This window comes from Anabrus simplex, chromosome 13 (genome assembly GCF_040414725.1).
Source record: "Anabrus simplex isolate iqAnaSimp1 chromosome 13, ASM4041472v1, whole genome shotgun sequence".
NCBI lineage: Eukaryota > Metazoa > Arthropoda > Insecta > Orthoptera > Tettigoniidae > Anabrus > Anabrus simplex.
This window is the reverse complement of record NC_090277.1, coordinates 33,800,606-33,944,784: the sequence shown is the minus strand read 5'-3', so window position 1 is coordinate 33,944,784 and position 144,179 is coordinate 33,800,606. Positions and strand designations below refer to the sequence as shown.

The window sequence follows — 144,179 nt, the reverse complement described above, 5'->3', positions numbered from 1 at the left end:
ACTTTGTACGAAACGTTTTACCACATACGTTGCATAACTGAGGGCGCTCATCAGTATGGGTACGGAGGTGTGTTCGAAGATTACCTTTCTGCGAAAACTTCCTACCACATTCATTGCAACAGAGTTCCAACTGCCTAATAGGAAGGATTGGCCTTTCCTTAGACCGGGACAAGAGCGGTATGTCACATATATTATGAGGTGGCAAATCACACAACAGTTCACTTCCTTTTTTCAATATCCTGCAGCTACTATTTCCTGTATCGACTGGAACACTGGAATAAAGAAAACTAAAAACTAATACGTTTTATGAGTTATAGAACAAGAACGAGTACAGAATCCAACAGCAAACTTAATATAGATACCTAAATTATTCCCTTCAGATTACAAGGCTACTCTGTCACAGAGAATCTAAACATGAGGTTGTCTTGAAGGCATACATTCAGGTATTGTATAAAGCTATATTAACCCACACCAAGAAACAGCACCAAAATCATAGAGTAACGAGTTGCCATGGTGGTAGGTATGTAAATATTTGACTAGTATCTTCTATTACATAAAATTAGCTTCATGGTCCGTGTCGCACTTAAACACTTATTTTCCACTTTGTCGATACAGTAAATTGGTTAAAACGGGTACTTGTTTCGTATATTATTAACATCTTCAGCCATATAACACTGTTTAGATGAAAAATTCATGTAATGACAAAGAATCAGTGCTTTAGAGGAAGTGTCCTTAAATTAACATAAAAAGATTGTAATATTAAAAACAAAATACTAGTTGTGAATTAGTAGCTTCTATCTAATATTTTATCTAGTTGCTTATTCTACACATTAACACATGCTTACCTAGAAGACACACCCATGGAACAAGACAGACATTTATACAGCTACACTCGCTAGGGCCTCTCTCCTTATCTCTGTTCACTGTACAATGTATTCAAACAGTGGACGCACACTTTGCAGCTAACACGCATCAAAACACAGACTTACATGCTCATGCAAGGTGGTCTGATCAGATCAAATCAAAATTACTTTACTTGTAAATGAGGTGTGTACCTTGGTGGCAAAGGATATACAAAAACACATTATATCAAGCATTGATTTTACATTATAAAAAAAGTAAATTTCCCAAAATTAGTAGTATACAATTTACAGTAATAATTTTTCTATTAAACAACACAGCTCATCCTTAATAAATTTAAATTTTTACAAAATTCTACTCATAATACCTACTCCATTTAAACCCATAATCAACTCATATACAGTATGTAGAATCACATCTAGTAATACTATACAACAGCTAAACGATTTAAATTATAGCACATTTTTTCCTATTCTGGTACCTGCTGTGTCTTAACCGGAGCATTTTTTCCATCCCGTTTCAGAGTTCCTCAAGGGCACTTACAGCTACCATACTGGTCCCAGGGCCCTCAAAGACATCACTGTACTTCACTCCTATAGGCAGTCCCCTATTGCAGCTGTTCAACACCATAGGCAAAGGGATGGAATTAACTTACTCACAAATTTTTTTTATATAAAATAACATGCCCTCAAATATTTCATTTCATTTCTCTGCTGCAGTTTATACTTTTCTTGAATATCTGCCCAGATTTTGGAAAACAATCAAACACATACACTGGTAAACTGTTCCACAACTTAACGCCTTTCCAAATCAATGAAATTTTACCTCAATCACTTGTGCTGAAATCCCATGTACTTTTATACTTGCGGTCAGCCATGCAATCATAATTATTTCCCAAATGAAGACCCCTTTGCCTTCCCTCCTGTATAAGCTCTATCTAGATATATAGCAAAATTTGCACACTCAGACTTTGCAGCGTGACTCCTCACATGCCAGAAATTAAAAAATCTCTCTCACAAAAGTTCGCCCTGTGAGTATATATGGCAGGAAAGGATGTTGAATAGTGGCAGTCTGGCAACACTGCAACCAAATGTATGGTAACTACCTCTGTCAGCACATATTAGTCGTGCTGTACAGTTGTTGCAGTGGATAGAGATTTGGGTTAGCATGCAGCAGGTCGAGAGTTCGATCCTGGGTTGAGGCACACTTTTTTATTTCACAATTTCCATCTGACATTACATACTGTAATACAGTAAGACAATGTTTCTTAGGTCACATGTATCCTACATTTACAACATTTTGTAATGCTGGACACAACAAGTACGTGGTTAGACAAATAAGAAATAGACAGTTGAAACAAATGACCTGTCATAGGACAGAATAACTACACAAACAAAATCATTTTCAAGATGCTAAAGAAGATAGCAGACTACAATAACACAACATCTAATTGTCATTTACATACTGCATGTAATATGAGCATTCAGAAGTAGCTCATTAGCAGTAATACTGTCCATATTAATGACCACATGACCTTCACAACAGAATACTCTGTCCTCAGAACAACAGATGCAGAAAGCGACCTCCCTGTACATCCAAACATTGCGCAACCTGCTAGATCATACAGCTCTGGACCCTTTGCAGCGCAGCTGCGTCCACAGTATAAAGAGCAGCATGAACATGCGCTACTAATTCTTCCACATTTGTCAGCGGAGTAGAGTACACGTGCTCATTTAGGTGTTTCCAGAGGAGTGCTCCTTTATGTGCCCCCCACAGGAGGAAATCCAGTGGATTGAGGTCAGGTGAAACCGGTGGCCATACAACTGGACATCCACATCTGAGTCATTTCCCTGGAAATGTTCTGTCCAAATACCGTCGCACATTAATTCCAGAGTGTTTAGGTGCACCATCATGTTGGAACCATATCTTCTGCCAAACATGTAGTGGAACATCTTCCAGTGCATCAGGCAGATAGTCTGAGAGGAATGCATAATACCTTCAAATAGTCAACCGGTGAGGCAACAGGTAGGGGCCCAAACACCTGTCACCCAATATTCTGGCACAGAACTTGACATCCACGGTCGCGGGTGACGTGTGGGGCGATCTCACAACATTGTTCATATTTGAAGACATTCTCACAAGTCAATGCTGCTTCATCCGACCATAGTACGATGTTCACAAAGTCATCGTTGGTTTTCTGTTGTTGGAACCACTCACAGAATTGCATCCACCGATAGCGATCTCCAGGATGCAGGTGTTGCGTGAAAGAATAATGACAGGGGTGCAGCCCATGCTCGTGCAGCACGTTAACAATTGTGCATTGTGAGACATGCAGCTGCCTTGCTATGCTATGTGTACTTCGCTATGTTTTTGGTGTATGACCTCCAGGATAGCTTCCTCAGTAGCTGGAGTATGGCGACTCCGTGGACAACCTCTGTCACGCAATGGTGGAAGAAGAGAACGTGATTCCCGAAGGCGCAGCTCCAGATGAGAAGACAAATTTGTATCCGGATGGCATCGACAAGGATATCTAGCAGTATATTAAAGAGTGGGAACACCAGTCCAGTTAGCAGATGCACCAAGGACCAGAAAGCATATCCAGATATTCATCGTTTGTGTATGCCTTACGTGCACCACACTGGTTTAGAAGTTTACAAGAAGGACATTCGGTAGGTTTACACATGTACATTGCAGTCTGTCACGAGCGCATTACTCCGCTCGCCACTACTCCCTGTCTGGTGGACAGCACATACAATACGTAATAAACATGCTGTCAGTCTTGCACGCTGTTCCGCCTAATGTGCATTAACCCTCTAACAGATATTGTTCTGCATGATTCATCCCAACACCGCTACTTGTGAAATGGTTGGTTTCGAAATACACTGGTTCCCTAACAGAAATAGACATGTTTCCACAATCCCTAATGCATTGAGATACGTACTATACAGCATGCGGTTACCAGATGCAATGTTGAAAGGTATAATTACAGGGACTATGGTTATAACACATAGAAATTTTAACCAAGTTTGGACATTATTTGCAAAGCACTTTGTTAGGTATATTGGTAACATAAAGCCCTAATGAAATGTAATGGACGTGAATGAGGCAAGAATAGTTAGTACTAATCTACGGGACCTTTGGAAGAGGGTACAAAGAAAACAGGTTTCGCATCTAGTAGATAAAGTGGTGCGAGTAAATTCACGTCCATGACGTGGAAAGGGTGTCTTTCACAGCTGATCAATGAAAATGATTGTTCGTCCATTTCTAGCATCATAGTATGTATATGCAAATGGTTTCTAGAGGACCTGCTGCAATCACTGTTGACAATTAAGATGCCAGATATCAAACCACCTGGACTACATTTACAAAATAAAAGACATATGCCTCAACCCAGGATCGACCCCACAACCTTCTGCATGCTAACCCAAAACTCTATCCACTGCACTAGAGGTGTGACAAGCGGTTATTTTTGTGTAACTGCTACATCTGTCACTGCTACAATAAAGTAATTGTGAAAAGTATCAGTGAAAAATAACGTCCACCGTTACTCACCTTTTACCGGTCACACATTGGTGTTCTGTGCGGTCTCAGCCTGGTCACGGCTTCAAGCTTGTCCCCGTTTAACGTCCAACGTTACTCACCTTTTACTGGTCACAGCCTGGTCACGGCTTCAAGCTTGTCCCCTTACAGCTGTGTTGCAAATTGCCATTCATTCATTCACACATGCATGCACGCATCACTACACACACTGTTGAACAGCAAAACACGCATTCCAATTTGCTATAAAGTTATCAAGAGGCAGACAGGGGATGAAATGAGAAGACAACATAGCATCTTTTTCTAAAATCTAGAGGAGTGAGTTTGACAATGCCCCAGTTAAGGATGGAAGACAAGAAAACATGATGATCTGTCTGCCAAACCTTGCACAAACCGGTACAAGAGGATCGTTTAAGTAAAATGAAGAACCAATAATGTGTTATTTTGTTATAATGGATTGTGTGAAATGAATTAATAAAAACTTAAGTGGGTGAAGAGACGTTATCACGTTCGTTTCATTCATGACAATCTGAAATGTTTATTGCACTTGTTATGAATATTCAAACAATTGTGCTCATTGTGTTCCACGGTGTAGGGGGCAACGCGCCCGCCTGTCACCTGGCGGTCCCGGGCTCGATTCCCGGCGGGGTCAGGTTTATTCAATTATAATGATGTCAAAGTGAAATAGTATTACAAAATGCATTTTATCTACGTTCATTCTATAATATCAGTTCAGTATGGAAAGTTAGCATAATAATTTATTTATGGTAGAAGAAAAATTATACGGGTGAAACTTATAATATTATAATGTAGGTAGCCTTGCACAAACAGTTGAATGTGTGATAACAGTTTATTCTTTAGTTACCACTACCAGATGGCAGCAAGAACTTAAAGCAATCTCCTACGAAACCGCTCTCACTTGGAAGACATGCGTACTATCTGGAGGTCACATTCTGTGTCTGTAACGTTGGGTAAGGTGCTACTAGTGTGCATAAGCTGCTACTAGTGACTGGTCCCCACTTCCCACTAGTATGTTTTTCTGTTGTCGTTACTCGATAACCTGTTATTTCTCGTCCTCGTTACATTTGTAACAGTGACAGACATATAACTGGGACAAAGTAACTGCTACGTTATTTTTCAGCCATCTCTACACTGCACCAACTGTACAGCACAACTAATGTGTGCTAACAGAGGTAGTTAGAGATCGGGCCAGCTAGGAAGACAGCCGGTGAGGGGAAGTGTGCGAGTGAGAAACCAGAGCCGTGGGAGCAAGAACGCTGACTTCCCTACTCGCTCAGTGTTATGGCGACGTACAGTTGACCCAAAATATTTGTTATAACTAACATGTAATACTTGGCAGATTTTCAGTTAGTGGAATTCCCGAAATGAGTTTATTTAAAAGTGTTACAAATGATAGATAGATTTAAGGAGTTAGAAGGTAATTTAACCTCTTATTATAGTAGCTGTCAAAATCGTTTTTGTGCATCAATTTGTGTAATCATTATTTTAAATTATAATTTGATGTAACATTAACTTTACGATGCTGTAGATATACAGTACAGAATATGGTTTGCTATAACATCAGGCTTCGTAACCTGAGGCACGTCATGTAAAATAAGTCAATAATAATAATAATAATAATAATAATAATAATAATAATAATAATAATAATAATAATAATAAAATACATCAAGAAAAATTCTCAGATACCAATAAAAAAAGGAGGATATATTTTTATGGTCTTCTTCTCCTCAGAATGAACTGCAGTAGATTAACCGAACACATCTTTGACTTCTTCCGTAACTGCAAAACAAAACTGTACTGGTTTAAAAAAACTGAAAAAGACCTGGTAGAATTTAAAATTACAGAAAACTCACTATTCGCTCAAACAGCTAAAGTTATAACTAAAGAAGAAAGTATAAGGTTCCAAAACAAATCTACCTTAAAAGCCAAATCTATTATCTGGGAAAGAATGAAGAAATACTGGCCACTAAGAAAAGAACGAGACACAGAGAGAGGTATGATTCAAAATATGCTGGGCTGAGTGGCTCAGACGGTTAAAGCGCTGGTCTTCTGACCCCAACTTGGCAGGTTCGATCTTGGCTCAGTCCGGTGGTATCTGAAGGTGCTCAAATACGTCAGCCTCGTGTTGGTAGATTTACTGGCACGTAAAAGAACTCATACGGGACTAAATTCCGGCACCTCGGCATCTCCAAAAACCGTAAAAGAGTAGTTAGTAGGACGTAAAACAAATAACATTATTATTATTATTATGATTCAACATACCCCAGAGAGGGTGAATAATAATAATAATAATAATAATAATAATAATAATAATAATAATAATAATAATAATAATTTTCGTAACAGGTGAGAAAGCAGAGTTAGACTATTAGACTATATGATCGTTTCTCCCTAGCTCCTTAACACCAAGATTTTGTTGCTCTCCTTTAAAATAAGAAATGTGACTTAACGGTATGATATATATAACGATATAATGATTCTAAAGTTCAGAAACAAAATATAATTCATAAAAAGGAACACCATGAAGGGTCTACATATGCTGAGTGAAAGGCAACAACTTATGTATACAAAGATAACTTAAATGACACTTGAAATAATAAATAATAAAATAATGACACTATATTTGCTAAATGAGCACATACTGATTTATAATGTCCTCTACAGCTCTTCAATTCCAATGAGTCCTCCGTCATCACTTCTGTCGTCCTCATTGAATGATGTGTCATCGGCTTGCTGCTGGATCACAAAGGACACTAATGTCTTCAAGAGGTTCCTCATCTCTCATGAAGCCTTTCTTCACCTTCCTTGTGTGTTCACATTTATGCCTTCAGTCTTCGGCAGATATCAACATGAATTTCTGTCTAGCAAGTTTTTCTACGTCATCAATAGTGAAGGTGACGTTGTAAGAAGCTACCCAGTTCTTCACTTCTGCCCACATTATTTCAATACTGTTTAATTCAGTCAGAGGACCGAGTGTTCATACTGTTCCACGAGTTCATCTAGGACATACGTTTTGTGTGCCGGCTTGTGCAATTTGATAAGGTCATAAAGCTTGTATTTGTACATTGTTTCATGGTGTAGAATGTTCCTATTCACTAGCCAGGAGAACATTGTTACTTTCCATGAGCTGGAACTTGGAGCACGATCTATTTCCTTGTTGTGATATGACGTGGTGTCAATCATTAGAACAGTGCGAGGTGGAAGATTAGGAATAAGCATATCTTTCCCCACTTAAAAAGTTATCAGTATTCATGTTATCGTGGTAGTCGCCACTCTTGCTGATGCACTTCCAGATTAGCAGACCTATTTCCACAACAGCATGTACAAGTATGTCTTTTTCCTTTTGACATGGGCATTGATATACCGGATATTGAATTAAGAGACCAGCCTTTGATGGATACATGAGACGTATCCATATAGGTTTCACCCGTGTACACTATAGGCAATTTTTCAAATAAACAAATCATTAGTATTTTATGTCATTTTTTTCCATTAGGATGCCCTTGTTAGTGTTAGTCTTTTCCCAATGATACCTTAATGATGGAAGGATTCGCTTGACACTAGTACTGGATCCTTTGAACTTTAAGGGCCAATTGCAGAAACGGTATTTAGACAATGTCTATTGTTAAAAAATGCCTAAGTATGGCTGGCGCATTGCAGAGACGTTATTTATCACTTAGACACTTTCTAAAACTGATGTTCAACCGGTTATGTTTAAACACTGCCGAGAGCACTGTTTAACCTCAAATGAGAGGAGTGAATCACAATCGGAGGTTATGTACCATGAAACATGTAATTTGTATTATCATGTTGAGACGATTCCGAGAAGAAAGTTTAGTCCGACTGCTGCTAAAATGCAGCAATTCGTTTGACATGTACAGGGAGATAGATCTTAAAATAAGGTTTTGTTTTTCGAGAGACTTGTTTCTTGAGACTTGCATAGTAACAGTCCGGTAACTGTCAACTTGAATACAATTCCTGGCAATCAATATATTTGATTATATACCTGGGCTAATTTCCATGGAATTATAGGTCACTTCGACTACATACATATCAGAATTATGTGTCCCAATCATTAGAGGGCTGTTACATACATCAACCAGGAGGGATTCACTCACATTTACTGCCATGTAAACACACAGAATAGTGAAAACTAAAAAGTAGGTTGTATGGGTTTTATATCTGTATATATATCTGTATATATATATATATATATATATATATATATATATATATATATATAATCATATAAGTTTTTGGCAACTATCAGATATGAAAAGGCAAGTGGTGGTGATTGTTTAAAGAGGACTGGGGAAGAAGAGCTGTAGCCATACCAACAGCCCAAGTATTTGCCTGGTGTAAAAATAGGGAAACTACGGAAAACAATCTTCATGGCTGCTGATGATGCGTTTCGAAACCACGATCTCCAGAATGCAAGTTACATCTATATGGCCCATACAACACACTCGGTTACACATTACTATTACTTCAGCTTCCGATCGAAGCTACTGTGTTTATGAGTAGATTACACTCACTGTAACAATGCTATAATGAAAGCTACACTTCCACGTACGGTGGCGTGTCGCTTTAGAGTCGATAATATTATGAGATTTAATTTCCACCAAAATCGATACTCTTATCTGTGGGCAAGTCATGCTCAGCCATATTTGAGTAATGTGTAGGAAGACAAACAGCTCACTGGCGTTCGGCGTGCGCAGCAACGAATTTCATTGGTTGGGACAAGCAAAGAGTTGCATGAAGGATACTTGTCTCCATTTTCAAACCAAAATTGAAACTTCAAGTGTTGTCTAGTTAAACATCGACTGAACATTGTCTATGCAATGGAAGATCATGCTCAATTTAGATGTTGTTTAGGTAGACAATGTCTAAGGCTTAAAAGTAGTCATCGTTTCTGCAATCGGCCCTAAGTCTTTAACTAACTTTGCATGATTTTTTGAAACTGTAGGTAAACAATTTTCAACTAAATAAAAATTGTTAACAATACGACATACGGCACCTTCTTAACGTCGTCCAGTCCAGTAACATTCTTTGTGCACCTTCTTATTTTGTTTGGTGTTTCAGACTGACTATCCATAGGTTTTCCTTATTCTATTACTTTTTGTTTTTAGCTCTTAATCCATGCCACAGAACTTTCTGACACTCAAACAGCTACTGCTACTCTTTCCTACGCTTTCTTATAATCTATCACAAACTTTTCTTCCATTGCCTCTCTTTCCATAGTTTTTAACATTCGAGATTGCTGCACGAGTCTGAGTCCTTAGCACCTTACGATGCAGGATATATTTAGTGCCTTTGAAACTGTCACAGATAGGCCTAACGTACACCACCACTAATCATTGTTACTATACAATGAGAAATTACAAAGCAGCGCACGGCAGCTGAATGCAAACTTATGCAATGAACTGTCCTTGTAGCATGAGCTCTGTTAGGGGATGAGCTACACTGGATCATCCAAAGTGCGCATGCGCGAACAGACGTCTTCCTAACTGGTCTGATCTCTACCCTACATGTGGTTACAGTGTTGCCAGATTGCCACTCTTCAACGTCCTTTCTCTGCCAGATATACTTGCAGGATGAAAGTTTGCGACAGATATTTTTTTATTGCTGGCATGTGAGTAGTCGCGCTGCGATGCCCAAGTGCGTGAATTTCGCTTCATCCTGTATAATTATTTAAGATTAGTTCTCTCTCTTCTCTTACTTAAGTCTTCTCACAAAGTTTTCTAATTTTTCTGAACATTACCTTTTCTCCTGAAATCCCCTGTCACAAGTCTTGCTGCGTTTCCCTGCACACCATACATTTATTTTATTAGGTATTCCTGGTGAGAATCCCAAACACTGTTTGCAGATTCCAATAATGGACGAACCATATATATGTTACTTTTCCTGCAGCTCCATTCCACACAACTTAAGCTAATTAGATCTCCCACCACTATTACCATATCATTATTATTGTTTTATGAGTATAATCTATTAGTTTCTCAAATATTCCCATGTCTCTTGCCTCTCTTCCAGGCCTACATGTACCAATAATTCCCACCTGCTTCATATTATCTCAAACTAATTTTATCCTTAATATTTCATCCCTTTCATCAGTAAACCATTCATGTCAGCAATACATTTTTATCACCAGAATAAACAACCTCCCTCCAATATCTCATATACTCAGTGTGTGTGAGACAGTATAACCTTCTGGAAATACTTCCTTACTACCACCCCTTCACTCAACCACGATTTACGATTCCACTCCTATCAAATCAATCTCATCAGACCCCATCGATACACGGAATATTAATGGCTTATTTACTACTGTTTAACAGTTTACCAAGAGTAATCTCAAAACCCTTCGTTCCTAAAGATTGATGGTGGCAATTGGGTAACTTAAATTCCTTACTTTCCTGGTATGTTTACTGAATTTCTGGGCTCTCTTCTTCTGTACTCCTTTCAATGCCTCCAATTAGTTTTTAAGAGTACCCTACATAAGTGCAATTATATTCTATGGTACAGTAAACACTTTAATATTTGCACACAGTTCCCTCACAAGGACATTTCTACCCCTGTAAGAGATATGCATACCATGCCTTATTACTGTTAAAGTGCTTACAGATACTAATAAAAATTAGTAAGTTTTCCTATTTTCCTTATTCACTTAAGACCATTCTGGAACACCATCCCTATGGGGAAATTTCACAACTAAGAAATTTGTTGAATTTAAGAGGGACAGAGTTGATTTGAGATGTTTAATACCTTTCATAAAACTTGCCATTATCACAGAAGGAGTAGCCCCAGGATATACAATACCTTGAATTGCACTGACACTACATTAGCACTCAATTTTCACAGGAAGTCTCTGCCGTCACTGTCATTATAAACATCCACTGAAAGCCTAACTAGTTCTTTTTCTATTAAATAATTTTCAATACATCTATTGGGAACTACATCACTTTCACTAAAAAAATCATTTCTACACGCTCCATATGTCTCCCGAAGCAGACCTCGTCACATACATGGAACACTCAATAACACATTGCTTCAAGATACTAGGACCCCAAGACTCCCGACCGACCGACCGATCGATCAATCAATCAATCACAACCCAGTCACCCACATAGCAGATTACCATTCTGTTGTATTCCTAGCTTTTTCTTAAATTATTGCAAAAGTGGGCAGTCAGCAAAGAAGTAATGTAATCAATAATTTTAACTTAAATTTGTTAGGATGAAAAAGTTTTGATATCAAACCATATCACTGGTGAATCAATTTAATCACAGTGTTGAAAACTCCAGAATTATCAATAAACAACTGAATGTTGATTGAGTGACCCAACTTCAAAACACAAACACTGTCGATGATAGAGTTGCTGAACACCAGAAATCACTAAAGTATTGATGGTAGGAACATCTCATCCCAAAAGATAAAACATTTAGGACAACACATAATTCAGTGAGTTTTAATTAGAAGACAACATAGTTGAGAAAAGCACCAGTTTGAATTAATGGATAAGTCGTACCACTGGTATCATTATAGTGTTATTTGCTTTACATCCCACTATTTTTTACAGTTTTTGAAGATACCAAGGTACCAGAATTTATTGCTGCAGGACTTCCATTATGTGTCAGTAAATCTACCATTTTAGCACATTCAAATATCACCAAACTCACCCAGAATTGAGCCTGCCAAGTTGGGGTCAGAAGGCTAGCACCTCAACTGTCTGAGCCACTCAACAGGCCCCAAGAAATAAAAATCAAAGGGATTTACTTCAAGGCTTCATGCCACCCACTGATATAGATAATTTCAACCAATTCCATCAAACAAAAAAAGTTGTGTCTAAGTACTCCTGCATGACAGAGAAAAGCAAGAGTCGCACAATTATTATTATGTATGTGCAGAGGAATGTCACTGAGAACCTCTGGCATTGTTTCAATGAGGAACTGAAAGTACTGTTTGCCTATCAAATGCAGTAAGAGTACAAAGGGCCAATGATTCTGTCCCTGCTTTCCACCTATACATTCAATGAGAACTATGCTGAATGTGACTGAACAACATAAGGATTTTCATCATTGCAGATAACAGTGTTAAGAAAATTACAAATTCCATGCGTGAAACATGATTCACCATCAGGAATAATTCTTGGGAGAAAATAAGGTTCAAAAGAAGAATGCAGAAATGCACAGAGATATGAAAGGAGACAGAATCACATGTCTAAATCACAGCAGGTTGATTCACTGGACTGGTCATGTTGCAAGAATGGCCAAAAGCCAGGTCATGGTCAACCAGATCCCCTCCCCCCACCCCTGGAAAACAATTATTTCAATATGGTGAACAGAATTGTGATGGTAAAATTAATAATGTGTTACTGACTCAGCTACCAAGTAGTGACATCTAGGCAGCCGGCCAATCACTAGATACTATGGGTAAAATTACTTTAAATTTGTGGGAATTTCTATCATGCCATGATCGAACAAACAAGTTAGGCTCGTGAGTGAAGTACAGGTGACAGAATTCAATAATGACATGGATGGACCTGTGCTGGATTCGAACCCTTGATATTGGGTTCTCGAGGTCTTCAGTCGACCACTTGTCCATAGATGGAGCCACTGACCACATAAATAGCAAATTCCACATTGTCGAGGTTTAGGGGTCTAACATCTAATTAAACTGAACTGTACTTACATGTCTTCTTCTTTGAGACAGGCAACCAGCTGACCAACTGTATGTTCATCTACACATATTTCATCCTTAACATGTGTAGGAGGCTGTAAGGAACAAATATGCAAAACAAGGTAAAAAATGTAGAGTAAACAGATGACTAGAGTAAAACTTAAAAAATATACATGACCTAGCTGACAATATAAATTTTAAAGTTGCACAATGAAAACATCTAGATATTCTCCCGATGTAAAAATGAAATGAACATGTATCATGTCATAATTATATGAAGAACAGGAGCAAGAAAAGGAACTCATGATAGGTTAAAGAGGACAGCTCTGGAACAGGGAGTAATAGAATAAGAAACTAAAAGGACAAGCATAATCCCCACATATTTTCACCCTTCCCTCAACATCCTGTCATTCTGTACATCCTAATTAGTCTTCTTAAATGACTTGTAACTTATTTGTGCCTGCGTTCCCACAGATGACTGATTGTCAAAGAGGCCTATCATGTCCAACTTTGCTTAACAAATTGACAGTTGCTGGACTAAATACTGTAGAGCTCTATATATTTCATTACCTAGAGAAAAGAGAATCTATACTTTCAAGATGTGGGTACAACAGTAAATGTTATAAATCTTGCAGTTCTTTTATAAGTTGTTTATGTCGCACTGACAGAGATAGGTTTTGGGGAGATGATGGGATAGAAAAGGTACAGCCCCAGAATATTACTGGTGTAAAAATGGAAAACTGCAGCAAACCATCTTCCAGGCTGCCAGCAGTGGGGTTCAAACCAACTGATCTTGCGGTTGCAGCATAACAAAGAAAGTACTCCACACAAAGAAATGTCGACCTGAGCTCATCAAGACAATTAAAATGAGGAGGCTGGAAGCTATGGGTCACATTATGTGGACTACTGAAAAGAACAGTCTGCTACAAGTAATATTTCAAGAAAAAATTATATGCAAAAGAGGACCTAACACATGGTGTACATCTTGGATTGACATTTTAAAGAAACGGGTTGGAGCAGTTCGACAAATGACAAAATAAAGATAGCCATGCTTGTAGCCTAAATTCAGATTGGATAAGGAAGCAGTAGTAGTGATTAAATCAACTGCCATGCAGTGGAGAGGCATTGAAAAAGCCTATCTGCTACATATTACCTAGCACTAAATTTTGAACTACATTAAGTAAATTCCATTTGTTTTACATCGCACCAAAACAGATAGGTCCAATGGTGACAATGGGATAGGAAAGGCCTATAAATGAGAAGGAAACTGCCATGGCCTTAATTAAGGTACAGTCTGGTGTGAAAATGGGAAACCACGGAAAACCATCTTCATGGCTGCCAACAGTGGGGTTCAAACCCACTATCTCCCGGATTGAAGAAAATGAAAGGAGATCATCAAAACATTATATTAATTAAAATTTGTTCACCTGTGTTTGTCCTGGCTCTGCCAACTCTGATTTGGTTTCTTCTTTCAAATGCTTCTCAACTGTTGTAAGTTTATAACTGTCCTATGGAAAAGGTAATACATTAGACACATTCTTCAGACACATCTGGCAATTTATTTTCATATGAGTGGACTTAACATATCATTATTTCCTAGTAAATGAGCCAGGTACAAATGTTCATTATTGTTGCACAAAAAATTTCCTTATCGAGGATTGTTAAAATCATAACAAAGAGACCTTTATGAGTGGAAAGTGTCCTGCTTGAATGCTCAGAGATACATTTAATGTGAGGAGCAATTATACAACATAAAACCTAAAATAACACTGAATGTTCAGGAAAATGAAAAAAGAATTCCTAATCATAAACAGTCCAATTCTTAAATATTCAGAAATTAAAATTTATCACTATTATCTTTCACATCCTGTACTGGAAAATACAGCTCAACATGAAATACATATCCTCTATATCTCCTGTTGTCTGTGAAGTGCTCAGGCTGAAGGCAGGGAGGATCTCAACAGCTCTACCATAAGCTGCCACAAAGAGCTAGGTGTCACTGAGGAGGCAAACTAAGGAAATGAAGAGTGAGGTAGTTTTGCATTGTTTCCCTCTCCTAGCCAGACTGTGCTGTTACATACCAGTCTCTAATGTTCAATGAAATGTACATACAGACCAACCATATGAATGTCAATTCCACACGCTTTCCTAGTGGATCTGAGTTTATTAGGAATGGTGATCCTAGCACTGCTCATATCTCAGGAACATTCATATCGACAGACTCAAGGATGCGACTGAGAAACAAAATACAAGTGACAAACTTGTTCTGGGCCAATCCACAAGGTATCAGAGGCATTGAGCACAGAGTATCTCACCACAGATGGATTATGGCAGGCCGCCTCATATGAAATTTGGAAACGAAGTATCAAGGACATAAGCCCTAAACAACCTGAACCATACAAACAATTAATCCTATAGGTTATCTGAACCACACAGAGCTACAATAACATAGTGGGGCTGTATGCCTGACTTCAGCACTCCTTATGAAGGTATGAGAATATAATTATGATCAGCTGACAGGGAGATTGTGCGTAGTGACTCGACTTCATATGTTTTAAGAAGTGAGAAGTTTGATTGTCACCTTCAAGAATGCCAGTGCTATGTGCAGCATAAGGCTGCACTAATCAGTGTAACTAGACCAAGGATATATTTGGTTTTAATAAATATTACTGAATTATAACTGAGACTGTTTTTGTAATTCATGTTTCTAAATAAACCCATTTTAAGATTTATTTTAGGTCAGGTCAGGTATATCCTGCTACTGTATGCAACAGTACACAGAACTACCTGCATCTGTCTTACCAAGGTTTGTGCAGCCATTACCGCAACTGACAAACTAAGGGAGGACCATTGACTATGGGCAGAGGAGTTCAATTTTAAGGGCCTTGTTGAAGCCATTGTGTAAGAAATGACACATATATTCAACTGGAAGCTGCTGCCTTACAGATGTACAGGGGACTGCTAAAAGCTAAGGGAGATAACACTGACCAAAAATCTCCTCTAATGTTAGCCCTAGCAAGTCAATTGGAGAGTAACTGCAATTGATTTCCACACTTAAACGAGCCTCAGATGTAAGCAAAGAACTCAAAGTAGACAACAGCACCCACAGACTCATGCTAGGTATGATGGCTTATAGCCTGTTGATAGGCAACAACTTCGGAGAAGGCAAAACACCCAAATAGGAACAATCAATGTACCAAGTTTGACTGGAAAATGCAAAGAGTTAGTGGACATCATGGAGAGATGGAAATGATCAATCCTAGGACTGAGTGATAGAAAAAGGAAAGGAAAATGCAAGAAAGATTTCAGAAAAAACTATACTTTCTACTGGAATGGTAACAAAAGAGAGATGAGAAATGCAGTAGGATTGATATTGTCAAAAGTGTTAGATGGTATTACAGAGATCCAGTACATCAATGAGAGGCAACAGTTCATCTCAGGAAAGAGAAGCTGGTACTGGTACAAATGTAAATCCCTCAGACGGGTTGCAGTCAAAATGAAAAGATAATTTTCTGAAAGATTTAGATGAGACCGTCATCGGGACCTCGATGCACAGCTCAGGACAAATAAGAATGGCTACAAAAAGGTTATGGGACCACATGGCTATGAGAGAAGGAATTCAAAAGAGGAATATTTTCTAGATTTCTGCATAAGAAACTGTTTGGTAGTAAAAAAACCAGTTGGTTCAAGAAAAGAGTCAGTCACAAAATTACCCATTTCAGCAGGGATGGAAAGAGCAAGGCGGTCATTGACTATGTCATTACAGATTAAGAAAGAAGTACACGTGTGACTGATGTCAAAATGACTGCATGTGAGAACCTCAATAGTGACCACCGGTTATTAGTAACAGATCTGAAAGACATTAATGTACCAAAGATATCAACCATGAAATTACCTATGTTTAAGGTGTGTGAACTACAACGGATTGGAAAGAGGACCGACTATCAGGACCGCATAAGAGGACAATGGTCTACAGAAGAAGTGGAGAGTGGTGAGGTAGAGTGAATAAGATTTAAATACCTTGATAAAAGAAGCATTAGAATTTTGTGGGATCAATCATTACAAAACTCTCTTAACATACGGTACAGCAATATAACCTGAGACCAGTGAGAAAAGTAGCAAAAAGAAACTGTTGGTGCCGAGGAAGATAATATAGAATGATGAATACTGCAATAGTGGATTTGATCCCCTCGTCTCATGATTTTAGGCAAAAAGGACCTGAGCAGTCACCATCAGTAATTTTTTCATAAACAGTAACCTAAATGTCACTATCAGTATTTTTACCAAATGAAGAACACGAAACCCCTGGCATTGAATGGATCCTGAATCAGCACTTAGTTTCAAGTAATGATTTCTCCACTGGGCAAGTTGGCCATCCGGTTAGGGCTCCATCCACAGCTGTGAGCTTGCATCCGGGAGATAGTGGGTTCAAACCACACAGTCGGCAGCCCTTAAGATGGTTTTCCATGGTTTCCCATTTTCACAACAGGCAAATGCTGCGGCGGTACTGTAATCAAGGCCAAGGCCACTTCCTTCCCAGTCCTAGGCCTATCCTATCGTCACCATAAGACCTATCTTAAGAACTATCTGTTTCGGTGCGACATAAAGCAAATTGTAAAAAAAAATCTCAAACTTGCTGGGAATCTTACTGGAGCCCTGTAGGTAAGTTTAAGGTACTCATTCTCTAAAGCATAGGGCCTGCTCAGTTAATTTACACTGAAAATAATTACTGTCAAGTAATTGCGCTCTAATCTTTAAACTATCCATGGGGAAATATCAGTAATACAAGGTTCTAATGTCAACAACTACACACTATTTGCAATAACAATGAATGAAATCCAGCATGCCATCACCACTCATCTTATGAAAATTTACATCTACAACATACAGCAGACCTACCAGACTACAACCCACCGGGCGAGTTGGCCGTGCGCGTAGAGGCGCGCGGCTGTGAGCTTGCATCCGGGAGATAGTAGGTTCGAATCCCACTATCGGCAGCCCTGAAAATGGTTTTCCGTGGTTTCCCATTTTCACACCAGACAAATGCTGGGGCTGTACCTTAATTAAGGCCACGGCCGCTTCCTTCCAACTCCTAGGCCTTCCCTATCCCTTCGTCGCCTTAAGACCTATCTGTGTCGGTGCGACGTAAAGCCCCTAGCAAAAAAAAAAAAAAAAGACTACAACCCAGATGTGTTGTGCAATGAAACATCCGACAAAGTACCTTTTAAAAGCTGGAGAGTTTATGCCTCTTGTTATATACCGAACATTATTCCAGATGAAATACTTCATTCATAACTTATAGATCTCCAAAAATTGTCAATATCAATAAAATTCCAATGAACTAGAAAGAGATTGGGAAAGATACTTACGAAGGATGTACTTACTGTGCCTTCAAGCCAGACAGGTTCCTCCTTCATCTCTATTTTCTGGTCCATTTCACATAGCAACAGAAGTAATTATATGAAAATGAGCCAAAATTACTTTGACTTAATTTTACTGCAAAAACAAGAACAGTACAGGAAATATGTGTACATATACCTATTTACTATTATTAAGATGAATAGGGTCATAATTTATAGACCAATCAAGTAAGCAAGCAGGCCTGTAGTTCTCCATTATAATCACAGTCACTCAGCTTCAACTCTTCTAGGGATATCAAATCCCAGGGACAAGATTTTCATTTCAAACTTCACACACTTACTTGCAGGGACTGAACCATGGGCCCCTTGGTGAGAAGACAGTGGCAATGCCACTTCACTATCAGTGGCTCCCTATGTCTGTAGACTGTTTTGATACAGGTCTCCATGTAACCATATCCTGTGCTATCCTCCAGGTCTCTAGAGTAGATCGATACAGATCTGCACAATGCACTATTCTGTGCTTACCTAACCATTTCTACAGAACTATTACATCCTTCATCTATTCAGATCTCTACAATATCCCTATTGGTACTAAATTTCTACCCTATATACTTACCTTTGAAATCAGCTAAACATGTATACCGTGAAATTCTCCTAATGTCTACTTTTGCTAAAGCTTTCTTCCCTTACCAAGCTTATTTGCAATCTCCTCATTTGTGACCTGAACTATACATCTGACTTTCAACACATTTGAGTAACAGCACAATTCAGATGTTTGTGTTCTTTCCTTTTGTGTCAGCTGTTATCCATTTTCACACTGATACTGTGATAACGCTATTCGCTTTATGTCCCACTAACTATTTTTACTGTTCTTGGAGATGCCAAGGTGCCAGAATTTATCTAACAGTAGTTCTTTTATGTGCCAGTAGATCTACTGACATAAGGCTGAGGTATTGGGGCACCATCAAATACCAACGGACTGAGCCAGAATCGACCCTGCTAAGTTGGGTTCACAAGGCCAGCGCCTCAACCATCTGAGCCTTTCAGCCCAGCTACTTGATATTGTGAATGCTCTGCAATAATATTTCAAAAACTTCTTCATAATATGAGTACCTGTACATTAGTTGAACACTGGTTTTCTGCTATTACGACAGTGAAACTCCTCAATGTGGGGAGTATATGGATGCTAAGAGGAATGGGAAGCATTTGGGTGACTTCACCCTGGTTGGGATTAGCAGTTACGAAAAAAAAGTTCAAGCATAATGCTATTCACTGTTGCACATGGGCAGGCAGGAGCACCAGATCCTTAACTATATAATTACAAATATTGAATTCAGGAAATCTGTTCAGAATAATCGAAGTCATGGATTTTTATCAGAATATAAGGGCTGGTTTGAGTGCGCTCCATGTTTAAGAGATCATGACATTTGTGGCATAATATAAACTTTAAAATAAGCAATAATAATTTACACCACCTTTCCAATACTTATCTTTCCTCATTTTAGGATATAAACATTACAACTTGTGTTGTTATTTGGGATATGTTTCGCTTAACTGTTGTAAGCATCATCAGCCAGAATAAATCTTAGCCTAAGGTTAGGTCAGGGTCCTGAACCTAGTGGCCTTACATTATATGATACCCTAAGATTCTCAATTACATAATAAAAAAATCAATAGTCTTAAAAGTAGTGTGAACACTTATAACATGTTTTACATGGCTAAGAGAAAGAAACACACGATTGTGTTAACAGAGGTTGAAACATCGAAGTACAACATACAGCTGGTAGTGGAGTAATAAAAACCATATTAGGTACCAAATTGCTTCAGTCAATCAATAAGATTGTTTATACATACAATGATTATTTCATATGTTCAATGGAAAGAAGAAGGTAATTAGAAACAGATTGGTTAAATCTCATTCTTTGCACAGACACAACAGACGGGTATGAGAAATCACTTATTGTAGTTGACAATGGAGTATTAACACTTCACCAGAGATATATTACTTGTAATTTGTGGCATACTCGACCCATAATGGCATTCTACCTGAAGCACATTTCAGGAAATTGAGAACGTATTTACCTATAATCTTGATCAAGTGAACCGGAGCCTCCACAACTTCTCCTTCATTGCCACTGTTCTGAATTAGGAGAGTTGTAAATGGCCAAGCAGGATCACAAGATATTTACACAACTGTGGAGACAGTTAAGAGTGTGGGAGATATTATAAAGTCGCAAGAGACACATCTTGTTAGTGGACAAACTTTATTCATCTACATAGCGAGATCTATCTCAAAAGTGATATCAATCCTTCTTTGAGATGGCCTATGTCTCATGAGATGAATCTCATTTTTGCTTATATCACCCACTGGATCGAACTGGAACTGTGGTGGTGGATTATCTAGTGGCTTACTGGTTCAGTTAGTGTGCATTTGCTGACAAAAATGATGAAAATACTTCCATGGCTATAGCAAAACAGAGCACTATACTTAGTTTATCTACCACACACAGAGGACTGTACATGACTAAAGGAAAAAAATGAAATATGCAAATTTGATATGTGTATACACAAGAATAAAAAATGGACAGTTCACTCAAGGGATATTAACTATTTAAGTTATATAACCACATGATGTGGTGTTGCAGAAGAATGCTGAATGAGAGATGTGGTAGATAATATCACAAATGATGAGGTAATGAATAAAATTGGTGAGAGGAAATGGTTAAATTTGATAAGAAAAAGAGGTACAAAGGTAGAATAAATCTTAGGACACCCACGATTTGTTCAGTTACTTTTCAAGGAAAGAGTAGGTGGTAAGAATGGTAGGGGTACACCAAATCTTAAGTATGAAAAATTAATTTGTGTATACATAGTAATAGAAATGAAAAAGTAACACTGGACACAGTGACGTGGTGAGCTGCATCAAACTAGTATATGGACTGATGATGTAAACAACAACAACAATGAATACCTCCAAGAAAACAATCTTTTAAACACAATTAATATGTGTTACATCCCCAGAGATATTTTTAAAATAATATTTAATACATCTGAAAGAGACATTCGGGTTAATGGGTTGCACTGAGATGTAGTTGGAGATGATCCTACATCAAAATGGTATACAAGGGCAAAAGGGCACAAGGGAGATCCAGACTCGTACAGAGGTATCGCACTCGAGTGCACTCTTTTTAAGGTAATGACCAAAATTCTCACTGATAGGCTAACAACACTTTTGGATCAATATATACCAGAGCAACAGTTTGGTTTCAGAAGAGGTAGATCTACCCTGCAAGCAGTGGAGTGTTTAAAACAAAGATATCGAGGTAAGAGTACCAGGTGGGAAGCTCCATCAAATCTTTGTTGACTTCTCTAAAGGTTTTGATATGCTCAATAGAAACATACTCCTGAAAAAGTTGGAACAATTAATTGGTAAGAGTCACTACTTGACGGTCATAATCAAGGACATTCTCACCAACAATACAGTATTTATACAGGATAACATATCAATATCAGATGCAATAGAACAGACCAATGGAGTACTACAAGGAGATCTTCCTAAGTCCTCTTCAGTTCTCAATAATCACTTCGGATGTGACACGATGCATCAAAGATGGTGTAAAGTTGTATGTATATGCAGATGATATGGTTCTCACTGCAGAACAGCTGGAGGCCTTGAAATAGTCTTTTGAACTTCTGGCAGCATGGGCACATGAAATTGATCTCGGCATAAATGACCAAAAGACTGTCTACATGATTTTCAGCAAAGGGGGAAGGCCAGCAGTGACTGACAGAGTCAATTACAATGGTAAAGAACTAACAAGGGTTAGCCACTTCAAATATCTGGGAGTCATATTCCAAACCAGAGGTGATGTTTTCACAAAACACATAGAGAATAGGATATCTTGGCATTTAAAGCAGTGAACGAAATCAAAGGTTTACGTAAGATTCAGTCAAAGCAGCGGTACAGCTCTCCAATATTAAAGTTGTGCCTATAATCACCTATGGTCTACAACTCGTCTGGGAATACCTAAACATGAATAGTCTACGACGAATAGAGAAAGTCAAAGCCGCATACTTAATGAGAGCTCTGGGGCTTTCGAAGTATACACTATCTCAACTTGTGTATGTTCTGACGAGGGAATCTTTCCTGATCGAAGAGCTACGCTTCAAGATGTCACTACCATCCACGACAAATTACGATCGACTACTTACGGAACTGAAGCAGAAAAGAGAAGACATTTGGTTAGATTTCTATGCAACGGATCCTATGACAACGCGGGGATGGATGGAAGCGAACTACGAATTAAGACATATTGTAATTAGATTGGCTGTTCATGGTTTTCACTTTAAGCTTTGCAAAACCAAAACATTTCATGAACCTGATTTCGGATGCATGTGTAAATTGTGCGATCGTGAATGTGATAGATACCACGTCTTAACATGTCCTAATAGAGGGAAATCGTTGATTAAGTTCTGTTCAGAAGAATGAGACCTATGTGGCTTGGAAATGTTAAAATGAATGTACTTACTTACATGGCCATTTGGCTGTAATAAAACTATTATTACTGAGAACATCCAGCTTAGGCTAGATAAATTGCAGTAAAAACAAAGTCGACATTTAGAAACTGGCATTCAGACGGCCAAAATAAGAGTATTGCCGAGATAGTTTGGCACTATAACGATTATGTTCGCAGTGAAAGGTCACACAACAAAAGCACGACACTTCCTTAATCAGACGAAACATACATAAGCAATATAATGAAGGGTGTAAAACTACACGAAGTATGACGATACGTACCTAAAACTCAAAATTCAACAACAAACCTACAACTTCGAAACCGAACCCGACATAGGTAATTATAATTTTTTTTTTTTTTTTTTTTTTGAAAATTTATAACTAATACGGTATGCTGTGGCCATACAATTTATACCCTCGTTACTGATCGCTTAACATAAAACGAGTCCACTGAACATTCTTTGTTCTAAACATACGTGTAATAGATTGATTAGCACTTACCGGTACTCTATTGACGTCTGTTTTAATTTTTAGAGTAATAAGTCTATGATCAGAGAGACTAGGAGCTTCACTCACTTCCCATTCCACAATGTGTTTTAAAAGTGCAGGTGAACAGACGAACATTTATAAAACTATTACTATAATTTCGAATGGAAGTTGAATTTTTATTTTTATTATTATTATTATTATTATTATTATTATTATTATTATTATTATTATTATTATTATTATTATTATTATTGGAGGAGCAAGAAATAGAAAAGCTGATTTCCAAGATCATCAAAAAAATGTGATTGGGAGTGCCGACTTCTTTACCACATTCACAGATATTCGTATCCATCACCTTTATTCTTAATAAATGTTCATGGGTACAGGCGTGATTGAGTCCTAATCTTCTTCATACGTCGTCTTATGTAGGAACCTGTAGAAAATCATGGATGTTTGGGGATAGTCTGCAAAATATCAAATACATGTTTGCCATTAATACTGAGACTCACGTTTCCAGTTTTCAGTGCAGAGCTTCCATAACTGTTCCACCACTTCTCCCCATAAATCTAAAGAAGGTACGGCACTGCTGAATGATACGCTAATCTAAATCCATGAGCAGCTTGATTGGCAAGTTTATCAACTTGTACATCGCCAGTATTTTCAATATGACCTGGAACCTACAAAAATATCATTTTGACATTAATAATTTCTAAATCGTAACTTATTTTTCGAATGTTTTGAATGTACCTACCAATTGGCAGGGTTTTTAATGTGAAGCAAGGAGGAAAAGTTACTAAGCGAATTCGTACAAATAATGGCTCCTTTTATTGAATGTTTTATCGTAAATAATAATGCTTGCCTTTTAGCAAAAATCTCCGCAGTACCGTACATATTATTGCTTAGGGTGGTAAGAAAATCGCTTTAGTATTTGTAAATATGTTGAACAAAAAGCTGCCCCTACACCTAGAGATTCTCTATGTTTTGATCCATCTGTATGGAATGAGACAAAAGTAGAGTAATGATTCTTCTTATAGTAGTAGGGTTCTTTCTTTCAGAACGGCTAGTTTCATTAAATATTGATGTTACGATTTCTGGCTCGCAAATGCTCGCTTGATAGGAGGACTGATATTTCAAACTAAAGGTAGTTTGCATAATATTATTTCTGAGGCCACCATACTGTTTATAAGCTCAAAAGAGTGCCACGAATTTCTCCTTTCATGTTCTCTCTTGTTTTATAATATTCATGTAACAAATGTAATTTCGGAATAATGGGGTGTTGAGTGATATTTTTGTAGTATATACTTAGTAGCAATAATTTTCCTTCTGTATTTTAGAGCCGGTCCTGACGTTTCACCTACGACTGCATTATAGGGGAGAAGATGGCATACCGTAGCCCCAATCATTAATTTCATCATTTTTATCTCTAAAGAATCTAATTTCTTTTTAGTAGACTCCGCAGCGGTGACTAGGCAACTATATCCGGAATCAAAGACAGGCCTAATTATATTTGTATACAACAGTAAATACAATAAGACGATCAGCACCCCAGTTTCTTTTGGATAGGTACGGTAATGATTTAAATGTACTACATTTTAGAATAACTTTTAAACAAAGATGATCTATTTTGCTGTCTCCATAATAATTTAGTATCTAATAAGATTCCTACGTATTTAGTTGAAACCTTAATTGGGATCTCATTCCTGCCGGATCGCAACGAAATCTCTAATAATTACGCTTGTTAGTGAAAATAACTGCAACTGATTTTTTGCATTCATTTTCCAAACAAGGATTCAAAAGACAAACATGTGCTCTCCCTAAAACCTGTGATTGACGAGATTGATCCACTTATTTATGTGGAAAATATATTTCTATATCATCTGCGAGCTGAATTTTCCTGAAAGATTTGGTGATCAAGTATTCTACCTGGGCAGTATATATAAATATAAAATACGGATTTAAATATCTCCCTCTGGCAAACCACGAGATACGATTCTTTGTTCTGATACGGTATGTTATTACTATGCCTTAAGGAAACCTTACGCTTGGTAAAAAGGTTTCTAAGAGAGTAATATACTGTAATGGGGACTTCCATGTTAATAATGTGTTAAACAATATGTTTCAATCTACATTGTCATATGCCCCATCTATGTCTTGAAAGGCTGCTGTTATTCTTTCTGACCGCGCTTTCCCAAGCAGAATATCAGTAATGAGAATGTTCATAGCATTGAACACACTTCTCCCTTTAACAAATGCAAATTGATATTTGGGAAAAAGATTATGATATTCGAGACACCATAGGAGTCGTTGTAATAAAATTCGTTGAAATAGTTTCCTTATACAAGAGCTTAAACTAATGCTTCAAAGGTTGAGAGGACCCTGATAGTTTTTACCCTTTTCAGGGATGGGGATAACTATAAATTCATTCCATAAAGGCGGAAAGGATTGATATTAAAGGATGTCACAAAATTTCTCAATTATGGAATATTAGGCTTTCTGAGGTAGGGCTAGTAACATATTGTAGCAAATGTTGTCTGCGCGTAGTGCCTTAATAATGGCTACTCGCGGGTTGTATTCCCCTCGAGTAGCTTTTCGTGCAGCCCTTACAACTTCTTTCCATCTAACAGTTTTAGGATTCTTTTTCATAACGTTTGAATACCGTTGTTTCACCATTCTGTACACGACTTTACTCGGCAAGAGCGATTTATGAAATTACAATTTCTTATTATTTCGTTTGATATATATATTACTATCAGCAACTTTATTATTAAGTTACAATAAAGATTATAAAGCAGCAAGACACACTGCCTGTTAGTGACATAGTGCCACATCTTTTACCTAGTTCTGGTAAAACTACGCAAGGCCATCATGGAATGTTGTTTCCTTTTACTAATCGATGTATTATAACTGGCCAATCTGGATGTGGGAAGACAAATCTTTTACTCACACTCATCACCTCTTTAAATGGCATACACTTTTCGCAAAGTCACCTATCAAACACTATATAATATTCTACACATTGTAATGCAAGATCTAGTTAAGTGTGGTTTGAAATATTTTCAATTTAATGCACCTGAGCATGTACCATTACCGGATGATGCGCATCCCAGTCCTCTTACGATTTATAATGATATCGCTACAGAGCAGCAAAACGTAGTTCGTGCATACTTTAGTAGGGGACAACATAAATATGTAAATTGCATCTATTTATGTCAAACCTATTCTCATGTGCCTAAACAGTTGATACGCAGCAACACAAATATGATTGTGCTTTCTCGGCAAGATGAGCGCAACATGCGACACGTGTATGATGATCATGTTAACACACTGATATGACATTCAATAACTTTAAACGTATGTGTGCTACGTGCTGGTCACCACATCGTTAGGCCTTTTTAGTTATTGATAAATAAAGTGATGTTCATTATGGAAGGTATCGCATGGGCTTTGATCATTATGTATGCATCAACACAGAGTTACAGACTCAACTTGATAAAAAAATCGCCATCATGACAACATCCAGTAAAGAGATTACACAACATATAAACCGTGGTCGAAGCAATATTCGACGAAAATTTGAAGACCTTAAACCTATTCAAGCAGACACTGATTTACTTTTGAAAACGCAACTAGGTACACCACTGAAAGAATTTTTCAATTGCCCAAGTCTACTACAAGATCTGTTTCTACGCAAACATCTGATGATAAAGAGAAGCAAGAACAAGAAAAGCCTGAAGAACATGAAGGGAAGAAGGATGATTAAGAGAAGAAGCAGGATAGGAATGAAGAAGAGGATGAGGAAGAACTTAACGATATTTCACCATCTGAGCGAGTTATGTTTTAACTACAGATTTTATTGCTCAAACACCTACTATATCAACACAAGGACCCACCTTCTTTGTCTGAGGTTAAGGTCAAACCAGTGTATCGTAATCAGTTTAAGACTTTTATTCAAAATACATTTGGATCTCTCTTAGCTCCTTGTACAGAAAAAATCTTTACAGGACAAACTGACACACCTACGGTATTCGCTATGAAGTCGACTGTTTCTGAATAGGTAATGCACATGTTAGTATTAATGCCAAAATTCTCGTCGTAAAAGGTGTTACCTATAAGACAACTAAAGGTTTCTCAGAACTTCTTTTCTTACGAAAATCTGACAAGGTTATAATTCGCAAGATGATCTTAAAAACATAAGGAGATACTTTTTGCTACTGTCGCAACACGACGTAATTACAAGAGGACAAAAGCTGTAAATGCAAATAAGATTCGCAAGTATCGAGAATTTATTTCTAAGCAGTTTCCGTCACATCCACCGACTGCACATAGTCTTAATGTTACCCACAAGCCTTTGTAGCCGTATGTAGACGTAAGATACTGGAATGACACGAACTTACTCGTAGAACGATTACAACTTCTAAGATGCTGGTCACACAGGTCACGAATCATAAATTCTAGAAATAGGGGTAGAATTATGTCATGCGGGTAATATTCAGTAATGGCTCGTCAAGACAAGACCTCTCCCGTAATTAAAAGCACCGCACATGAGTTACATAAACCAGCTCGTCGGACCTACAACCACAGATGCGTTATTACACGCGGAAAAGATGATCTCTGGCAAGCAGGCTTTAGTAGAAATGAGTCCATATGCCTGCAGCAATATGGGATATAAGTATCTACTACACTGTCATCGATGCGTACATTAAGTTTGATTTTGCATAACCTGTGCGTTCTAAGACAGCAGCTCAAGTCATAGACGCATTTCAACATGCTGTTGAACAACCAAAACGCTGCCCAAGGCTTCTTCAAACCGATCAAGGTAAAGAGTTTTACAACAAAGATTTTTCTTCTTACCTGAAGTTGCTTGACATTTATCACAACTCTACCTACAGCAATCTCAAGGCAAGAGTTGTAGAACGCTTTAATCGTACACTCAAAACAATTATGTGACGAGAATTTACAGCTCAAGATTCTTATCGTTGGACTGAACTGCTACCTAGAATCAGTCTACCTTCAACGATACACCTTATTGCACTATCAGCACAAAGCAACGTCTTGTTACTAAGAAAACACCACGCTTAGATGCTATTCATCTTGTAAAAAAAACCGGCTGACCCCCGCCGCCATCGTTTAAAAAGAGGTGTTTTCGTTCGCATCAGCCAACACAAATCTATCTTTGCAAAAGGATACACACCTAACAGGAGCACAGAAGTTTTCCAAAGCAGGAGTGTTAAGCTTATTAATCCAGTTACGTTTTTACTTCGCGATCTTTCATGACAGCATAATGAAGGAGGATTCTACAATGAAGGAATGCAGAAAACAAAATATGCTACTCACTATTTAATCGAACGTGTTCTTCGTAGCTGTGAAAATAAATTGTATGCCAAATTGCTTGGTTTAAATAAAAAATTCAATTCATGGAATAATAAAAAGGATGTAATATAAAACATTTTAATCCAGAACCCCTACCTCTCCTTTCTTCTTCTGCATAAGACAAGTTTAAACTTGCAAGTCAACATTATTACTACTAGTGAATTTAGGACATGGTGAAAGGTAGGTGTAATATCAAAATAATCAAACAACACCCGCATTATATTTCACATATCTTATTTTCTTATCATAAAAACTTTTTCTGTCTTCAAGTAAATCTTTTCTGTCCTTTGTACATATATTATTTCTACTGTCTTCGCTGTTTAATGTCCCCACCTAGTAACAGTTATCCTATCATTGCAACAGCAACGACAAGTGCTGCTATCTTCTCAGCAACTGTAGAATTAGGTGACGTCACACGCTGTATATCTTTATGAAGCAGATTTTCATCTGCTACACGTCTTAGTTCAGGTTTAGTTTGACGGTAAGCAATGCCATGCTCTTTGCAGGCAGCATCTAACATGTTAATAACAGGGTTACCACGTGCCAAGCGGACGTCAAGTCGAGTACCAGGGCAACAGTACTGGTAAATAGGAAGATAAAGCTCAAAAGGAAGAAGAACTATCACCTTATTAATGAGTCCAGGCCCAGCATGTTTCCTCACCTTTCTCCCAGCACGTTTCTTCAACTTTTTCGGCGACAGCTTTCTTACTCTTATCGCAGCCATGATAAGTGTTTATAAGCGAAGATAACTCGTTAGTTTTAGGTCCGTGATACAGTTTAATGAGTTGATATGTACGGCACTGTCTCACTGAATGTCTCTTAGCAAAACTCACATGTTCACGAAGCTCTGACAAAACAGGATCTTGAGTCCACTCACGATGCACCTTATCCCAGATATTTACTGCATTCGCAGCTACATTGAACAAAAATGCCCTTTGGTAATGCATTCAAGTCTTCTTCAGTATAAGTGTTTAGTTACATTTTGGAAGCATAAAACTTTACGATTGCCTTTCCAATTGCGTTACACTTAGTACCAGATAGAAAAGACATGATGTCTTTACGAATGTTTCTTTGACACTGTTGTCATTTTAACACTGCAATTTACATATGTTGTTCACCTCCCGGCATGCATTGCGACACAACCAGTCAAAGAGCATGCACACATGACGTGAAGACTGTTTAATTTTTCCTCCACTATGCTCGTTGAGAGGAGTTTTAAAAGATGGATATCCTAATTCATGCCAAATGATAATTTCGCATGTTGATGGTAGATACTCATGCAACCATTCCTATTTTAGAACCCTTAAAAAATCAGCCTTTGTAAAATGGGCATTCGTGCTCATAGCTAGAAAGCGATAAGCTATTCCTTTTTGTAACCACTGCAGACCTAAATTTTTCTATCCAATGTGTCTGCTTTTTGTCATCTTTCTGCAAACAGTAACGGAAAGATAGGCTGAACATTAAAATGACGTGATTTGTCGCCCACAACACAGTTCGAACCAACACAGCCACATCTTCGAACACAAATTTGTTGTCGTTCACTTTAAATACTTATACATCAACTATTAATGCTCTCGTCATGATGGAATAAAGCACTCTACTCTCTATCACAGTATCATAGAGACCAAATAAAATATTCTCAATCATAACACCAATAATGACTTGAGTATACTAGAGAATGACGTTGTTAACGAACAAGTCTAAACATGCATAACCATGTCCACGTGATCGCTGCACGTTGAAAAATTGTGACCTTAGTATGGCACATGCTCAGTCAAAAAACCCGATCTCGACAGGTACAACCTTTTCCCGTTTTTCTACGGTGTCGTTTATGAGGTGAGGTGAACCTGCAAAGTTTGAGACGGAAGGCCAGTATCTCAACCATCTGAGGCGTTCAGCCTGGCAGGGTAAGGTAGATGGTGGTATATAATTTCTAACTACTAGATTGTGTGCCCAAAAAAGCCTTGATTAAATTCCAATACTCTCCACAGTGCTCATATGGAGTGAGGGCATATAAATCTCTTGATGAATATTTGGCCATCGAATGGATACGTAATTCCCTTGAGCAGACCTCTCGACGGTATTCGACAGGAGAAGGCTACGTGCCACTACCGAATTTTACTCCCTCCCTTCCTACTATCATATATCATGTCATTCATTCCATCTTATTATTTTCCCTGATGAGGTTACGCCAGGAAGGTCATCCGGGTATAAAATCCATCTTAACAGATTCATCACCCCACAAACCCAACACCGTAGAGAAACGGGACAAGGAATGGACACACGTTAGGTTATAAAGTCATACACGCAATGGCAGCTGTCCGCATTTCAAATCACCCACGCTGCGACGTCACAGCTCTGTTAGGAGAAGGCCTGCGTGTTCGGTAGTGTAAAGAGAGGCTTGCATTTTGAAATCGCTCGGTAAATCACAAAGTCACCGTGAGAGCGCACTGATATGTCTATAGCGGGATCTGATAGTCATTTGTCACGCTGTGACGTCACAGCTCCGTCAATATACGAAGTAGGAGACAGACAAAGGGCCTGCGCGTGCGTGAGTGATCCGTTTTACAGTAACTTGCAAACTCGCCGTCAGAGTGTACCTCAAGCTGATGTACATGCGCACAAGCTATCCCTCCATTCATGTCTTTAGCGGGATCTAGTGAAATAGTCATTTGCTTACAGTATCTCACGAAGTAGACGCGAGAGTCCGCTGATGTCTGTAGCGGGATCTGATAGACATTTGTCACGCTGTGACATCACAGCTCGATCAGGAGAAGACCTGCGCGTTGGGTTATGTAAAGATAAGCATGCATTTTAAATCGCCCGCGCGTATTACGTCATAGCTCCATCACTCCTCAAGGGGAGACGGGCAAAGTGCCTGTGTGTGTGACGTTAGATTACCGTTCGTGCCCAAGATTAGGTTAACATACCTGTTAACCACACTTACATGTGACTTCACCAATTCGGCTCCTCCAAGGGGAGTTCGTAAATAGCCTGTCTGAGGTGAGGTTGGCGTTCCTCACAGCGAGGTTAGGTTAACACGTCATCATGGCGTCGAAACCTCAACTACCAGTCACCTAACCGACTGGACTCCTCCAAGGGGTGCCAATAAATAGCCTGTGCGAGGTTAGGTTAGCGTCCATGCGCAAGGTTAGGTTAACACGTCATCATGATGTCAACCTCATCTGCAGGTCACCTAACCGATTTGTTGCTCTCCATGGGCGCCCGATCTATTCGGCTCCTCCAAATGTCCCCGTGACCTTTCCGACTTGGCTGCTCTAAGGGGGGCCCGTCCGATTCGGCTCCTACAAAGTGGCCTACGAGTTTAGCATTGCCCTCGTACGTCAGGGTATGACGTCATAACTTCACCTAGAGGTCGAAAACACTCCACGTTGGCCAGTGTGTTTAGCATGGCCCCCGTACGTATGGGTATGACGTCATAACCCTACCTAGGGAGTCTGTGGGGTTAGGCTTGCTCTCGTACGCAAGGTTATGACGTTATTCCGCGTTCATTGGTCTAGAACTTACATAGCCTTACTACTCAACTCGGGGTCAGTGACCTCGTTTTCGTATCTATATAGCCTTACTGCTCAACTATGGGTCATTGATCACGTGGGGGAAAATGCTGACTCAGCACCCATTGTCTTAGAACCCACATGGCTCATACTACTCTTGTGTGGCGGCGCAAGTTTGTTGAGATTGGGCAGTGAAAGTAGATAACGGCAAATTATTCCTTTTATCATCACTTGACCTTATGCCTAATCATTCCAGGTTAAATGAGACTTGGGTGTTCCGTGACGAGTGTAGTGAACTCCGTAAACAAGAACTGGAAGTATATGTCTCGATAAACTATACCTGCATTTCATTCTTATGGACCCTGATCATACAATCTTCGAATTCATAGCGGTGTCACAGTAATCTTCTTCATCATAGTGAGGAGTTACGATATATAACTACGTTCACAGGTACATTTTCAGAGAAAAACTCCTGTGTTATCTGCGATTAACTTTACGTAAGTGAAAGGTCAATGTTGTAACTGAAGAGATTTTATCTCCTTTGACCACATTGAACAACACCTCAGGAATTTGACATATATGGTGCCGTGTTATTTTCTTCACTACTTTCCCATTATGTTAATTGGAAGATCAGAAGTTTCCAGTCGCGTTATAACTTGTTGCAAATTTCCATAATCGATCTTTGTTCATAGAAATTTTCTGAACTCAGGAGTTGTCCCATTGTTAAGGCAACTGTGTCTTCAGAGATTAATGAATAAATAGCTTACATGATTTCACTCTAATGTTCTGCGTAAAAAAGTCAGCTTTAACTACAGTGCCCCATCTAGTATGTACAAACTGAGCTGGATGAGGAATAGGCTGCACAATTTTCGTACATTCAATTTTTGTGTTTAATCTTTAATGTCATCTATAATTTTGGACATCACATTTCGACAACGAACAGGTAAATGTATCCATGTATTATTTATATGTCTGGAATAGATTCAGGGTTTGTACAAACGTAATGGCAGCTGAATCTTCAGCATCATTATATCAGACACCCAGGAGACAGAGGCAGACATTTAATAACCCAAGATTGTTTAATTTGTTCCGGAAGTTACTCTTACCAATTGTGAGAGGAAAATGTGAGATGCCTGAGCGATGGAAATACCAACTAACTGATTAATATCTGGCATGGGGAGATGATTTATAAAAAATAAAAATGGAAATTAGTTAAGATACAATCACAGTGGCTGAGAACAAAGAATTACTACCCAGAAATGCATTTTTGAGATTTTTCAATCAATGTATGGCAAACGTCGACCACTAGAGCCTCCGACATTGGTATACCACAAAATATAACATATAAAGTTAGGAAACGTTTCAAATGGTTTTCACTGTTCTGACAAACGTCACTTTTCTTAGTCCGAAAACTTGCATTATGAGTTGTAAATGTTTTCCAGATTATAGTAACCATTTAAGAAGCGTGTACACGACAATTTTCATAAAAAATTATGTAACACCGTATTTTTGTGTGGTAATAATATAAAATGCTAATGCTCTAAACTCTTCTCCTGAAAAAATGGATTTTTAATTGTAAACATTTCGTTATGCAGCCATGCCTGGTCATAGTGTGCATTAATTCAGCTTTCTGGCAGAAGCTGCAATATTACAGCAAACCACTAACAGAATGTTGGTTGCCCTCGGAAAGAAATGTCTGTTAGCTGAGGATATATCCTGCGTCATCAGAGGGGGCTGCGGCCTCAAAACATGGCACAAAGCTTCCTTCGTCCTGTGTCCAGCGGAATTGCCAGAAGTTAGTTTCACTTCTTGAGGAGTCAGAACTTCAAACGAAAGTCTTTGTGAGTACATTTTACTGTTGATTCAGAGCAGTTAGAAACTAGAATCTTGTAATCAATATGGAGAAACGTAAGATGTAGAAGCAGTGCATATGTAACTATATTAAACAATAATTGCAACGGTTAATGTGCGCGCTGAAGAAGACCGGCATACAAAATTTGTGCTAAGGCATATCTGCTTATGATTGGACAACCTAACACGATTAGGTGTGAACTAATATATGCTTATGAGTGGAAAGACTAATTCCAATCAGAACTAAGCAATTATTGGCGGTGAGTGGATGGACTAATGCCAGTCAGGAATGTAAACAAACCAAACGCTTACAGATATCTCTCAAAGCAGGAACCGAAAAGTTCAGGTGTTGGGCAGGGTGATTGTGAATCATTCTTTCGAGCAGCCTGCGACTTCAGAGAAGTGTTATGGGAACAATTACGAACATGCCTTCTTTGATATGGCAGTGACATATTTTAAACCCCATGAAGAATAAAGCCTCACTAGTATGGTAGTTGACATCAAAAAGCCACCCATGACTTCTGAAGGCAACATTATCACCATGGAACACTAATCGCCAATGGCAGCCTCTACGAATATGATGTTCATCACAAGATAGAGACCAGATAGGTACTGATCATTATTATTATTTTATTTAGTAGAGTATTAACCGCACATGGCCATGAACACAAATCTGTAAATATCAATCATTAATGCTCCACTGTGGTGATTTCATCTTTTCTAATAATCTTGGATATGATTGGGTTAATGCATGTCTACTTATGGTTAATGGATTGCCTATGGGAGCATTAAGTAGTTAATACAGTATAAATATTAGTAATCACAAGTGTTCAGATGTCTTCCCTTAATGATCAGCCATTGCATGTTATAAATTAGCTGACAAGAAATGACTTGTTGAGAAAATAATATAACATAGACAAGATTAATCCTCTATATGTTGCTATAGACCATTCACTGCCTGATCATTAACATACCTGACTTCAAGTAGGAAATCTATCAAGGAGGGTACCACTTACCAAAACAAATATTCCATGATGATCAGGCAGACAGAGATATTAGCTTTAAAGTATAATCTCAGTGGAAGAAGGAAACTCACGAACACAATACTATTTTAGAACTGAAGCATTAAACCTGAATTTACGTTCTTACTTGAAATGATGCTGCCCAGAATAACTGACATATTACAAAGTGCATACCACTTCAAGAAGTAAGCATACTATTAAATTGTATATCCCTCAAAAATAAAATATGTAGGAAGGAAATAAATAATTCAATAGCCATTGCATTATATATACTGAATTATTTCTTTGTAAACAAGTACAAACTGGACGATAAATTGGAGCTCCTTAAAGAGAATTAGAATTTATGTGCTGATGTTCAGTGGAGCCATCAATTACAAAGAGCAAATGATGTAAATTTTATGTGGCAGGAGATTACATTTAACATGTCCATCCACAGCAACGGGCAATATCCACAAATTGCGCATGACTATACGTAAGTAAATAATAACAATAATAATAATAATATCCTTGTACATAATTCCTACCGTTCATTCACGTCAAGTTGTCATCACATTTAGTTGATTTCCTGCATATGAAAATCAAGCCTCTAATATTTAAAATTCTCATTTACTGCAACATAGTTCCTTTACCCCTCTGTTGTCCTTTCCAGGAATAAAAATTGAAACAGGAATTCCCTTTTTGTGCCTTTGTGCAGTCCTTCATGATATACGCCAAAATTAGAAATAATAGGTGACTACATACTTAATAGATTTCAGTCAAATTCAGAATTTGTAGACCGTAGAATTCAGCACACTTACGGAGCAAATACACGTGGATAGCAATAATTCTTAAGGTGCGATCGAACTCGTCAGCTAGACCTCTAGTTTTCTGAGCGGCAATAACATTCTTCTATAGGAATACAAGAGAGCCAATGTCACTTCCACTGTTGTATAAACAAAATTACACTTTTTAAGATATTTCCAGAAATTGAACATCTGAACATCCTTTATCCACAGTAAACCGATAAGAGGGGATTAAGAGGAAGTTGTTGGGAAAGCACTTTCGGGCACAGGAAAACTCTACGGCACTTCTCCAGAGAGAATAATAACAATCATATTAGTTTTCCATATCTCACTAAGCAATTTTACGGATTTCGGAGACTCCCGGGTACCAGAATTTAGTCCCGCAAGATTTATTTGACTGAGCCAGGAACGAACCTGACAAGCTGGGGACCAACAGCCTGCACCTCAACTGTCTGAGCCACACAGCCCGGCTGCTGTTTGAGGTAGGATCTGTTAGAAAACATGGCGATGTACAGGGTGAACTTTAATAAAACCGACAAACTGCATTGACTTATTCCTGACTGGAAAGGAAGGAAAAATGCCCATGAACATGTGTCCGGAAACGCATCGTTGCGACGGTAGAAGGCACGTACGAATTAAATTTTCTCTGACTACTTGCGGTGTGTTTCTTCTGTTGTAGATTGTGTGAATGAAACAGCGTACTGTCCGAAGCAGAATGGTCCGGTATTCATGTCGGAAACAAGCCGAGATTGTATTTGTGTATGGCCAAGCCTATGGAAACGGTTGAGAGGCAGCACGGCTATACCAAAACAAGTCCACTGACAGACACCAACCACATCACACAACGTTTCAAGCCATTTTTTGCGTTTGTGTGATCATGGGTCCTTTCAGACAGACGAACGTGCAGGGAGGCGGCGGACTGTGCGTACACCAGATCTGGAGGAAAAGGTTCTACAGGATATTGAGACGAAACCTAGTACAAGCTCCGGGCAAGTGGCCCGCCAATATGGTGTAAGCCAGACCACAACCTGCATGACAACCGCTATTATCCCTATCACATGCAATGACTGCAAGGATTACTAGCAGCGGATTTCCATCTACGCAAAGAATTTTGTCGATGGTTTTTGCACCAGGCCATCACAGTTTTGGGATTTCTGTCATCAGTCCTCTATAGCGACGAAGCAACTTTTACCAGAAATGGCATCGTCAATCTGCATAATCGTCATCGGTGGGCTACAGAAAATCCCCAGTGAATGGCTGAAGCGTCTCACCAGCATCAGTTCAGTATTAATGTTTGTGCAGGGATTCTTGGCGACCACATACTTGGACCTGTTGGTATTCAACAACGCCTCAACGGAGGAACGTACCTGGACTTCCTGCAGAATACTCTGCCTGGATTACGTGAGAATGTGCCTTTGGCAATAACACAGGTTATGTGATTTCTGCATGTTGGAGCACCACCCCACTTCCGTATTAGAGTTCGCCAACACCTCAACAACATTTCTCCACGCGCTGGATAGGATGCGGCGGCCCAGTTGCATGACATCCTCGATCAGCGGACATAAAACCTTTGGGGACATCTGAAAAGCGTTGTGTATGCTGCACCAGTTCCTGATGTGCAGACCCTTCAACAGCGTGCTCACGTCACCTGTGACGCTATTCGGCGAGAGACCGGAACGTACGAATGAGTGAAGCAATTCATGATACGACGTCTGAACGTGTGCACTGCAGCCCATTGAGGCCACTCTGAACATCTGCTGTGACGTGGATGCGATTCAGCTATCTACTGTGTTCCGGGACTATTTGTTGTCGTTGCACGCACACCGTCCATTTCCTGACACATGGTCTTAGGGCATTTTTTCGTACATTTTCAATCAGGAATCAGTACCTGCAGTTTGTCGGTTTTATTAAAGTTCACCCGGTACACATTAAATGTGTGGCCTTTCACGTGTGTTAATGGATTGGTAACACCGACGATAGTACCAGAAAATATATGATTTTATACATAACTATGAATTAGTCAAACCACAGAGAGAGTTCACATTCGATAAACAAGACGGCGTCAGTGTATTTATTTCTGGTGGGTCACCATACAACTTTCATCACATTAATTGGACAGCCTCAGGCAAGAGTAAGGAAATTATACGAAAGCGCCTCCCTTTCACGAAACCTTATACGAAATTAGTCACACCAGCGCGGACCCTTCCGAAAATGAGTTAGCACGTGTCTAGCAAGATTAGGTTTCGAAATAAACTTTTTTCGACATTCGTTACAAAAATACGGGCGAAGACCAGTATGTCGGAGCAAGTGTCTGGTTAAATAACTCTTCAAAACAAATCTATCACCACACTCATTACAAAAGTACGGACGCACGAGGGAATGGGTAGATAGATGCCTATTAAGAGTTGTCTTATCACGGTAACATTTAGCACACTCAGGACAGGAATGCGATAGCTGAGCAGTATGTGAAAGCATGTGCCTTGTAAGTTGTGATATCACAACAAAGCTTTTACGACATTCACTACACTTATACTCACGTTCTGTAGTGTGAGTGCCGAGGTGTAGTCGAACAGCATATTTGCTGTGAAATTTACTACCACATTCATCACAGGAAAAACGGCTTTCATCAGTATGGCTCAATAAGTGTTTAGTAAGTGTAGCCTTCGCACTGTATCTTTTTCCACATACGGTGCACGAGTGCAATCGTTGTTCAGTATGTGCGAGCTCGTGTCTCTTAAGATTGCCCTTTAAGCCAAAACTTTTACGGCACACATTACATTTGAATGGGCGCTCTGCAGTGTGAGTAACATGGTGTGTCTGCAGGAGGCATTTCCGTGAAAACGACCTACCACATGTATTACATGAATGTGGGCGCATTCCAGTATGGGTGAGGAGGTGTTGTCGAAGACCAGATCTGTAGGAATTTTTTTTACCACATTCATTACAACAGAGTGTTGGTTGTATAGGAGACGGGATGCGCCTTTCCTCAGAGTAAGACAACAGGCGTATGTTACGTACATTGTAAGGTGACAAACTGCACATCTGTTCATTCCCTTCTCTCAATATTTCGCAGCTACTATCACATGTATCCACTGCACCTCTGGTCAATAATACAACGTTCTCAACACTAGAATACAGAAAAAAACAAAATTCACTACCCATTCCGCATAAGATGACAAAATCAATATAGAATTCAGAAACAAACTCAACATAGCTACTGAAATGTTCCCTACATAGTGCAGTGTACCATTTCCAAGAACAGATTATCTAAAAGGTCTTACACCACAGTGGGTAGTTTGGGAGACATAAAACTGAGCTTGTCTTGCAAGAACAGTCCTGAATACTGTACAAAGAAATATTTTTTCTCCCAGTGAGTAATAAGAGACACGGAGTACAAAACCTAATGGAAAAAATGACACTGCATTCTGTAACGTCTTAGCAGGGTATCAGGCAAATCAATATGCAATTGGTAGCTTCTATCTAACATTTATTTTCCAGTTGCATATTATACACATTAACATACAGGCCTACAGAGGAAACACTCTCATAGAACAGGATATACATTTCACAGATACACTAGTGAGCTCAATCTCTATTCACCCTACACTGTATTCAAATAAGAGGCCAAATGCTTCAGAGCTTGCGCATGTCAGAACACAGTCTGACATACACAAGCAACATGATCCTCCTTCTTCAAGGTCTTCGCTGTCAGTCCATGCTGTTGCATGTTAATCCCAGAGTCACAGACGTTCACACAGTTCAGAGCAATGACTTCAACTGCACTTTCCCGTCATTGTTATTGACAATCACTCACTGAATGAGCTCAAAACAGAACTGACTCGCGGTCCCATGCTCCTTTAAGGAGACCAAAGATTCTAGAATGGTGCGGTACAAGAATACGTGTAAAAAACACTCAAAGCAGATCCAGGTTCGCTGCTCCCATAATTTCCAAGCTGATCTCGCACTACCGCTACGAGGGCGAAGACGAGGGTTCTGGCCGTGTACTAGACTGTTTCATGAATGGTGCGGTTGAAGAGGGAGCGGGTGGGCAATAGCAGATGATGTCACAAGCCCACTCAAATTCACCCAATTGGCATGGCGTTAGCTATAACGAATACAATACATTTCCAATCTGGATCAATCAAAAACGCTCCTTAATAACATTCAGAATAGCAAATCTAAAACTGTCCACAATAGTGAACAGCAGTGCAGATATCACTATAGCAGGGAGTGTGCGATCTCCCGTCATCTACAGTGGTGTATTCAGTCCGAAAATTTGTGATTTGTTTAAGTTTAAATATTATGTTGCTAATATTTGGGAACTCACACTTTCTCTGCATGTTGACTTAAGGCTTCTTTACAGACCAGGTGTCTTTTGAGACAGAAGATTATAAAGTATTTAACAAAAACCAGGAGTCCAAGAACAAACTTGGCCCAAGTGTTTTAGAACAGCAGTCATCCTAGCAAATATGTTTCAGTGCTATCCAGATACGAAAAGGAAGGGTGCTCTCCACTTATTAAAAAAACCATATATTCTGGTAGAAGCTCGAAAACGATAACTAATCGTTTGACTGCAAAGACCCTGCAGAAAGGCACCTCACAGAAAACCCGTCAGAGAACCACATACCATCTAAATCACCAAATATGCAGGAAGTCACTACTGCTGTCAAAATTTACAAGGCACCCTGAAAAGACTGCATCATTGTAGAAGCTCTGAAAGCTAGTGGAGTTGAAAAAATCGAGATCATAACTGTATCCTTGTCGAATGCTGGATGATTGGCATATTACCTGATGGCTGGAAAACATCTCTTAATAACTCATTATTCACGAAAAGCGACCGAATTGCTTGTAACAACTACTGAGTTATACCAGTGCTTCCAGCATGCAATAAAGTACTCTCCATGATGCTACCAGACAATGTATAGAGCCAATTCGACCAGATGATTGATGAGTATCAGAGAGGATCCTCCTCAGGTGGTGGTTGTGCTAAATAACACAGGACGGTGTGGCTGGCGCAGCTTGAAGTATATAGAAGCACAGTTTACAGAAACGAATAGAAATGTGGATTGCCGTAAACAGCATAAAGGTAAAGCGAACTGTTTCATTGTTGGATGAAAAAAGGAATGGCCAGAACTATGGACTCAAGCAATACACAGTTAGATGTATGTACATTATCAATATTGTCGCAACCGTTGAACCTACATTAACGGAAGCACATCAAAACTCATATTTCCATAGGTGCAAATATTGTGTTAATTAGGACCAGACCGCCCTTCACCGCAACTATGTATTAATCAAAACCTTTGGGCAATTGACACAATCTGACTATGGCACAGCAAAGGAAACCAGTTTCTCTTCACAGTGACCAAATGAGTAACATTATCACAGCCAGGATGGAGCTCCTGGATTACACTAGGCTTCCAAACCAGTGGAGGAAGGTTATATCATTTTAGAAGTACCAAGTCTCCTACAGCTGGATTCCATTTCCATGTAGATGATCACTTATGCCTCTGCTGGTGTGACTGCATATATTTCTTTGACCACCTTTGCCAGAAAATGTTTAGAGTTTTTAATGCGCTTGAAGAGGGAACTGCACTATTAGCCATCATGTGCATGAAGTCCTTACCCATACTCACAACCTGCACCAGACTTTTTATCTTCATTTCACTGACATTAAATTCCTCAAGGATACGAGGGCCCAATGAGATGAGTATTCTTAGTAGACTGGACAGCGGTTGTAAATCTCAGAACATAACTATAAACTTGCTTGAGTTTGAGATAGGAAGAAACTTTCTCCAACTCGTGTGAGTGTACATTACCTAGCAGCAATCTCGTAGAGGATTTACATTCTGCATTCAATTAAGATGTTATCTGTTGGTAAAAATATCAGGATACAATGGGGAAATTCTTGCAACAAGGTACGACCATGCCACAATACATCGAGAAGAAACATTTTTGAGGGTAAAGCACCTCAGGACAAGTAGTCAGCTGGATTATCAAGGGTAGGCACATCTCTCCAGTCAGGGACAGAAGCATGAGAATGAATTTCGCCAACTTGATTGGCAACAAAGATTTTCCAACAATGGGCGGGTTTCTGTAACCAATAACAGGACAATTGTGCCTTCAGTCCAGTAGTATGTGGAGATGGAAACGGGCAATTTCAGAGATTCAGTGACGTCACTCATAAGGGAAGAAAGCAATAGAGCAGCAAAAAGCTCTAATATGATTCAATAGAATAACTCTCGACTTGGAAGGCAACATCTTATCATTATCAGATACTGCCCTAACATACGCACAAACAACATGCGAGTTTTTTAAGCTTCACAAAAGCCATGGATTTCAAAAACCTTATCCTCAGAAGAGGGCATTACATTACCCTGCATTCTGTGTTCGTTAAGCAGGGGGAGCTCAGATAGACAGCATTCTAAATCTAAATAATTTCAGATAGGGGCTCTAACGGATCAACCCTAATAATAATGTTCAGTTGCAAGTAACCCGCCACGAACCTGCTACGCAGGCGTAGCAGGGGGAGAGGTGATACTCCCACTTGGTACGTCCCAGGTGGCGGATAGGGGGGTCCTAACCGGCTTGCCGGCGGACTTGAGGGAAATAAAATACCTCTCGCGGACCAAACACACACCCCCTGTGGGTGGAGGAGGCAGACGAAGAAATCACTCACGGTATTCCCTGCCTGTCGTAAGAGGCGACCAAGGGATGATCCAATTAGAACCATGAAACTACTTGTAATTAGTACCATCACGCAGGGAACACCATGGGTTGCATTTACTTGTGCGTAGTGCCACTCTCTTAGGTACGCAATAGGTTTGTGATTAGTAGCGACAGTTTGTGAATCAGGATGGGGGTCCTACAGTACCTGTGATTCGTACGCCTATACGAGCGACACCATGGGATGAACGACACCATGGTTCTGCCTTACCTATGCTCCGTTCCCACTATGTGAGGAATTCCACGGGATAGTACGGGTCCCTGTGGTTAGTCCATTATGTGAGGAACGCCATGGGTTTGCGTTGCCTGCAAACAGCGCCGCAATATGCGGAACATCATAGGTATGTGTTACAAATGCGCATTACACTACCTGTGAACAGTACCATAATGTGTAGAATACCGCGAGTCTCCGCTACTTTTGATTAGTACCGCAACATTACACATAGCATGGTTCTACTTTCCGAGCGATAAATACCATTATGAGGGGCTGACGACTTGGATTTTGGACCCGTTTCGACTATAGGCATAATCGATTCAGCATCGTGCTATAGAAGCAGTCCCTTGGTCGGTAATACGATTGTTTTGTGCCAGCTTCTGCGCATGTGAGGCACTGTGGGTCGGATCCACTGATCGTTTTTAATTCATATCTGTTCATCCATTCATTCTTCGTCCTCATGCTTTGAATTCTGATCGGTGGAGGATTTTGGAATTTTTAAGTTGTCATTTCATTTCGTCTCATTTCGTACCGTTGGGGGTCGATGACCTCGATGTTAGGCCCCTTTAAATAACAAACATCAATCATCAATCAAGTAACCCACAGTTACTCAATTGGTGAGTGTGGTGCTCAACTCAAAATTATATTGCTTTTTGTCAGAATATTAAAAACACCTCTACTTTTGAAACTCCATATACCTTTCAAACGGATTGTTAGGGAGGAGAAGTGTCAGTTATTTCCATTATCATTGAAAGCGAAGAGCCTTAATCCATTATAAGATGTGACATTGCATGTTTGGTGGGCTGTGCGCTCAACAGCGCGTGAATGTGCTACTCAATTCCCTGCATTGTAATAAGTCAAGGTTTGTCTTCTGCATGTGTTTAATGTGAAATTCTTGTATTGTGACTGTTTTTAGTGAATTTACACAAGTTATAATAGGATCGACTGATCATATAATTTCGTGGTTCGGTGAAACATTGGAGAAAGTGGACTTGATCGGTGAAAATGATGGTAATGAAACAGATATGGTTTACGAAAGTTATCCTAACTCTGAAACCGTGTCTGCATGTTCTGAGGAAGAAAAGGCTCTTTTGTTGATTGAAGGCTGTATTCTATTCGTTTTAGGAGGGGATGGAATTACTAAGTGGGATCTCCATGTTCCCACTATAAATGTTCGAACCAGGAAACAGTATTTCAGGAACGATGGCGAAAGGAACAGAAGTGATGACTGACTGTGTAAAATGTTTGCTTCCTGTTAAACTGGATTATATGTTTGCATTATTTAGCTCATACTGAATATAATCTTCCTATTTCCAATGTTTAAATTTAAGGACCAGTATTCATGTTCCTAAATAAGGGGACAATTCTATAGTCCCATTTCCTGATACGGGGTTGGGTATGAGATGAAGTTAATGTACATGGCATGTGTTATGGCCGGATGGCCTTCCTCTTTCCAATCTCAGTTGAAGAGCTAATGAAAACGAAATGAACGATGGTGAATGAAACTGGGTAAGGAGGTGGAAGGAATCAGCTGTGGCCTATGAATAGTAACTGACCCGGGCGCTTGCCGGGAAGTGTAAACTGGAAACCATAGAAAACCATTCTCAGAACAGCTAACGGTGGGGTTCGAACCCAAGCGTCTCCCGAATGGAAAGCTTGCCTCCACAGCCATAGCACGTTACCAGCCACTCCACTCTCTCATGTTCCTAAATAAATTACTATCTCAAATTGAAATACTAAAAATACCTCTACCTTTATATGGGCACAGTATATCCTTTAAACATGAAGGTGAACGCTGTGTGCAGTGCTGAGCTAAAGAGAAATTCGCCGAGTTCTCTTCTATCAACTCCAAAATAACCCAGTTTTCAAAATCCTATCCATACTGAATTTCACTGCTTTGCAATACAACATGTCATTCATTCCAGGTATGCTTCTCAGCTTGCTGAAGAAGTGCTCTACTAGGTCACCGTGACCTTGTGTATGTTGGGTAGTCAGCCCGAAGGCTGGTTTGATCCTCTGCAGCTCCGCCAACAGCCGCCATAAATAGTCCAGGCATCAGTGAAGAGGTGTACTAGGGAAATCCTGTTGACAGGGGGTACTTAATGTGCAAGACGCATGTACGAGTAATGGCGCACATAAAGACCTAGCCAGTATTGCTGGCACATTCTTCTTTTTGGTATCTGCTTTACGTCGCACCACACAGAGAGGTCTTATGGCGACGATGGGATAGGAAAGGCCTAGGAATGGGAAGGAAGCGGTCGTGGCCTTAACTAAGGTACAGTCCCAGCATTTGCTTGGTGTGGAAATGGGAAACCGTGGAAAAGCATTTTCAGGGCTGCCGACAGTGGGATTCAAACCCACTATCTCCTGGATGGAAGCTCACAGCTGCATGCCCCTAACCCCATGGCCAACTTGCCCAGTCCGGTACATCCTAACACAATACCAATATAAATGGTCTGTTATTGGACATTATCAATTTTCCAACTAACTCATTCCTGGTTGCTAGCGTTTCGCCCCCATGTGCTAAGTTGGGTTTATCAGTTGGTACTTAGCACACCCACCAAGATGCATGGCTAGTGCATACCATGGAGGCTACTGTGTAGGCTACTTGCAGCCACCGGCAGTGCCAATGCACTAGGAGAGAATTTGTCTCATTAACAAAAAAATTGATGCTTGCATGGCCATAGATGCTGATTCCCATAACATCCATAACATCCTAACAATCCAAGACGGTCAAATATGGAGCAATGATTGTGCGAATGCTTCTGATCATGACTTTCCCAAGTGCTTTCTTCATGTTTATTGGAAGCTGGATCTCTTCATATTTAGGATGCCAAACAATACCTAATGCCTTAATAGCTTCATCCTCAGTGAGTTACAAGGTGACAAGATTTTTCTATCTTCTACAGTGACACTGGCAATGACTTCCGGGCAATTTGACATCCACTTTGATATTAAATTGTTCACTATCAAGAATGGAAGAAATTTCTGATTAAACCTCTTTTCTTCTTCAACTGAGCTAGTACCTGTCAACAGGTCTCCAACATAAAAACAAGAGCAAATGATCTCTGATGTAATGTGGGGAGATTTTCTGTTTTCATCAGCGAGTTGAACTAGACATCTTGTAGTAAGAAAGAGAGCAGAACTAGTACCATACGCAACTGTAGTAAGATGGTAGTTCTTGATCTCTTCATCAGAGGTTTCACGCCAGACAATTTTCTGGAGATTTCTGTGGTCAGGATGAACTAACACACCTCCAATAACCTTACAAATATCAGCAGAAAGAGAAACAAGATAAGTTCTGAACCTGAAAACAATAGAGAGCAAGTCAGGCTGAATAGTAGGGCCAATCATTAACAGAGTTCAATGCTATACTATTTGAAGATTTAAAACTTCCATCAAACACAACTCTCAGCTTTAGCACAGGGAAGTGATCAATTCAGTTCCTTTCTTAACTAGAAAGCGTGTGGCATGTACAAATTTAAAAAAAAATGAATGTGATATGGGCAAAGGACACTTTTTTATTGGAGATCATTACTGCTCTTCAATATCAGAAAGACAACAATATTGACTTGCAAGGATAGGCTGTGCATTTCTAAAAATGATTAAAAAATGGTTTGAAATCCATGATGTAAGTAGCGCTCATTTGTAGCACATAAAGACAGAGAAGATGCATTTTTTTCAACATTAGTGACAGGAGACTGGAATCATTAGAAGTTTTCTGTTGTAACGTGTACGTGTAGGAGTAATGTGTTATGGAATGGCATTCTTAAGCAAAGAAACATCTGAAGCTATTCTTCTGAAAACTACTTCTAGTGTCTTGAAAATTAAGTACCTCCTGTCATCAGCATTCTATTACATTCTTACAAGGTCAAGGTGACCTAGCAGAGCATTTCTTAACCAAGTTGAGAAGCATATCTGGAATCAATGACGTGTAGGATTGCAGAACAGTGATATTCAGTACAAATAGGATTGTGAAAACTGGGTTATTTTGAAGTTGATACTCCTTATGGAAAAATGTAGCAGCTCAGCAGGTCAAATGGTCAGTACCAGACAACATCAGGTTCAAACTAAACAAGCTTCATCCATCTCCCTGTAAGTAGAGTAATTGCTCTTTCTCATAAAATTGTATTCCATTTTAATAGTTGAGGGTAACCTTTATGTTAATGTTTCAGCTTTGTGAATTTCCAGGTCTTTGATTTTTAACAATGGAAATGAAAACATTGACATATATATAAAGTTTTGTTTTGCTACAAGTACGGAAGGAAATTGACTAGGGAAAGGATCATTGCTGTTGTTGTTGGATTCCGGCAATTTTAAAGAACTCCTGCAAAAAAAAATTCCAACACCCAGCGTCTGTTAACAACTAGCACATACGAAGGAGATAATACAAATAACAATATTAATATATCCAATCTGACTGCTGTCATAGCTCTCGTACAGAAGTCCTATGTAAAAATCTGCTTACAAAAAGAAAAATTCATTATAGCCATCTCAATAAACAGCGACCTGTTCATTCTTACTTTCTTTAAGATCAAGCAGAAAGATGTAGTGATTCTGCCGGATAAGAATCCAAATGTACTGTATAAAAAATTCCCAATACATTCATAAGATGAGACAGATAGTGAAAAAGTGATTTTAACCAGGTAGTGTCTTTGACAAGACTGTTGCACTAATAAATCAGCCAGATTGCACAACACCAAGATATAAATGTTTCATGGCTTAGATTTATATTTTATTTTGCAAAAAGTTTCATTCAAGTGACTAATGCCCTTTAAAGACCTAAGCATTCAAATACTTCACAAAAATTAGGAACTTATTTTTTATGAGTAAATATTCCTACAATTTGCTAAGTAGAAGTAAATTAGTAGGAATCAGAAATGAAAAGATGCACGATTCCCTCACTAATTCAACACAAAAATTGGGTCCTTGATTTACAAAAGTTGTTCAGAGGAAGCCTGCTTCCTTGTACATGTTCACATGTTGTGATGTGGTTTCTTATTGAGGGTACAACACCAAATACACACCTTTTGTGGCCTTCAAAGAAAAGCAGTTCATTCTTGTATGTATGTATGTATGTATTTATTGAACTGAACATAACAGGCTTTTGCCAAGTTACAATGTTCCAATATGCAATTCAAAATAAACACTTACAGACTATTTATAGCTAAGCACTAACTACTTACTACTTAACTACCTCTAAATCTACTATGTACCATCTTGCACATGGGCAGATCGCCAGCTCCACATGCAACACACCACCTCTACTTATGATTAAACTAACTACTTTACTACATTAAATATATACTAACTCTATCCTAAATCTGTCTGGCTGCGAGATCACCCCTGGTGAGGAACTCCTACCATCCTTCCCTGGGATGTCACGAACAGACATATCTCATGAGGCTCGGAAACCGATACCTCATAGACCCCTTAAGCTGTCAATGTTATTTCCTCACCACTCGTTCGTGTAACAGCCCATATGTGTGCGGATTGCCTATCTCTACATGTAGGCTGACATGCCTGTATTCCACTGCCGAGACGGAATCCATAACTTGGCTCATCTTTTGCTGTCTCACTGACAACTTACTTCCTCTAACCTCACACTATTCACTACCTTACTCTACTCTACACATGCAGATGTACCGAATCAACACTTTAGCTTGAGATAGGTCAGGCCTAACTCCCCCTCTTCTAACTCTACTGTACGTCAGCAGCCAAAACAAACTAACTAACAAAAGCAAAGTAAAATAAAATAGGCAGACAAACAACAAACAGCCTCATTAGAAGGAATATAGTACGGCTTACATATCAATGAACTGAATCTATTAATTAGAAATATACAATACCTAAGGAACAAAGGAACAAAACTGAACAAATATAAAAAACGAAACATAATACTAAACTTATAATTATTGTCGCCCTTACTTATTAGTGAGTTAAACTCGATAATGTTCCATATCTGTGAATCAAAGTTGTTTTATGTACATACATGGTTACAAAACTTCATTATTATTAACCCATACAGAGATGATACTTCAGAGATAATTACTTTCTGTATGTTTTCTTCTACTGACTATAATCAATTTTAAACTTCTTATTTAGTGTACGGGTAACTGATCGACTTGGAGTCTCCCTCTTCCAACCTCGGTCGTCCGAGGTAGGAGAGCCGAGACTTGGTTCATCCTGGAATACTAGCATGCATTCCTGTATGTGTAGTTTAAGTTTCCGATAATATCCTTTTAACCATGTGTACTTGTGCTCATTTCGCTGTTTCATTTTTTTTCAGCAGCATGTGCCCCTTCCCTCATTCACCACTTTCATTTTTTTCTCCCACAAGCTTTTTACAATCGTCAATAATTTTGATAGTTTCCCTGGCCTCCTCCATTCCCTGTTTATTAATTTCACAAGAGTATAGTACTCAGATTCTCTTTCCAGTTTATTTATCTCTTCCGCTTCCAAGTATTTAACCCGTAATGCTCTTGTACTTTCACACTGTCTCAAGAAATGTGCATTTCCTAACTCCTTTTCACACAATAAACATGTATTTGCAACTTCTGTAAATGTCTTATTTTTATAAACTCCTATCAACCACCTTATCATTCCCCTATATTCTCTTTTGGTTAATTTATCAATGTATTATTTTCATACCTTGATATACATTCATGAATTCCTCCAAAGTTCTATTATTACCTTCAGCTCTTAGCCTTTGTATTTCTATATCTGCTACCCTTTGTGCCACTCTCCCGCAGACTTTTCTTTCTTCTAAATCGTTGTCCCAATAGTTCCCCATCCCAATTCCGTCTAGTATTTTCTTTAATTTGCCCACCCAATACCCATCCTGATACTTCATTTGGTGTCGGTAAGCTATATCTAGAATTTCTCCTCCTCCTCCCCTTTTTAACCTAAACCAATATTTTATTAGTCTCTTAATTATATCCACTTTTATATTAATGTCATTACACATTAATCTTGCTCCACTATTCGCTGTACATATTGGTGAGCCTGTAATTATTTTAATAAATCTACTAGTGACTGAATCGAGAATTACTATTTCCTTTTCTGTGCTGAACCGTATAGCATTTTGATTTAATCACAGTGTTGAATACATTTCTTTGTACCCTAAAATCAACATTAGGCATCCTGTTATCTAATATTCTTATACTAGCTAGGGCTGCTGTACAAATCAGTTTTGTCCTCTTGACGTGTTCAGACCAATTTCCATTTCCTGATATGATAATTCCTAAATATTTTAACTTGTTAACTACTTCCAGATTTACTCCTTCAAGATACCATTTTTCCTTTTTTGCTAATTTGTTCCCATTTTTGCACACCATTACTCTAGTTTTCTGTGCGTTAATTTTCATATTCCATTCTTTACAGTACTTCTCGATACCATCAATACTTCTTTGTATTGCAACTGGCGTTAGTGTGAACAAGAGTATGTCGTCTGCAAAGACAAGACCAGGAATATCCAGATTTTCTAAACATGGCAGTGCTAATCTTTCCTCAACTTCAAATTCTAGTAAATCATTAATGAACAATACAAATAAAATCGGTGACAATTTATACCCCTGTTTCAAATCCATTTTATCTCTCCTACTACTACTCCTTCTTTGACTCTCACAGTACACTTTACTTCAGCATATATCTTTTCTATAGCCCTTATCATTTTACATGACACTCCTACTTGTCTCAATCTAGTAACAACTGCCCCCCTGTTCACAGTATCAAATGCTTTTTCTAAATCTATTGATGTAATATAGAGCTTTCCACCTTTTTTCTTTACATATTTGTCAATAAGAGTTCTCACAATAAAAACATTACCTGGTGTTGTTCTCCCTCTTCTGAAACCACTTTGAAATTTTGACAAGATTGAATGTCTCTCTGCCCAGTTCCTTAGTCTATTTGCTAGTATACCCATATTCACTTCCCCTAATGTATCTAATAAGGTAATTCCCCTATAGTTTCCTGGATTTAATCTATCCCCTTTATTTTTATATATAGAGCATATTATCCCCTCTTTCCAAGCTTTTGGAAATATCCCTTTCTCGAAGATTTTATTGAATATCTTTGTCAAAATTTCCAACATGCCGCTTCGTTCTCCCACCTCTTTCCAAAATTCATATGTGATACCCGAAATTGCTCCTGATTTTCCTTTTTTGGCTCGTTGTAACAGATTCCGTATTTCGTGAGTCGAAATAGCCTCATCTAATTCAGGCAGAGAGACACTCAAATCCCCCGAAACAGTAATCCCCTCATGATGAGCTCTCCATTTGTCTTCTTTATTCAATCATTTCTCGAAATACTGGACCCATGTACTATGACTTATATTGGTCCCCCCAGAACCAGACTTCTTCTTGGTTATTTGATTTATTTTATCCCATACTTTCCTACTGTCATTGTCCTTGCACTTTTTATTTATGTCTGCAGCCATCTTTTGTTGCCATTCCAACTTCGTCTTTCTTAACAATTCTCTGTATTCTTTCCCTTTTTCACAAAATTTGTTTCTAGCTACTTGACCACCATCCACCCTGTATCTCCTAAGTGCCTTCATAACTAGTGTCTTTTTCTTTACACATTCTGTATTATACCATCCACCTTTTATCTGCATTTTACTTAGATTATGACTCACACCTTTTCCTGCCATTCCTATTGAATTTTCTATCCTGGTTAGGGCTTCATCCACTCTATTCTCTTCTATCAATTTTACAATACCTATTTTCCAAATCACAAAATTTTTTCCATTGAAGTACTCTTTGAATTCATTTCCTAATTCTTCTCTCCAACGATACCTAGGGATTATCCTCTCCTGTATGCTATCGTAAACGATCTCTTGCACTCTTATATCTTGAATCATTAATTTTATAGATACTGGCATATGATTTGCCTCTGCCCAATCCTTAATGCTTATCTCTTTGATAATTTGCAAACTATCCCTAAAGCATACAACTAGGTCAATTATACTGCCCCCATTTTCTACTATATAGGTTAGTTTTCCACTCTCATCTCCAATCCACCACCCATTCATTATATAAAGCTCCTCTACCATGCATAATTCTAGTAGTTTTTCTCCATTTCTGTTACATTCTTTATCCTGGCTATTTCTATTAACTACTAATACCCCGTCCTCAAGTTGACTGTAAACTGGTTTCTTGTCCCCTATCCTCACATTAAGATCGCCCATAATAATAATAATGCTTGCCTGATCATACGTACTTCTCATTCGTCTAATTTCTGTCGCTAAATTCTCAAAAAAAATCATTCTGCGCAAATGGGGAGCTCAAAGGTGGATTATATATAAAAGCTATACATATTTCATTCCTCCAATTGACCCTATCTAATATTCTTATCCAGATTAATTCCTTAAACTCAGATTCTAAGAGCTTTATTCTATCTTTTTTTAGTTGTTTTTGATAACCACTGATATTCCGCTTGATATCCTTCCTCTATTGGATTTCCTTGATCCATATTGACTCCATACGATACACCCTTCTATCTTTAAGTCTTTCTTGTAATCAGCCCAAGTTTCTACAAGCCCAAGGATGTCCGTTTCTTCCAGTAGCTCTTTAAAGTCATTGTTACCTATTTTGCTCCATACTCCTTCAATGTTAACACGTGATACCTTTAACTCTAGTTATTTTATACTTCTATGTTCTAAACTCCCTGACTTACTTCTGGTTATTCTAGACCTTTCCACTTCCATTATACTCCCCTCCGGAGAGCAAATAACGTCCTTCTCAGATAGTTCTTCTGTGATTTTTAATCTACTACCTGAACCCATCCCCTTCTTCTGAAAAAAGTCTTTTAGACTCACTGACCTATGCCTGGAAGTATCCTCAGCTCCTCCACGTGGCGCTGCTGTTGACATCCGGCTCGCCTCGTCATTCCTCCCACTGTTATTTAACTCCACTGGAAGATCTGAAGTAGACTGTTGAATCACCTGCCCAGGGTTATCAACCCCAGCACCGCACGTATACTCTGGAATCCCTTGTGTCATCACTCCTTCACCATGCACTTCCGCTGATGACCCAAACTGCTTACTTTGTTTCTTAAACATATCGCCCAGATCACTGAATGTCCACGTTCTCGCCCAGGTATCTCCCATCACATGGAAGCGGTTTCCTCTTACAAATACCGGTAGATTCGATTTTCTTACATGTCGTAAATGGAATTGTAGAACTCTTTGCTCTTGGAGGCTTTTTCTGTCCATCTCCCTTTTTATCCAAATTCTGCTACCCTTCAAGTTCCTCGCACTATTCAAAATTCTGCATGCCATTCACAAGGAAACAAACTTAATTCTAACAGGTCTTCTTCCCCTATTCTTTCCCATCCTATACATATCATCTATCTCCCTTTCGGTACAATCAATGCCTAATTTCTCTCTCATTAGCTTAAAGACTGAGTTCATCAATTCCATCTTAGATTCTCCTTCCATTTCATCCAGTCCGTAAATAATAATATTTCTTCTCTTCTCCTCCTCCGTTCTTCTGCTATCTCGCCATTGAAGTACCTGTACTTGTTGTTCTAGCGCCTGTATCCTCTGATTTATTATAGCTCTTTCTTCCTTGTCTTCTCTTATCTTCACCTTTATTTCTGTCAGATCTTTGGTTATGCTGTCCATGTCGTTGATTTGTTGGAACTGTGCTTCGAGCATTTCTTTGGTCTGGTCAGCCTGAGAAGCATCGCAGACAACTTCCTTGATTTTCTCCATGTTCTCCCATGTCAATGGGCCTGGGTTCATCTTGACGCCTCCGATGACTAATAATAGAGTAGCCACTATAGCTGCCACCATCAATAGTTCTATCAGTCCTCTTTCTTTATTAAATCCTAATTTACACTCCGTCTTGATCCACTTGACCCGGTTGTGCCATCGCCCTATTACACTCCTATACTGTTACAAGATATTAGAATCATTCCGTATTGACGGTTTTCACTTTACAATGGCGAAAAATGAAAGTATCCTCCTATTCAATACATCATATATTCCGTCATTACACGGAGTAAACAAGTTCAGACATGTTTCGGCTCGTTTGAGCCATCTTCAGTGAAAAAATTAGGGGAGGTTGGAATAATTTACATAATATGAGTTGAAAAAATGCTAAAAAACATAATGAAAGCGTAAATGAAAAAAACAAACAAAAGAGAGCCTAGACGGAAACAAAATTAGCACAAATATACAATATTTACAACAATATGCAGAGCAAAAAACAACTTATTGCGACAAAATTCAGTGAAACAGGTGTTAATTTGAAATAATAATTGATACTAAAAACTGCGTTAACCTAAGAAACAAGGGAATGAGAAAACAAATGATGCAGATGGAAATGAATAATAGTAGCACATGGTGAGGTTGTGGACCTCATAGTTTACAAATTATTGGTTTATAAAAATGACAAAACAGTTTGAAATCGCTGTCAAAATCATCCTAGTGGAAACCCATCACATCAAATTGGTCAGGAGGAGAGCGGGAGCAAACATTTTGAGAGAAACCAAGCCTGAATTAACCTGCAGGCGAAAAGCCTGTGATAAGGAGAAAAAAACACCATTAAATTTAAGGCTTTAGAAATAGCAGCATTCTCAATATCTTCTCAATCTAGCGGTCCCTTTCTTCATTATTGTTTCATAATGTTGGCTGGTGTTTTGCCTTATTATAGAGGGGTCGGAAGAGCCGCATATAAAAATATGAGAAGCTGTGTTAGGTAGAAGACAGATGCATAGTAAATTGTAGTAATCTAGTGTCTGCAAACACAGCCAAACTAACAATAGACTCGATCACGCGAACGAGACCGTTACTTTGAGAAAGCCAGGCCACTAGAGAGGACAACCACCTACTGCACACCATTAGAACTTCATTGACGGTTTCCACTAGATTACTACAATTTACTATGCATCTGTCTTCTACCTAACACAGCTTCTCATATTTTTATATGCGGCCCTTCCGACCCCTCTATAATAAGGCAAAACACCAGCCAACATTATGAAACAATAATGAAGAAAGGGACCGCTAGATTGAGAAGATATTGAGAATGCTGCTATTTCTAAAGCCTTAAATTTCATGGTGTTTTTTTCTCCTTATCACAGGCTTTTCTCCTGCAGGTTAATTCAGGCTTGGTTTCTCTCAAAATGTTTGCTCCCGCTCTCCTCCTGACCAATTTGATGTGATGGGTTTCCACTAGGATGATTTTGACAGCGATTTCAAACTGTTTTGTCATTTTTATAAACCAATAATTTGTAAACTATGAGGTCCACAACCTCACCATGTGCTACTATTATTCATTTCCATCTGCATCATTTGTTTTCTCATTCCCTTGTTTCTTAGGTTAACGCAGTTTTTAGTATCAATTATTATTTCAAATTAACACCTGTTTCACTGAATTTTGTCGCAATAAGTTGTTTTTTGCTCTGCATATTGTTGTAAATATTGTATATTTGTGCTAATTTTGTTTCCGTCTAGGCTCTCTTTTGTTTGTTTTTTCATTTACGCTTTCATTATGTTTTTTAGCATTTTTTCAACTCATATTATGTAAATTATTCCAACCCCCCTAATTTTTTCACTGAAGATGGCTCAAACGAGCCGAAACATGTCTGAACTTGTTTACTCCGTCTAATGACGGAATATATGATGTATTGAATAGGAGGATACTTTCATTTTTCTCCTATACTGTTGCACTGTTATGCCCATACTGCTTTTCCTGCACTTCCGCACCGCCTTCGACGCACGTCTGCTCACTAGCTCAGCTCAGCAAAGACTGTCATTCTTGTACACCAATATATTCATACGGCTCATGAAATAATAACAAATATTTCTGTGGTCCACAGAGATAAGGAATTAAGGGGGGTGAATGGATGGATAAATTATCATACCTGCCAACTTTACAAAACCAAAAATCAGGAGATTTTGATATGAAAATCAGGAGAAATCAGGAGATACAATTGGTCAAAACTGCTTATTCTACATGTATTGCGCCACAGAGTACTATGATATATTTATAACACTTATTGTCTCAAAACCCGACTGTTGGTATACCAGGCTACAAGGCTGAAAATGATGCATATCTATTCCCTCACAGGAAGTATGTGAGAGAGATGATTGGTCTCTGATAACCATACCGAAAATAGTATGAACTCATGCTCCACATGTGTGAATCAGTCATGCACTTAGATGCCATTAGTTAGCAAATGCATAGAATAATATATTGCATCAAGTGTCCGCGTGATTTATTTCGATCAAATAACTAGCTGATGTACCCATGCTATGCTACAGAATTCTGAGACTGTTCTTATAGTTTTCCCAACTGAAGTCAACATAGGTCATTTACAATGACGCCAGTATGAATGTCGCGATTAAAAGCAATGCTGTCAAATGAAATATTCGATAAAAAGAAAACAGCACATTTCCTCACTTTTAGCGAGAAGTACTATGGTGTTGATCTAACAGTTCAAAGTTTCAGAGTTAGAATGACCAGGCTGCAGACAGCCGCGAAGACTCCTGTGTAATTATTCCGCTTAAGTGGGCACACTGCTCATTCCAATCACTGCCCCGGAGTAGGGATTGAATAGCTGGAATACTATGATGATCCAGTGAGTTATGTACTAGTAGTATCAGAAAATTTATGAACTACAGGAATGGCATGCTAAAGAAGAGAGATCTAACTCCCCACTCTCCAGCCACTTCCCGCCAATATTCAGGCAGGCTGTTATACTTGATACGCAGCAGTAATCCCATTTATCGGAGATAAATGGCAGCAGAATACTCAAAGTACATCACAACAAACAATGGTCAATGTAATGTTATTGTAGATCAATTTTATGAGCTTTCTATATTGGAGGCCTTCACATTTAGTTTTCTTCCAAATCTGTGATATTAGAGCATCTAATGTCAAGTGAGTCCTTTCTTTCGTGACAACCACTTGTGTTATTTAAGCGATCGTTCCTTCATGACGTTTTTCTCATTATTATAATCATCTTCATAATTTAATCACCATCACCACCAATATTATTATAGTCGGTACAGTAAAACTGAATAAGACATAAATAATAGGAAATTGCATTCTCTATAACTTTTGTTATGTAGTACTTTTCAATATGACCAGTAAGATAGATAATTAAAAATACATTTTTGGCACCATCTCCTAAACTACCACATCGAACAGAGTGAATAAATCAGTGAAGACTGTAGTTCTTTATTCCCCGACTTTACATAAAATTCTGTTCACCCATTTTCATGTACCTCGGCACTGATATGGACTAGCAAAAAAAAAAATTAAAAATCCTAATTCATGAATACAGTCAATTTTATGAGCTCATAAGGCCTCATTCAATACGGTAAAAATGTATAAGACATAAATGATATGAAATGTAATAATATATAACTTTAGTTATGTAGTATTTATCGATAGGGCCAATAATAACATAAATATTTGAGAATTACATTTTATGCCTTCCCCTAAGCTACCATTTCACTCGGCGTGAATAAAATTATTTATGACCTAGATTGGAGCGACTTATTCCCCGACGTTATATACCGACTTTCATTAAATTCCCTTCAGCCGCTATGCCGTGATGTCCATGCGTACGTACAGACAGACATTACGGAAAATTAAAACGTGCATTTCCCCTTGTTACTATGGTCGCGACCGGCACAGAAATAATCATTATTTTTAAATTCTGAGCAATGTACAGACAAAACTCTTATTTTATTTATATTGAGATAAATTAAAATTAGTCAAAATTGTTTCCAAATGGCTCGTAAAATCACTAGAAAAGTCACTAGTCGTTATCATTGAATTTCTGTCACTAAATTACTAAGAAAGACTCAATATCTAGCGTCTGGTCTCTAGAATCGACCAAAGATAATGGAACTGACTAGACCAATGTGAACGAACACCAACATAGAACGCGAGAACGAGAGATTGATCGATATACGCGTTGCGATTTACAGGTTTCAATAAACATCGCACATTTCTCGCATTAATAAACGTCGATGTTTCGTTTAAAAGCAGCCAATGAGCGATGGACTTCCGGCCACTGGCGTAAAAAAAGCTGAAATGGCGGGATTTGAAAACAAATATTTGAAGTTCACCAAAAATAAGCTAAAATTGGGAGAAATGATAGAATAATCGGGAGGCGGGAAAAACTGTCGAAAATCGGGAGTCTCCTGCCTAAATCGGGAAAGTTGGCAGGTATGAATTATAAATAAAAATTTTAAATTTAGAAACACTATCTACTGAAAACTTTTCCTTTTTCCTTATAATTTAGTTTTTAAACAGCAACAACAAGAACAACAACAAAAAGTTTCATCAAGGGAAAACCAGACAAACTCAGAAAACTTACAATATTGCAGCTCAAAAGAAACCGTGAAAGTCTCCTGATCCGCAGATCTCTTAAATTTCCATTTAGTAATATGATATCCTGTACATGCCAGAGGGAAAAACACTTCAGAGAAAGGAGTCGTAGCTTCTAGAACAAATTTGCACAACACGGCTCTCAAACTCTCGAGTCCAGTTTACAACTGATTTTGCAACTGCCTTATTATTGGGCAAGAAGGCTATGTTACAAATACTTGTCTGATACTACACACACTGCAATAAAAGTTACTATTTTAATACCTTAGTTACCCTCTAAAAAAGGATCAGAAGATCCCAAAGGAATCAGAGGCATAAGGCCAACACAATGAAAAAGTGAGGAAAAATTAATGATGTAATGGTTAACAAGGAAGGCCGAAAATGAAATGATAATGGAGACTGAAACACCAAGCACTCAAAAGATTAATCAGAACCAGAAACACCTAAGTGGGCATAAGGGCCAGTGACACAGACGCTAAGCCACACTACAAGGTGACTAACCGGGCAAGTTTGCCGTGCAGTTAGGGGCGCGCAGCTGTGAGCTTGCATCCGAGAGATAGTGGATTTGAATCCCACTGTCGGCAGCCCTGAAGATGGTTTTCCGTGGTTTCCCATTTTCACACCTGGCAAATGCTGAGGCTGTACCCTAATTAAGGCCACAGCCGATTCCTTCCAACTCCTAGCCCTTTCCTATCTGATCGTCGCCAAAAGACCAACCTGTGTTGGTGCAATGTAAAGCCACTAGCAAGAAAACAAGGTCATTAATGGAAGAAAATTTAAAGGTGGAAAAAAGATTATAAAATTCTAGAAAACTAAGAAAACTTAGTCACCCAGAAGGAAAACAGAAGCAGGAGAATGAGGATAAACACCTGTGTGTCCTTATATTTTACTGGGTTCCCATTAGGGATGCAATATTATAAGTCCTAGAAAAGCCTACATTTACGAGGATAAGTAAAATATAAATGAACCTTTCATTGTAACTATTTTATTTATCAAAATTATGTACAATTTACACAGTTCTTGCTTTTCGACATAAGTCCCCATACTCTCTATACACTTATGTCAACGGACAGGCAATTTCTTCAACCCATTTTCAAGGAAGGTAGACGGGCATGTCTGTAACTAATTGTGCACGAACTGTTTCACATCCTAGAGATGAAGCTTCCATGGTGTGAAGAATTATTTAGTTTAATTTCCGGGTTGAACCATGTTGTAGTTGTCCGTACATCACGTACAGTTAGCCGACATTTCGAATACATTGCAGTATTCTTTGTCAAGGCGACTGAAATACCCCTACTCGATCCGAGGTAATCAGTCTCCCAGGCAGCAATTTACACTACTAGAGTGGCCCTGACCCTGGCTTTTCATATCCTAGCCTTTCTGGCTGACATAAGCCCTGGCTGTCTCATGAGCATTCTGGAAGTTACGTGTCACAGCCAGGTAGTGGGGGCTTGCCCGCGCTGTTATGTAATGGGGTTTCGGCCTGCATGCTTATGTTTTGGTCTGTATGTCTTAAACTATGAATGATAGGCATCCAAGAATTACTGATTTTATATCCTTCTTCTAAATTTATATTTTTCGGATGTTTCTTGATTTCAATAGCCTCGCGGATTTTCCTTTCCAGATTCCAAGGGATAGCTGCTAGGATCTTGGTCTTGTCAAATGATATTCCGTGCCTTGTTACGTAGGAATACTTGGCTACCACTGAAATATCTGTGTTTTGATTCTTGGTGTGACGCATATGTTCTTTTAGGCGGGTGGAGATCAGACGCTTTGTTTCACCAACATAACGAGCTCCGCACCCACATTCAATGTGATATACTCCAGGAACCTGTAATTCTATTGTGTCTTTTACTGATGGTAGATAACGGGCTAGCTTCCGGTGAGGTTTATAGATGGTTTTTATGTCGTATTTGTCCAGTATCTTGCCGATCTTGTCTGTAGTATTTTTGATGTATGGCAGTATCGCTGTTTTCGGGCGGGTCAGTTCTTCTTTCCTGTTGTTTTCTCCGACGGCGGCCTTTTCTTCATTCTCCTCTGATTTTCTAAAGACTCGTCGGATGTTTTTGAGCTAGTAGACATTTTTTCCTGAGGGTTCTCGTGAGGTGTTCTTTCTCTTCCTCGAGGTGCTCTGCTTCTGATATCGCTATGGCCCTGTTCACCAGTGAAGTTAGGACAGCCTGCTTTTGTGATGGGTGATGATGAGACGAGGCATGTAGGTACCTATCTGTGTGTGTGTTTCCTGTATACTGCGTGACTCAGAGTCCCATTGGTTTTACTAGGACATCCAGGAACGGTAGTTTTCCGTCTACATCGATTTCTATGGTGAACTGAATATATACGTTAATAGAGTTGAGATGGTCGAGAAATACCTGTAGGTTATTGCTCCCGTGGGGTCAGATTACGAATGTGTCATCCACAAAATGGAGAAAACATTTTGGTTTCAGGGTAGATGTGGCTAAGGCTTTCTGTTCGAAGTGTTCCATATACATGTTTGTTATTATTGGAGAGAGTGGCGACCCCATCGCAGTCCCTTCTGTCTGTTCGTAGAACTCACCGTTGAAATAGAAATAAGTGGCATAAAGGCACTCTTTAGCTAGTGTTGACGGGTCTTCTGGAAATTTCTGATCTAATAGGGGAAATACTTCTGTTAGTGGCACCTTGGTGACAAGTGACGCGACATCAAAACTTGCTAATAAGTCCGTACTTTCAATTGATTGGTCCTTAAGGAGCTGGATGAAATGTCGGGAGTCCTTCATGTAGGTTTCAGTTTCCTGTATGTGGCTGAAGTAGTCCGGCTAGGTAACGGGCGATATCGTGCATTGGAGATTCTATATCGCTCACGATAGGTCGCAGAGGTATGCCTTCTTTATGGATTTTAGGAAGGCCATACAATTAGGAGGTATTAGGTCCGAGGATACCTTAGCCACATCTACCCTGAAACCAAAATGTTTTCTCCATTTTGTGGATGACACATTTGTAATCTGGCCTCAGAGCAGCAATAACCTACAGCTATTTCTTGACCATCTCAACTCTATTCACATAAATATTCAGATCACCATGGAAATCGAAGTAGACGGAAAACTACCATTCCTGGATGATCTAGCAAAATGCAACTCCAATGGGACTCTGAGTCACACAGTATATAGGAAACCCACACACACAGACAGGTACCTACACGCCTCGTCTCATCATCACCCATCATAAAAGCAGGCTGTCCTAACATCACTGGTGAAGAGGGCCATAGTGATATCAGATGCAGAGCACCTCGAGGAGAAGAAGAACACCTCACAAGAACACTCAGGAAAAATGGCAAATCGCTCAATAACATCCGATGAGTCTTAAAAAAATCAGAAGAGAATGAACAAAGACCACTGTAGGAGAAAACAACGGGAAAGAAGAACTGGCCCGCCCCAAAACAGAGATACTGCCATACATTAAAAATACTACAGACAGGATCGGCAAGATACTGGACAAATATGACATAAAAACCATCTATAAACCTCACCGGAAGCTAACCCGTTATCTACCACCAGCAAAAGACACAACAGAATTACAGGTTCCTGGAGTATATCACAGTGAATGTAGGTGCGGAGCTCGTTATGTTGGCGAAACAAAGCGTCTGATCTCCACCCGCCTAAAATAACATATCCATCACACCAAGAACCAAAACACAGATATTTCAGTGATAGCCAAGCATTCCTAAGAAACAAGGCACGGAATATCACTTGACAAAACCAAGATCCTAGCAGCTATCCCTTGGAATCTGGAAAGGAAAATCCGCGAGGCTATTGAAATCAAGAAACATCCGAAAAATATAAATTTAGAAGAAGGATATAAAATCAGTAATTCTTGGATGCCTATCATTCATAGTTTAAGACATACAGACCACAACATAAACACTCAGGCCGAAACCCCATTACATAACAGTCCGGGCAAGCCCCCACTACCTGGCTGTGACACATACCATCCAGAATGCTCACGAGACAGCCAGGGCTTATGTCAGCCAGAAAGGCTAGGATATGAAAGGCCAAGGGCAGGGCCACTCTAGTAGTGTAAATTGCTGCCTGGGAGACTGATTAACTCGGATCAAGTAGGGGTATTTCTGTCGCCTTGACAAAGAATACTGCAATGTATGTGACACGTCGGCAAACTGCATGTGATGTACAGACAACTACAGCACGGTTCAACCTGGAAATTAAACTAAATGCTTCACATCCTCATTGGTTGTGAAGCACTCTCCACCAGGAGCAATCTTCAGTGTCATAAACATGTGGAAGTCAGACGGTGCAGTCCAGGAACTATCACCGAGTGTTTATGTTTAAAAGTTGGGTTACTTAATCAACATTCAATTGTGCATTTGTGAGCATATTTGCTGGGTTATTCTTGCAGTGTGGGGTCTGGTGTTGTCATGAAGAAGCAGTAAAGATTTGATTGGGATGCTACGCCTTTTCCACCTGTAGCAAATGCTAATCTGTTGAAGAAGCTTGCAGTAGAAGGCCACAGTAATCGCCCGAATTTCTTTGAGGGAATCAACTCAGTACTCCTCCGTAGTTCCAGAACACCGTGGCCAAGATATTGCCTGAAGGCAACAGCATTTTAGCTTTGACTGGTGGCCTTTCACTACGCCTCTGCCACTCCATACTGGCTTTCTTGGATGAGCGAGAGTAACTGTTGACCCAGGTCGCAATACAAGTTACAATTCACCTAAGAAAGGTGTGACCAACCTCCTAGTGCTTTGTCAGAAACTCGTGAGAATTTGCTCTTCATTCATCAGCCTCGGACCCAACAAGCTGACACCTTTCGGAACCCAGGTTCTTCTAGATAATTGTCAGAACACTCTATGGCTGATATAAAGCACACTTCTTCACATATCAACTTCAAAAAGCTCTCGGACAGCCACAATGTTCTGTGATGTTGTGCTGGTGTGGGTGGGGACAAGGGCTTGGCATGTTTACAACACTCTCACGTTCATCCTTAAACTCATTATATCAGTCCTTCAACAAGGCCCATCAGATGATTCTGTCCCCAAACTGTGCGTGTGACCAGTGAGGAATTTCAGAGGGTTTAATATTTTCATGGACAACAAATTTGATGATAATGATGCGTTGCACAATGTGTGGGTGTACACCTCTCTCACTCATTGTGAGAGGGAATGAATGAAGCATAGACGAGACTTCCTGAGGTATGATACCACTCCCCGAGACCTCTCGTTCTGTGCTCTAATAGTCTTGACCACATGCGCACATTTGCTAATCGCCTACGGCTTTCTTAAAAAAGTAGTGTGCCGCGATGAACTAAAGATCATTAGGATGAACAGTTAAGGGCTAAAGTCTCTCACTTTTTAACATCAATGTGCTTCAAGATACAAGGTCCCCCAAAAGCCCAGTTTTATATGAGGTGGCAAGAAAAAATTTTCAGATCAATAATGTAAACTCAAAATTGATAGGTTAAGAAGGTTCAGATGTCAAACTATATCACTGGTGGATCAATTTACCATAGTGTTGACAACTTCAGAATGATAAACAAACAATTGAATGTTGATTAAGTAACCCAACTTAAAAACATAAACACTCGGTGATAGTTTCTGAACACCATGGAACAATAGAAAATTGATGCTAGGAACATCCAAACCAATAAGACAACACTACTAAGAAATCACATTGTTCAGTGATTTTTAATTAGATGACAGCATAGAAAAGCAGCTGTTTGAACTAACGGAGAGGCCTTACTCCTGGTAGCAGAGCGAGGTCAACATCAGTCCACCAGTTTAATTAAATACTTCTTCACCTCTCAGTACTTTCAACCTCATAGAATACAGTTCTACAATACTTCTGATATATCCATATCCATGACACACAGATTGTTTAATTTAGACAAAATCCTCTCATTAATGGTTCCACAAGAGGCATATTGCAAAAATAATGAACATTACATGAGCCTTTTTAATCACAAACCCCGATATTTTACTTCGAGGAAAGGCGAAGAAAACTATTATTATCAGATATGCAAAAAAATGTTTGAATGAAAACAAAAAAGGCAAGACAAGAATCGAACACGGACCAGTGGTTTGGTAGTCTGATGCACACCTCGCTCTGCTGTAGTGTGAAAACACAAAAATGTTAATAACTCTGATATTACTAACTTTGCATCCAATATTATATCAATCAAACATGTTTTTAGACAATCTACTGTTGTATAGCATTGAAAAATACAATTTTCCATCATTAATTTTGACCTTCATTTTTCCAAACAACGGAGTGTCTAGCAAAAAGCCGAAACACTTGTCACTTTATTTTCAATATAGAACACCCCTACAAAATTTTATCAAAATCGGTGATGCAATTGTCAGACCCTTTCCATGTTAGTAATTAATGAGTCAAGGAACTGCTTGTAGAATGCTGTAAGGAAAGCTGCTAATAATGGATAAATTGGAATAGCCCGGAGGTGAGAGCGATTGTGCTACCAGTCAATTTCAAAGTTAAAATCACCAGTTATGTAGACCGGTTTGGATCAATGTTGAATGTTTTGAGACAGTAGTGTTTCCTCACTAATGTCACTGGGAAAGTTCAGAGCTCGGTACACAGATCGAAAAATAAACTTGCTCCCAGTGTACGTGAATTCCATTAAAACAACAACTACCTCTGTTTCCAGCTGCTCCAGGCGCACAGGGTTGAATGCAGGTTTTATGGCAATAAGGGTTCCTTCCCCCAAGGTTTCCTAAATACTGTGTATAACTGAGATATCACTTCTGTGTTATAGATCAACAAATATAGCGACGATTCACTAAGGCACACAGCAGACGGGTCCAAACAGGCACGAGTGGTCAGGATTGCTGCTTCTGCTTCATACATTTCAGGCTGCAGCATTAGATGGAAACATAGCAGCTGTCCTGTTACCTGCAATCCAAGTTTCTGAGTTGCTCAGATCACTATTTACATGGTTTGATGTCATGTTAAGAAATTATTCTGAGAGTTGAGAAAAACTTAATTTCCTATATGACCATGTTTGTACACACAGTAGAGATGTATTCATCTTTGTGCATGTTCTGTGAACTGACAAGTGACAAGATGTACACACCACTGAGGATGCCGAGGCCGTCCTGTTGCTATGAATCAATCCCCACTTTTGTTTTGCTTTCACGTGACCTTTAGAATTATGCACATTATATATGCGGTTGAATGAGACTCCCAAGTTTGGTACTGGGTTCAATTCCACATCTCCACTAAGAGTAACAGAATACATCACAATGTGAAGTAATGATGCATGTGGTTTGGCAACCATGCTCCACCCTAAACGCCCTTTACCCATTTCTGCGGTAGACCGTAGACCTTCACTTCATCACCATGTCCAAAAATTAATTTCACATTTACATACTACTAAAAAGCGTTCTTTAATTTCTAAATGTGTACACAATTCCCGGTTTGTCAAGGAGCACTTTGGTGCTATTTTTACAAATGTTACTACACATTTTACCATTAAAAACAACATACAAACTCTGAGGTCTCATATCACTATGGAACTGCTTGCCGCTATCTTGAACTACTTCCTGGTTATTTTCTCGCAATGAGTTGCAAACATAAATATTTGGGAATAACATTCTTGCAAAACAAAACTTTAGGTTCCTTCAATTTCAGTCAATACAATCAGACAAGAGGCATATCTGCCAACATTTTGATCCCAAAATATACATTCCTGCTGCCACAACACTGAGGATGCCGAGGTCTAGCTGTTGCTCTGAATCAATCTGCACTTCTGTCTTGCTTTTATTCCCTTAATTTAAGCCTTATAGGAAGCATTTCTCAAATTGGTTGCTTACATGTTACTCATGACCATACTTCAGACTTACTGGTTTGGTGGTCCATGGAATATTATGACAAGTGAGTGAGTGGTAATTTGAATTACGATCATATATTGCCTGAGATCAACAAACTGTGCAGAAATAAACTCCTACTTTCAGGACCAGATGTGAATAAAGATTGTGAATGTCCAGGAGGAGCCAAAGTTAAATGACAGAGCAATAAAGACTAGACATTAAGACAATTAAATGTCTCCAAACTGCATGGAGCAGCGTTTATAATGCGATAAATGAGGTGAAGAAGAATAAACGAAATAAAGATGAAGGAATATAACACATCAGCCTCTGTGGATCAGTGCTTTAGTTTCAGCCACTGGATCCCAAGATCACTGTTCAGACACAACAGAGATCTATATAAATAAAATTGTTTCTGTTTGTCTGTTTGTCTGTCTGTTTGTCTGTTCCACCATCACGTCGAAACGGCTGGATAGATCTCAACCAAACTTCATATTTAGAGTATACTGACCCCGGGGAAGGTTTCGATATGCATATCATTTTAAAATCTTTGAAAAGACGGGGGTTTTATAGGAAAAACGGTTTTCCTCCATTTTCTCTTATACTATTATAGGCAAAATATCGAATTTGTCGTATAAGGACGAGACAAAGCTCAATTTAATCCTCTTGACGCAAAGAACAAAACTCGGTAAGCCCTACGGGCCCGAAAACCATGTTTTAAGGCCCTAAAACCAACCGTTACGGAGATATTGGCACCACACTACCCCTGCTCTAGGAATCGGATAAAGAAATGAACTGCCGTAACCATGGCAACGTCAGCTCCAGGATTCTAGAGCAGTGAGATTATGCATGTACGTTTGGGCATAGCTGTCAACCAAAATAGGTACAAATAAGACTTAATATCTGGGAAAAAAATATACTGTTGTGTAAGGCACTCATAGGACTCCTTTGGGCGGGGATAAATAAAATTGTTTCCGTTTGTCTGTCTGTTTGTCTGTTCCACCATCACGTCGAAACGGCTGGATAGATCTCAACCAAACTTCATATTTAGGGTATACTCATCCCGGAGAAGGTTTTGATATGCATATCATTTTAAAATCCTTGAATAGACAGGGGGTTTATAGGAAAACCAGAATGGTTTTTCCACCATCACGTCGAAACGGCTGGATAGATCTCAACCAAACTTCATATTTAGAGGATACTCATCGCGGGGAACTTTTCCATATGCATATCATTTTAAAATATTTGAATATATGGGGGGTTTATAGGAAAATCAGAATGGTTTTTCCACCATCACGTCGAAACGGCTGGATGGATCTCAACCAAACATTGTATTTAGAGTATACTAATCCCGGGGAAGGTTTAGATATGCATATCATTTTAAAATCCTTGAATAGACGGGGGGTTTATAGGAAAACCAGAGTGGTTTTCCCACCATCACGTCGAAACGGCTGGATAGATCTCAGCCAAACTTCATATTTAGAGTATACTCATCCCAGGAAAGGTTCCGATATGCATATAATTTTAAAATCTTTGAATAGACGGGGTGTTTATAGGAAAACCACAGTGGTTTTCCTCTATTTTCTCTTATACTATTGATTTTCTGTAAACTTCGTTTACCGTACGTGAAACGTCTCTTCATTATAAACAACTTTCGTTATGTTCATAATTTACCTTACTCTTCACATGACGGAGAAATTTACAATTTTCTGCTGGTATCATGCTCTGCATTTAGTGACCGACAGACCGACAACGAACCTACAGGTTACCATGGCAACGTCTCTGACTGCATGCCAGTAGGGAAGTAACGTATTGCCATTTTCCTCATCATGCTTTTAAATTCGTGGTTGTTCCTTGGGTAGATGGCAAGAGAGGCATCAATCGGCTCATCTGCGGGATATTGGCGGAATATCGTTGGAGGTTATAACCGCCCTCGAATAGATTAAGTAATAACACCATTAGTCATCTTCATATTTGTTTACCTAAGAATCACTGAACCTAAATTTCTCCTCTGTTAGCGCTTTATTATATCCATAACTCACGGCATTTATTTATTTGTCGTTATCCGGCTGTCCTCAGTTATAATCCATTTTCTATTAGTTTCAACATTCTTAACTGTATTATTTTCTTCCTTAATTACGCCGTATGTACGTGAATGCTAGAAACTACTGGATGCATTTCCACCAAGATTCGTATTTAGAATACACCTGTCCTTGATAGGTTTCAGGGCAAATATTGTTTCTAAATCCCTGAACTAACTGGGGGTTTATACGAAACCGAAACAGTGATTTTGCACTTCCAAAAAATATACACAACAAAAGTTTATGGAAGTCTACCTACCTTGGTAGAAATTAATGTCTAAACCTTTTTTTCTCATGTGCATCATTTCGATACGAGGATCAATAAGGGAGATATCATTAAAGGACCGTTTTTCTGTACAAGTCCCATCGGACTTAACTCACGAGCGGGTGCGTGTAAAGCGTATTCCTTACAACTTGAAAACTACTGAAGACATTCGAAACAAAATTTATATATAGCATCCACCTGTCCAAAGGTAGGTTTTAAACGTAAATAACATTTCATGTTCCGGAATGGACTGGCGGTTTATAAGGAACCGAAATGGTGATTTTACTCTTCCACAATATATACAGAACAAGACCAACCTGACTGGAAATCGACCAAACCTGATGGAATTCCACCTCTAAACCTTTTTTTTCATGTGCATTTTTTCGTCAGGAGGATTAATAAGGGAGATATCATGAATGGTCACTTTTGCAGGTTAAGTCCAGCGGACATAGCCCAAAAGGTGTTTTACATGGAGCAGATTCCTTATCTATATAAATCAAATCGTAACGACTGTGTACCTCTACACTGACTATTTTGGCGAAATTTTCGTACAGCTTTCCGTTTAAGGGGTAATAATAACAATCTCCATAATTTTTGATTTCCTGAAAGTCCTAATTTTTACCCGCCTCGCCCAAAATCCACATTGTGGCATAATCTGCCAGAAGAATAAGAAGATAATTGAAATTTGACAAAATTATACGTTTTAGCCTGTAACGAATGAAAAATCCTATATCATTAAATTTTTCATTTTTTATCCCCGAAGAATATCGAAATATGCAGGCAATTTTAATGATGGTGCAGACCTTCGGAAATTCCTATCACGTAACGGATTGCACAATCTCCGTTCAATTTGGAATCATCTACAACCTTGGTCTTATGACTTTATGCCGTATCTGTATCCCTTTTACGTTTGATTTTTCTCTATTAATCGATGTTAAGTCAATTTGGAATTTTCACATGCATTATTCATACTTTCAATTACTTATATGAAATACAGAATCATCAAACTCTTCACGAAAATTGGCCCACTCAGTAGCCATATGTGAGCCAAATGCTACGTATGTAGCTGTCACATTATTATCCGAAAAGTAATGTAATGTGAGATGATCTTACAAAACCTTTACCCTGTTCCACGTTTCTAAATCTGACCCAAGAATAGATGACATATCATTGGACCAGCCATTTAGGCTACTAAATCCGGCGTGTCTTATGGTATAATCCTTTGTCGATATGACGTACGTTTAGTAGCAGTTAATCTGTAAATGAAGGTCTTCAATATTGTAAACACGCATATACTTTCGTATGTCGATCTATATATATTCACTGATGTCGATTTAGCGATCGAGAAAGGGTCGGTCTGCTATTGTAATCAGTACTCCCCACACCGACTTTGACTGGCAGTAGGAAAGGGTTCCTTCTCCAACTCCTGTGTAACTGTCATTAGTAAGGAAGGCCTACAATTGTAATGAATAGTTCCCTTCTCGATTTGACTTGCAGAAGGTAAGTGAGCATGCAGTTTTGTTTAAAACTCCCCTACCCGATTGTGTTTGGCAGTAGGCAAGGGTGCCCGCCATTATAAAGAAATGTACTCATCTAAAATGTGACTGGCATTAGGCATAGTGGCCTGTTATTTTGATGGAAACTCACCAACTTGGTGTGACTGGCAGTACGCTGGCTGGCAGTAGGAAAAGGGGCCTGTCATTATAATGATAACTGCACAACTCAATTTCGAGTGATAGTAGGGTAATTGCCTGCCATTATAATAAAAACTGTAATCTGTCTGGAGGTAGGAAAGGGGGGCTGCCATTTTAACGAAAACTCCCCAAATCGATTCTGTCCGCATAGTAGGCAATGGGGCCTGCAATTATAATGTAAACTTCCCAACCTGATTGTGAATGCCAGTAGGCAAGTGAGCCTGCCGTTATATCACAAATCCGTAACAAACACTTTACATTGGAAACGTACGGGGACCTCCCCATGCTCTTTCTCGGATAACGCTAAGAGACATGCAATTTTAAAACTATCTTATTTACTGCATGTACACTATTTACTTCGATATTCGAATACAATGTAGAATACCGTAGCGAAGCACGGGTACATTCGCTAGTACACAATAAAAAAGGATAAGATCCATATTTTCAATACCTTTTCAAGATAAAGTTGGAATTCAAGAGGACAAACTGGGGCAAATATTTGTTTATAGGAAGGGGAGTTTGGGATTGGAATAACTTACCAAGGGAAATGTTCAATAATTTTCCAATTTCTTTGCGATCATTTAAGAAAAGGCTAGAAAAACAACAGATAGGGATTCTGCCACCTGGGCGACTGCCCTAAATGCAGATCAGTAGTGATTGATTGATTGATACTATATATTACGTGAAAATTTCTACATTTCTGTTAAAACATCACGTTTATAAACTTTAGGTACCGGTTTCGACAAAACTGTATGTCATCATCAGCCTAGGACAAATTATACAAAGACAATAAAATACATTGATCATGACTCTTATATTATTCATGATTAATGACATACAGTTTTGTCAAAACCAGTACCAAAAGTTTTTTAACATGATGTTTTTTTACAAATGTAGAAATTTTCACATAATATATAGTATTGAAAAGGTGGATCTTATTATTTTCTTTGTTTATTGTGAATCTTGATTCAATACGGAACCCGAAGAATGAAATTCTTAACGTTAAGCAACAGAGATTGTCAGATTTTCAAAAGTCAGAATAAATTCTGAATCTGGACAGTAATTCAAGTAAACCAGAACTTGGTCAACTGACTGCAAATAATAGGACCTTGAAATATTGGAAATAATCCAGGAAGGTGTCTGATGTTATTCTTCAATCTGAAACAACTTTTAAAAATATGTAACAACACCAACATAAAAATCTACCATGTCATTATACAAGCCTCTGTATTCTATGGCTTTGGACCTTGAAAAGCCATGGAAAGCATCAGGAAAAATATTGATATAACAGGAAGAAGACATTTGCAACGTATCAGTAATGATAGAAAATGTGGTTCGATAGAAGAATGCAGAGATGTACAGAGATACGAAAGAAGACAGAATCAAGTGTCTAATTCAAGGCAGATTGATTCACAGGACTGTTCATGTTGCAAGGATGACCAACAGCAAGGTCATGGTGAAACAAACACCCCAGGAATACCTATTACAATATGGAGAAAAGAACCTTGATGGTAATATTAATAATCTTTGTACTGACTCAGCTACCGAGTGGTGCCATCTAGGTGGCCTGCTCATCACTAGATTCTATGTGCTGAGTTATATTAATTATATGGGATTTTCTAACAAGCCATGATCAAACCAACAAATTCAGACTGTGAGTGAAGTACAGGTGACAAATATCATGAATGATCTGAATGGACCTGTGCTGACTTTGAACCCACGATACTGGGATCTAAGGTCTTCACTCGAACATTTGTGTACAGAGGGAGCTACTAAACACAGAGATAAAGTCCATATTGTCGAGGGTTAGGGGTATGAAATCTAATTAAGCTAAACTGTACTTACTTGTCTTCTTCCTTGAGACAGGCAACAAGCTGACCAACAGCAGGTTCATCAATGCATATTTCATCCTTAATATTGGCACAAGGCTGTAAGGAACAAATACACAAAGCAAAGTCAAAAATGTAGAGTAAAAGTTTATTTATAACCATGACATAGCTGACAAATTAAATTTCAGTTGCAAAATAAAAGTATCAATGCATTCTCCCAATGTAAAAAAGGAAGTGAACCAAGAAGTGTCATGTCATAATTATATGAAGAACACGAGCAAGGAAAGGAACTCATAACAGGATAAGGATTAAAGCACTGGAAGAGGGAGCAATAGAGGAAGAGAGACTTGAAGGAGAAGGATAATTTCCACGTGTCTTGTCGTCTCTTCCTACAACATCCCGTCATTGTATTCATCCTATTATGTGTTCTTACGTAACTTGTTACTTGTTTGTTCCTTGTGTTCCCACAGATGACTATGACTGTCAGACAGACATATATTGGATCTCGAACTGAAGAAGGTTTGCCTACCATTTGCAATGCAATATTTAGACTAATATTATCTCTTGGGTTTTAGAAAGAGAGTCAAGTATTTCACTGAGACAGCAATGGTCAATTGATACCATCAATCTAAACCGTACTAATGAAAACTGAAGGAGCATAACTAATGCCGTATATTATGAAGCTAACAATAAGCAAAATGGAAGAAAATCCCAATGTCTTGTGTAGAAAATGCTGCAAAAAGATATCAAGGATAAAAACTGTTAAGGCTCAATTCATGTTAGATGAGTCTCTTCAGGGTACATTGCATCTATGGGTATGCCACGTAAAAGATGAAGCATTACATTGACTTTTATTTTAAATTTTATACAGATAAGGCAACCCCATTTTTTCACAACTACAAAGTTTCAGACAAAGTCTACAGTAATTTCATGAGAAAACATGCTTCAAACGGGCGTTTCTACATATATATCAATAAAATTGATCGGAAAGAAGGTTAGGAGGAGCAAAAGACAGAGTGAGTGATGTTTTCATTGGGCTGTACATATGGAGACTAAGTAGGCCACAGCTGGATGAAAACAGAAATGATGGTCAATTAGCTCTTGAAAATGAAGGCAAACAGAAGTATGGAAATAAGAATGTTGGAACTTTTTTTTTTTTTTTTTGCTAGTTGCTTTACGTCGCACCGACACAGATAGGTCTTACGGCGACGATGGGACAGGAAAGGGCTAGGAGTGGAAGGAAGCGGCCGTGGCCTTAATTAAGGTACAGCCCCAGCATTTGCCTGGTGTGAAAATGGGAAACCACGGAAAACCATTTTCAGGGCTGCCGATAGTGGGGTTCGAACCTACTATCTCCCGAATACTGGATACTGGCCGTGTTGGAACTTTAATAATGGCAATACTGCTGTAGGCATGCCATGCAATGAAACCTAATAATGTTGCTGATAACACATATTAGTTACATACCTACCTTGTTTTTATAGTGGCTTTATATTGCACCGACACAGATAGGTCTTATGGCGACGATGGGATAGGAAAGGCCTAGGAGTTGGAAGAAAGCAGACGGACTTAATTAACATACAGCCCCAGCATTTGCCTCGTGTGAAGATGGGAAACTACAGAAAACCATCTTCAGGGCTGCCAACAGTAAGATTGGAACACACTATATCCCGGATGAAAGCTCCCGCGAGCCCTTAAACGATACCTAACTTGCCTCAGAGTACACGGACTCTCCCTTCCCACATCATGCACATGGGAACTGGCAAAAGGAACACAATCTCATGTTAGCTGGCGGTCTATGGTAAGTTGTCATGATGTTTTTTAAACAGGAAAATTAAGATGGATAAAGTTGGAAAGTGCCAGAGGTCATACAGCATGACAGTGTTGTGAAGGTCTTCAAGAGGCATGCAGGGAATCTGCATTGCCTTAGAGGACAGTGGGTACAGGACCTTCTTTAGTACTCTCAACACTTTTTATCCTACTTATCGCCCAAATACTTTTAATAACATTAGAATCAGCCGTAGCAATTAAGCCTTCAACGAAGGACGCCAAAATGTAGCGGACATCCATCAGCCAGGTCTTCTTAGCATCAGTGAAGAAGAAGTGCATGCTCTTGCCACATTATGGACACTGATTGACACCATACGATTTGTTAGCTAACCTGAGACACCGGATTAGCGAACACAACTGGGCTTCACATTTAAAGGAATACCTGGGAATGAGAAATATCGCATCACAGCAGGATCCGCATAACCATTTGAGGCGCTCGGGGCTAGGTAATGGTAAGCCACACATTGAGCAATATTTAGATTTGTACGCATTTCGTATCTGCTAGAGGATGGCAAGCCACTGACAGAGTGCTATTTGAAGAAACCAAGAGATGGCAACACACGCACTCTTGTTATGTATTGCACCAAGACACAGCGCGTCATTTTTGTGCTTTAGTGTGGTAAGCCGCAGCAAGATGGCGTCTTGCAGAGGAAACAGTGTGTGGTGTTGTTTCGATGAAAAATGCATTTTGGAACCGAGACGGAAGCCAATTGTCTTGAGAGTGAATCCTCGTGCGATGACAGTGTTGTAGATGTGGATTATCAGCCAAATCCATGTGATATCTCATCATCATCAGAGGTAAGCATCAACAACATGTTATTATGTGGCATGCCATATTATAGCACATGGCAATGTGGCTTATCATGACAATGCAGTACATGTAGTACTGTAAGATAACGCTAATATTTAATGGAAGTATGATCTGTGGGTCCACTCCTAAGATATTTATAAGGAACCAAGTAACCATAAATGACTGTTGGACTAAGATGGGCATCACTAAGTTTCTGCGATAGGAGTTATTGTGGCTTGCCATTATACAGCTGTTGAATTGCTGTATTGTTCAGTGCAGTTTCATAGGTTCATGCTATTCTTTTTATTCTTTTTTCTACCGCAAGGATGAAGACTTAGCTCCCCTTCTTAGAGAGGAGCCCATCTCACTTGCTAAGAATGGAAGGCATCGATGGTGGCAGTAAACACCGGAGTTGAGTAAAAGGGCTAAACGTAAACCCCGGTGTAATCGGGTATGCACTTAAACATAGCTATTAACAAGAATTAAAAATATTGGAAAAATAATTACTTTAATTAAATAATAATAATAATAATAATAATAATAATAATAATAATAATAATAATAATAATAATAATAAATATTATTATTTAGGAGAGCCGGCACAGAATATCGAATATCTGTGAAATTAATGAATTAATGTCAAGAAGCATGCCTGTCCTACACAGACATCGTGGATTGCGACCTTAACACCAAAAAATCGTAGGCCCATTCCTATACGGCATAAGAAACTGTCTGACGTCATGGACCAGCTTCCCTACATACCTGCGGTGCATCATGGATATTAATTATCTCTGACTCAGTACGAAACCACAGAGCAGGTTGAGGATCCTGAATTAATTGATGGCAGTTTCTTGGATGACGGTGAGAGTGAAGTGATTGGTGATCAGTAAAGTCATGTTGGCACTGAAACTTTGGTGATAGACAATGACAAGCCACAAAATTATGTGTATTATTGTTTTTTATACTATGTACATTAGTTAAAAAGGTTCGATTTCATGTTATAATAATACATCAAGGTATATAGTACCTTATCATTCAATAAACATATCTCTTATGTCCATCACCTGATTTATGGAATTTTTTGAACCTTCATATGGCTCTCCTGTAAAATTTCCTCAATGTGGCTTACCATTATCTAGCCCCGAGCGCCTCATTTGAAGTTTTATACATGTAAAGGAGAGGCTTTCTTACACCATATCATTATGGTGGATGAGTATGGGCTAAATAGTATGAGCCACAAGGGAAACCAATTGAATGAATGGCATCATTACAGGTAACCGTGAAGATTGAAAGCTCATCAGAACACCGCCATGTGAAAGTTATGGTTACGACTGTGCTTGTGTTATCCTAATGCATTATATTCCTCCACAGCAGACAGTCAATGCTCTGTATTACAGTTCATTTTTGGAACAAAACCTGTCACCTGCTTTAAGAAAAAAGTGGTGATACTTTCTGTAGAACCCACCCATCATTTAGTACAACAACGCTCAGCCGTTACAGAAAACATTGTGGCAGATTTGCTCGGTCAATGGGGTTGGGAATTGCTGTACCATCCACCATAACCTGCAGAATTAAGTCCTTATGACTTTGATTTGGTTTCTAAGATGAAAGAAAGGGCCGATGACCTAGATGTTAGGTTCCTTTAAACAACAAACAAGATGAAGGAACCATTTTGGGGCCTTCGATTCACAACCGTTCCAGAGATTTATCAGGCAGTACACGACTCCATTCAAACTTTGAACACAACATGTGTTGCTACAAGCATCCAATGAATACCACATCCATGGCAACAGGTAGTACACAATGCAGAAGACAACTTAGGACAGTAAATCTTGGTATAACATGTACCACTTTTGTATGAGTTGTAATAAAATAGCTGCAATTATTAAAATTTCCAACCCGGGTATACATCTGAGAACTATCTTTTTACAAGTTGCTTTATGATATACCAACAGAGATAGGTCTCATGGTGACGCTGAAATAGGAAAGGGCTAGGAGTGGGAAGGAAGCAGCCTTGGATTTAATTAGGATAAAGCACCAGCATTTGCCTCATGTAAAAATGGGAAATCATGCAAAAACATCTTCAGGGCTGCTGACAGAGGAGTTCAAACCCACTGATCTTGCGGTGTGAGCATAATAAAAATGGGGAAGTACTCCCCAGAAAGAAAAGTCATCCTGAGCTCATCAAGACAATGAAAATCAGGAGGGTGGAATATATGGGTCACATTATGAGGACTCCTGAATAGATCAGACTGCTAGAAGTAATATTTCAAGGGGAAAAATTTGGCAAAACATGACCTGGCAGAAGATGGACATCTTGGATCAACGTTTTTAAGAAATTGGTTTAAGCTCTTTGACACAAACAAAAGGAAGATAGCCATGCTTGTCGCCTAAATCCAATTAGGATAAGGTAGCAGTAGCAGTGATGAAAGAAGCTGCCATACAGTGGCGGCCTTTGAATAATATTAACTGCATACTTGCCAACTTTACAAAACCAAAAATCAGGAGATTTTGTTATAAAAATCAGGAAAAATCAGGAGATACAATTGGTCAAAACTGCTTATTCTACATGTTTTGTGCAATACAGGAGTACTATGGTATATAATACTGTTTCGAAACCTGACAGGTGCTATACGAGGCTACAAGGCAAAAAATACACATCTCTATTCCCTCACAGGAAGTATGAGTGAGATGATCGGTCTCTGCTAAGCCTTCCAAAAATATGAACTCATGTTCCACCCCAGTGAATCAATCATGCACTTATATACCATTACTTAGCAAATGCATAGATTAATTCATTGCATCACGTGCCCACGCGATTATGCTAAGACGCAATGCTATTCATATCAAGTACAATTCGTGAGAATTGTCTCCAAGTGGCTCCCAAAATCTCAAAAAAGTCACTAATCACTGTCTTTGAAATTCTGTCACTAAATAACAAAAAATTACTCCAAATCAAGCGGCTAGTGTACAATCAACTAGACTGACGTGAATGAACACAAACATAGCACGCAAGAACTAGATTTACAATCGATATATGCGTCGCGATATACAGGTTTCAATAAACATTGCATAATCGCGCACAATTCTCGTATTAATAAACATCAATATTTCATTTGAAAGCGTCCAATGAGAGAAGGACTTCCGGCTACTAGCGTACAATGCTGAAATGGCGGGATTTGAAAACAAATGTTTAAAGTTCACCAAAAAATAAGCAAAATTTGGGAGAAATAATAGAATAATCGGGAGGCAGGAAAAACTGTCGAAAATCGGGAGTCTCCCACCTAAATCAGGAAAGTTGGCAGGTATGTAACTGCTATACATTACCTCGCATTAAACATTGAAATACCTGAAGAAAATCTCAAAATTAATTGAAAAGACTGGCAATCTTACTATAAATACCCTCTTTCCGAGGACCTTCAAAATGTCTGCTTTAAAATAGAGTCACCTCACTGAAATTTTTCAGCAGTTTTCTCACAATTTCCATTATCAGAAAAAAAAATCATCAAAATAATAGATTACTTAACCTGTGTTTGTCCTGGCTCTGCAAACTCTGATGAGGTTCCTTTTTCCAACTGCATCTTGTCTGATGTAAGTTCATAATTGTCCTGTGGAAAAGTTAATATATTAGGCACATTCATGAGACACATCTGGCAATAGAGTTACATATGAGTAGGCTTAACAATTCATAATTTCCTAGTAAATGAGTCAGTTTCAAAACTTCCTTATTGTTTTGTGTGCTTTTTTTTTTTATAGGAAATTTTCATGTCAAGGATCCCTAAAGACATGACAACTAGAAGTCCTTCAGCAATTAAAAACTGTCCTGTTTGACTGCTCAAGGATATTTTTGAAGTGTGGAGCAATTATATAAAACCTCTGAAAATAACACTGAATGATCAGGAAAATATACAAACATTCTGAAAAATATTCTGCTCATCATAAACAAACCAATTCTGAAATACTGAGAACATAAAATTTACCACTGTCATTTTTTGCATCCAGTACCAGGATTTTTTTTTTTTTTGCTAGGGGCTTTACGTCTCACCGACACACATAGGTCTTATGGCGACGATGGGATAGGAAAGGCCTAGGAGTTGGAAGGAAGCGGCCGTGGCCTTAATTAAGGTACAGCCCCAGCATTTACCTGGTGTGAAAATGGGAAACCACGGAAAACCATCTTCAGGGCTGCCGATAGTGGGATTCGAACCTACTATCTCCCGGATGCAAGCTCACAGCCGCGCGCCTCTACGCGCACAGCCAACTCGCCCGTACCAGCAATTACAGCTCGGCACAAAATATGTATCGTCCATATCACCTCTTCTCTGTGAAGTGCTCAGCCTGAAAACAGCGGGGATTCTCAACAGCTCTACCGTCAGCTGCCCCAAAGACCTGGAAGTCACTGAGGAGGTGAACTAAGGAAATGAAGAGTGAGGTAGTTTTCCATTGCTTTCCTCTCCTAACCAGGCAGTGCTGTTACATACCAGTCTTTCATGTTGACTGAAATATACACACAGCGGTCTGAAGTAGTGTTGTCACAAAGTTTTTGAAACAGGAACAATGGAGTTGGATAAAGAATGAATGTGCCAGAGCTCGTACAGCACGACAGTGTCATCAAGTCTTCAACAGGCTTGCGGGAACCTGCATTGCTTTACACGACAGTTGCACAGTGTAAAAGACTTCATCGTTTAATGCCAAAATGTGGCAGGCATCAGCCAGGTCATAGCAGTGTCAGTGAAGAAGACGGCATACGGTTTGTGAGCTAGCCCGAGACTCCAGATTAGACTCCTGAAGGCAGGGAGCTGGTTAATAATGTAATCACATGCTGTGCAGAAGTATCCCCTGGCAGGTGAAAAGAATGTTGATTTATCTCTATCATTATGTTTCTTCACCAAGTTCACTGTCTCAACGCCAATGAATAGCTCCTCATTGTCTCTCTGATTCTGAATAGAATGGTATGGAACTTTTGATCACTTTTGGTTTAACAAATCTGGAAAGCAGCAGATTTATCTGTCAGATGTGATGCTTCGCATTTGAAAGAACACCTGGGTAGGATAAAAACTGCACCACGATGGGTTCAACATAATTTGACAGAAATTCAGAAAGGGTTACGATAAAATGCTACTCTTTCCTACTTAGAGTGCTATAAGTGTGAAGGAGGGGCTTCCTTAGGCCATATGATTACGCTGGACAAGACATGGGGTAAATGTATGTGCCACAACTGACATGCAAGTCGCATGAATGGCGTCATTACGGGTAACTACAAAGATCAAAATTTCGTCAGAACACCAGCCATGTGAAATTACAATGAATAAACTTTTAATGTCCACCTATTCAATTATTGTATTTCAATACGGACAAAAAATGAAATTTCTTAGGTTTTTGCTATTTGTTTTACATCGCACCGACGATGGGACAGAAAAGGTCTAGGAGTGGGAAGGAGGCAGCCGTGACCTTAATTAAGGTACAGCCCTAGCATTTGCCTGGTGTGAAAATGAGAAACCACGGAAAACCATCTTCAGAGCTGTCGACAGTGGAGTTCGAACCCACTATCTCCCGAATACTGGACACTGGCCGCACTTAAGCGACTGCAGCTATCGAGCTTGGTAATTTCTTATGTTAACTAGCCATGTGAAAGTTTGCTTACTCTGGGTACAAATGTGGTGGTGTTATCCTAATGCATTTTGATCCTCTACAGCAGACCATTAATGTACAGTATTACTGTTCATCTTCGGTTGGGTTCACAACCTGCGACCTAGTTTGAGAAAGAAGAGGCAGGGCCCATGCATCATTTTGCAAGACAAGGCTCAGCCCCATACAGCATAAACTGTGGCAGATTTGTTCAGTTTATGGGGCTGGGAATTGCTGTACCATCCACCATAATCAACGGACTTAAGCCCTTGTGACTCTGACTTGATTCCTAACTAGGAGGAATACCCAACTGTTGTCGCTGACTTTTGAATGAGACCTGTTTATTTATGTTTTATAATACCAGAGGCGACATTTGGTGCTGTTTGATGTGCTATAGACTGCTGGAGGTGGAAAGAGGCAGGACGGGAGTACGGGGTGCAAAGAAAGGAGCAGATGTGGAATCGGTCTGGTAGTTACGTATTAGAGGTGAATGTGACCTGTTGTATGCACAGGCTGTTGCGAAATGAAATCAACTGTCGTCATTTAGTTGCTATGGATATCTTTGGTACTTCAGAGGTAAACACAATTAGGTAGATCGCATAGTTTTTGAACAGATTAGAAACACCTACTTAATGAAGACATTCTTGTTGAAAATTACAGAACTCTTATGGTAGATGATGAAGTCACCGATGAAGATGACAATGAAAATGATGTTGGGGATGGTCCAGCGATACAGCTAGAAAATGAGATGACTTCAGAAAGCGGTCCGGCATTACATGGCAATGACAAGAGCAGCGGTTCCTGGTATTATCCATTGCCACCACTGATGCTTACAAAATTTGGATGCAGCAAGAACAAGGAAGTGATCCTCCACAATGGTCCATGCTGGAGTAGTCTTAGACATGCCCCTACAGTAAAATTCCTTAGAATAATGGCAAAAAAAGACAAATAAAAACGAGACACTTCTGCAAAACTTTGAAAAGACACTGAAACTATATGGCAGAAATAGGAAAGCACTACAAGAAAGAATAAGTGACAAGGTATGTGATCAGTTCACTGCAATGTGAAAACGACATGCAATTAAACATGACCAAATGCTACAAATCTGAGTGATGTGATTTAAGGCACAAACTGATCCAAATAACACCTTAACATTCAAAGCTTCCAAGTCATGGCTGCAGCGGTTCAAGAGAAAAAACAAGATAGTTTCTTGCAAGATCATGCAAAATGTTGGCAGCAGATTTGTTAGTGATGCCGCTGACATAGAGGAGAAAGCTGATGAGTTTTTTTTTACGGAAATAAGGCGTTTCATTAAGGAGTATCATTTTACACCAGAGCAGATAATTAATCTGGATCAGTCAAGATTTTGTAAAGAGTTATGTTCTGGGTGAACTCTTGCCATTAATGGAGCAAAGATAATTTATAGTACCGTGGGTTCAGTTACAGCAACCACCCATTCATACGTGGTAATGCCCTTTATTGTAATGGATGGCCCCCTTCTTCCACACATGTATGTTCCTGTCATGGAACCCAGTGGAAAATCTCCAGCAAGCATGGCACTTGAATTACCCAATGTGAAAGCATATGTTAGGAAATCATGAAACGTGACAAGATAGGATTTGAATGTGCTCCTGGAACAGGTGTTATGGACAGATTTTCATGGCAGAGATGAAATTCTTTGTTTGGTTGATTCTTAGACAGCAAATAAAGATGATGCTCTGTTCCAAAAGATGTTGAATTTTGCATGAAGCTGATCCCTGAAAAATATATTGGATTGGTACAAGCAGCATAGTTTTTCTTTTTCTGTGCATTCAAAAGTATGGTAAGGTTGATAACGATATGATACTGTTTTATCGTCCACAGTTAAAGTGTGGCAAAGATACCAATTTCTTCGCATTCAATCATTTGTGCATGTCAAATTTTCGGCAAATAGATTCAAACAATTGATCCTTTTTTTTTTTTTTTGAAATGTGGTTACACCAACGAACATCGAGTACCTTTTCAGACATTTTCCGAATACTGATTCAAGACTTGTTTGAAAGAAGAATATTTCAAAGATGACTTCATTCAGCTTGCCTTCATCATTTCATGTGCTCATTGTGAAAGATGTTTATGTGTACACCACGGATTACTTATCGACCTGCATGTCTACTACATTTGAACTGCCCTGGGTATGTAATGAATACCAGAGAACTTTCAAAAAGAGAAATCCAGAAGTCTTGAGACATAGTGAAAAAGGATGGCAAGGGGGAGATTACAAACAACACTAATACAAGTCAAATACATGTTATGATCCCCCTTGCAATTAAGTACTTACACAAAGTTACATCTGGATAAGTGCTCTTCTCTTTTCATGCAACACTGGGAAAGGTTCACACAGCACACAAACAGTTTTTTTTTTTTTTTTTTGGCACATTAAATTGAAGGTCACAATATGAACGTCACTGTCAAAATTAAACTAAACATGGACACTTATTTAAAATATTCTGTCAAGTTCACAGTATGCAGGCTATTATCCACCACAGGTTGGAGAGCACAAATGGAGACGAGTTGCTTCCTTCGCTTTCTTCAGAATCTGGAGGAAAAGTACTCGAGTAACATGGACCAGTACTTCTGGTTTCAAAACAGAAACAAATCCGGAATTTCCTTTGACACTGAGGACCTAAACTGATTTTGGTTCCTTTTCACCAAGCTGAACACACGTTCACACTCAGTACTGCTCTGCGGTAGAGTCAGAACAGAAAGCATTATCCTGGATATCTTATCATACTTAGGAACACCAACAGCTCCATGAATGTTCAAGAAGCGAGCACATTTGGTGTCATCAGTCAGATTCTCACTCACTACTGTAGCACAGTTATCAATCTGAAGAGTTACAAATTGGTTCTGAAGCACATTCTTTGCATCCTCAACCGACTCACTGTCCTTCCTCAGCAGCAATGAAGGAAATCTTTCTATAAAGAATTGTACAGAAGAAGACTGGGCATCTTCACTAATTTTTGAAACATCTGCAATCTTTGCATGTTTCAGTACTTCATCATTGAGAGGGAACCTGTTAATAATGTAATCACATGCTGTACAGAAGTAACCCCTGGCAGATGAAAAGAATGTTGATTTATCTCCACCGAGCTCGATAGCTGCAGTCGCTTAAGTGCAGCCAGTATCCAGTATTCGGGAGATAGTAGGTTCGAACCCCACTGTCAGCAGCCCTGAAGATGGTTTTCCGTGGTTTCCCATTTTCACACCAAGCAAATGCTAGGGCTGTACCTTAATTAAGGTCACGGCCGCTTCCTTCCCACTCCTAGACCTTTCCTGTCCCATTGTCGCCATAAGACCTAGACCTTTCCTGTCCCATTGTCGCCATAAGACCTATGTGTGTCGGTGAGACGTAAAGCAACTAGAAAAAAAAAAAAAAAGATTTATCTCTATCATTAAGTTTCTTCACCAAGTTCATTGTCTCAACATCAATGATTAGCTCATCATTGTCTCTCTGATTCTCAATAGAATGGTATGGAACTTTTAATAAAAGGGAACTTTTGATCACTTTTGTTTTAACAAATCTGGAAAGCAGCTGCTTCAACAGGTTCGTCATTAGTTCCAGTAGTTTACGAATGTGAGGGGAAGTACTCTGAAATGTAGAATTGAGATTCTTAAATGAAGAAATGACAGCATACAGGAAGGCACAGAATGCCTTATTTAAGCCTGATGACAGAACCATAAAAAAATTTCTTCACGATTTTGAATAATGTTCTTATTCTTTAGCACAGCAGTGCCAGATTTTGAGACATATGCAAATATTCTTGAAGCGACCAATTCTGATGAATCAGTAACTTTCCAATTTTCATGGTCTTTGGAACAACCAGGCTTGGCTTCAGGGATCATAAATAATGTTAAGCTAGTAATTGATGCACGCTGAGCATTAACAAGCACCTCATCTTTAAAGAAACCAGTCTCTGCTGACACCTTCCTAACGAACGCAAACATGTTTCAGTATCTTCTTCGTTTCCTTTCTGTGAAGCTCTTGGAATTTCTTAAGGCGTTCCTTCATCTAACAACTCTTTTCTGAATAACAGAAGATGCAGACTACCAGTTCAACTTTAACAGGCAACCTACAGTACTTGCACCTTTCTCAGCAGCCAAGTTAGTCAAATGGCATGAGCAACCCAGTACGAAGACAGATGACTGTGCTTCCCTTACAACAGCAGCAACTCCATTCTTCTTTCCAATCATGACTGGAGCATTGACGGAACAGAACACTACACTATTTTGAATTGGTATTTTGTAACTCTCTAACTGTGAAATTACCAAATTACCAATATTATGTCCCACTGATTCACCAACCAAGGCTGGGACAAACAACACTGAGCTAACTATCTTTTCCTGCTTTGCCACAAAACAGGTGATGACAATAGGGTAAAGCTTAGCATTACTATTATTGCTCGGATCTGTAGCTAAAGAATATGGTTCATGTTGCATATGACCAATGATTTCACCTCTTGAATCAGTAGCAACTTCTTTCAAGATGTGTGTGGTGTTCGTATGACCACAGGCATATTTTTTTTGCAATTTCTGAACCTGGAAACATTTTCCTCAACAGAGTACAAGCATGATTGGCAGCAGCTAACGTGATATTATGTTCAATTAAAAATGAAGTGAACAATCATTCCACTCTTACTATATCAAAGTTGGCTCCGGAAGAGGTAAAAAACGAATTAGTTTTCTGACTGCCATCCTTAAATTTTGTGTTGGTGACATGTATAACAGATTTAATGTGATTTACTAATTCTGTTCTTCCTCCATGAGGAACACTTATATCACATGAGCACATGGAACAGAATGCGAATGTTTCACATTTCTGTGATCGTATAAAACAAGAAAATTCTGCAGAATATGCCTCCGTAAAAGATTGATAATATTGTTTCTTAGTTGAACTCATTACGAACGCCACTAAAAATACTTAAATTCATCACACAATCCCATGAGTTTCAGAACTACCATAAATATTACGTACTCCCACACACAAACAAAACTTTTAGCTGCTACGAAGCACGATGCAGTAACTAAATTTATATACAAATTCACAGCCTGCTACTTTTCACTGATTTCTTTTCTTCAAAATCACAGCCTGCTATTTGTTTGTGAACATCTCAGTGAATGAAGCAGCAGTTGAAGTCGAAAGGCGACAAAAGCATGGTGATAATCGATAATGTGATTATCAATACATTTACCAGTCAGATTTCAAACACTGCATTTTGTATTACCAGCTACTAATAGTTAAAATTCTTGTTTTATTTTCCACCTAATTCAATACATAAAAATGTTTATTGTCTCTAGAAGGACATTTTATTACAATACAACACTAACAGGGACATGTTTCGCTTGTTATATCAAGCATCTTCAGCCTCATTTGAACAAATATCTCAAGGTTAAGTCTTTACCTTAAACCTTCATATAAATAATTTGTTTGTTAAAACTATTTTACACCAATAAAATGTTACCACTAGTTAACACAGAATTAAAAAGAGTTAACAAATTAAAATATACAGCTGTAATTCAATAAGTTCAATATGGTTAAACACCATGAAAATAGTTTTATTACCAGCTACTATCGAAAGTGAAACAAATGTGATTTGACCGCAGAAAGCGAAAACAAGCGTGGATAATCAAAAATGTATAATAACGTAGTTCATACATACAACCATAAATCACACTCAAAATCTGTACATTTTACGGAAAAACCGGAGTACATGGCAGGTATGGTAATGTATTTTATTTCCAGGTTTTAAACGTTACTGAATGCATCTGCTCACTCATCTACAATATTCAGTCATGTATGGACTAAAGTAATCTGCATGAGGATTCTTGTCTTTAAGTGTACTCATAGTCTATATTTGGCAGCTCATACCTCCTATGTTTCTTGCAAATAGCAGCTGTAATTTGCATGGTTTGCATATTTCGATACTGTCTATTCAAACCACTAAATAGATTCGAAAGATGTGCGACAACAGTTGGACACCCTTCCTTGTAATGTGAAGGAACCACTTCAGGGCCTTTGCTTCAGAACTGTTCCAGAGATTTGTCAGCAGTAGAGTGCTATCAACACAACATGGGATGTTATAGGTACCCTAAAACCTTCACATGATCCACATGATTGGCAATAAGGTAGCCTGAAGGACAGTAAATCTTGGTATAACATGTATCTCTTTTGCATAAGTAGTAATTAACCTTAGCCAAGCGTTAAACATCTTTATCCAGAACCTGTCTACTACTGCACGAGCGATACACATGTTTATCCGGAATTTTGGATTACGTGCTTTTGCGACCGCGTGTTTCCTATTAGGGTTGAAATATTAGCCGATAGAAGACATTCTTCAAGCATAAGGCTATTCACCGCTACACATGGGAGGCCAGGGGTACCAGATCCATAATAGACTATATCTTAACCAACTTTGAATTCAGGAAATCTGTTAGGAATGTAGGAGTTTTCTGCGGATTTTTCGATCATACAGACCACTATCTGATCTGTAGTGAACTAAGTATCTCTAGGCCTAGGGTATAGAAAGTGAAATTTGTCTGCAAACGAATAAGGGTAGAAAATTTCAGGACGAGGAAATTAGACAGAAGTACATGGATATGATTAGTGAGAAGTTTTAAACAGTAGACAGTAAGCAGGTTCAAGATATAGAACGTGAATGGGTGGCATACAGGGATGCTGTAGTAGAAACAGCAAGGGAATGCCTAGGAACAACTGTGTGTAAACATGGGAAAAGGCGAACATCTTGGTGGAATGATGAAGTGAGAGCAGCTTGTAAACATAAAAAGAAGGCTTATCAGAAATGGCTCCAAACAAGGGCCGAGGCAGACAGGGATTTGTACGTAGATGAAAGAAACAGAGCGAAACAAATAGTTGTTGAATCCAAAAAGAAGTCATGGGAAGATTTTGGTAATAACCTGGAAAGGCTAGGTCAAGCAGCAGGGAAACCTTTCTGGACAGTAATAAAGAATCTTAGGAAGGGAGGGAAAAACGAAATGAACAGTGTTTTGAGTAATTCAGGTGAATTCATAATAGATCCCAGGGAATCACTGGAGAGGTGGAGGGTATATTTTGAACATCTTCTCAATGTAAAAGGAAATCATCCTGGTGGTGTTGCAAAGAGCCAAGCTCATGGGGAGGAGGAAAACAATGTTGGTGAAATTATGCTTGAGGAAGTGGAAAGGATGGAAAATACAATCCATTGTCATAAGGCAGCAGGGATAGATGAAATTAGACCTGAAATGGTGAAGTATAGTGGGAAGGCAGGGATGAAATGGTTTCATAGAGTAGTAAATTTAGCATGGAGTGTTGGTAAGGTACCTTCAGATTGGACAAAAGCAGTAATAACACCTATCTATAAGCAAGGGAACAGTAAGGATTGCAACAACTATCGAGGCATCTCATTGATTAGTATACCAGGCAAAGTATTCACTGGCATCTTGGAAGGGAGGTTGCAATTAGTCATTGAGAGGAAGTTGGATGAAAACCAGTGTGGTTTCAGACCACAGGAGGCTGTCAGGATCAGATTTTCAGTATGCACCAGGTAGTTGAAAAATGCTACGAGAGGAATAGGCAGTTGTGTTTATGTTTCGTAGATCTAGAGAAAGCATATGACAGGGTACCGAGGGAAAAGATGTTCGCCATACTGGGGGGCTATGGAATTAAAGGTAGACTATTAAAATCAATCAAAGGCATTTATTTTGACAATTGGGCTTCAGTGAGAATTGACGGTAGAATGAGTTCTTGGTTCAGGTTACTTACAGGGGTTAGACAAGGCTGTAATCTTTCACCTTTGCTGTTCGTAGCTTACATGGATCATCTGCTGAAAGGTATAAAATGGCAGGGAGGGATTCAGTTAGGTGGAAATGTAGTAAGCAGTCTGGCCTATGCTGACATGGTCTTAATAGCAGATTGTGCCGAAAGCCTGCAGTGTAATATCTTGGAACTTGAAAATAGGTGCAATGAGTATGGTATGAAAATTAGCCTCTCGAAGACTAAATTGATGTCAGTAGGTAAGAAATTCAACAGAATTGAATGACAGATTGGTGATACAATGCTAGAACAGGTCAATAATTTCAAGTATTTAGGTTGTGTGTTCTCCCAGGATGGTAATATAGTAAGTGAGATTGAATCAAGGTGTTGCAAAGCTAATCCAGTGAGCTCGCAGTTGCGATCAACAGTATTCTGTAAGAAGGAAGTCAGCTCCCAAACGAAACTATCTTTACATCGGTCTGTTTTCAGACCAACTTTGCTGTATGGGAGCAAAAAAGCTGGGTGGACTCAGGATATCTTATTCCTAAGTTAGAAGTAACAGACATGAAAGTAGCAAGAATGATTGCCGGTACAAACAGGTGGGAACAATGACAGGAGGATACTCGGAATGAGGAGATAATGGCTAATTTAGGAATGAACTCGATGGATGAAGCTGTATGCATAAACCGGCTTTGGTGGTGGGGTCATGTGAGACGAACGGAGGAGGATAGGTTACCTAGGAGAATGATGGACTCTGCTATGGAGGGTAAGAGAAGTAGAGGTAGACCAAGACGACAATGGTTAGACGCAGTTCAAAGATAAGAGGTATAGAACTGAGGCTACAACACTAGTTGCAAATCGAGGATTGTGGCGACGCTTTGTAAATTCACAGAGACTTGCAGACTCAATGCTGAAAGGCATAACAGTCTATAATGATAATATATGTATGTATTATGACCTTTCAATGGCATGTAATCGTATGTCAAGGAGTCATTGAAAGTCATAAGTTAAATAGATTCATGTGAAAAGCATGGAAGTATGTAAATCGTTGATGTACGGCTAATTTATGTGTTCATGATATACGAAAGCCATTACAACTTGCAAATCTATGGTTGATCTTGTGGTTGGAAATCGGAAGAGCAAGCTCAGAACCCTGTGGTATATGGTAGTTCGAATAAAGAACAGTTCAGTAACAGGCAGTTATGGATAAAGAATAATTACATCAACAGCTGAGAAGATGAAGGGTCAGACATTTTATTTAGTCCGGAAGACGTCAAAGGAGGCCATGGAATAACTTGGAATCATATACGGTTGATCATCTAGAAGGCATATGGTGTGATGTATTACATGTTCAGAAAAATTGTTACCTTTACTACAGGGGTAACACTAAACAAGGCACAGACACAGTTAAAAGGGAGGGTAAGAGCACAATACACAATATAAGTAAACACTACACACTCTGAAAAACAGTAGCTAGCATACGCAGATCTCCAACAAAACAAGTACGTAACTATCAGTAGGGCCAACTAGTGAATGACAATAAGGGAAGATGGAAGGGCTGGGAACCTACCAAAGGCATGGACATGGCTTAGATAGCGGATTCCGAAATGAATCACCGTGATCCTTAGTTTTAAAAATATTATTTACAAGATAATTCTACATATACATTCCAAGTTATGAGCTATAAGTTCAGTGATATACATAGGTTGTTCGTAGCAGTGTAAATTCAAATTACAAATCAGCTGTACATCTAGTTACCAGTGCAGTAGTACAATGTAATTCACGGGTTATCCAAAATCTAGCGTACCGTACCTAAAGTGATACAAAACTATAAGAGGGAAACCCCAAGGGAAATACTATTAAACTACAATATACATATTTTAGTGAAACAAAACGGGAATGCCTCGGAAACGAACAGGTAAGTCCAGCAGAAAAACTAAGGCGTCATAAGTAACTAATTTGGTGAATCTAGGCGAGGTTAGGGTAGACTCCTGTATGAAAACCAAATCGGAACATTACGGAATTTTTAATAGGAACGTAATTCAAGAGTGCTTACCCGGGGAGTGTGCCATCCCGAAAACCGGAGGGACGTCATCCAGATAGGCTGCTCGCAGACAGATAACCGAGACCAACAGAATTCAGGATACAGAATACCTTCGAACACTACCTCGCTCACTCAAGCCATTACAACTTGCAAATCTATGGTTGATCTTGTGGTTGGAAATCGGAAGAGCAAGCTCAGAACCCTGTGGTATATGGTAGTTCGAATAAAGAACAGTTCAGTAACAGGCAGTTATGGATAAAGAATAATTACATCAACAGCTGAGAAGATGAAGGGTCAGACATTTTATTTAGTCCGGAAGACGTCAAAGGAGGCCATGGAATAACTTGGAATCATATACGGTTGATCATCTAGAAGGCATATGGTGTGATGTATTACATGTTCAGAAGAATAAACAATTGTATGATGTGTTCCTTTGTGAATTTCGGTAGATAAGGAGGAGCGATTGTGTAATGAAGTTGTAATATGGTAGCTCTGTGGATTGTGAATGTATGTTTAGTCATCAGCCCAAAGGCTGGTTGGATCCTCAACAGTTCCGCCATGAGCTGTCATAGATGGCCTAGGCATCATTGAAGAGGCGTACTAGGGAAATGAGGAGTGAGGTAGTTTCCCGTTGCCGTACATCAACGATTTACATACTTCCATGCCGTTCACATGAATCTATTTAACTTATGACTTTCAATGACTCCTTGACATACGATTACATGCCATTGATCGTGAAAAGCGAATCATTTATTACTGAAAAATAATGAAGATAGAATTTTGTTTTTCTGACAATACTCGCATGAAGAAACCAGTTAGGAAGCAAATTGTGTGCAGAGCTCTGGTACATGCATAAGAGCTGAGAGAATTTGCTAAATTGAAGGGCTAAATAGCATTAAATAAGCTTAATAATCATCAAATAGCACTGACTTATGCAGGCGAGTGTTAACCCATGAAAGTGGAATTATAAAATCTGTGTGAACTCTTTTTAATGATTCTATTTCAAGTTTCAGGTTTGGAGCCAATGATACTATCCATGGTTATGAATCAAGAAATAAATGAGGAGGAAATGTGTGCTTTAATTGGCAGGATCCCTGATGTAACCGAACTCTACTGGAATGTACAGGATGACATGAACAGATGACTGGACCACCACTACTTTCATGATGGAATGAGACTGGATCTCCTAATGATGAGTAGACATACATTTGTCCTTCCTTGCTTATCTGTAGTTGCTTATGGTAGATGTAGATGTTAATATCACACAGGTGATTTTAAAGGAAATAACTTGAATAACCTAACGTGTTAATGGTGTTAATTTAATGATGTGTTGTCCGACCGCGCATATGTTAGAATTATGCTCGCCGTCTGTAAATATTGGGGTTAGACGCAATCTTTTCCTGCGTTGCTCCTGTACTAGTGAATAATTGTGAAGGTGAATGTAATATATTTAGTGCGTTACAGGTAAGTTCTTCAGATGTCCATGTGTGTGATATAATTAATGTGGTGATCCTTAAAGTAAGGAATTCCGCGGATTGTTCTGATATGCTCATTCAGTAGGAACTATGTAATGTTCATGCGTATAATATTGAGGCTCTTCGATTGCCTTTGCTTGTTTATTTAGGAAATGATTTTCTTTCCTTATGCGGTGCATATTGTGATGGTATAAGGTGAATGTTGGATCATCTGAAGTTATAATTTGGTGTGACATAATCAGTGAATGAGATTTATTGAATTGTTCATTACGTTGGTAAGTTGATTCTTCGAGATGGTCAATATAATAGGATAGTGTTATGAACGGTATGTTCGCCGCGCATTCGAGTGCTAGATAACGAGCAATGTATTTAATGTTGGGATTGAAAGCATTTCGAAGAGATTTCTGTTGAGCATATGAACTGTCATGGTTTAAGTCCCGTTATAACATGAGTAACGGAATAGTCGAGCGGACATGTAAGTAGGATCTTCGACAATTTATACTGGAATGGTAGACCGAATTTTGAGGTTGATGTCACCTGTTAGTGTGCGTTGATGTTTGTAGCATTGCTTGAGGCAGCAATTTTGTGCAGTAGCATTATTTTCAGCATGATGGAGAGATGCAGACGCAGCTCAGATCTTCTGGCATTGGACCATTTAATATGTCAGTAGTTAGTGCTTAATTTTCAGATGCGGCTATGCGGAGCATCCAGATGGATGATGGCACGTGGTCATTTAATTATGGGACGATAACATTATAATTATTTATTTGAAATGATTCCATGTTTGCTTAAAGACCGCTAGGCAATTCAAGTTATTGTTAGCTAGCTAGGTATTTATAAGATGAAACAAATAGAAACAGGTAGAGCAGGGAAAACAAGGTACGAATAATAAGTGAAATACAATGAATGAACAAACAAGTTCAAAGGAGATGAAGGATTCGATTTACTGATTTTCTAATGTGTTTAATAACTACTTAAATGAAGTATCAAAGAAAGTAATGAGCGGTGATAATGTTTGAATTTAATCATGGATAACTTTCAAGAAAGACTTAATTTTAATAGAGCATGACAAGGTGTTCATAGGAATGTTTTCTTTTTTTTGTAATATGTTTGCTTATTCAGTTTATTAATTATATCCAATTAGTATTGTTTATTAAAGTTGATGTCCATCCAAATTTTTATTGCAGTTATAATTTCTTGCCTAGTTTATATAAGAACCTAATATATTGGAATTAGATGTAGGATCATCATTTGATTAATTATTGAGAGGATGTGACCACTTTCTCGTCGAAGGGCCATGCCCTTGAGTGGAGTTTCATGCAAACCACTGAATTCTAGTCGAGGCATATTAAAGAAGTTTATTATTTTGAACCACGCGCGTCCATGAACGGTCACAGTATGTATGTAGATACCAGGAGCATATAGACAGGGCCCTTATTTAGGGTAAACACGGGGATTTGGAATTTTAAAAACAAGGTGTTTGTTCCAAAGCGAAGTTCCTTGCTGGTGTACATCTTATAAGTTTGTTGACATTGTGAAAGACCGAGCAAGTTGGCCATGCGGTTAGGAACGCGCAGCTGTGAGCTCCCATCTGGGAGATAGTGGGTTCGAACCCCACTGTCGGCAGCCCTGAAAATGGTTTTCCGTGGTTTCCCATTTTCACACCAGGCAAATGCCCGGGCTGTACCTTAATTAAGGCCATGACCGCTTCCTTCCCATTCCCAGGCCTTTCCTGCCCCATCATCACCACAAGACCTATCTGTGTCGGTGTGACGTAAAGCAACTAGCAAAGAAAAAAACATTGTGAAAGTTCGTGTTTTGCCTTTTCTAAACCTAATATCATGGAAATATATTCAAAACGAGAGTGAAACACGGTCACAATTATTAAATAGTGATGATGAATACCATAAAATGAGTGATAATGAGTGTGTTGTGACATTGTTGAAAGTGAGTGCAAAAATAACCTAAGTGACAGAGCAGACACAGACAATGAGGGAGTAGTTCTTACCAGTGGGATTAATCAACATGATTTGATAGAAAGTGAGGGTGATAGTGATGAGCAGCCCACACAGTGGTATGAGATCACTAATCAGGATCCCAGGCAACAATCAATTTAAGTTTATAACGTAAATAAAAGTTTCAATTTGCCTTTCTCATTTTGACATTGCAACTGAGCTGATAGAAAATTTTTCCTTGTTTCTTTGAAGATCAAGTACTGAATGTTATTGTCAGTGAAAGCACTTGGTATGGGACTTGTAAAATACAGAAGAATATCCTCTTCAGAAAAGGTCAAGGCTAAGTACGTCGTTGGAATGCACCCTCCAGGGCTGATATTGCTGCATTGTTAGGTGTTACTGTATGATAAACATGGGTCTGCAGCCATAACCTGACATAACAGATTACTTTTCTAGGCAGTGTGTGGATAGAATGCCTTTTTATCCATATTTTCGCAAGAGATGAGTTATCTCTTCTGTTTTGGAACTTATATTTTGCACATTCTATTGATAATGTAATGTTAACCAAAGTTCAACAAATCAGCCCTGCAAGTTGTTTTTCTGTCCTTGTCCCAATGTTGCAGTTGATGAGAGCACAATATCATTCAAAGGTAAAGTCTCCTTCAAAGTATATAATCCAAATAAACATCCAAAATTTGGAATAAAAGTATTTGTACTTTCAGAGAGTAGCAATGGGTACATATACAATTTCAAACACTATTTTGGGATGATAAAAAATGTAAATATAAACCTTCTGACGACAAAAATACAACACAAGCTGTGAAATATTTGTTCCCTGACCTTGTCAAGAATTCATATGACCCCCGAACAGGATATCACATTTCCACTGACAGATAAAACAGCTACCCACAAACCCACAATTAGCAGAAGAGTTATCAAGCATGCAAATAGCAACCACAGGAATTATAATGCCTTCAAGAATGAGCATGACAGAAGAATTGAAGAAGGTACGTACATACATACATACTTACATACATACAAACATAATCATTAAAGACTGTTATGCCTTTCAGCGTAGAGTCTGCAAGACTCTGTGTATTTACTAACTGTCGCCATAATCCTCTATTTCAAACTAGTGCTGTGGCCTCATTTGTTCTATATCTCTCATCTTTAAATCTTCAGAAACTGAGTCTAACCATCGTCGTCTTGGTCTCCCCCTACTTCTCTTACCCTCCATAACAGAGTCCATTATTCTCCTAGGTAACCTATCCTCCTCCATTCGCCTCACATGACCCCACCACCGAAGCCAGTTTATACGTACAGCTTCATCCATCGAGTTCATTCCTAACTTAGCCTTTATCTCCTCATTCTGAGTACCCTCCTGTCATTGTTCCCACCTGTTTGTACCAGCACTCATTCTCGCTAATTTCATGTCTGTTACTTCTAACTTATGAATAAGATATCCCAAGTCCAGTAAGGTAAAGTTGGTCTGAAAACAGATTGATGTAAAGATAGTTTCGTCTGGGAGCTGACTTCCTTCTTAGAGAATACTGTTGATCGTAACTGCGAGCTCACTGCATTAGCTTTACGACACCTGCATTCAATCTTACTCACTATATTACCATCCTGGGAGAACACACAACCTAAATACTTGAAATTATCAACCTGTTCTAGCTTTGTATCACCAATCTCACATTCAATTCTGTTGAATTTCTTACCTACTGACATCAATTTTGTCAGGCATAGATATCAAGGATAATTTAATAAAAAACCACCTATTTAATACTTTCCACGTTTAATGTGGTTATTATCTACATGATTTTATGTAGACTTATTTGGTCAGGTACATGTTTCACCCATTATTTTGGGCATCTTCAGCCTGTAAACAACCTTTAGGTCAAGGTTTGGGACCTTTTTAACCAATATAAACATACCAATATATACACTATATACAACATATACATTATATACAATATATACAAACATAAGTCAATACAGTAAAGTTTTTTGGTCCTAATCTATCTAATATGGAAAATGTCCAAAACTAAAATGGATCTTCTTTTCGGTGAAGAGGATTGCATATCGGGGTTTATGTGACCCCTATATCATATTAAGTTCTTGACGTATCGTGTCTGGTGACAGGATGTGTCGTCAACAATAAGTGGAGATTTGAACTGATTGTAGGTTGGTCAAGATTGAAAATATAAATTTAAATTAATTGTGTTTTAACTTGGCAGTTCTATTCTGGTTAACTTAAAATGTTCACAACTAAAAATAAAATGAAACGGATCTTCTTTTTTTTGAGAAGGGGTGATATTAAAACTGGAGCTTGTTTGACCCACGATTTTCATTTTCATGTTCTTGACGTAACTAATATTTAAATGTGTTGTCGTGCACAAGTGGAGATTCAAAAGCCGATTGTTGTAGGTAGACTGGTCAAAAACGTTGTGAATGAGACTGTTAGCGTCTTGACTTTGGGTCTCATGTAACGTCAAGGAATTGACAAGAGTACAATATTTAGCTGTTTCATAGTTTTAGGCTGCTGCTTAATTGGGAAGAAACATCCTAGACACTTGATACAGTCTTGTGTGAAAATTGTTCACCGAAAAGAAGATCCATTTTAGTTTTGGACATTTTCCATATTAGATAGATTAGGACCAAAAAACTTTACTGTATTGACTTATGTTTGTATATATTGTATATAATGTATATGTTGTATATAGTGTATATATTGGTATGTTTATATTGGTTAAAAAGGTCCCAAACCTTGACCTAAAGGTTGTTTACAGGCTGAAGATGCCCAAAATAATGGGTGAAACATGTACCTGACCAAATAAGTCTACATAAAATCATGTAGATAATAACCACATTAAACGTGGAAAGTATTGAATAGGTGGTTTTTTATTAAATTATCCTTGATATCTATGCCTAACGTCTTCTTCAATACGGAACAATAATGAGAGTTGTTACTTGTAATCAATTTTGTCTTCGAAAGGCTAATTCTCATACCATACTCATTGCAATCTATTTTCAAGTTCCAAGATTTTCGACTGCAGGCTTTCAGCACAATCTGCCATTAAGACCAAGTCTTCAGCATAGGCCAGAGTGCTTACCACATTTCCACCTAACTGAATCCCTTCCTGCCATTTTACACATTTCAGCAGATGATCCATGTGAACTACGAACAGAGAAGGTGAAAGATTACAGCCTTGTCTAACCCCTGTAAGTAACCAGAACCAAGAACTCATTCTACCGTCAATTCTCACTGAAGCCCAATTGTCCATATAAATGCCTTTGATTGATTTTAATAGTCTACCTTCAATTCCATAATCCCCCAGTATGGTGAACATCTTTTCACTTGGTACCCTATCATATGCTTTCTCTAGATCTACAAAACATAAACACAACTGCCTATTCTGCTCGTAACATTTTTTAATTACCTGGCGCATACCGAAAATCTGATCCTGACAGCCTCTCTGTGGTCTGAAACCACACTGGTTTTTATCCAACTTCCTCTCGACCACTGATCACACCCTCCCTTCCAAGATGCCAGTGAATATTTTGCCTGGTATACTAATCAATGAGATACCTCGATAGTTGTTACAATCCTTCCTGTTCCCTTGCTTATAGATAGGTGTTATTACTGCTTTTGTCCAATCTGAAAGTATCTTACCAACACTCCATGCTAATCTTACAACTGTATGAAGCCATTTCATCCCTGCTTTCCGACTATACTTCACCATTTCAGGTCGAATTTCATCTGTTCCTGCTGCTTTATGACAATGGAGTTTATTTACCATCCTTTCCACTTCCTCAAGCAAAATTTCACCAACATCATTTCCCCCCTCCCCATGACTTGGCTGTTCGTAACACCACCAGAAAGATTTCCTTTTACGTTGAGAAGATGTTCAAAATATTCCCTTCACCTCTCCAGTGATTCCCTGGGTTCTATTATGAGTTCACCTGAATTACTCAAAACACTGTTCATTTCGTTTTTCCCTCCCTTCCTAAGATTCTTTATTACTGTCCAGAAAGGTTTCCCTGCTGCTTGACCTAGCCTTTCCAGGTTATTATCAAAATCTTCCCAAGACTTCTTTTTGGATTCAACAACTATTTGTTTCACTCTGTTTCCTTCATCTACATACAAATTCCTGTCTGCCTCGGCCCTTGTTTGGAGCCATTTCTGATAAGCTTTCTTTTTACGTTTACAAGCTGCTCTCACTTCATCATTCCACCAAGATGTTTGTCTTTTCCCATCTTTACACACAGTTGTTCCTAGGCATTCCCTTTCTATTTCTACTACAGCATCCCTGTGTGCCACCCATTCTCTTTCTATATCCTGAACCTGCTTACTGTCTACTGTTCGAAACTTCCACTAATCATAACCATGTACTTCTGTCTAATTTCCTTGTCCTGGAGATTTTCTACCTTAATTCATTTGCACACAGTTTTCACTTTCTTTACCCTAGGCCTAGAAATACTCAGTTCACTACAGATAGTCTCTTATGGATCTGGTACCCCTAGCCTCCCATGTGTAGCACTGAATAGCCTTATGGTTGAAGAATGTATTTGTAACTGCTCAACCCATACTAGCACAGAAGTCCAGCAAACGCTTCCCATTCCCATTAGCTTCCATATCTTCCCCACATTTACCAATCACCCTTTCGTATCCTTCAGTTCTATTTCCTACACTTGCGTTGAAATCACCCATTAGCATTATTCTATCCTTGCTGTTGACCCTGACCACAATGTCACTCAATGCTTCATAAAACTTGACAACTTCATCCTCATCTGCACCCTCACATGGTGAATACACTGAGACAATTCTCGTCCTAATTCCTCCAACTGACAAATCTGGCCACATCATTCGCTCATTTACGTGCCTAACAGAAAGTATGTTGCGTGCAATGGTACTCCTGATAAACAGCCCTACCCCATACTCTGCCCTTCCCTTTCTAACACCCGTCAAGTACCCTTTATAATCTCCTATCTCTTCCTCGTTACTTCATCTTACCTGGATATCACTTACTCCTAGTACATCCAGATGCATCCTGTTTGCTGACTCCAGTTCTACTTTCTTTCCTCTATAAGCCCTATTAATATTGATACCTCCCCATCGAATTACATTTCGTTCGCCAAGTTGTTTCCTAGGAGTACCTCGCTTGTCAAATGGGAGTGGGACTCCATTACTCCCATTGGTGCGACGCTTGCTTAAAATGTTCTGAGCTCGGTAAATTCATGAAGCAGGATGCTACCCTACTTGCACATAGTCCAAGTGTGAGGATCTCTCCTCTAATGGGTTATGGAGCACCGGTGGATTGTATAGTCCTAGCCGTCTCAGCACAAGGAGGGTCATGACTCAGAATATGTCCAAGATGCCCACTCCTATTCCATAGCAACTGGTATACCGACTCTCAGGACCACTTACTAGGCCACTCAGCCGTTGCCCATGGTTCACGAACTAGGACATGACTACAGTAACCTACACCAGCTACACCAGTAGTCATAGTGAATTATGAAGTAGGGTAGAAATTGAATTACAGCTCAGCTGTTTAGTGATCTTAATCTAGACTTCTTTGTGTTGTGCCTTGTGCCATTTTTGCACTTAAACCACAGTTAAGGATTACTTTTTTCAAGACTATATGGATACCTGCAAGCTGACCTCATGAAATCAGGTATGAATGACCTAATGAACATTAGAGTACTTACATATTTGCATTTTTATATATGTTAAGAATAAACAATATTCTTACAAAACATTATTGTGCTAACAAGCAAGAATGTATCAGCTTTGCAAGGGTTAAATAGTTGCCATTCATAAAGGTCCAACTCTGGCATACATCCAAGAACATTCTTTTTTTTAAATTTGGTTTACAATGTATCGACACAGAGAGGTCTTATGGTAATGATGGGATAGGGGAGGGCTAGGAGTGGGAAGGAAGCAGCCTTGGCCTTAATTATGGTACAGCTCCAGCATTTGCCAGGTGTAAAAATGGAAAACCATGAAAAATGTTCCTCAGGGCAGCTGACAGTCGGGAAAGAACCCACTGATCGGTTGGAGCATAATAAAAAAACGGAAGTACTCCACACAAAAAACTGTTGATCTGAGCTCATCAAGACAATTAAAATGAGGAGGCCGGAATATATGGGTCAAATTATGAGGAATCCTAAAACAGAACCGTCTGCTACAAGTAATATTTTAAGGAAAAAGGTGAAGGCAAAAGGGGACCTGGCAGAAGATGAGTGTCTTTGATCGACATCTTGAAGAAATTGGTTGGAGCTCTTCGACACATGACAGGAGGAAGATACCCATGTTCGGTGCCTAAATCTGGTTAGGAAAATGTAACAATAGCAGTGATGAAACCAGCTGCCAGATGAAACGGAGTGGACAGGCTGGTATACATTTCCCAGCATTAACCCGCGGTTATTCACATGGTGAGCGCGGCACTCACCTCCGTAGTATGTTGCCTTTTGTTGGAATTTTACAAGACCTATACGTCTGAATCTCCACATACCTTCCAAATAGATTGTTAGGAAGGAGATGTGTCAATCATTTCCATTATCTTTGAAAACCAAGACCTTCAATCCATAATTAGACACGACAGTGCACGTTTGGTGAGCAGTACACTCATTAGCCAGTAAGAGTGCTACTCATATTGCACGCATTCTTACATTCTTGTATAAGTCAAGCTTTGTCTTATGCTTGTGTTTAATGTGATATGTTCATATTGTGACTGTATTTAGTGAATTTATACACGTTATAGTGGCGTCCATTAATTAGATACCTTCGTGTTTGTGTGAAACGATAGAGGACGTAGACTTGAACAAGGAAACTGATGGCAATCAAACGAATTAGGTTTACAAAAGTGAAAGTAACTCTGAAATAGAGTGTCTACAAGTTCTGAGAAAGAAGAGGCACATTTGTTGATTGAAGGCTCTTTTCCATTCATTTTAGGAAAGGATGGAATTACAATCAGTGGCCTCTATGATCCCACAACAAATGTTCGAACCCGCAAACAAAATTTGCAAAGTGTTCTGGCAAAGATGCTGAAAGCTACAGAAGTGATGAATGACTGTGTAAAAGTTATGTTTCCTATGACGCAGGATTGTACGTTTGCATTATTCACTCATAGTTCGTACTAAGCATATTCCTTTCTCAAATTTGTTTAAACTGAAGTATCCGTGTTACTAAATAAATAAGTATTCGTTTAAATTTAAGCATTCATGTTCCTAAATAAATTGTTTGTCTACCTTTTAGTCCCGTTTCTTGATATAGGTCGCGAATGAGGCGAGATGGATTTATATTGCTTGTTTTATGGTTGGATGCCCTTCCTGATACCAACCTCTGTTGAGGAGGTAATGAAGATGAATGAAATTGGGTGAACAGGTGGAAGAATTAGGCTATGACCTATAAACAGAAACTGTCCTTGCATTTCCCTGGAAGCGTAAACAGGAAACCAGAGAAGACCATTCTCAGAACAGCCAACAGAGGGGTTTGAACTCAAGTGTCTCCCGAATGTAGAGCTTGGCTCAATAACACTCCACTCAGCCATATTTTTAAGTAAACAAGTATCTGAAATTGAAGTATGAAAAATACCTCAATCTTTATACTACGGGCATATTATGGCCTTTAAACATATAGGTGAGCGCTGCGCTAACTAGACAGTAATGGTGCACGTAAAGACTTAGCGAGTAATGCTGGGTTAAATTAGATGATGATTATGTTCGTCGTTTAAAGGACTAACATCAATATCATCGGCTCCTAATGTTAGGAATGAATGAAATGGAAATTAAAAGTTCAAAATGTATCCACTGATTAGAATCTAAAATGAATGATGATGAAAAAATGATCGTGAAACAAGAACAATCAGTGGATCCAATTCACAATGGGATTATACTTATTTACAGGGGTCAAAATCCATATCACTGGCCCCTCATAATGGTACTAATCATTGGTAAAGCAGAGCCATGGTGTTCCTCCAATAATGGTGCTAATCACAGATAAAGTAGACTCATGGTGTTTCTTGCATGGTGGTATTAATCACACATAACGGAGACCCATGGTATGTCATACACAATGGCACCACTCATAGGCAACAAAAACCCATGGTGTTTCGCACATAAGGGTGCTACTCACAAGCAACGCAGACACATGATCCTTACATAGTGGGATTAATCACTGGTCCCAACAAACCTGTGGTGTTCCTCACATAGTAGTACTGATCACTGGCAACGTAGACCCATGGTGTATCACACATTATGATAAAACCCACAGCTACACAAACCCATGGTGTTCCTACCATAATGGTATTAGCATATTTTCTTGCATAATTAACACACTTTTTTGGCAAAAAATACAGGAAAAAACTTCAGATGTGTAAATTATTCCAGGAATTAAGATATTTAAAAAAAAATATTTACAAATCATTTACATTTAAAAGATACATCAAATATAATATGCACACAACTGGTTCAACTCATTAGCAGTTTATCGTCATTTGGCATAAATTCCGGCATTAGATTCTTTCTGAGTAGTCGAATAGTGTACATCAGGTAAGTCGGACACGTGGGTTTTATGTATCAACACTGGAAAATATTCTTCGCGTTGCGAGCTGACAATACGACCTGAAGTGAAATAAATGTGTACTAATAAAAGTACGATTCATGTAAGAACATAATAATGACATGCCAGCACGAAAAGAAAACTGTCCAACCTGAGAAGGGCTGGGAATCGAAGGAGGGACCCCTGCTATACTTCCGCAAACTGTTTGTATCCAATCTTGTACGAGTGACGTGTCCAACCACCCTTGTTCTTGGATACGAATGTGGATCACTTGTGGAAATTTTATTTTAGGCATTGGTTTTCGTTATTGAACAAAATAAGTTGAAATCTTTCTGCCATCACCTGTTATAGCAAGCATTGCCAAAGATAGCATTGCAGTACATCATTCTTTTTCGTTTCTGGTGGTGCGTATGATAACACTCGATGTCCCTTTCTTATTGATTGTTCAACTTTGTGGCATACAGAAAATGATTGGCAACTGACCTGAGGTTCCTATTTGTGAGAGCAAATATTAATCCACTTTACGCTTCTCAATCACAAAGTGATGAAAATCAATTACTTTTTGGTTGAAATCATTCCGCATTTTGTAGCATGGTTTTTCTCACATACTGGTACTAATCAAGGGCGGCAGCCAAACCTGTGGTGTTTCTCACATAGTGGTGCTAATCACAGACAATTTAGACACATAGAGTTTGACATAAAGTGGTACTACTCATAGGTAAACCACGGAAGCAACTGGCTGAATTTACACAATGACATTTAACACAAACAACACTCAGACCCATTCGTTTAATATGTGGATCAATAAGTTGCGCGCATGCGCATTACTGACTTCTGCTCTGCACGCTGCGAGCGCTTCTACTTCCGCCTTCTTGGGGAGAGGAGTTGTGTTGAAGCCAGGTAGATTGTACCTAGTTGCAAAGGACGCGATTGAGTGTTTGTGAGATGGAGTCTGACACTCCAGGCTAGTAGCCATGTAAATTAAGGTTTTGGCCTTAATTCCTATTTTACTATTTACTCTTAATTTGTGATACTTGTGACCTCTGAACAGACGAGAGTGTGTGCTTCATTTCAAAAATGACATAAGAACGTAAGCTATTGGATACTCAAGGATGTAAGTAGTGATATATTTTTGTTTTCAAACTGTGCTATTGCCAGAATATTTGGAGAAGAAGAATTTAAGTAACACGCTATCATTGACATTAATATTGTTGGAAATTTTGGCAACACTCTCAGAATTGTATCAAGCGAATGTCGCAACTGTAATTTGAAATTACGCCTATCTTTTCACGGACCTGTCAGCGACGGTTTATTCATTAAATTAAACTGGGATCACTTCTGCATCCGACATTTTAATAACATAATTTGAATCCTCAAGATTTTTAAAATGTAATAGGATTTTTATAAAATTCAACATTCCAATTGTAATTGAAACTGATAATGGGGTAATTCTGGAACTCAATACATGCGCCTATGAGAAGTAAATTATTCCATTCGTTTTATTTAATTGAGATTATCATCGTGTTAACCTTCCTGTTTCTTAATATTGTTGGGATTGTTATTATTATTATTATTATTATTAATTTTGGTTTGTGGATTTCTTTCTATTTTTCCTGGATCATGTTTTGTGGTCTCTATTGCACTGCTATTAAATGTATTGAATGATGCTGTGTGCTAGTTTAATTTTTGTGATGTAATAATTCTTTTACTTCTTTCAGGGATATGCACATTACCGTACCTCCAGGGCCTCCTAAAATTTAAATTTAATAACAGGCATTGTTTTCCTCTTTTAATATTTTGTTAAATGAAATGATAAATTCAATCAACTATACATTATTATTTTAATATCGCGGTTGTAGCGAATTGAAACTTGTTTCTCCCATTCCTTAAATATACTTCTGTTTACGCTCCTCAGTCTAATTCATGCCTGTGTGCTCTTTTCTTTATTTCTCTTTATTTTTTCCATCACCTTTTTATCTTGTCCCATGGACACTTTCATTTTGGGAGGCCTTGCCTACTATGAGAGGATTTTGTTAGCTTGGCTTGGGTGGTTGTATGCGCCAGTTCGTGCTGTTCCGTAAATTGTGGAACTCATATTATTTTCCCCTTGTGAAATTCTACTTAACCGAGCTCAATAGCTGCAGTTGCTTATTTGCGGCCGGTATCCAGTAATCGGGAGATAGTGGGTTCGAACCCCACTGTCGGCCGCCCTGAAGATGGTTTTCCGTGGTGTCCCATTTTCACACCAGGCAAACGCTGGGGCTGTACCTTAATTAAGGCCACAGCTGCTTCTTTCCCATTCCTAGGCCTTTCCCATCCCATCGTCGCTATAAGACATATCTGTGTCGGTGCGACGTAAAGCAAATAGCGAAAAAAAAATCTACTTAGTTGGGAAAATTTGATTCATTTCTTTATAGTCATTTAAGTTTTATTTATTTATCTGTGTAATATATTTTCTTCCCGTTGGTATCACATTTTGTTTTTGGGCATGCGTTCATGTTCTTGTAATTGCCTAATTATTATCGTGTGAATGTATTATAACAAATATAAATTTTAATTTGATTTGTAGTTAGCTACAAGTCTGTAATTTACCAAGCAGGAATTAATTTAAGTTAGATGATCATCCATTTAATGGAATTTACCAATGAATTTTCCTTATTTTCCAACATATTGCAAGGAATTTTAAATCTTATTTATGTATCATTCATGAATTTTTCTCTTTTCTAATTTTGTTAAGTAAAGTATGATTTATTAATTTTTAATATCGTCTCTTATTTGATAGTTAGCGATGTTGACCTGGCAACCCCTCAAGTAATTATTAAGATCCTGTCCTTGTTATTCCTCATTATTCTGGGCCCTCCACGCTTTATTTTTGTATGCTACTGACTCCAAGGTAAGCAATTTGTGCTTGTTGTCAATTTTATCATTTCTCTGTGTTCTTTGTTGCATGTGTACCTTGGGCGTTGCAGTACTAATCACAAGTAGTGATTTCATCACACCTCGGTCACCCCTTTTAGTTACCTCTTGTGACTGGGAGGTAATGTGGTTGTAGTCTTCATCAGTGACCACAAACCAAAGAGGGTAGATGACAGAGAAAAAAGAGAAAAGAAGGGATCCGACAGTAACAAAGATGAAGTACCCAAAAAAGAAAAAAAAGGGCCACCAAGGGCGTGAACATAAAATACTAACTAGACATCAAATCATCTAATACCATCAGGGTTGGACAGAATAGGTGCCTGACCAAACTAATTGGAAACAATGCGAAGACTCTGCTAAGGGCTACGTAGATGCCAACCCTCGCTCTCAGGTTGAGAGCTCCTGGGACATATTTTAGTCACCTCTCATGACAGGCAGGGGATATCCTGGGTGTATTCTCCATCTGTGTCCCCCACCCACAGGGGCTATCATAAAAATTTTAACTACATGAAGATATATAAAACTTGTTTCAAAAGATTGGCAATCTCAATATTAATACCACATTACTGCTTTAAAATGAGGAGTTGTTTATTGAAATCTATTCAACAGATTTCTTACAACTTCCATAATCAGGAAGAAAGATCATCAAAATATTGGATTACTTCAAATGTGTTCACCTGTGTTTGTCCTGGCTCTGGCAACTCTGATTTGGTTTCTTCTTTCAAATGCATCTCGTCTGATGTAAGTTTATAATTGTCCTGTGGAAGAGTTAATATATTAGGCACATTCTCCAGACACATCTGGAAATTTACATATGACAGGGCTTAACAATTAATAATTTTCCAGTAAATGAGTCTGTTTCAGTTTCAAATATTCATTATCAATTTTGAGAAAATTTCCATTTTGTGCATTCTTAAAAACTTGACAACTAAGAGACCTTCAGGAGTTAAGAAGTGTCCTGTTTGAATGCTCAGGGAGATTTTTGAAGTGTGGAGGAATTATATATTACAAAACCTTTGAAAATAACACTGAACAATTGGCAAAATATACAGACTACTGAAAAATATTCTGCTCAACATAAACAAACCAATTCTAAAATATTCAGAACTTGAAATTTATCACTGTTATCTTTCACGTGCTGTACCAGCAAATACAGCACAGGCCTTATCTCCTGTTGTCTATAAAGTGCTCAGCTAAAAAGCCGGGAGGATCCTCAACAGCTCTACCATTAGCTGCCATTGAGAGCTAAGTGTCACTGAGGATGTAAACTAAGGAAATGAAGAGTGAGGTATGAGGTAGTTTTCCATTGCTTTCCTCTCCTAGCCAAACAATGCTGTTACATAAAAGTCTCTCATGTTCACTAAAATCTATACATAGACCAACCATATGAATATCAATTCCACACCCTTTCCTACTGGATCCGACTCTATTAGAAACAGTGTTGCTAACACTGCTCATATCTCAGTGACTCTCATATTGTCAGTGTCAAGGAGGAGAAAGACACAAAATACAAGTGAGTACAAGTGAGAAACTTGTTCTGGGGCAATCCGAACGATATCAGGCATTGACCACACCGTACCTCACCATATATGACAATTAGAAAGGAAGTCACCAAGGATATAAGCCCTAAACGATATGAACCATATATGTTATCTGCACCACAATGAGCTAGAATAACATGGAGGGGCTTTATGACTGACATCAGCGCTCGTTGTGTAGGTGGCCATGCTTTGAGTTGGAGTATAAACACACGGGAGATTGTGCACGGTGACTGGACTTCATATGTTTTAAGAAGTCAACAGCTAGATTGTCAGATTCAAGAATGAGAGCCCTATATTCAGCATATGACTGCACTAATCAGTATAACTGTACCAAGGATACATTTTGTTTTTAAGGAAGTATTACAGAATTATACCTGAGATTTGTTTTTGTCATTTCTGTTTGTAATTAAAACCAATACAATGTTTGCACTGAGAAAGTACTGGGAGTCACAGTAATTATTTATTTGATTTCATTTCTGATTTCCTTTAAACAGCAAGAATTAACTCAACAATGCATTTTTAAGATGAAGAGAGAAAATGGAATCCCTCATGGACTATCCCTTCTAACGCACATGTGAAATTGTGAAAGAAGACAGCATCATGTTAGCTCACGATCTAAGGTAGTAAACAATGGAGTGAGATAAAGATTGAATGTGCCAGAGGTCGTATGGCACATCGGTGTCATCACGGTCTTCGAAAGGCTTGAGGGGAATCTGCATTGCCTTATACGACAGTGGAATGGTGGTAAAAGCCTTCGAAGTGTAATGCCAAAACATGGCAGATATGCATCAACCAGGCCACATTAGTGTCAGTGAAGAAGCCATACAATTTGAGCCGGTCTGAGACTCTGAATTAGGGTATACGACTGAGTTTCAAATTTGATGGCACAGCTGGACATGAGAAAAGTTGTATCAAGAGAGGTTCGGTGTGATCTGACAGAAAAGCAGAAATGGTTACGATGAAACTCTGCTCATAAATACTTGGAGCACTGTAAGTGTGAAGGAGAGGCTTCCTTATGCCATATCATTACACCAAATTAGACAATCAAATTGTATGACCCACAACTGGCATTATTATGGCTAACCACAAAGATCGAAATTTCGTCAGAACCCCAGCCATATGAAAGTTATGGTTATTCTCAGGTACAACTGTGCTCGTGTTTTATCCTAACACATTATGTTCCTCCACAGCAGATCATCAATGTACAGTATTACTGTTCAGTTCTAGAACAAAACCTTGAACCTGCTTTAAGAAAGAAGCCAGGACCCATGCATCATTTTGCATGACAAGGCTCATAGTATGAACAGCACAAACTGTGGTTGATTTGTTCAGTCAATGGGGCTGGGAATTGCTGTACCATCCACCGTAAACCATGGACTTAAGCCCTTGCAACTCTAAAATGATTCCTAAGATGAAGGAACCATTTCGGGGCCTTTGCTTCAGAACTGATCCACAGATTCTTAAGCAGTAGACTGCTATGAACACAAAAGGTGCTGCTGTAGGTACCCTGTGACCTCCACATCACTGGTAATGGGTAGTACACAATGTTGGTGATTAGCTAGAAGGACAGTAAACCTTGGTATAACATGTACTTTTTTTTTGTATGAGTTGTAATTAAATAGTTGCCATTCAAAAAGGTCCAACCATGGTATACGTCCAAGAACTTTCTTTTTACAATTTGCTTTAGAGCCCACTTCCACAGACAGGTCTTATGGCGATGATGAGATGGGAAAGGGCTAGGAGTGGGAAGGAAGCAGCCTTGGCCTTAATAAAAGTACAGCTCCAGCATTTGCAAAAATGGAAAACCATGAAGAACATTACGCACGGCAGCCGACTGTGGGGTAAAAACACACTGATCATGTGTTTGGAGGATAATAAAAATAGGGAAGTACTCCACATAAAGAACTGTCAACCTGAGATCATCAAGACAATTAACAGCATGTGGCTGGAATATGTGGGTCACATTATGAGGAGTAACAAAAAGAACAGTCTGCTGAAGGTAATATTTTGAGGAAGAAGGTTTAAGCAAAAGAGGATCTAGCAGAACATGAAAATCTTGGATCTACATTTTGAAGAAATGGGTTGGAGTTCTTCGATGCATGACAAAAGGAAGATAGCCATGCTTGTAGAATAAGATAGCAGCAGCAGAGATGAAACTAGCTGCCATGCAGTAGAGGGGTTTTGAAAAATAATAGCTGCTATACATTACCTAGCATTAAATTTGATGATGATGTTCGTTGCTTAAGGGGACCTAAAAGCTAGATCATTGGGCCCTACTGGTACAAGGTGAATGAAATGAAAACTAAGGCTTCGCAATGTATTCACTGAATAGAATCTAAAACAAATGATGAAAAAATGATCGTGAAACAAAAACAAACAGTGGATCCAATTGACAATGCCTTAATTACTGGAATGATACTTATCTAAAGGGGTCCAAATCCATATCACTGGCCCCTCAAAATGGTGCTGATCACTGGTAAAATAGAACCATGGTGTTCCCCCTACAGTGATGCTAATCACAGGTAAGGTAGGTTCATGATGTTTCTTGCACGATGGCACTAATCAAAGGTTATGGAGACCCATGGTATGTCACACACAATGGCAACATTCACAGGCAACACAATTCATGGTGTTTCGCACACAAGGGTACTAATGAAAAGCAACACAGACCCATGGTGTTCCTCAAATAGTGGGAAAAATCACGAGCACCAACCGAACCTGCAGTGTTTCTCACACAGTGGTACTACTCATAGGCAATGCAGACGCATGGTGTTTATCATAAAGTGGTACTACTCATAGGTAACACCGTGGAACCAACGGGCTGAATGTACTTGACGAGATTTATCACAAACAACACCCAGACCTGTATTGTTCCTAGCATAAACTTACTGTTAATATATAAAATAGACCCATGGTTTTCCTCACAAAGATGTACTACTGCCATATATCCTGACCCGTGGTGTTCTACACGTAAGGGTACTAATCATAAGTAATCCCATGGTTCTAATCCCATCATCCGTTGGTTACCCCTTGTAGTTAGTCACCTCTTACGACAGGCAGGTAATGTGGTCATAATAAAAGTATGTGTCCCCATGCACAGAGGTCAGAAGAAAGAAAAAATAAAGAGAAATAGACAGAACCAACACTAAGAAAAACAAAGTACCACACAAAGAAAGACAAGAGCCACATTGCGTGAACATAAATGACTCCTTAGGCCTCAAATCCTATAATAACACTGGGGTTGGAAAGGAACAAGAGTTGAGAAAGAGAGGTCGGACATGATAGGTGAAAATGAAGAGCCTGACAAGGGTAAGTGGAAGCAATGGGAGGACTCAATTAAGGCCCCATGGTCACCAACCCATCCTCCCGAGCTGAGAACAGCTGGGAATCCTTATAGTTGCCTCTTACAACAGGCAGGGGATACCACGGGTTTATTTTACATCTGCATCCACCCCCATGAGGTGGTAGCATATAATTTTGGACTACATAGAGATATGTAAATATTTTTTCAAAATATTGGCATCTCTCTATAAATACCATATTTCCAATTTAAAATGAGGTGTCATTTATTGAAATCTCTTCAGCAGAATTCTCACAATTTCCATTATTAGAAAAAAAGTCATCATAATATTAGACTACTTCAAATGTGTTCAGCTGTCTGTCCTGGCTCTGGCAACCCTGATTTGGCGTCTTCTTTCAAATGCATCTCGTATGATGCAAGTTTACCATTGTCCGGTGGTAGATTTAATATATTAGCCACATTCTCCAGACATACGTGGAAATTTAGTTACATATGAGTGGGCTTAACAATTCATAATTTCCAGGTAAATGAGACAGTTTCAGATTCAAATCTTCATTATTGTTTTTTCAGAAAATGTTAATTTTGAGGTCCTTAAAACATGACAACTAAGAGACTTTCAGAGTTAAATAGTGTCCTGTTTGAACATTCAGGGATATTTTTTAAGTATGGTGCAATTATATAATACCTTAAAAATAACACTTAACAATCAGGAAAATGTACAGACATACCGAAAAATATTCTGCTCAACATAAACAAACCAATTCCAAAACTTTCAGAAATTAAAATTTATCATGGTCATCCTTCACATCCTGTACCGACAAATACAGCTCAGCAAGATTATATGTATCTTCCATACCTCCTGCTGTCTGCGACATGCTCAGCCTGAAGGCAGGGAGGATCCTCAACAGCTCAACCATTGGCTTGGCTCTCATGGAGAGCTAGGTGTCACTAAGGAGGCAAACTAAATATTGCTTTCCTCTCCTAGCCAGAGAGTGCTGTCACATACATGTCTCTTATGTACATGGACCAACCAAATGAATGTCAATTTCACCCTCTTTCCTAAGGGATCTAGCTCTTTAGGAATGGTATTACTAGCACTGATCATATCTCAGTCACATTCATATTGTCAGAGTCAAGGATGAGAATGAGACATAATATACAAGTGACAACCTTATTCCAGGCCAATCCAGAAGACATCAGGCATTGAGCACATTGTATCTCACCACAGATGGATTAGGGCAGGCCACCTCATATGAAAATTGGATAGGAAGTCATCATGGACATAAGCCCTAAACCACATGAACCATACAAACAATTCCTATAGGTTATCTGTACCACAACGAGCTAGAAAAGCAGAGAGCAGTATGCCTGACATCAGTGCTCCTTCTGGAAGCTGCCAAGTTTTCAGTTCTTATGCCTGCCCTATGTTCAGCATAAGGCTGCATTAATAAGTGTGACTAGACCAAGGATACATTTGGTTTTAACTAAGTATTACTGAATTATAAGAGATTGATTTTGTAATCCCTGTTTCTAATTAAACCCATTTTATGGTTTATACAGGGGAAGTACTGGGAATTATGGTAATTATTTATTTGAACATGTTACTGATTTCCTTTAAAGACCGACGAGTTAAATCAACAATGGGTTTTGTGAGGATGAAAAGAGGCGGTATCCCATGCAGTATAGTCACTTATGCTCTGCATACTTCGAAGGTGAGTGCATGTATCAAGTGTACAGGAGCTATTTCTGCTAAAATTTTGTTCCAACCGTATTCAGCTTTCTCTAAAACTTCCCCCAAAAAAAACCAAAATCGAGTGCCCATTGCCAAGAAGAATAACAAGGAAAACCCACCGGAGGCAACTGATGAGTAACATCCTGCTGAACAATTAAAGTATATAAGATGGAGGCTATTACATAATTTCAAAAATCACTTGGGCCAGCCCCGTGGTGTAGGGGTAGCATGCCTGCCTCTTACCCGGAGGCCCCGGGTTAGATTCCCGGCCAGGTCAGGGATTTTTACCTGGACCTGAGGGCTGGTTCAAGGTCCACTCAGCCTACGTGATTAGAATTGAGGAGCTATCTGACGGTGAGATAGTGGCCCCGGTCTAGAAAGCCAATAATAACAGCCGAGAGGATTCATCGTGCTGACTATACAACAACTCGTAATTTGCACGCCTTCGGGCTGAGCAGCAGTCGCTTGCTGGGCCACGGCCCTGCAAGGGCTGTAGTGCCATGGGGTTTGGTTTGGTTTCCTAATCACTTGCTACAAATATTTAGTGTGCAATAAAAAGTTGTAGAGATCTGGATGACATTCTTTTAAAATAATATTATTTTTATCTTTTATATTACCAAACCAATGACCCAAACTACAGCTTTCATCCCAGCCCTAAGATATTAAAGCAAAAATTGGTGCAGGCTAGAGTGAAAATAAAACAACTCTAGTCATATTACAGCAAACAAGAGGAAGAAGAGGAAAGTCTTAAATTAGCAAGGAAGTTGAAGATCATCACAAGAAACTTAATGATTCGGGTCTCAACATTTTGTATAGCTACTTCCAAGAGGTTATCCAAAACCTTGTCAGGCTTGACACCAACACACTGTGCAGCAATATCTCCAGTATCCCCACTGTTACCTCAGAAATATTTTTACACTAACACATCATCAAAATTTTTGTCACTGGTCAACATCTATTGATTGCAGTTCAGGTCTTACAGACAAAAGTTTTGAAAATAAAAGTTAAGGCTATTTCAGAACCAATCCTTGGAACTTTGATGTTTGATGAAATGGCTATTAAAAAAGGAGTTGCTGTGGGACAATAAACAGTTCTAAGGCTATGTTGAGTTGACACAGGGATATTTAGACAAGGAGAAGTATGAAGTGGTCAAGGAGGCTTCAGACTTTATGGTTATTGAAGTAAAATTTGGTGAAACAGGTGCATGAGACAAGTATTAAGATCATATAATCAACAGTTGTGAAGAGATTTGCACTAACAGCCTTAAGAATGAAGTTTGCTGGACTGAACTCCCAGTGTTGTTTTTCCCATCCAACAGACTCTGAGCAAAAGGTGTTTGCTTTCCTTGATGCTGTTCACATTATAAACCTTGCAAGGTATTTGCTAGCAGAAAAGCAGGTTCTCATAGGTGGTAGTGTTCCAGAATAAGAAAATATAAGTGAGGTGAAATACCTGGAGAAACTTGTAAATTTACAGGAAGCACAGTGGTAATAGATAAAGAAGAAAGAAGTTAGGGTGGATGAGAGAGAAGTTGTACCATTTAGACTGTAATGTTCTCAAATCATGCATTTGATTTAATAAATTCATGCCATCCTACAGGTAAGCAAACCAAGGCTGCAAGCAGATATTCCAATCTGGAAAAAATGTTCTGATATTGAAAAATGCATAACTTATCTCAATAATACTAGTTTAACTGATAGCTCACCCCTCTACAACTCTAAGAAACAACTATGAGTGGTATCCTATGTAATTTCTTAAGTGTGCAAAGTCTTGAAGAAACATATGTCTGGGCAGATGATTCAGTACTAAAATACCTCCTCACATGCAGGTTAAGCCAGGATCACCTGGAATTATTCTAATGTATGAGGAACAGAGGGGGAAATAAAATCCTGCTCAAATCAAAACTGAATACAGGAAGTGTCTTGCTGGTCATATCGACATATCTTGTAATTCTAATATGATTTTTGAAAGAAAATATTTTGTTCAACGCTCACCTTGTACAGACATTTGTACAAGAAATTGAGTTTACCAAATTTGATTGAGTTTATATCATCAATTATGGAGCCCATTCTTTGTATAATGACTATCTTAATAATATTGCAGGCAGTGTGGCAAAATGTATTGCTAAGTCAATTAAATGTGTGCAATATTTGCATCTTTTATAGTGCATGATCACTGATACAACATGTGGATTAGTAAAGTGTAATGAGTTCATATGAAATATATCCTTTCCTTAACGTCCTGTCTGAGATGCACAGTATGGAAGACTTTACACATTTTTTGTTCTTTGTCTCAGTGCTTAGATATTCCCATTTTCCTGTAGGCGTCAGCTTAAAAGATTTGCAACAGGCAAAAGCCCACTATTATTATTATTATTATTATTATTATTATTATTATTATTATTATTATTATTATTAACTGCCAAATTAAGATGAGAAAAACAATTCTTGAAAAGTTTGATTGAAGCATGTCCTAATAGCAAGACACTTTTTAATGGGGCCGACTGATCGAAAATCACCATCATGGAGATGACCTAAAGTGAAACAACACACAAATGAGATAGTATTTTTTGTATAATGTAATAAAAGTAGTGACCCTATTATTGAATGTAAGAAAATACGTAGTATTTCGTACTGTACCAGGCAAGTTGGTCATGCGGTTAGGGGCACGCAGTTGTGAGCTTGCATCCAGGAGATAGTGGGTTCGAATCCCACTGTTGGCAGCCCTGAAGATGGTTTTCTGTGGTTTCCATTTTCACACCTTAATTAAGGCCACGGCCGCTTCCTTCCAGCTCATAGGCCTTTCCTACCCCATCGTCTCTATGAGACCTATCTGTGTTGGTGCAATGTAAAGCCAATAGCAAAAAAAAAAAAAAAAAAAAAAAAGAATATAGTAATTTTCAGATGAATGTAGGCCATGCTGCCAACAAGGGCAAACACAGGCACTGCAACTATTATCTATGAGCACATTAAGACATGTCCTGTTAAAGGAAGCCAACGGCCGTAGCCGTGTTGAAACACCAGATCCCGTGGGATCTCCGAAGTTAAGCAACATTGGGCGTGGTCAAGATTTTGGATGGTTTACCATGTGCTGTTGGTGGGGGGTAAGGGAATGGAGGAGCAGGAAGGAACTGGCCACCCTACCGTACGTAAATTCCGGTTCAGGCACACCTATACGAAGGTTTGGACCTGCCACTGGGCAGAATACACCCTTACTTACTGTTAAATGAACACAAACATAAAAACATATATCTTCTGAAGCGTTATTTTACAAAGTACGCTTGTTAGGCAATCTACCTTGGACAATCTACTGTCTATGCAACCTTTATTTAAATTGTGTCCTTGTCCCGCACTCATATTTTGGGTGAATTATCGCTTTCTGCCATGGACCTCGTGTTCCGGCCTAGTGACTGTACAGAACTATTATTTTACCACGATCATATGAGGCTGGAACTCTACTATATTTGAAGTATTACTTTAATAAAAACTTTGTATTTCGTGGACTCTGATTATATCTGCCTTAGCACCTTGGACGCTGGACCTACTAAGTATTATTGCACTGTAGGCAGCTGCATGGACTTCTACGCCATCTATGAGATCACGTTGGGTACTAAAGTGTGTATTGTGACATTTGCCAACCAGGGCGCATATCAGTTCTAGTCTGTGTCGCTTCAAGCGGGGAACTTGGAAGCATTGCATTCTGCACAGGAAGTCGTTGGAAAGGATGGCTGCCGCGACCGTTACAAAAACTATGAGTTCCCAAACTGGTATTGGGTGATAACCAGGAAAAAATCACCACATCTAGTGATGGGAGTTTAATTATCTTTTTGTTTTTGTATAATACGTGTGTTAATTCTGTATAAATTAGGTAGTTTTATTTAATTCTGGTGAAGTGATAGTGTTAAGGTCAAATTACGAGGTGAGTTATCTTAGCATAAGGCCTACTTGTAAAAAGCTTTAATGTATTATTTCTAATGAAATTACCTTACGGTGTATGTATTATATTCAGTTTGGTATGGTATGTTGATGTAGTGGACATCTAAGTATGGCGATGCCGTGTTCTGCTATAAGTGTGCGTGTGACAGGTAACGAATGGCCATTATTGTGCTGAGATAATATTTGAAATTTTTCCATGTCTGTTTGTTTATTTTGGTCATTCTCTTCGCCCCGGGCTTATTTTTCTGGTGTATTTGCTGTTATTATGTATGCTATGCCCTTATGCGTGTGCCGTTTTTCCTTGTAATTTGGTATATTTGTCACTTCTTTCGTGATGTATTGTGTGCTCATATTCATGTTTCGCTTTCTCTCCTTGGGCGATTCGTGCTTCTTGTTGCATGTTTTTGCTATCGTGTGCCCGTAATTGACCTAACACTGCACTTACACTTGTCTCTATAATTTTCTTTAAAATTCTATTAATATTATTATTATTATCATTATTATTAGTAATATTTTTATAAGATGGTTAATAATTTCATTTCTTAGGGAATATTTTATTTGACTTTGGTCAGGTTATTTCCTTTCCCCTTTGGGGGCTTTTAAAATGATAATACTATACTGTTGGTGTTATATCGCATTAATGTTATCTCACTTTCAACAATACAAGTAACGTCTGTAAGTCGAGGGTTGGACAGCCCTGGAGTGAAGGATATGGTGCCTTATCTTATCTTTGGTTTGGGAAATGTTGTCTTTATCTTTTTGTGCTTGACAGTTACGTAATTTTATTATTGGCGAGAGAGTGTGTATTGCCTCTGCCGCGATGACTGTATCGTGTGTTCTGCCCCGTGAATACTACTGTGAATCTATTTTCTTCTGATACCATTGGTTTGCTTTTGTGTTTTGGGTTATGTGAAGTGATCTGCTCGTGCTATTTTAGAGATGTTTCTGTGGCTTAATTATTAGGCTGGTTATCCATGGTGTTGAGGTTTTAAATTATTTTGATCTTGGGCAAATATTTTTTTTAATCGCGGTGCAAGTCTGTTGTTGCAACATTATGTCAGTAATTGTGCACTGATTTTATTGGTCATGTACGGTGGTGTGTCCTACATGTCTGGATTTGTGGTGGCCCATTTACTTCGACTGGGTGCTGTCGCAGTCCTCGATTTACAAAACTATTTCTTCCTTTTCTAGCTTAAAGGTTAATGTTTCATTTAATTTTAATAGTCTCCTAAAATGTGCTTACCATGGTAATTATATAGTTCTACTGATACATCAGTGTATTTTTTGGGGAAAAGAATGGTACCTTTATTTAATAATGAATTGTTTTTTCCTATTTTCACTAATTCATTTATTTACTAAATTTTCTTTTTATTCTTTGATGTTGCCCTAATTGCTTGTTTATCTATTCGTTTCAAGTTATTTAAATTTTATTTAAAGGCTTTGAATTGTAGTGTATTGAAAGATTTATTTATTATATTTTACTTTAAATTTTAGAAAATGATGGTGTTATTTTCTTGGTGTGGCTGCTACGCAATTTCCAGGATCCCCACCTCTATCCTTTATTTGGGTAGGGTCAGCACTCTTCCTTTGCTTCCTCTATTCCATATCCTTGAAGTGTTTATCTTATTTATTTTGTATTTTTGCTCTTTTGATATTTATCTTGTTTGTGCACGCCCCTATGACAAACGTCATTTACATGTTACAAACTTCATATTTGGTCCGTATTGAAAATGTACATCAATTAAGATTATTAAATTTTTTTTATTAGTCAACCTATTCAATACAAATGATATTTGCAAAGTTAGGACCTACATCCTATTAAACTAAGGTCTAAAGGGACATGTTTCGCCCTTTAAAAGGGCATCATCAGCCTTTTTACACTCATGCTAAAGGTAAAAATCAGGATCCTGATTGTCGATATAAGGAAAAGTATATAAAATGAGAATAAAAATTAGAATGAATATTATACAATATGTGCAAGCGTGAGTTCCCAAATGACAATTAAAAATCATTTAAAATGTTTGCGAAGAATTAAAAGTTGGTACGGTAATTACATCGGCAATCTTAAAATGATCTTACAAAACTGTACAAACTAGGCCTTGACCAAATAAATAACAAGAAAGTCTATGGCTAAAGTTGCCGTATCAAGGTTTGTGAAATTCGGCTGGAAGCAACCTGGTTCTAAATAGAGAGCAAATTAGAATCCAATAGCCACTCAAGACAACATAGAACCTCTCTCATTGAAAAGTCGTAATGAAACTGTAGTATGGCACATGTAGATTATAAAGTTGTGTCCAATCAATCCATTATTCTGATATTTAACGAAGTGGGATCGCAATCTCAGTATTTTTGTTGAAGGAGTTGTGAGAAGTTAACTAATAAGTGCCGCTGTACAAATTTTGTCAACTCGTATACCGATGGTTAAATAGGAACATTTTTATGTGTTGGTCATAGTTTTGAGTGTGGATTGACTATTGAAGAATATAGTGCAGAATGTTCTCGGTTTTTGAGGTATGAAATTGTTGCTTGTATGGTCTCGGAACGAGTGAGGTTTGAATGGCGTGTGAAACGTCATTTATTTTGCTAAATTGTATGGGGCGTTGCAGTTGGTAGCAGAGCGTGGTTTTTTGTGTTGAAACTACGCTGAATGGCTCATTTTAAAATTGCCTGGCAGGCAACCAAAATGGCACCAACTAATAGGAAACTTAAGGCTAGTCTTAAATTTTGTAAAACTGATATGTTCCTAAATAATTTGTGTTTTTCTCGTTTTCATGTGTTACCGAGTCCTTACTGGTTTGCTGCTGTCTTGCCCTTGTGGTGCTTATGTTCGAGGCCTCATTCTGTTCATTTTACCCTGTTCCGGTAGATGCTGCATGTTGGGTCATGGAATCTGGTTCCTTTCCTTGTGCTGTTCTTATTCTGCACCTGTAATGACTTTGTGAGTTGTTGACCATTACTAATACTGGTAAATGAATTGCATTATTTTTTTTGAGATTGGTTCAAAAATTAAATTTTACAAAGTATTCTCCCATATTTTACTGATACAAAATTGTGTTTGTTGACATTAATTATTTTTCTTTTAGTATGCTTTTTTTCTAGTGAAGGTATTGCTAAGATGGTGGCCCATCAACTCCCTGTGAAGATCCAAGGGCTTGTATTAAATTGATTGGTAACTATTGCTTAGCGTGTAAGATTTTACCTTTGTTTCAGGTTTGCTCGTGGTCCAGATCATGCGTTGAAATTTTTTTTTATAATTAAATTTCTTTTCCAGTGACTGTCTTCCCGCCTGACTGTTCGGAGTGGGTATGTGGAAAATTTATTTACAATTTTGACCCATGGAGACCTTGCTTTTCAGCTAATTTCTGTTGGTGGTCCAGCTCCGCCCTGGTTACTACATGTCATGTATGGTGATAGTGAGGTTTGTTGACGTAGTGAGATGTCAGTTAGTAATAATGTTGTTGGTATTATTGATACTTACTTGGGACTTGTGCTATGAGAAATTGTTCCTATTTGGCTTGTGGGAGTCTTGTGCATGTTCCCTGGGTGATATTGTGTTGTTATTATGGCCTTGTGTGGTATTCCTGTGTGAATATATGAGGTAATGGCGATATAGTGATGTGTATTTCACGTGGATTTTGTGTTATGATGGTAACCATGGGCTGTGTTCTTATTCTTATGTACCTTGCTGTGTTTTCATTGGTTGGATGGTGATAGGCTATGGCTGTATGGTCCATCGAAGGTTATATTGACCTTTTAATTTAATTTGATGTGTCCATGTCAGGTAGTCCTGTGAATTCTGTCAAATGCTGATCCATTTCTTCTGGTATTGTTTACTATGTGGTGTTCTGTTAGGATATTACTTACCTTTGTGCGGTATCTGATTCTTGGTACATGTGGTCAAGTTGTAATTAGGTGGGTTCTAAATTTATTGGTCATGTTTTTCTTTTTAACGCTGGTAGTTGTTGGACTAGTTAAGGGTAGTCTCTGCTTGTTAGCTTCTTCCCCCTTGCATACATTTTCCCTGATATCTGTTCCTGTATAGTATTTTCGGTAACTCGCCTTGGATGCCTTGTGCCACGCATGTGGTGTATCTGCTGGTTCTGGTTGATGAGTGTCAGTTTTAGCCTTGTGCTTGAGTGTAAATTTTCATTCTTCCTGATATTTCATTTCCTGGGACTGGTTGGTTGCTGTATGTTTTGGTGCTTACTCATTCCTATCCGTAAATGTAATATCCATACCCTGGTAATGGTGCTACTTGGTGGTTGTGTGGATTCATTGCTGGAGTCTCTGTGTGGATCATGGCTGGCTCATTGCCGAAACGATCTTTTTTTTTTTTTTTTTTGTGTGTTTTCATCCTGGGATTTTAGTTGTGGGTCTCGCAGTTGTCGTGTGGTTATTGGTGCTCATTCATTTTCCTGATAATTGTGGTATCTGCTCTTAAATTCATATTTGCTTCTAATTATTTCCGCTCTGATCATTCTGCTAAGCCTTATGGGAGTGCATTTTATCATCATAGTCAGTCTAGTGGGTGCTGTTAATTTAGTTGAGTATGGTGATGTCAAAATTGATGTAAGGTCTTCCCTAGTGTAACCTTGTGCCAAACTGTTACCGTATGTCCATGTCTTGGCTGGTATTACTTCTTGAGACCTCGTGTAGGCAAGGTGTTTGCTAGTCAGTATGGGATGTCTTGCAGGTGATTCAGTTCACACTATTATTAGCCAAAGATTTTTCTTGAGGCCTGTCTGGGCATTTGTGGTCATTTCGTGGATGTACACTGGCTTTGACCATATTTTGTGGGGTATTGTATGATATGAGAACTTATGTTTCTTCAAAATGATATCTCTGGGTCTGATGTGAAGAGGCTGTACTGAGAAGTGTTTCCCTTGCACCCTAGGGCTGTTTATATGTAGTCTCACTCGAGCCAGATTATTCCTAATCTGTTGCTTATTTTTCACTGTGCTCTGTACATTATCTGGTTTACCTTTTTCTTGTAATTTGGTTGCATCTACCTCAAACCAGCATGTTCTCGCAATCTTGTATTGTTGCTTGCTTGTCATCTGACTGTTCTGGGGTCTGTTCCTGTGAGTATGGGACCATGTGGAATGGCTCTTGTTCGGTCGCTGATATTCTTGGTCTGTCATTGGTGGTATGGGACCCAACTGACTGGCTGAAGGTTCTTCTCCATCAACTCGTGAGCTTTGTCATCGTGTCACCTATCATTTCTGCATCGTTTATGTATTATTATATCCCGTGAATTCCGACTGGCTGGAAGGGTGTCTGTATCAATTGGCATAATCTCACAGGGTGGACTGTTTTTACGCCACCATATTTTTAGTCCTGGGTCATCCAGAGGTTCTCTGAACACTTGATGGTCTTGGTAGAACACTCGCGCTCGTTGTATTCGAAGATGGTTTATATGGAGATGTAATTTTCTTGAATTTTGGCCCTTATTTATGTTGCTTTGAGTTGGTTCTGCCTGATGCTATAATACCATTCTCTTTTCTTGTTGTGTGTTCCCTACCATCCTTTCTGTAATTGTTGGCTGTCATGTGGTGGTTGGTCTGGGTTACTGGTGCATGGCGATCTCTTGCAGACACACTTATGAGCTCCCTTCCATCTATTGTTATGCATGCAAAGTCTCCAGTGATTGCCATTGCCTTCTTTTTCTGGGTCGACTGCCGTGTGGTCTCTGCGTTATGGTTGTGGATGGTTTGGGGTACTGTGTTTTCCGTTTCTGGGTGGTGTCCTTTCTGCTTTTCATGTTCTTCTGAGTTATCTGGTTATTTAGTAGCTGGTGTTATGTAAATGAGTTGATCATTATGGGTGAATTCTGTCCATCTCGCTGTGTGATAATCCATCTTTTTCTCCCTCCCTGTATCCTTCGTCGTTTATTATTTCTGTTGTGTATCGTACCTCCCTTCTGATCTGTTTATCTCTTCGTTAAATTAAGTAAGGTGTGGAAGAATGCTAAGTAGTTGTTTGCAAAAATGAATGTGGAATACTATTTAATAATGGTCTTTGACCTTGTAGTTGGGGGTTTGATTGCCTTGGTTTGGCTTGTTACATATATTGATCCTGTTGTGGGCAAAATTTACATTTCTTACCCCGGTATTTCATGACCCAGCATCTGTATTCCAAATTATTGCTCTTGTTTCTGTTGATTTATTTCCCTTTTTGTAAATTAAATTATTGGGAACATTCAGTTTAGTTAGGTTAGGCCCTCTTTCCTTGTGTATATGGGTTGCTTTATTCTAAGATCGTAAGATTATCCAGATTTAATTTCTTTTAAAATAAATGATAGTAATTTACTTCCACTAATGTAATATTCAGTAGCGATAACTGTAAATGGTTAGCAAATGTCAATGCCAAAAGTGGCAAATGAACTGTATTCAAGCCAAGGGTGTTACCCGTGTGCTCACACTTAAAGATAATATTGAAGATAATGCTCTTGTCATTGTAAGTGTTTGTGCTTACTACTGTCCCATGAACTTTCAAAAACACTATTTCAAGTGGGTTATTGAAACCCGGTTCGGAATTAATGAAATCCCAAATGAGTGTGTGAAGAATGAAGAGGTGACTAATTGTTTTTGAACTGTACTTGTTCCGTCGCTGCTGTTTTTGTTCCTGTAGCAGCTATTCGTGCACACCTTGGAGCTACCGTTTCAAGAAGCTAAGCCGGACTAGTGCATCTAAAAACCTGTGTCATTGGAGCTCAACATTTGGTGCTGAAATCTTGCTAGTCATGAGTCTGTTTACCTCCTGGTGTGTTGTACGCTGTGCTGACTGGCCATTGGTACTCCATCTTCCTGCACATTGAACAGTCCATGTGTGCCCTGTGTTGTTTCTTCAATGTCACTCCTTATCAAGTAAGACTGTTCCTGAGGGTTTTTATCTTGGCATGAAATGAGATGTACTCGTCGTAATTCTATAGGGGTTATGTCTAACTGATTTATAAACTAAACTGATGAACTAATCTGGTCAACTTATGTCAAATGTTGGACACTCTGGTAATCTGTAACTGAGTGGCACCTTCTTGAGTGCATATGACTGAAAGCTACCTGCCTCATCTCGGCCCCCTGTGGTCCTCTTTCAGGCGGTGACTGAAGCGTTCTTTTACTAAGTACGCTTGTTATGCGATCTACCTTGGACAATCTACTGTCTATGCAACCTTTATTTAAATTGTGTCCTTGACTCGCACTCATATTTTGGGTGAATTATCGCTTTCTGCCATGGACCTCGTGTTCCCGGCCTAGTGACTGTACAGAACTATTATTTTACCACGATCATATGAGGCTGGAAATCTACTATATTTGAAGTATTACTTTAATAAAAACTTTGTATTTCGTGAACTCTGATTATATCTGCCTTAGCACCTTGGACGCTGGACCTACTAAGTATTATTGCACTGTAGGCAGCTGCATGGACTTCTACGCCATCTATGAGATCACATTGGGTACTAAAGTGTGTATTGTGACATTTGCCAATCAGGGCGCATATCAGTTCTAGTCTGTGTTGCTTCAAGCGGGAAACTTGGAAGCATTGCATTCTGCGCAGGAAGTCGTTGGAAAGGATGGCTGCCGCGACCGTTACAAAAACTATGAGTTCCCGAACTGGTATTGGGTGATAACCAGGAAAAAATCACCACATCTAGTGATGGGAGTTTAATTATCTTTTTGTTTTTGTATAATACGTGTGTTCATTCTGTATAAATTAGGTAGTTTTATTTAATTCTGGTGAAGTGATAGTGTTAAGGTCAAATTACGAGGTGAGTTATCTTAGCATAAGGCCTACTTGTAAAAAGCTTTAATGTATTATTTCTAATGAAATTACCTTACGGTGTATGTATTATATTCAGTTTGGTGTGGTATGTTGATGTAGTGGACATCTAAGTTTGGCGATGCCGTGTTCTGCTATAAGTGTGCGTGTGACAGGTAACGAATGGCCATTATTGTGCTGAGATAATATTTGAAATTTTTCCATGTCTGTTTGTTTATTTTGGTCATTCTCTTCGCCCCGGGCTTATTTTTCTGGTGTATTTGCTGTTATTATGTATGCTATGCCCTTATGCGTGTGCCGTTTTTCCTTGTAATTTGGTATATTTGTCACTTCTTTCGTGATGTATTGTGTGCTCATATTCATGTTTCGGTTTCTCTCCTTGGGCGATTCGTGCTTCTTGTTGCATGTTTTTGCTATCGTGTGCCCGTAATTGACCTAACACTGCACTTACACTTGTCTCTATAATTTTCTTTAAAATTCTATTAATATTATTATTATTATCATTATTATTAGTAATATTTTTATAAGATGGTTAATACTTTCATTTCTTAGGGAATATTTTATTTGACTTTGGTCAGGCTATTTCCTTTCCCCTTCGGGGGCTTTTAAAATGATAATACTATACTGTTGGTGTTATATCGCATTAATGTTATCTCACTTTCAACAATACAAGTAACGTCTGTAAGTCGAGGGTTGGACAGCCCTGGAGTGAAGGATATGGTGCCTTATCTTATCTTTGGTTTGGGAAATGTTGTCTTTATCTTTTTGTGCTTGACAGTTACGTAATTTTATTATTGGCAAGAGAATGTGTATTGCCTCTGCCGCGATGACTGTATCGTGTGTTCTGCCCCGTGAATACTACTGTGAATCTATTTTCTTCTGATACCATTGGTTTGCTTTTGTGTTTTGGGTTATGTGAAGTGATCTGCTCGTGCTATTTTAGAGATGTTTCTGTGGCTTAATTATTGGGCTGGTTATCCATGGTGTTAAGATTTTAAATTATTTTGATCTTGGGCAAATATTTTTTTTAAATCGGGGTGCGAGTCTGTTGTTGCGACATTATGTCAGTAATTGTGGACTGATTTTATTGATCATGTACGGTGGCGTGTCCTACATGTATGGATTTGTGGTGGCCCATTTACTTCAACTGGTTGCTGGCGCAGTCCTCGATTTACAAAACTATTTCTTCCTTTTCTAGCTTAAAGGTTAATGTTTCATTTAATTTTAATAGTCTCCTAAAATGTGCTTACCATGGTAATTATATAGTTCTACTGATGCATCAGTGTATTTTTTGGGGAAAAGAATGGTACCTTTATTTAATAATGAATTGTTTTTTCCTATTTTCTCTAATTCATTTATTTACTAAATTTTCTTTTTATTCTTTGATGTTGCCCTAATTGCTTGTTTATCTATTCATTTCAAGTTATTTAAATTTTATTTAAAGGCTTTGAATTGTAGTGTATTGAAAGATTTATTTATTATATTTTACTTTAAATTTTAGAAAATGATGGTGTTATTTTCTTGGTGTGGCTGCTACGCAATTTCCAGGATCCCCACCTCTATCCTTTATTTGGGTAGGGTCAGCACTCTTCCTTTGCTTCCTCTATTCCATATCCTTGAAGTGTTTATCTTATTTATTTTGTATTTTTGCTCTTTTGATATTTATCTTGTTTGTGCACGCCCCTATGACAAACTTCATTTATTTCACTAAACTGTATGGGGCGTTGCACTTTGTTGTAGCCTCTTATTCCTTTTGGTGTTCAGTCTGCAACCATTTGTGAATTGACTAATACCTGCCGCAACTATTTCCAACTAGTTCTGTGGCCTCGTCTAGTTTTATATTCCTTATCTTTAAATCATCAGGAACCGAGTCTAACCATCATCGCCTTTGTCTCCCTATACTTCTCCTACCCTCCATAACAGATTCCATTATTCTACTAGGTAACCTATCCCCAATTGCCTCACATGACCCCATCACCGAAGCCAGTTTATTCGTACAGCCTCATCCATCAAGTTCAATCCTAACTTAGCCTTTACTTTATCATTCTGAGTACCCTACCACCACCGTACCTACCTGTTTGTAGCAGCAATCAATCTTGCTACTTTCATGTCTACAAAACAATAAGTTAAACTGTACATGATCCACCTTTTCAATCTTGGATCTTGTACAATTTAACTTATTGCTTTGTAATCTCTATTCAATATGGACCAAACATGAAATTGTTGACTTTAAACTTTCATGTCTGTTACTTCTAACTTCTGAGTAAGATATTTGGAGACCACCGAGCTTTTACTCCCATAAAACAAAGATGGTAGGAAAACAGACCAATGTAAGGATAGTTTCATCCAGGAGCTGACTTCCTTCTTAGAGAATAATGTTGATCACAACAGTGAGCACATGGCATTAGCTTTACTGCACCTTGATTCAAGTTCACTTAGAACACTTCCATCCTGGAAAAACACACATCCTAAATATTTGATTATTTGAAATATTTTAAATTATTTACTTGTTCCAAATTTTCATCCCCAATCTGACATGAAATTCTGTTGCAATTCTTACCTACCGACATCAATTTAGTCTTGGAAAGTCTAATTTTCATACCAAACTAATCACACCTATTTTCAAGTTCCAAAATATTAGACGCTGGCTTTCGGCACAATCTGATATTAAGACAAAGTTGTCAGCATAGGCTAGACTACTTAATACATTTTCACCTGACTGAATCCCTCCCTGCCACTTCAAACCTTTCAGCGGATGAGCCATGTTAACTGTGAACAACAAAGGTGAAAGTAACCTGAACCAGAAACTCATTTGACCATCAATTCTTACTGCAACCAATTGTCAATATAAATGCCTTTGACTGATCTTAATAATCTACCATTAATCCCATAATCAACCTGCATAAACATAAACATATCAGTAAGGAGAAGAAGAAACATATAGTGACCCAGTACAGGGAACATCTTTTTCCTTGATATTATGTTGTATGTCTTCACTAGATCTATGAAACAAATATAAGTGTGTATTCCTCTCATACCAATTTTTAAATTACATGTAGCTTACTGGAAATCTGATCCTGACAGCCCCTTTTGTGGTTTGAAACCACACGGGTTTTCATCCAACTTCCTCTCAACCACTGATCTCACCCTCCCTTCAAAAATGCCAGGGATTACTGTGCCTGGTATACTGATCAATGAGATACTCAATCATTGCAATTCTTTCTGTTCCCTTGCTTATTATAGATAGCTGCAATTACATCTTTTGTCCAATCTGAAGATACCTTACTAACACTCCTTGATAATGTTATTATTCTATGGAGCCATTTCATCCATGCCTTCAAACTACACTTCATCATTTCAGATCTAATTTCATCTATTCCTGCTGTTTTATGACAATGGACTTTACTTACCACCCTTTCGACTTCCTTAAACATAATTTCACCAACATAATTGTCCTCCTCCCCATGAGCTCAGATGTTCATGACATCAGCAGGAAGACTCCTCTTATGTTAATAAGATTTTAAAAATATTCCTTCCACCTGTCCAGCGATTCCCTGGGATCTATTATGAGAGCACATTATTCATTTCCTGTTCTTCCTCCTTTTCTAAGATTATTATTGTCCATAAAGATTTTGCTGCTGATTTCACTTAGCCATTCCAGATTATTACCAAAATCTTCCCACAAATTCTTGGATTCAATAACTATGTGATTCGTTCTGTTTCTTTCATCTATGAAAATTCCCTTTCCCTATCAATCATTCTTTGGAGCCATTTCTTACACCTTGTTTTACGTTTACAAACTGTCTCAATTTATCATTCCACCAAGATGTTTTTTTTTTTCCATCTTCACACACAGTTCTTCCTAAGCATTCTCTTGCTGTTTCTACTACAGCATCCCTGTATGCATCCCATTCTCCTTCTATATCCTGAACCTGCTTACTGTCCACTAAATGGAACTTTTTACTAATCACACCACGTATTTCCCTCCAATTTCTTCAAACTGGAGACTTTCTAGCCTTATCCATCTCCAGATTTCACTTTCTTTATCTGAAGTGTAGAGATACATAGTTCACTACGGATCAGATAGTGGTCTGTACCATCAAAAAATCCCAGGAATACTCACAAACCCCTGACAGATATTGTGACTTCAAAGTTGGTTATGATTTACTTTATTATGGACTGGTGCACCTACCTTGCCATGTGTAACTGTAAATAGCCTCAAGACGCTTCCCATTTCTAATACATCCCTATCTTCCCAATCAGCCTTTCATGTCCTTTGATTTCCAACTCTCACACTGAAATTGCCCATTAGTAATATCCTATCATTGCTGTTGACCATCAATGCCATAATATCTATCCATTCAGGAGAAAAGATGGGCAAAAATCAATAATTAGGAAACTCCCTATACACAGACCAATATAATAAGCAGACGGTGAGAAAAGCAGCAGGACATCTGTTGGTGCCAATGAAGATAAGACAGAATGATCAATGCTGCAACAGTGCATCTGATCATCTTTTAGGCAAAAAGGACCTGATGAGTCACCATGAGTAACACTGTCATGAACTATAACCTAAATATCACTATTAGTAGTTTTACCATATGAAGAAAACGAAGTCCATGGCATTGAATGGATTCTGAATCAGCACTTAGTTTCAGGTAATGATATCTCAAACTCACTGTGAATCTTACCGGTGTAGGTAAGATGAGGGCACTCATTCTCTAAAGCATAGGGTCTGCTCAGTTAATTCACACTGGAAATAATTTGTGTTAAATAACCAAACTTTAACCCGCGATCACTTGTGCATCAGCAAGACACGCGACCACTGGCATTGTTAGGTGGAACCTAACATCTGTATTTCTGTTATAACATCATTAATTTTAATGTTTTCATTCCATATTGATACAAAGGTTATGCCGAAAGTTTTTAGCAGCGTGTAAACCGTAATTCTGAGGACAATGGGATTAATTTCATTTGAGAGAGCGATGTTTTTCAACCTTGGAACATGCACGCACAACTCCTCCTAGCGGTAGTTTCTCCACAGCGAGGAAAGAAAGCACTGGCAGTGCTGAGTCAGACACGGTGCAAGATGGATCTGTCGCACCGTGATTTTCGAGAAATGACTTTTTATGATTATAAAAAGAAATTAATTGCCGAAGAATGCCATTCTTCTTTGCTGAGTGCTTTTGGTGAGGCTGCCCCTTCTAGAGCCACAGTTAGAAATTGGTTTTGCAAGTTTTCAAGGGGTCGGCAGTCAATTGAAGATGAACCTCATCCCAGCCGCCCAGAAACAGCTGTGACTCAAGAAAACATTGATGCTGTGAGGGAAATGATCAAAGCAGATCCACATCTTACATTTTGTGACATTGAAGGGACCTTAAATATTGGGTCAAGAGCAGTGCAGGCCTTCGTTTATGATTATTTAGGCCTTACCAAGAGATGTGCTCATTGGGTGCCACATTCCCTGACAGAAAGCCAAAGGGAGGAGAGAATGGACTGGTGTCATTTCATGCTAGAAAAATTCAATGGAGGGCAGTCCGAAGACACCTACAATATCGTCAGAGGTGATGAAAAGTGGGTCTACCATTATGACCGTGAAACGAGGAGAAAGTCTTCTGTGTGGTGCTTTTCAGGGGAGGAACCACCCACACAAGTTCGATGAAGTCAGAGCTCAGGAAAGAAGATAGTGCCAACATTTTTTTTTTTTACGAAAATGGGACGTCTCACCTCTGTGACCTTGGACACACGTTGTACAGTCAATGCTGAATGGTATGTGAATGACTGTCTTCCCAAAGTCCTCGCCACTTGGAAGTCACAGCACCCAAAGTCCAAGAGTGAGCACCTTCTACTGCATCACAACAATGCATCTGTACACAGGGCTGCCAGAACAATGGACTTTTTGGAAACAGAAAAAGTGTGAGTGTTACCTCATCCCCCCTATTCACCTGACCTTGCCCCATGTGACTTCTTTCTGTTCTCTAAGACCAAGGAAAAAATACGTGGGCAGAGGTTTTCGTCAGATGAAGAGGCTATTGCAGCATACGAGAGTGCACTAAGTGACATACCAAAAGAAGCTTGGACTGAAAAGTTTTCTAAGTGGTTTCAGAGAATGGAAAAATGTATACGTGCTAATGGAGAGTATTTTGAAAAGTTGTAATTGTTGTTTTGCAAAGAAATTTTTTTCTCACACTCTGCTAAAAACTTTTGGCATAGCCCTCATAATTTTAACATGTTTTAAAATTTTTATTGAATACGATGTACAGTTAAATTTAAACGTTACATTTATTTCAAGTTAAATAGCACCAAGTGATAAAAGTAGCCCATAAGCATATTAGCTTACTTACTAAATCACAAATACAATTTAGAATATTAACGAAGTCTACAGTATAAGGGTTTATGGTCTAGAAGTTAGGTTATTTTACCCTATGGTATTAATGTTCTTTTCAGCATCTTCACACAAGCAACACATAATTATTCCCAGGAAACTCATGTGATCAACATAATTTTCATTTATCACAAATCATATTTGTTCACAAATGAAAATAACAGAAAATGAAATAACATGAAAATAAAAGCAGACTAAGTTTTTATCAACATTTTGTTGTTTCTTGTTTATTCATCTGAATCTGGTTGTACAGCGCATGTCTAGCATATGTGAGTGGTTGAATCAGTATGTTCACTGCAGATATGCCTATTGCAGCCACTGCAAGTATGCAGGGTGAATTGGTTTTTCCTTAGCGGACAGAAAGCGCACCTTGTTTTCTCTCCATGGTTTTGTTCTGAAGAATGACTCATAAGTCCTGTTAGTTACCGTATTTTCTGGCGCAGTATTGTAGGCAGTATTTTAATGGAAGATCAACGAATCATGTGAGGCTTTACCAGTTCCTTCGCTAGATCAGTCAAGAACTTTTCCTCTCAGCATAATTAAATTTGTGTTTGCTCTGTACATGATCTGGGCATTTACAACATTTATCAACCCACAAAAAATAATAAGTGGCCATCGATTACTAACTCTGGTGATACTGTACTTGCTTTTCATCCTATCAACAAAATCGACTCAGCCTTCATTCATGTTCTAGAAAGTTATTACTATTGACTCATTGTCGTCTCCTGATTCCTCAATTTTGTCATCTGCATGCATTGGTGAGACAAGTAACACATTCTTCTTCAACTTCTTCCTTGGCACGTATGATACTAAAGTACACTTTTTAAGATCTTTTCCAAATGCAAGCATGCTGCTGCAGTGAAGTCGCTCTTTTACAGTTAGTAGCTCTGGTGGGATTTGTGGTTTGTTTTTATGTATTGTGCCCACCACTGTCAAGTCTGTGATTTATGTACAAGACGTTTCAAAGTGGAACACTAGTATAGTAGGTGTGCATTGTTATGTTACATCCACTGTTGTCAATGCTTGTTATCAAACTTTCCACAATACTACTTATATTGACCATCCGGTTGTTTCCCAGCATATTTCCTCATGTTATTAGTGAAATATGTCTTTGGTGTCAACAAGTGCATATACTGAATTTGTATTCCATACTAGGCAGGTTTATTAGCAATAATCTGTCAGAATTTGCATATACCTACAAAAGGTTCAAGTATCTCTTCAATCTTTGCATATTCACTAATGTTATAGCTCACTCTGTATATGCTTACAAAAGTTTCAAATATGCAACAAATAGGAGCAATGTTATCAAAATTTTCTCTTTCGTTTCTTGCAGCTTTGTCATCAAACTGGACTGCTTGCACTAAGGTATGGAATATTTTTTTAGACATTGTTGAAACAAATATATCTGGAGCTGTTCCATCCGTATTCCACAATTCATCTGTGTTAACATGTTGAACTTCCTAAACACCTACTAAATATAGAAGCGCTAAGAAAGTGTTCATTCCTTGAAAGTCAGTAACCGGACAGTCTCATTCACGAATATATTGTGAATGCATTACACATAACTGCCGGTTTGTAAAAATAACAACGTCCATAATCAAATTATCAGAGAAGAAAATCTTCCAAAGTTCTAATAGATTTTTAGGATCCGAAAATTCTTGAGCTAGACTTGGTAATTTCTTCAGCAGGTTTTGTCACACTGTTTTGCTTGGGGGACGTTGGTGAATGTTCCATTGGGTTTCATCTTTCCCATCATAAAAGGCATTATTTATTCTCCGCCGTTCACCTCCAACCTGAATATTCTCAGTAGATATTCCACTTTCAGTTTCATCTGACTGTTCTGAAGCCGTGTCGTGGTCACTGTGTTCACTAACATCAACTGTGTCAGACAATGGAGATAATTCTTTCATACTGTACATTCTTCTTCTAATAACCAGCTAATAATTCGCTGGCTTTGCCTAACGCCCATATTGCCGGTGATAACAATAAAAATCAATCAAACTGTAAAAAAATCACACACATGTGACCACTCAGGCTGTTAGGTCTCCACTAATACTACTCACTGGTTACACACACATGACCACTTGCACCGTGAAATAGCAATTAACACAATGCGTGATGCGCTATTTCCCCCGCTCTTACATCCCCCCCAAAATATCACAGCTACTTCACAAATACATCATGGCACGCTCAAAGGTCCGAATGAGGCATTTTTAAATGGAACTCGATTCAAAGCTATGGACAAACGAATTGTAGCAAAATTTATAAAAATGTTAGATTGAAACTAATAGTGCGAGTGATCGCGGGTTAAATTATCCATGGCAAGAAATCAAATAAAAGGTTCTAATGTCAACAGCTATCCACTATTTCCAACAACAATGAATGACATCCAGCATGCCATCACCACTCATCGCCACTGACAGCTACAACATACAGCATTCCTACCAGACTACCACCTAGATGTGTCATGCAATGAAAAACCTGACAAAATACATTTTAAAAGTCAGAGAGTTCATGCTACTTCTTATGCACCAAACATTATTCCAGACGAAATGCTTCATTACTTATAAATCTGAAATTGTTTTGATTATCTATTAAATTCCAAGCACTTTAAAGTAGTCAGGAATGTCACTTACGAATGATGTACTTGCTGTGCCTTCAAGCCAGACAGGTTCCTCCTTGATCTCTATTTTCAGGTCCATTTCACACAGCAACAGAAGTATTTATATGAAAATGAGCCAAAAATTAGTTTCACTGATGTTTACTGAAAAAAGGTACAGAAAATATATTATTATTATTATTAATATTGTTAATATTATTGTTAGGGTCATAGTTTATAGACTATCCAAGTAAGCAGGCAGGCCTGTATTTCTCAATTATTGTCAATGTCTATATCATTGCTATACAGCTCTAGTTTTCCAGGGAAATCAAATAACAGGGACAAGGCTTTTATTTCAAACATCCCACATGCACTGGCTGGAACTGAACCATGGGCACCTTGGTATGAAGCCAGTGACCAAGCCACTAAACTCTCAGTGGGCCCCCTAGGTCTGTAGCGTGGTTTAATAAGATCTCCAGGTCACCATATGCTGTGCTACCCTGCAAGTCTGTACACTAGTTTCATACAGGCCCTCATGATGCACTATCCTGAGCTTACCTACCCATTTCTACAGAACTATTACATCATCCATACCAGGAATACCTGAATACCAGGTTGCTATGGCTGTTACTCTCACTCAGCTAGTGAAAAGTAGGTATGAGTTTCAAGTGTTACCCGAGGACAGTGTCCTAAGTCAGTTGGTTAGATTATTTCAACACCAGGAGGCTCTTGGTGTCACTGTTTATGGCTATCATGCCCAACTTGGAAAAGGAAGCTAGACAGATAAGTCATAAAATACGTACACCACAGAAACAAAGGGACAGAGTCGCTGGACTTATGTACACACTAGTAGATAGTGCGCACATATGTACCATTCGATGCAAATGAACCATGGTACAATAACAGTTGCAGAATGGGTGTTACTGAACAACTGGTTGCAGAAGGAGGTCAGTTCTTTGAGGAAATGCATGGACATGGTCTAAATTTACATGGAAATTACGTGTAAATATAGGGAGAATGTTATGTGCAGAAATAATGTGAATTTGCAAGAGGCTGGTATGACTGTGAAATGCAGAGTGGAGATGCTGTGCATCAACATACTATACTGCACACTTGAAAAAGTGCACAACAACAGACACATGGTATTGAGTTAAGTTGGAAGTGCATGAAAAATTGGCTCAAAGAGAAAGTCAAGATTTTTTAACAGAAAAACTACTCATGCTATGATAAATCCTTTAATAAACTCTGTAAATAATTTTGGAAGTAGCATAGTACTGAAAAAAATAGAGCCGTTCATCCTGACCCATCCTTATCCTTGTGGTACAATAAATCGGGGAAGGTCATTTTTCTACATTATACTTTCTAACAAAAGAATTTACTTTGTGCTAGTGGCATTCTGTACACGAATAAAAAGGCTTCATCTTGAGATACATCTTGTTAGGGGATTCTCTAGGAGATACATCTCCACATATATGTGAATACTTTGAAGCTCCATCTCACTGAATGAAGATAAATCTCAGAACCAGAGACTATCCAGTAGATGACTCACAGTGATGGAGATCAGGCTCAAAGCCTCATGGTGGATATTTTGATGGTTTTACAACAAAGAAAAATGTGTAAGGTACGAAGAGATTGTCTTGAACATAATTACAAAGATGTCTACAGGTTTTAAAAGTTGACTAAAAGGGGCCCCTAGCATCTTGGGAGCGACAGTTAGTGACCATGAGGCCCTATCTGAGTCTGGTACTGTTTTGACTTACAGGTGTCAGGCTCCACACTTGCATCTAACCTATCATATCTCCTTCAGTCAACTCTTGTTCCAATTGAGACCTCCAGAGTATTTTCATGCCCTTCTTGGCCCTTGCTTTTCTTTTGCTGATGCCTTTATTCTGATGGTGGTAGCAATTATTGTTTGAAGAGGAAATACAACTCAACAACCATCCCCTCTCAACTTAATTCAGAAGGAAGAGCAAAAGAAAGAAAGAAAGAAAGAAAGAAAGAAAGATGGAAAGAAAGAAGGAAAGAGGTCCAACCCTTAGAATAATAAAAGGAAAGGTCATTAAGAAGCTGAAAACGAAGGACTAAGAAAGCTAATACTGTTTGGGTCAGAGAAAACAAGAGTTAAACAAAGGAGGTCAGCTAGCAAGGATGAACATGGAAAGCATGTCACAAGTAGTAGTAATCCCAGATTCAGTTAAGGAGCTTGTAGGGCAACCCCATTATGAGGAGCCCTGGGTTCTAAATACAGATTATGTCAGGCAGGAAATAATTAACGATGACCATAATACAGTTAACATCTCAAGATATTTTAATATGATGCCATGAAGGCTATCTGTGTGTCATCCTTAAAATTCTGTTTTACTCCACCAGTATCCTGCTTACAGAATGCCAACACATTTTTCAAGGTTTTATGTCATGGTAGCACTGTAGCTAAGGGTAGCGAATCTGGCACTTATCTGGAGACTCAGGTTCGATTACTGCTTAGGTTAGGGACTTTTATCTGAAATAAGGGCACACTCAGCCTACACGAGAACAACTGAAGAGCTATCTAAAGTGAGATATTGCACCGGACTTATGAATAATGATGGAGGAATACGACATGCAGAACACACATCTCCTCGGTCACTACTGTTCTGAATTAGAAGAGTTGTAAAAGACCAAGCAGGATCACAAGGGGTGTTTTTCTATAAGTTGCTTTATGTTGCACCAACATATATAGGTCATATGGCGACAATGGGCCAGGAAAGCGCTAGGAGAGGGAAGGAAGCAGCCCTGGCCTTAATTAAGGTATGAAAATGGGAAACCACAGAAAACCATCTTCAGGTCTGCCGACAGTGAAAATCGACCCCACTGTCTCCCATATACTGGTTGGTGGGTGCACATAAGCAGCTGCAGCTATCGAGATCGGTCGAGATGTTGAAACAACTGTGGTGTCAACTGACAGTGTGGGAGTTCCATATCAATCATTTTGCAAGTTGCTCTACGTCGCACCGATACAGAGAGGCAACGATGGGACAGAAAAGAGCTAGGAGTGGGAAGGAAGCCGCCATGGCCTTAATTAAGGTACAGCCCCAGAATTTCCTGGCATGAAAATGGGAAACCACGGAAAACCATCTTTAACACTGCCAACAGTGGGGTTCGAACCCGCTATCTCCCGAATACTGGATACTGGCCACAATCAAGCAACTCCAGCTATCAAACTCGGTATATTTCAATCCGAAGGAGGCACTTCTTGTTTGCGGACAGCAAACTTTACTCATCTGCATAGCGAGATCTGTCTCACAAATCATTTCAGTATCCATCCTCCTTTAAAATATGTCTCACGAGATCCATCTCATTTTCACTCACATCACCTAACGGATGCAAATGGGACTGTGGTGTGAGTTATCTTGTGGATTACAGGTTCAGTTAGTGTGCATCTGTTGAGCAAAATGACGAAAAGACTGCCTTGACTACTTGGTGAAATTTAATGAGAAGGGTTAGAATGGTACGCAATTCTTAGGACACCCAAGACTTGCTCAGTTAGTTTTCAAGGGTAATGTAGGTGGTAAGAACGGCAGGGGTAGACGAAGTCATGAATATGAAAATTAGATTAGAGTAGATGTAGAATGTAGTAGCTACATAGAAATGAAAAATATAGCAGAGAATAGGGTTGCATAGAACACTGCATCAAACCAGTCCATGGTCTGATGGCACAAAAAACAACTATTAATATTTTCAAGAAAAGCAATCCTTGAACACAATAAGTGTTACATCATCACAGATGTTTTTCTATTATTTAATTCTGATATAATCATTCAGGTTATTAGGTTGTGTCGAGCACGTCTAGTTTAGGCTACCGGTAAATAAATTACCGTACAAACAATGTCAACGACACAACCGTGAGAATTTACGCACTACCTCATGTCATACGTTACTGTGTCGACATCTACAAACTGGCATTCACGCTGCCAAAACCGAGTTAAATAATTCCTGAACATGATAGCCGAGAGTGTTTGGCACGTTAAAAGTTATGTTCGCAGTGAAAGTTTGAAAAAATAAAAGCACCGCAATTCCTTAAAGAAACGAACCATACATAATTAACATAATGATGCGAGTAAAACTGTAGAATGTGTGGCGATACGTGCAAAAAAAAAAAAAAAAAAAAAAAAAAAAAAAAAAAAAAAAAACATTAAACAACATACCTACCACTTCGAAACCGAAACGTATATAGTTGCCTTATTTGGAAATTTATAACTATTACGGTACGCTTTGGCCACATTAATATAACCTCGGTACTAATCGCTTATAGTAATACCCAGTATGAAGTTGGGTTATGCTAAAGAAAACAGACTTCTTCTTCTTCTTCTTCTTCTTCTTCTTGGTTAATTTTTAGACATCGTCGTAAGACGCTACGTCCAGTCACTGGTTTGCGGGATAATTAATGTCTGGGAGAGGTACCAACATTAGAAGAAATTAGTACACTACGAGATAGTAGGGTTAGCTATGTAATGAAGCTAATTACAGCTGGCAATAATGAAACTGAGGAAAATACCAATAATATGGAGGCTAAACTATCAAGGCATAACACAAAAACACTGGGACACAGGGTTCTAATGCTTCACGTTTGTGTGGTCTACCACGACGTCTTACTACAAACAAACTAGACCGGACCACAAATAGGGGTTGGGATGAGAAATTTCGTACCTATAGGGAAGGAAAAGGTTACAATGGGATGTTACAGGTAACTAAAAAAGTAAGTATTAAGTCTACAACGCGAAAAATCGGTTGAAACACTAAACACGAAACATTTAACGGCAGTTGGTAACCCGCATGAAGAAGCTTAGCTATGAATTCGCGACGTTGATGTTCATATGTCTGACACTGAAAAAAGATATGATTGACAGTACCTACTGCCCGACCGCATGGACATAAGTTACTTTCGATAAGATTAAGGCGATAGAGATGAGCAGGCGTACACACATGATTTAAGCGGAGCCGTATGATTGTAATAATAGAACGCCGAGTGTAGTTACCAAAGGCGAACAACGGTTTATTAGGAATATCAGGCATAAGCGTGAATAAGTGCTTACCTTTCAACTGGGAAGTTCAGCGCCATTCTGCACACCACTGATCGTGGATGAAGTGACGACAGTGTTCCCATAAGTCTGTGTGTAAAACTGCGATATAGTAGTCCAATCCAGTACCCTGGGCGGCCTCTTTAGCTAGGATATCCGCTGTGACGTTACCGTGTATTCCAGAATGGCCCGGAATCCATGCGAATAATACTTGAACATTACGGAGGGACAAGTCATAACTTAATTTGCGTAAATTTTGAATGTACCAATTATTGGTATGTTCGGGATTGTCTAAAGCCATCAAGGTGCTTAAGAAGTCAGTACAAATGAGAGCTTTTAATATTCCAGAATATTTTATGATGTTTCTTATTTAATATGCTCCGACAATTCCATTGCAGTATCCGCATGTTTTACGTGGCAGTAGGGGACAGTCCCACGGATAGAAGAAACTCATCATATACTGATGTTAACTTATGCTTCCATGGGTCGTTTGGGCCCATTTCTGCGAGTATATCTGCAAAGTTGTTAAGGGTGTTTCGACATTGTTCATTAGAATTAACGTTTGATTTACAATGTAAAGTCATGACAGAGGGAGATGCCGATATTGGCGCGTGGGGAGCCGAAGGTTGCCCTTGAGGACTTGGCTTCCGTGATGTAGATGCATGCTCGTTAGAAGTAGCAGGTATCAAACGCACGACTGGAGTGCCAGAATGTTCTGGAACCGTCTTCGGATTACTTATCAAATTGAGATATGATGCCCTGTCATAACCTGGTTTAACGGGTGGGCGGGAAGGGTTACTAACCACCATAGTAAATTTACGCTTTCGAGGGAGAGTTTCGTCCGAGTGAGATGGTCTATTGGGTAAGGGAGGAAAATGTTGGGGCATCAGAAGGGGGTTAGATAGGGACTGTAATGGGGCAAAATAGTTTTTCACTTCGAAATATGATTTGTTTTCAACACTCATAATGCGTTTAATTTCTTTTTGTTGTTTGTAGATTTCACAATGTTCTGCTCCCGCAGGATGATTTCCGCCACAGTTAGCGCATTTAACGACTTGGTGAGTGCAATCTTCAGTAGAATGAGTAAGGGAACACTTTCCACATCTCGGCTCCCTGGAACGACAATTAGTAGCGGTATGTCCATACCGCTGACATCGTTTGCATAATAAAGGAGAGAATATAAAGGCCTGAACCTCTAAAATGACTTTAAAAATGGACACACTTTTCGGAAGTTGTTGACTTTCGAATACAACCTTCACAGTACCTGTAGGGATATATTCAGTTTTTCCTTCTTTGGATGAACGTCTATTTAGACGTTGTACTTTCACTACAGGATAGGGTGAGTCTAAATAGGTGAGAATGTCGGATTCGGAAATAGTAGTGTCTACTCCCCGTATTACCCCTACTCGCTGAATATTCGAAGACGGAATAAAAGCTGTCAATTTCTTTTCTGTAAGAATGGGATGAGAAAGAAAGGCGTTTGCAGCCTTACTAGACATGAAAGTAACTTGAATTCTATTTCTTCCCTTCCTATGGATGGCCTTGACGTCACCAATTTGCCTCTCGTAGAAAATCCGACCCAGAGTCATAGGGTGAATATGTCCTATTTTATTTTGAGATTCAATCGATTCGACAAAAACTATGTAAGGGCCAAGATGAGTGTTAGAATAGGTAGGTACAGGAACGTGAGAACGCTGATCCATGTCACGTATTGTATCTTGAGAACTGTCTCGTTGGGTATCAGTATTACTAGCGTCCATGTGTAAATCCTCACGCACGGCATCTTTACCAATATCAGGAGGTCGACCTAAAGGGCCACCGCCACTATCTACAGACATAGTAGTCCAAAAGTCGTTACACTATACTAGCTCCGAAACAAACACAAAAGAAAAATTACTAGGATACAAACGCAAACATAAAACACTCTACTTATCTACAGACAGGAAAAAGCCGCTGCACCAGTGACCGGAGCGAGACGTGTACACTGCACAACAGCCGAACACCGAAAAGAGACTTTTTGAACTTCACACTACAGTCTACTTGTTCCAAAAGAAAACAGACATTTGAGTAGGCTACCAGAAGTACCGCACCTTTCAGTGATACATGTACACGCTAGTGCTGCATCGGTCAACCTCGTTTGTCTTCGAGATTCGTATTGGCAACCTTTGAAACACAAACTTTGAATCGCTGTGCGACATCTGGCGTACACTTTACGTACTAGTACTGTTATTGTTTACACAACAAAGCCAAACTATAGAATTCATGCTAGGAACACGATTCGCATCGAGAAATGTTATATAATGTTAAATAATGTATGTGTGACACTGTTGTTGGCGTAAGATAATAAATGTTTAGAAAATTAATATCGATCGATCATATTATCGATTCAATGCAGATTTTATTTCCATTCACTTGGCAGTATAACCGGAGCTGGGAAAGCTCCCTCCTTACTCCTCAACGCCGTATAAAGTAATATCACTAAAAGGTGCGTCAACTACAAAGCATCACTGGAGTATAAATCACAGCACAAACAATGTGGAACTACCAGTTTAACTATCGGAGATAAATATTCTACACAATCAGAAACACTGAAAGTAATGCATGCACTATTTCACTTGAGATATTAAGAACTGCAGAGTTAATTGTGGGTGGGAAAGAGTTGAATTCTTAATACCAATGAAGCCTCTTAAACATCGCACTACTAAGAGAGTTCGAACATTTATTGCACTATAATGATCGAACGTGTATTTATTTTCAGCTTAACTACCGTATCTTCAAATGTTAAGAAATACTACCAATGTCTTCTAGGTTACCTAAAGTTCTAATTAACAACTGTTTAAGTATACGGTCACCCTATATGACGGACGCCTTCGCCAAGACCAATGTTTACCGCAAGGTACGTAGAATACAATGTAGGGATCACGAGAGAGGTGCGCAGTAGCGAAGCAGAGCTGTGACGTCACGCAGGACCCTCACGCTGAAGGTGCCCTGAATGAGGTAGATGTAGTTCGAATAAGAATCGCTGTGCACGCAGAAGCTAGGTGCTAATAATACACGGTAGTAACATATCGGGGGTGTATAAAAAACCGTGTGTGTTTATTTTATGTGATATATCGTAAAAATCAGTAATAGTGTACACTTTTCAGTATGGTTTGTCATGCGAGTGCAGCCTGCACAAAAGATAGCAGGCACGCGAAAGAACGAAACATACACGTTCATGTATTCCCTAAAGCCACTGACCTAATTAAATGGTGACAGAAGTAATCAAGACATTATCGAAAGCTATCTTTCTCAGCTTCCAGGGTTCGGAAGAGTTTATGACCATCCTCTTCTGACAGCTGTGACGTACAAGGTGAAATCATTGGTTCTCAGCCTCAATGCTTCCGAGGCGATAAGAAATTCCAAATGTTCTCCGGAAGATTATGAAACGTTACGTCCAAACATGCTACATGCTAGTGATGAACTCGATCAAAACTCTGATATCGTGTGCCAGTCTAAGGCCAGCGTTGAGCCCACAACATCCTATTCTTTACCGGAGGATGAGCAAGGGTTCGTTAAAGCCCTTGAAGAGCTAGTAAAACAACTCGAGGACAGTCGCAAAACCAATGATCCTGATGAGCTTCTTGAAGACTTCACTGGCTATATAGCTTTGGGGTAAAGAAGAAAAACCTCGATATACAAAGCAATTACGGAGATAATATAGGTCAACCTGCAAGGGGTGGAAATTTGATTTCTAAAAACAGAGAAATGGTACACCACGGTAGTGCAGATGGAAGAAAAAGAGCTCAATTTTTACCACGGGAAAGAACTGAAAGAGGGTACTAACATCATCACAAACCTCACGGATATCCTCAAGAAATTCCACAAAATTAATTAGCTTGCAAGTTGCTTCGTGAGAAGCTATTCTTTTATTAGAATGGACGCTTTAAATCAAAGTAAGACATTCAAGAGACCGGGTTTCAGTTAATACAATACCGATAAAGAAAGAAGAAAATCAAAGAAATTCCACTGGTGCTATAGATAAGTGTGTTTGATATTCTTTTTTTTAAAAAAATGTCAGCATTATTCTTTGTGTATAATTTTATGAAAAGCAATTTATTATGTTGTATATGAAAACAGTGCTAAGAATGTTAATATGCAGGCTCATTAATTTATATAGTCTATCTAATGTTAACGTGGAATTTGTCAATTCCTAGCAGTTGGAGGAGAACATTTACTTTACTGTTTGTGTTGTGGACAGTTTCCTAACATTTGCTATTTGTGTTGTTGACACAGTATATAGTTTCCCAATATTGCTTGTAACAATGGATATATTTATGCAGACATCAACCATTAATGTTCGAGTCTGTAACAATTAGAGCCCCTGTTATTGTTATCATAGGTGTTGAGAACATGAGCATATGGAATGGCCATTCCACTGCGATCACAGTCTTAACATTGTTACAACCTTTTATACAGATCGAAATACTTCAGAAACGCTGCTTGATTCACACTGTATTTGATCTATTATTACTCTACTGTAATTGTGAAGTGCCTTTTTTGAGGTGATGTTAAAATATCAATGTTCTCTTATCTCTAGCTTGTGGCTAAAACAGCTCACAGCTGTGTATTAGACTACCTCATACAGAAGACGAGGCGCTGAGGGTTCACGATGACGTCATCGACGGCCAGGCATGGTGGGGAGACCTGCGCGTAATCCCTACCTCTTACTCTAACTACCTTGGTTTACAGTACGGTATGCCTACACGTTTATGACAGGAGCCCGAAAAAACCGACCCCTGTTGCATTCCTCACTTCGGCCGCTGATGAAGCAGACGTGTTCTGTCATTCACGCCGTTTCACTGAAAGTAGGTATATTGTATATATCCCACTTAGTGGGAAAATTACGGACATATGATAAGAAGAAGAAGAAGAAAAAGGGGATAAAACGAACATCAGTAATTATAGAGGAATTAGCTTGATACCAGTTACTTACAAAAAATTTTCCAAAGCCCTGCTCACTAGACTTGAGAAACAAACAGACCATCTAAAAGGTGAATACCAGGCAGGTTTCCGAAAAGGAATATCATGTACAGAACAAATCCTTAATCTCAAAACCAGACAAACAGTCATTACCTTTGTAGATTTCAGAAAAGCATATGACTCTATAGACCGTCAAACATTTTTCAAGTCGATAAAAAAAAGAAAATTAATCAAACAAACATTAACTGGCACTACTTCAAAAGTTAGATTCCTAGGCGAAATATCTTAGCCTCTTTCTGTTAACACCGGGGTCCGTCAAGGGGATGGTTTATCGCCGTTACTGTTTAATTTGGTACCGTACTGTACTTGAGAAAGTAATCAGGACCTGGGAAAAGGAAACAAAAGGAATAACCCTTGGAAGACTACGTAAAGACAAAATTCACGTGCAATTTCTGGCCTTTGCTGATGACATAGCAATCCTTTCCAATAATAGTCATGAAGCAATACATTTCGTTGTAAATCTACATGAAATTGCCATCAAAACGGGACTTCAAATTTCGTAGGAGAAAACTCAGTACATGGAGGGAGCCTCACGTTACTTAGATGGACAACCTATGATAACTAAATTCGGCAAAATTGAGCTGCCTAATATCAAACATGGACAAAAGCCATTTTGTTAATTTTTCAGTAGAGCCACATTTTTGTTTCTCTATGTTAAACCCCCGTTACATGTGTGAAAATTTTTGTGTGCTATATTTCCAGCCCTGTGAACAAGAAAATCATTGTCGACACTTAGGAATTTCAGTCTAAGTCAATGTAAAACACGTCCAAATATGACGATGTCCATTTCTGAAACCGAGATTGCCTTTTGTCCATTTTTGATACAAACATCCCTGTAATTGTCCACTTCTGAAACTAACTATCCCAATATTTGGAAGAAAGTTGCAGGATGACACAGAAGTAAAATTCCATTTAAAAAAAATATAATTAAAATATGAAAGAAATAAGGCTATTCTTATACCTTGTTAACATTTTTAACATTCATTTCAGTTCCTGTTTCACTGTATTTCTGGGCAAATAATCTCTGGTTCATCACAAGGTTCTTCAAAACAATCACATTCATAAATAATCATTAAAAGCTTGTTCATTTTCACTACAAATGTTCCTATTGATGACTTCGACATACCACTTAAGAGAGGCATTAATTTCCAATCTTTTCCGAAGTGCTTTCCTAGTAATTTGTCAACATCTTGAAGTTTCTATGGGATTATATTCATGCCAATATCAGTAGGTAAAGGATTCATTAATATTAGACTTACCTGTCATGTTTTCGTGATCATACGCTCAATACCTGTTTCCAAATAGTAGCCTACCTCACCTTTAACTACAACATTGCCTATTTTCGTGCACCTGTGTACAAATCTTTTACACTGTGAAATCTTGAAATGAAGTTGACTAACAGATTTTAGATAAATATGTGCTTGTTCTTTCCAATTCAGTGGTTCCAAGGTTTGTCCAATCACTTTCACTGTGTCGTACATTTTTAACACCTCAAGATATTCATCTGAACTTACTATGGTCGTCATCGTCTTAAGGTCTTTCTCAATGAGTCCAAAAATCCTATCTGGAGGCAAATATGAGTGTCCAGTAACTGGAAATATCAGTTTTAATTTGCCAACAGAGGACGGTGCATACGTTATAAGCCACTTTTCACACATCGCCAAATATGACGATGTCCATTTCTGAAACCGAGATTGCCTTTTGTCCATTTTTGATACAAACAGCGTGTGTCATTCCTTGATATCTCCTCCCAACATGGGGGGAAAGGTATGTGCTGTGTTTGGCTGCAGCAACTATGAAGTAGAGAAGAATGCGCGGTGTTCCTTTCGCTTCCACCGTGACAAGAAATATAAGTAATATTGTTTTTGT

At 38.7% G+C, this 144,179-nt stretch overlaps 2 protein-coding genes across 2 annotated transcripts in view; both read right to left on the bottom strand.

Annotated features, from left to right (window-relative positions):
* Nucleotides 1–18,543, bottom strand: part of LOC136884697 (gastrula zinc finger protein XlCGF7.1) — a 21,736-nt gene extending 3,193 nt beyond the window's left edge. Inside the window, exons 1-4 of the mRNA XM_067156973.2 lie at nt 18,471–18,543; nt 14,529–14,609; nt 13,114–13,196; nt 1–272 (exon numbers count right to left, since the gene is read on the bottom strand). The exon at nt 1–272 is cut by the window's left edge and continues 3,193 nt beyond it. Coding sequence (XP_067013074.2) covers nt 1–272; nt 13,114–13,196; nt 14,529–14,609; nt 18,471–18,536 — 502 coding nt within the window. The 5' untranslated portion in view covers nt 18,537–18,543. The remainder of the gene's footprint in view (nt 273–13,113; nt 13,197–14,528; nt 14,610–18,470) is intronic.
* Nucleotides 18,544–29,179: 10,636 nt separating this feature from the next.
* Nucleotides 29,180–132,375, bottom strand: LOC136884810 (uncharacterized). Its single transcript, XM_067157101.2, has 6 exons — nt 132,269–132,375; nt 105,640–105,720; nt 78,123–78,203; nt 71,992–72,074; nt 38,695–39,133; nt 29,180–29,416 (listed from the first exon to the last, which is right to left on the bottom strand). The coding sequence occupies exons 1-6, from the start codon at nt 132,332–132,334 to the stop codon at nt 29,180–29,182; spliced, it is 987 nt and encodes a 328-aa protein (XP_067013202.2). The 5' UTR covers nt 132,335–132,375.
* Nucleotides 132,376–144,179: the final 11,804 nt, after the last annotated feature.

What these genes read in the sequence shown, in the direction of transcription:
- LOC136884810 (XM_067157101.2), bottom strand. Translation starts at nt 132,334, where the DNA reads ATGGACCTGAAAATAGAGATCAAGGAGGAACCTGTCTGGCTTGAAGGC. An exon ending in GCACAGCAAGTACATCATTC is followed by an intron (nt 105,721 to 132,268) that starts GTAAGTGACATT and finishes ACTCTTCCACAG; the next exon opens with GACAATTATAAACTTACATC. An exon ending in TGTCTCAAGGAAGAAGACAA is followed by an intron (nt 39,134 to 71,991) that starts GTAAGTACAGTT and finishes TCTGTATTCTAG; the next exon opens with TGTTGAGAACGTTGTATTAT.